Below are 144,179 nucleotides of genomic sequence, written 5' to 3'. Positions count from 1 at the left end.
TTATGAAAAGGGTAATGCATTAAAAAAAAGTAGGTTAACAAGTGAACAACAGGAAAGGAGCATTTTAGGCAAAAGTTATAATTTATAGAAAGGCATACAAGTGTGGGAGAGCATAGCACATTTGGGAAAATTAATTACATGTACATGAAGGAGAGTTATAAAAGATAAGCTCAAAGATTTAGGCAAGTGCTAGATCATGAAAAGATTTGATGCCTCTAAATCTTTTTTGCCCAGCCTACTTGGTGATTCTATGAGCCACCCACTACTCTTTTAATTCATTTTTCTTTTTGGATAAAGTCAGGCAGAATTATTTTATTTTTTTCCATTTTTATTCAATGTATGTAAACTAAACAAAAAATCAGTTCACCTATTTCTCTTTAACTCCTTGCCCCATGCCTCTTGCAACCACCAATTTGTCCTCTGTATCTATGAGTTTTTTTTTAATTTGTTTTTCAGATTCTTCATATAAAAGGGATCACTCAGTATTTGTCTTTCCCTGCCTGACTTATTTCCCTTAGGATAATGCCTTTGAGGTCCATCCATTTCACAAAGGGCAAGAGTTCATTCTTTTTTATGGCTAAATAATTTTCTATTATGTATGTACATATGTGTGTGCATAAATTTTAAGATTATTCTATTTCTGTGAAAAATATCATTAGAATTTTGATAGGGATTGCATTGAGTCTGCAGTTTGCTTTGTGTAATACAGATATTTTAACAATACTTATTCTTCCAATCCATGAGCACAGGATACATTTCCATTTATTTGTGTGTTCTTCAATTTATTTTATTAATATTTTGTTTTCAACATATGTCTTTTACCTCCTTTGTTATATTAATTCCTAGGTTATTTTTTTCAGTGCAATTGTAAATGGGATTGTTTTCTTAATTTTTCTTTCTTATAGTTATTAGTGCGAAGAAATGCAACAGATTTTTTTGTACTGATTTTGTATCCTACAACTTCACTGAATTTTTTATTAGTTCCAATAGTTTTTTGATGGAATCTTTAGGATGGAGTCTATAGTCTTTACATAGCATCATGTCATCTGCAAACTTTAACAGTTTTAGTTCTTCCTTTTCAATTTCAATGTTTTTTTTCCCATTTTCTTGTCTAATTTCTCTGGTTAGGACTCCCAATAATATATTGAATAAAAGTGGCAAGAGCGGATGTCCTTCTCTTTTTCTTAGAGAAAACTCTTTCAAGTTTTCACCACTGAGTGTGATGTCTGTGGGCTTGTCATACAGGCTTCATTATGTTAAGGTATATTTCCTCAATATCCATTTTTTGAAGAGTTTTTATCATAAATTGATGCTAAATTTTGTCAAACACTTTTTTCTGCATGTATTGAGATGATCATATGATTTTTATCCTTTATTTTATGTGGTGTATCACATCGATTTGCAGAAGTTAACCATCCTTGCATCCCTGCAGTAAATCCCATTTGATTGTGGTGTATGATTCCTTTAATATGTATTGTTACATTCAGTTTGCAGAGGTTTTGTTGAGGATTTTTGTATCTGTGTTCATCAGTGATATTGGCCTGTAATTTTCTTTTTTGTGGTGTCCTTGCCTAGTTCTGGTAATGCTGGCCTCACAAAATGTAATTAGAAGAGTTTCCCCCCTCCCTATTTATTTTTGGAATAGTCTGAGAAAAATTGGTATTATTTCTTTGAATGTTTGGTAGAATTCACCAGTGAACCCATCTGGTCCTGGACTTTCATTTGTTCAGATTCTCTATTTCATAATGATTCAGTCTTGGTAGATTCTATGTTTCTAAGAATGTATCATTTCTTCTAAATTGTTCAATTTGTTTGTATATGATTGTTTATTATAGTCCCTTATTTCTGTGGTATTAGTCATAACATCTCCCCTTTCATTTCTGATTACATTTATCGGAGTCCTTTCCTTTTCTTGAGTTATCTAGCTAAAGGTTTGTCAATTTTGTTTCTCTTTCAAAGAACCAGCTCTTAGTTTCACTTACCTTTTCTATTGTCCTTTTAGTCTCTATTTCATTTATTTCTGCTCTTTTTTATTTCCTTCCTTCTACTAACTTTGGGCTTCATTTGTTCGTCTCTTTCTAGTTCCTTGAGGTGTAAAGTTAGGTCGCTTATTTGAGACTTTTCTTGTTTTTCAACATAGGCAGGAACTTCCCTCTTAAACTGTTCTTGCTGCATTCCATACATTTTGGTATGTTTGGATTTACATATTCATTTGTCTGAGAAATGTTTTTTTAAATTTCTCTTTAATATCCTCTTTGGCCCACTGATTATTCAGTTCTATGTTGTTTAATCTCCACACATTTGTGAATTTTCCAGTTTTTTCATATAATTTATTTTTAGTTTCATACCACTGTGATCAAAAAAATACTTGATATGATTTGAATCTTCTTAAAATTATTAAGACTTGTTCTGTGCTCTAACATATGATCTTGAAAAAGATTCCATGTGCACTTGAGAAGAATATGTAGTCTGTTGCTTTTGGATGAGATGTTCTTTAAATGATCTGTTAAGTCTATCAAGTCTAACATGTCATTTCAGGCTTATGTTTCCTTATTGATTTTCTGTCTGGATGATCTGTCCATTGATGTAAGTTGGGTATTAAAGTTCCCTATTATTGTATTGCTTTCTACTTCTCCACAGTGGTTTTCTTAGGCATGCTACTAAGACCCTTGACTGAAACAGTTGTCGGCAGTAGAAGCTTAGTAAGATAGGAGAATTGGGAATGATTTATCTGCCCTAATTAGACAATGAATGGTGAAAATTATTTTAAAAAGATACATATTTTGATACGTAATGGAAGATGGAGATAAAGCAATCAAGTCAGCACCTACACTACCTGGAATAAGGTATAACTGAAGGCAAGGCTTCAGAAGACCCAGTTGCTACTGTTACATAGCTGTATGAAAGACACAAGGACATTAGAGACTATAAGCTAAAGATATTACTTTCAACAACATATGAAAGCTTAAAGAATGAAAAGTAGAAGTTAAATTCATATTTTCTTCCTTAGGCATTTACTGAAAACTAAGGACTTCCTATGAATGTCTTAACTTTTGCAACCACAGGTTTGAGTGAACTAAAATAAAACCCTTGTTTGATCCAGTATGTTGCCAAATTTCAATATCCATTAATTCACAGCTTCATTAGATATATTACATAAAATGGACAGTTGAGTTGCTAAAGGACAGAACTACAGTCATTGAAATTGGAAGATTTATAGTATTCAGAGTATTCTCAAATTTCCAGTCCACTATGAGCTTAAGTATCTCTTTCCCCCACCTTAATTGTCTCCAGATCTAAAAGCTAGAGTCATATTCTAACATGCCCTGAGGAGGAATTAATTTTAATGTCAAACACAGGAGGAAACAGCTTACATACCAAAGTTATAAAATTTAGCTACTTTATGTATCCAAGTTCTAGGGAATATGTAGGAGAATGGACTCTGAAGGGGCCAGACCAAAAAGGAAATAACATATTTTTTAACTGGCTAATTTTACCAATATGGTTTAATTACTAGAGGTTCTATAACAAATGAACTAGGTCAAACAGCAGGGAATATTATACAATTGGAATCAAGACTGGTTCACATAATTGATGATGAGATGCCAAAAATTCCTTGGTATGATAAAGAAGGAGGATCTGAAGACTTAGTGAGATGGAATGCCGGGGTGGATATATCATATGTAACTCACTCAACCACACCAAACCATAATTTCAGATGAGGGCCCAGAAGACAGTTTCTGTGATAGGAGGAGGGGCATCATCCACTTTGAAGAACTTTTTAGTGGTTGTTCTCTGCTAAGTCAGAAACCTAGTAAGAGAAACTATAGATGGAAAGGGTTTACTATTTCAGTGAGGATTCTATTACTATTTCAATGATAGATTCCCAGAATAGAAAAGCCCAAGTAACAGTAATTGATCACTAGAGGCATAAGGGGTGTGTGGTTACCATTAAAGTCGGTGGATCTCTGGAGGTAGCTATTTAGTCATAAAAGCCCCTGAAAGCAAAATAAATACCATCCCATAAAGTTCTATCTGAAGTGTAGAACTGATAAAAATAATAAATCTAGTGAACCGAGGCCTGACTGAAACCTCATTAGAGATCTAGAGCTTTCTCAGTTGACCTGAATCGGTTATCAGACCTAAATGGTTCAGAGAGTCAACATCTATTGAAATAAAAATGAAGCATCTGCTTACCCTTGAGGAAGAACCTTTCAATATTATCACAATTGTGACAGTGAATCTTTCCCTTTCCCTTTCCTAAAGGCCATATTCCAGGATAAACATGTTCCTGAGTAAGATAAAGAGTCAGTCTTTTCATGGATCTTTTAACATGGACTTTGCTCTAACTCAAATTCCTATGGATCCAAATAGCAACTCTGATCTTCTAGGCCTCCCTCTTACAGAGAGAGATTCTGATTCAAGATAGCTCCTAAAGGATCCCAACATACACTATGGTTATTTACCTAATGAACTGGGAATATTACCTTTAGTATTTGGTAGTCTTTTCTCAGGTATCCATCTAAGTGAAGAGTGATTATAATAAGTAGGACCCAGTGGAAGTTCCCAGGGTGCCCTATTCATACAAAAATTAAAACTATATATCTGGAATAATACATTAAAAATTTAGAGCGATCATCAAAGATTTGAAAAATTTAAAGCATAACCATTTAATACTCTGCCCTAGCCAGTGAAGAATATGAATGCGTTCTGGAGAATGATGGTGGATTGTCTGGATGATAATCAGATGATGATTTAAATTGTCATGGGATTTCCAGATGTAATCTCTGTACTGGAATAAACTTTACAGTCCCTGTCACTTAACTCGCAGCTACTGAACTAACAGATGATTTTTGTTTGTTTGTTGATTCCAATTAGTACAGAATATCAGATTCCGTTGGCAAGCATAGGAGTATACCTTTGCCATATTGCCACCATGGTATGTCAAAACTGTGTTATATTTTAGTTTGAAGGGAGATAAATCATTCTTACCCTTACATAGAATTCTTGCTTGCCAACTACACTGATGACAGAATGCTGATAGAACTGCCAGGAGATGCACATGCATACATGTCAACACATGGGATATGAATATGGGACAAAGAGGTCTGCCCTATACAAAGAAATTTCTAGATGTCTAATTATTCAGGGCATGTCAGAATATTCTCTCTATATTAATAATAATAAATTATTAATAAGTTGCTATACATTATAGACACTACCATCAAGAAAGAGGCAATGTACTATTGTGGATATAACTCTTTAACTCATTTACTCAATAATCTGAGACTGCTAAATTTGAGTGGAGCTCAGAGAAAGAAGTATTTGCTCACAGTGTAAACAATCTGCTATCTGGCTATCTTTACCCAGTGCATCTTCTTATGTTCAAACTGTCTTTAGAAGACTCAACATACAGCAATCTGTGAGAAGAGAAATCTTCAGAGCTCTGTAATAAGAATCATGCACTTTTAATCAAGTAACTATTCTCATTTTGAAAAATAATTCTTGACTTTTTACTGTGCTGTATTAGATATTAAACCACCAACCACAAGTACTGGCACTTTTCATGAACTGAATATCTGATGTACCATGCCAAAAAGTTAAGCAAGTCAGCAGGACTCCATTATCAAGGGGAAGTGGTATATACTGGATAAAGTCCAAGAAAGTCATGAATATACAAGCTGCATGAAAAAGTAATGCACATTCCCAATTTACCTGTACTGCTGCAAAATCACCCCTCCCTCAAGTTACAGCAGCAAACAAGAGGGAAAATTTCCAGCTTGTTGTATGGGTTACTTGAAATGCTTGTACCAAAGAAGAGGGCTTTTGTAGCTTAAGAGTCCAACTCAGGAGTGGCTCTGAAGGAGAGTGGGGAAAAGAAATTCTTCCAGTGATAAATTTTCACTTTGCTAGAAGAGAGATGGTCTGCAGTTTCTACACTGATGCACAGACTGTGGCTAATAGTTTCACTGGATGATCTGGGAGTTGAAGGGGACAAGATTGGAATCACAGTAACCAGTTTGCCAGTGGACATTCTTCTTTGTCTTAGTTTTTAGAAACAGTAGTCATTTTCACAACAATGCTTTCTCCTTATGAAAATTAATACCTACTTAACTAATGGCATTGTTCATGGTTTGAATTTTTGACTATAAAATATGGTACTTTAGATGTAAGAACACTTTTTTTCTGAATATAAGAGATGTGACATTGTCATCTGGCTTGTTAGTAGATATCCAAGTTTTTAAACTAGAAGCAAAGCTACTAAAATATTTTAACTAATAGTACCACTTTCACTTTTTCTCACTTTTAACTGAGAGAGGTAGTGTAGTGTGGTGAGTAGAGCTGGATAGGAGTCCAACGAATCACTAACTAAATTTTGGGAAGCAGTCAAGTCATCTCCCTGATCCTTTTAATCCAAAAGGATCAAACAAAATTATTGTTTTACTAGTCCTTTTCAAATGTTCCAGGATTCTACAGATGACTGAAATGAAAGGATTATTAAGATGACAAGACTTCATAAAAAACAAACACTTTTATGGTAACATGGATAAACTGCTATTACAACAGTTCTTTTGGGGGCTATTTTGGAGTAAAATAATTTCATCTCTTAAATCACGCATTTTAGATATTGATTTCACATCATATTTTCTTAAACACGGTACTGCAGTGTTTCTCAAAGGTTGCTAATTATAATGAACATTTAAGGCACTGAGTGGTCATAGATTCCTGAGTTCCACCTCAGGCTTGCTGACTTAAATTTAACAAACACTTCAAATATTTTTGATGTTTGGCCAAAGTTTGGAAACACAGTCATTTGCTATTGTTGGCTAATCCTGTCCTGAGAATATTAATTGCTTAGCCAACAAAAATCTTAACTTTCCTGGGAGCAGGGGCCATGTGACACAATCCTATCATTTCCCATAATGCCAAGCCAAAGTCTGGGGACACAATAGATGGTTATGTACGTGTGTACGTATTTGGCAGGATGCTTTGAATTTAATGAACAAGGATTGTAGAATGAAAAGGTGATCCAAAGTGTATTTTCTTCTAAATAAAAGAAGACTTTTTATTACAGATTTGACAGCTGGAACTGTTCCAATTTGAATTTGTTTGTGGTTGTCAATTATTCAATACACTGACAGTGATGTTTGATTTGAAACTCATTCATTCCTTCACCAGTCGCATGCGAAACACCTTAAAAAGAGCATTTTTAATTGCCCAGATGTTTGTGTGAAATTACTGCCATTAATCACAGTATTGATTATGCTTCTCCTGTTTTCCGGCAGTCTTCTATTTTTAAACAGTCCCCTGAAGTGACATACGGAAGCATCCTTGTTATCCATGACTTTCTAGTTTGCAATATAATTGATAGATGAAAAATTCATTGTGAATCATTTAAATCTGCTGCTTGTGTTGAAAAGGTGGTTATTTTTGTCACTTCCTGTTTGCCACAAAGCATGTTCTATGCTGCAGTTTCAACAACTGGGCCACTTTTTCTCCAATCAGCATTTCCCTGCACATAGGATTGGCCGTAGGCAAAACTATCTAGTATGCAAAATTTTTTGGCTTTCCCCAGCTCACTTGCCAGCACACCGCCTCACCCTGCCCCTACTTCTTGCCTTTCAAACTATAGGCTTACAGGTTGTATTCAGTTTCAAAGTTCTCAGCTATCAACCAGCTTAGCTTAAAATGTATGTCTGTGTATCTCTTAGACATATCTGCATTTGGATAATCAATATACATTTAACCTCAAAACCTGAACATCATGTATGGAACAAAAATTTTGAAAATCACTTTTTAAAAAATTCTAGCACTTATTAAGAACTATCTTTTAGGCGAACTAAATTACTTTTATTTTAGTGTGGGACAGATTATCAGTTAGTGTTAAATGATGTCTTTCTGGGCCTCAGTTCCCTAATTATAAAATAAAATTACTAAACTGGATTATTCAAAGTCACTTTGGAGGAGCTGGAGGAGAACCAACAAGCCCACAGCTGCCCCATTTGTTTTTCTATCCCCAGCTCTATATTGTATCTCAAGGAGCTATATACCCAAGCTCCTTCCACCAGCTCTCCAACTGATGGCTACTTCTTACATACCCTGATAACACATTCTACACTAAAAAGGATAGACCCATTCAGCTCGGGAAGCAGGTTCAGAGCTATTTGGCAGAGAATTCCAGATCCCAGGTGCCAGAGCATGTGTGTGTGTCATCTCAGTCCTGTGGACTCCACACCTTGCAAAAAGGAATACAGTCAGAAAAGCTCAAAAAGCAGAAGCCTAGTGCAGAGACCCTATTGCCCAGGTGGAAGAATAAGACTAGGTATGGCTAAAGGACAATTCTGTTGCATCCTTAGTTGAATGCTCTTATACTCTTACTATTACATTATTCTATGTTGTCCACCGATCCAGTTCTTGGTTAATTCTGTGGTCATGATGGATATAAAAAATTGTCATTTCCTTGTCCTAGAACTTTTAAGATCTCCCTCTCTCTCTTTCTTTCTGCAAATGTTAATAGTTTCATCTTAAATATCCTGTATGTTTATAGCTATTCCTTTTCCTATTTTCTATGCTACAGTTCCATGAGATGCTTGGGATACAGATTTATAAGCTCTGTAAAATGCCTGCTACAAGTCAGATATCAGAATTTTTCTCTCTGTTGTTCACTGTGGTGGTGGGAAGGGTTTATATGAAAGTGTTCTAGCTTTAGGACTGGAAGAGAACAATGCTTATGTTGTCTGTCAAGTAAAATTCTTCTCCATGCAGAAATCATTGTCTAGTATATCTTGTGTTTCACAATCAGCTGTTTTTCTCCTTCTTTCTTTCTGTAGTTTTGCAATTTAACCATTCCAAGACTACTTGTATGAGTTACATTTATAAATTAAACACTGCTGTTAATTCCATTGTTAATGAAACTGTTTTCAAGGCTCTATCTACTCTAATATCATCTGCCTGTAGCAAAAATATTTTTTAAGGAAAAATAATGAATACATTCAACAGAGGAGAGAATTTTTAATTAAGGAGAAACTAAACTGATCTCTGAGTGGCCATACTTTTGATACCAGATATTATAAACATCAGAATAATTTTTTTCTGTTGCTCACTGTGGTGATGGGAAGGGTTTATATAGAGTGCTCTAGCTTCAGGACTGGTAGTGAACAAAACTGTGGGTTTCTTTTTTAACAACCTTCTTTAATCAATTTCAACTTGAATTTTCTGTACTGTAGTCTTTATTTCCCCCAGAGTTCTCCTACAAGGTTTTGCCACTGTTGGACTCAAATACACACTTCTTTTTTTTTTTAAAGATTTTATTTATTTATTTGACAGAGACAGCCAGAGAGAGAGGGAACACAAGCAGGGGGAGTGGGAGAGGAAGAAGCAGGCTCCTAGCAGAGGAGCCTGATGTGGGGCTCGATCCCAGAACGCTGGGATCACGCCCTGAGCCGAAGGCAGACGCTTAACGACTGCGCCACCCAGGCGCCCCTCAAATACACACTTCTAACAAGCTCTTACGCAAATAAGGCTAATAGTTAGGAAAGACTTCTGAAATCTGGATGTACATACTGAGTTGTGTTGATAATTTGCACAATTAGGGCAATATCAAGAGGACGATTCCAGGTACCTTAGAGAACCTCTGGAAGTCCCACAAATAATGTGCATGTGTTGGAGGGAAACTTTGATGAATGTTCTGTGCTTATTCCTGATTTTCAGTCTTTCAAGGATTTAAAGAAATGGTATGCCACAAATGCTGCTTCATTCAATTAGTCGAATGAAAGTGTTCTTAAAACAGGTGCAGAGGGGCGCCTGGGTAGTGCAGTCGTTAAGCGTCTGCCTTCAGCTCAGGGCGTGATCCCGGCATTCTGGGATGGAGTCCCACATCAGGCTCCTCCGCTGGAAGCCTGCTTCTTCCTTTCCCACTCCCCCTGCTTGTGTTCCCTCTCTGGCTGGCTGTCTTTCTGTCAAATAAATAAATAAAATCTTAAAAAAAAAAAAAACAGGTGTGGAAAAAAGTCTGGTATGCTATGGATGAAATGAAAACAGGAGAAACAATGTGATGTGTATTTACTCTAGCTATATAGTTTATATTTTAGAAGAGAACATATTTGGTCTATAGAAAGTGAAGGAAGTCACCAAATTAATATATGTGCAAAGGATGTATTTGTAACATCACCTCAAAGTTGCTGGAAGTTGACTGGAGAGAAAATTCAGTTTTGAGTTTACTAACTGCGCCTCTCATAAGAGCCAAGAAATGAATAAAACATTATAAAAATATATTACAAGCCATTTTTCAAGACCTAAAAAATTACATGAACTGCAATCCTTTGTCAAATATGAATGCACAAAGTAACCTTTGTTTTAACCATCTCTTTAAGAGAGAATAAATAGTGATGTGGGCATTCAATTAATGTAATTGATTGAGGAGAAGAAAGTGGAGGGTATATCTATAGAGTAGATGGGGCTTAGACAATAAATTTAATCTCACTGGGTTTGAATGAGGATTTTTAGAGTCAGAGAAATCTGAAGTAAAGTTCAAGCTCTTCCAGTTAAGAGCTGACAACTTTGGGAAAAGAATGTGGTGTGGGTGGTTAGATTAAGCTATGCACATGAATTCATGGTTTTTAATATAAAGTTATAGATAGGCATATATGAAAATACATTTAAATATGTGTATGTATATGTATATACACATACATATATCCTTTGTTATTGAGAGGACCTGCAATCAATGACCTTGTTAGTGGATATAAGCATAATTATAGCACTCAAATCTTGGTTTTTAAATACCATTATTCACTAAAATGATCCATGGCACATTAGATAGAAGGGTGATTCCAGGGCTGAGACAGAGAAATACAAAAAGAACCAGGAATATCTTGTTGTGCCAGGAAGTAAGGAAGTATTTCAAAGGAGATGGGGTCATGTCAAAAGGACAAAAGTATCATCTTGAAGGGGTTCAAATGGTCAAGGCAGTCAAATTTGGAAAAATTTGAGTATGAAAAAAATATAGTAATGGAGTATAACACACTAACCAAAATATATCTGTGGTTTCTACCGATATAAATATATAAATGAATACATAAATAAAAGGGACAGAAGGGAACATTCATACCTATGGTGGGATGCTAACTGAAGAATACAGAAAGAGCTAGAAAATCATCAATGGATTAAAAAACTGGTGGATTAAAGTTTTATGGGGTACAAAATATTTTTATAGTCTGAAGTTGTCTCTTCACAAACTGCTTACTAATTACAAATGGAAAAAAATAACTTCCAAGTGAAGAAACCTGGTAGATTCCACAATAACAAAATGATGAAATTAACATTACCAACAGCAGGAAAACATCACATGCCTTCTAATAGGATTCAATAAGGAAGAAGAGTATCATGGTGCTTTGCCAAAAATATATAACCTGAACCTAATGATGAGAAAAAAAAAAAAACAAACAAACCCAAACTGGGGGATCCTCTACAAAATAACTGGCTTACATTCAACAATAATGTCAAGATCAAGCAAAACAAAGAAAAGCTTAAAAATTTCCAATTAAAGGAGACTAAATAGACATGATAACTAATTGTTGTGCCTAATCCTGGACTGCAGGAACATAGTTGTTGTTGTTCTATTATTTTTGACACTTCCCTGCAAGTCTGAAATTATATTAAAATATAAGGGGTAATAAAAAAAGGAAGGAGAGAGGAAGGAATGTGGGAGGGAGGGAGGTTGGCTGTGGCCTTAAGGTAGAATGGTTTCTTCTGTCTTGGTAAGGGATGGATGGGTGAGACTTTTATATGAACATACATCCAAACTTATTCCTGCGGGGCTAGTTACCAGATTTGGTGAGACTCTGCTGCTGTCATACTCTTCACTTATGACCATCAAAATACAATAAAATATAGGTTACTTCTGGGGTCACCAAGGAATGTTAAATTGACCTGGTTGTTGGTGTATACTTACTATTTGCTACTCTATTGAATATGTCTTTTTGTTGCACTATTATAACGCTGCATATAACTTATATGTTTAAGAACAAAGTAGAGGAGATTTCAGAGCTAAAATGGTTATAAAATATCTCTACCCACAGCTAACCTAGCAACCACCAATTTTTGATCTGTTGTATGACTTGGTAGTTGAAACACAATTAACTATTCATTTGAGAAGGAAAATTTCTTTTTACTGTTGAGAAAATTAAGTGATGATTATTCAAATAGTATAATATGAAAGGGATGTAACAGAACAAAACCCCCAATGGCCTTTGAAAGTCTAAATTGGAAAATGCATTCTCAATGCAATTTTAATTAAAGTAATTGAATTTAAATAGTTGAGATAAACAAGGAATTGGAAGCCCTAAACCTTAATTTATCACTTTGATAGGGCAGATTATAAAACTGTATTTTAAATGTAGGTCTCTATTGGTTTGAGCTACAGAACTCCATCAGATACTGTGCTGCCAGGCACACTCCTGGTCTTTCATTTAATTGTCTTCTTTCCTAGTTGATTAAATAAAGATTAGTGTTTATTATCTTCACAGTAGTTTACAAGCTTTAACAAATGAAGCTAAACAGCTTTTCTATGAGGTGGGCAAGCCCAATACTTTACTCTAATTTACAGATAGACAGAAGACTCAAGGTTTCAAGCATCATAGTAACAGGGAAAAGTAGAAGGTTATACATGGCAACTTCTACCTATGTCCCTGAACCATTTCTAGTATGTTCCATCTGTTGATCACAAGAAAACTTCAAATATTTTAACAGTTGTTGGGATTTTTTGGCACTGGTGAGGAGATTAAGCCTAGCTAGTTTTCTTTATTTCTTTTAAACATTTAACCAGAGAAGGAGGGGGAAAGGTGTTTTGTAGTAACCACTTATATTAGTTTTCTGTTGCCATTGTAACAAATCACCATAAACAGTGGTTTAAGAAAAATACAGATTTATTCTCTTACAGTGTTGGGGGTCAGAAATTCTAAAATCAAGGTGTCACCTGGGCTGGTTCCATCTAGAGGCTCTAAAGCAAAATTAATTTCTTTGCTTTTGCAAGCTTCTAGAGGCCACCTACATTCCTTGGCTCATGGCTCCATCCTCCATCTTCAACATTAGCATCTTAACATTGTCATATCTCTTTCACTGACTCTAGACCTGCTGCTCCCCTCTTATAGGGGCCCATGTGATTATCTGCTCCACTGGGATAATTCAGGATATTCTCTCCCATGGAAAGGTCCTTAACTTATCATATCTGTAAACACGCTTTTACTATATAAAATAACACATTGACAGGTCCAGGGATTAGGATATGGGTATCTTTGGGTGACCATTTATCAATCTACCATACCTCTGAAAATGTATGAAGGGAAGAAGATAACTGATATCCATGTTTTCTTCCCTTTATACTCTTTGGATTAGAATTCCTGAGGTTCTGGGTGGCTACTGAGACAAAAAAGTTAACCCCAAGCACACCTCAGCTGGAATGGAGAATTAGGGAAGCGATATAATATAGTCAATCAGAGTGAGGGTTTTATAATAGAAAGATTTGGATTCTAGCCCTATATGCTACTGGATGAACAAATCTCTGGTTCATGAATAAGCAGACAAAACAAAACAACAAAAGGATACTATCTTGCATCAATTTTCCAAATCTCCTGTACCTATTTTTTTTTTTTTTTTACAAATTTATTTCACACTACCTCCTAAAACATCTTTTCCTCTGGCCCAAGAAATTTCCTGTTGACAATTACCTGAAACATGCTGAAAAGTCACCATTATGGATTATGTACCCAGAGGAAGAAAATATCCCCTTTATCTCTCTTTTCCCTCCCTCCTCACTGACCAACAGAAATTCTACTACTAGTCTGGACTTGGCCATTTACCAATAAAGAGACCTAAGGCAAGCCATACAATTCTCTGAGCCTCAACTTTCCTATTTCTCAAATGGGCACAATAATCCTTACTCACTGTTGGGGAGAAAAAAATTTTACTCTACCCTTCAAAGTTCTTTTGACTGTGCTAAGAATTAAATTGACATGAAACCAACAAACAGAAGAAAATCAAGTTTAATTCCATATACACAGGGGTTCTCAAAGAATATGAGGCCCGTAGGTAGTCAGGCAACTGAGGCTTATATGCCATCCAGAGCTAAGGGATGGGGATATGAATCCGGGACTTCAAATGAAAGGAAGATAATACACAGGAAGATGAAAAAGAGTAAATGTTTGGTAAACAAATGCTTGCTGGACCAACAGAAATAATGGGACATAGAAAGGAATTTTAATAGACTTTGCTAAGTTTCTCCCTGTCTACCACACCTAGCTCATATTATACTATAGTTATCTATGATGATAGCTACCTTCTAAATTCTTTAAGGCAGCTAGAGGGAAGGTCAGTTTCTTCCTGAGTCTTCTGTTTCTTAAAAATAATAGGCCTAAAATAATCCACATGCCAGAGACATATTTTGAGGTGGCAAATTTTCCCCTACACTTCAATAGAGTTTTGTGGGCTTTTAGTGAGATCATGTGTGAAGACCAGCTGGCACATATTAAATGGTAGGTAAAAAACAAAAATAGGGGCACCTATCAGCCATTAAGCGTCTGCCTTTGGCTCAGGTCATGATCCCAGGGTTCTGGGATCAAGCCCCATGTCGGGCTCCCTGCTCAGCAGGAAGCCTGCTTCTTCCTCTCACACTCCCCTTGCTTGTGTTCCCTCTCTCACTGTCTTGCTCTGTCAAATAAATAAATAAAATCTTAAAAAAATAAAAATAAATCCAAAAACCTTGAGGTATGTTCCTCTCAAGAAATCCATTCCTCAAATCCAATTTTAAGCAAACACTTTTAAGCTATTCAGCCTAAAAACATGAGGAGTATATGACAATAGAACCAATAGGGGTAAGGATATAAAAATCTTCTCTTTTAATAAATAAATATATTTTACATATATATTTAATAAATAAGTACTATATAGTACTAGGTACTATAGTATAAGTCCTAGACACAATTCTCCAGATGTATAGTTTCAGAGAAAGTAAGTCACTAGACATAACTTGAAAAATGCTATGATCAAGAGAAACAAATTAGTTATAAGTACATGGAGCAGACAGCCTCTTCTTTTTGACATCTGTGGAATAAGGTGGTGAAAACAAATAGGATAACAGCACAAATGATACCAATTCCTGGGTAAGTAAACATACTTGACAAAGAACTTGCATTCTTTGTGCCTTTGTTTTTAAGGCCCTGGGCAGATGAGAAGGAATTGCTTCTCTAGCAAGACAAGAGAAACTACAGGTAAAATACCAGTCTAACAATATCAGCACAAAATCTTTTTCCTTTTTTTCTTTAGCACAAAACCATTTCTATTCAGCCAAATCAGACCTACATCCTGGTTGACTGCCCATGAAAACAGTAGTATTTTCTTAAACTAATTACACCGTTTCCTTACAAAGAATAGTCTGAACTTTATCTGATTTCCTCTCTAAATGATAGTCCCTGTTCTAACCAAACTGTTTCATTCAGTACTTTGCTATTCAGTGGAAAGGATAAGGCGCCAGTCCCTTGTAGTTAAGCCCTTTGTTCTTTATTTCCGCTCCTACCAAGTATCAACTGTCTCCATCTAGTTCCTCCCCACTTGAATATTCCACAGCCTAAAGTCTAAGTAATCCCCAAACCACGACAAAAATATCAGTCAAGAGAGCAAACATTCAGGGGGAAAAAAGAGTAGAGTGGGTGTGTGTTGGACTCTTTCTTTCTTAATGAGTTTCAAGCATGTTCCACGTGTCACTTTCATATTCTATTAGTGAAGACTGGAATATGATTTATAGACTTGTATTACTTTTAGTAAAATTCCACTGAAACAGAAAATTCAGGTATCCTCCAGAGTTGTTTATAATAGGGTTTTATCTCTATTAGAATGAAAACAGCACTAGTTCCAGCTGTTCTTGCTTTGGCTAAAATTCACTTTTCATCAGTAGAATGTACAAAGTTTAGTTTGACAGCTGGCCTCATATAGTTAAATGCTATTTCATGTTATTTAGTTTAAATTTTCTCTCATAATGCTAGGAACATATAAGATGAGACCCAGGTGTTGAATGGCATATTTTTAGTTCTGATAGAATAGGCTTTGTCAACAAAGTTGGAAAAGTGAAAGAAGAATTAAAACAGAACTGCTAAGAAACTTATGTGAATGAAATCTAAAGAATATAGCCTGGCATTTTCATGAGTTTTGCCAAAAGTATAAAAGAAAATAACAAAACTTGGTCCTGTCAGCAGAACTATATGTTATAGAAAATAAAATAGCTACTAAAGAAAAAACACAACAAAATGAAAATGTAATATTTGTGCTCTTTTCATGTCTCCGTCCCAATCATAATTTCTCAAAATGTAAATTTAAAAAATCCAAAACATCCATGGCTAATCAGCATTCTTTACTTAGGAGACATAAACTAAGAGATAAGTTTTATAGTTCACTGAATTCCAGTGGAGGAGATAACCAACTAACCAACATCTAATTCTAGGACACTTCATTTGTGAACTAGGCCATGATTTCAATACTATATGCAAACAGAGGTATTAAAGTTGCTTACTTTTTATTATGACAGCAGGTTGAACCATCTCCCACAAGTCATACAATCAAGTGCACTATCATTATAGATGGGAAATGGTGTATAGTTAGAGCACTGGAATTGGAAACTGTACTGCGGACTCTTGTTAGCTCAGCTGGGCAAGCAAGGCCATTGGCTATAGAGAAGTCGGGATACAGGCAGCCAACTCTCAAAGCCAGGCATACCATCAGCTGGTTCATAGGCTTGAAATAAATTTATCAGGCAGTATTTTTAAGCCTTAAAATTTTCATTATTTTTCCTGGCATGTTTAATTTCAAACCTCATCTATTTTCTCACTCCTTCATACAGCATGCTGAAATTTGCCAAAATATCTCTCCCTAATATAGACATCCTGGAATAGGGAGGTGACTAGACACTGCATCATCTTTGGAAGCTCTCAACTAACCTATGAAAGCAACCTTTCACTATTTCTCTGCTGTAGTTATTTCCCATTTAAGATAGTCTAAATAGTGATGTGTACATGGGGTATATGTTTGTGCTGTAACGGTCATCTCTTTTAGTCTACTACTTTGGTCATAAACAACAAAGTGTATTAGATAATTGAAGAAATTATCCAGAAAGATTCTAAAGCATTATTAATTAAATATTTAAATAATTAATATATTTTATACTTAAGAATAGTCCGATATATCTACTGTATGCAAAGTTCTGTAAAAGGCTATGTAAAACATGAAACTAATTCAAACATTTGGTCATACAGATATTTAGAACCCAGCAAAGATGGTGGTGGGGGTGGCATGAGAAGGGTCATATAAATAATAGTAGACAAACCATAATTAATAAATAGCATAGCTAACATTTTAGGTCAGTTACTATTTGCTGGGCACTGGTACTATATACTTTATATTTATTTTCTCATTTTCTCTTCATACTTTCACGAAATAGGGTATAAGAAAAATCCATCTCCTGTGTCTGTCTTTTCTTGTGTGTCTCCTTTACTTTCACACTACTGCCACAGGCACATAGGATGCTTTTGGTCATCAAATGTGTGGAGGTTTTTCCCCACACCAAGCAACTCTCTGTGACACCAGCTGGGTGGCATACAATTCAACTCAATTCTTACACTATTTACCCAGAGGTAGCATCAGATTCCACAGGTTAAGGGCTCAGTCCCACAAAATTGCCTCCCCCACCCTCAACTTCTGATGCCAGTCTTAAGCCCTGGTTGTCACCTGTGCTTCTGACCAACCTACTATAGATGGAAGTTCCAATGATCCCCTTGTTGGGTTTGACTGATTTGCTAGAGAGGCTCACAGAACTCAGGGAAGCACATTTATCGGTGCAGGATCATCTGTCCCTGTGGAGCTGTAGTGTGTCACCCTCCCTATGTGGATGTGTTTGCCATCCTGGAACCTCTCTAAAACCCCTTCCATTGGGATTTTATATAGGCTCCCTCACATAGGCATGATCAATTTATTAACTCCATTTCCAGGTGCTCTCCCCTCTCTGGAGGATGGGAGATGGGGATGAAAATTCTAAGCTTCTAGTCACGACTTGGTCTTTCTGGTGATCAGCCCCAATCCAGCAGCAATCTAGGGGCCCACCCAGAGCTGCCTCAATAGAACAAAAGATGGTCCTAATGCTCTTATCATTTAGGAGTTTCCAAGGGTTTTAGGGGCTCTGTGTCAGGAACTGGAGATAGAGACCAATACATGTATTTCTTATTATTTCACAGACAGATACTGTTATTGTCCTTGTTTTATGCATAAGGAAACTGAAACCCAGAGTTAAGGGATTTGCCTAACATTACATAACTAAAAGTGATTCATTCATTAAATGATTCATCCATTCATTTATTTATCTAATCAATAAACACTTACTTTGTACTCATTATGTGCCAAACACTGTTTAGGTACAAACGAAGTAGAGCAATGGACATAATATTCAAAATCCTTGCTTTGAGGAAGCTTACGTTTTAGTGGGAATAGATTAGGAGACAAACGGAATACAAATTAACACTTACATAATATGTCAGGAGGCAATAAATGTAAAGAAAACTGAAACAGGACAAAGTTATAGACATAATGGTTGTTGGTAGGGATGGGCTATTTTTTTTATAGGGTGTCAGAGATGACCTATTTAAAGAGGCAGCATTTGAACTCTTCATTGAGTTCAAAAATTCAATGTTACATTTTTTTCTTATGAAAACAATGTGTGCTGAGGAATATTTAGAAATATAAAAAAACATAAAAGAGAAAATAAAAACTCATCAAATAAAATCCAAAGTGAAAAGTACCCATTATTCCACCACCCATATGTAACTATTATCATTGTTTTAATGTTTGTCCTATGAGATAATCAGAACATCAAGATCATACTGCTTAGGCAATTCTATATAGTGCTTTCTTTTCCTATTTTGGATACATTACAGTATCACTAAATATTTCTTGTAACATATGATTTTAATACTTGCATAGTATTCAACTACATGAACAAGCCACAGTTTATTTAACCTTTCTCTTGTATTTATCCCTTCTGTTGGATGTGTATATTACTTCAAAGTTTTCACTATTATAAGTAATACCTGAATGATGACTTTTGTACATAACTTGTAGGCTTCTCTTGTTATTTACGTAGAACAAATTCTTAGGTTCTGAATTCCTGGGGAAACCTGTACAAAGCCAAATTTGCTTTCTACAAAGCTCATAAATCATTTTTCCAACAAACTTGCATGAGTACCAATTTATAGCACTTTTTTTTTAAATATTTTATTTATTTATTTGACAGAGAGAGAGACAACCAGCGAGAGAGGGAACACAAGCAGGGGGAATGGGAGAGGAAGAAGCAGGCTCCCAGCGGAGGAGCCTGACGTGGGGCTCAATCCCAGAACCCTGGGATCACGCCCTGAGCCAAAGGCAGACGCCCAACGACTAAGCCACCTGGGCGCCCCTATAACACCTTTTCTAATTGAGATTATCTAATATGTACTTCAGCTGACTTTATAAATGAAAAATATTGTTATAATTTACATTTGGGATATTAATCTTTTATTGAAAAAAACCTAAATTCAGATCCCCAAATCTGGATAATTGATGAGAATCCTAGCTTATCTGTTATAGGGAAAGCAAGTTAGTTGAAGAGACTTCTTTCCAATTCTGATCTGTAGGAAGAGTGATGGCAGAACTCATTTTTGGCTTAGATCTCTCCTTTCATTCATTCATTCCTTCATTCATTCATTATTATTATTAGTTTTAAAGATTTTATTTATTTATTTGACAGACAGAGGCAGCAAGAGAGGGAACACAAGCAGGAGGAGTGGAAGAGGGAGAAGCAGGCTTCCCGCTGAGCAGGGAGCCCAATGTAGGGCTTGATCCCAGGACCGTGGGATTATGACCTGAGCCAAAGGCAGATGTTCAACGACGGAGCTACCCAGGTGCCCCATTTCATTCATTTATTATCCAGTTATAAAATAGTGCTTACCATGTGACAAACAGTATTCTAAGCTCTGAGGGGCTAAAATCCCACTAAGTAAATATATAGTCACATTTTGATAACTGCCACAAAAAATGTAACTCCACCAGCATACAGACTCCATGACAACAGAGTTTTTGACTATTTTTGTTGACTACTATATCCCTAATACTTAAAACATGCCTGGATCATAACAGGTACACAGTGAATATTTGGTGAATGACATTATAACTAAACAAAATGAATACAGCAAGTTATTAGGATAGAGAATATTTGTTGTGTGTGTGTGTGTGTGCTAATTAATATCAGATGGCTCAATGCCAACATAATGTCAGCAGATGTCTTGGTCTCTAAAAGAACTGGTAAGAGGGCCAGTGTGGGTGCTTTGGAGACAGCGAAGAAGAGAGAAGATGCATTGTGGAGGAGGAATGGGGAGAGGGGATAATGTAAAGTCACATTTGGTCTAAGCGAGATGAAAATCCATGGAAGAGTTTTAAACAAAGTAGTGACAAGATCCAACTTGCATCTTAAAAGGAATACTCTTTCTTCCAGATTTTAGAGGCAGAGAACATAAGCAAGGGTACCATTTAAAGAGAGGCTGTTGCAATAATCCATGATGTGGTGACAATGCCCTGGAACAGAATATTAGCGGTGGAAACAGCAAAGAGGTTCAGCCATTAGAAACTTCTGGTATTTAGGATGTAGTATGAGAGAAAAATTTGAGTCAAAGGAAATTCCAAGGACTCTAGCCCAAGTGACTGGAAGGACAGAGTTGTCTTTTACTGGTAAGAAGTTGTATAAAGAACATTAAAAAAAAATATTTTTTTTTAAATAGAGAATTTACAACATTATTTTAGGATATGTTTAAACTGGTTTTAACAGCTTTGTGAATAAATAAACAGTATTTAATGTTATTGAAAATGCTTTAAACATACAATTTAAAATTCTCCACCTTAGGAATTAAAGTGGATAGTAAGTGAAAAACAAAATGAGTTTGTTTTGAATTATTTAGAGTCATATATATCTTTATAAAAAGCTGTTCCACTAAAATTCAGAATAAAAGCAGCACTGCTTTTGAACCCTCAATAAAGGTGAGGGGGCAGTTTTTACCTTGCTGTACAAAATGTAGCAGCTTTGGCTTCTTGATAGCCCTTGAGTTAAAAATATGTCAAAGATGCCTGATATACATGTCAGTACCGAGGGGATACCCAGTAGTGTGCTGACGGCACATAGCAAGTGTTCTTTGTGAGCCCAGGGAAGATGATGTCTGAATTGTTACTGCTAATCTAACTTCATCTTTATCCACAGACTAGTAAGTGCTTGAAAATACCAATTACATAGTTTTTCAGTGTTGGAAATTTATACATGAATAATTTTCATTCTTATTACAAATTAATATTGTCAGCTGAAATTGACTGTATGAATATCTTTACACCTTGCAATAATTTCACTTTGCATTCTACTCATAAATTTAATCCTTAACAAATAATTTTTTAACCATTCTGTAAAATATTCAAAACAATTTCAATTCTTTCTTGTAATAATGTAGATGTGGAAATGATTACCCTAAGGGAAACTCCTTATGTCTTAGCAATCTAAGGCATCTATATGTCATGATGCTATAGATTTTTCTCTAGGTTTCTTGAACCAATAACAACTCTATTAATTAAGAGGAACAGAACTAAAAGACACAGTGATAGGTTTTGGAAAACACTGCAGGATAATGTTTTATAGCAATGTGAAAGAAATATATACCACAGTGGTGAGGATGTATAGCTTCTTCCAATGCAGAGGGTACTGGTCAAGTACAACTAACAGGAGATATTAATAATGAAATTGGTTACAAATATACATACACACTTTTTTTTGAAAAAAAGGATTTATGTGCAGTAAGTTATTATCTGGATCATCTGAAGTATTCTCAAAAAGAAACTGTAAATTTTATTAATTCTAAAGCTCATGGAGTCATCCTATTTCAAGGCTCACACTAAAAGCTTTTCCCTGATTTTTTCTCTATTAATACAGAATCCCTCAGGAACCTAAACTCAGGAAGCCTCCTGCATGCATCATAAATTTTCTACTGACATATTTAACCGAACTTCCTCTGCTGGAGCCTAGTGTATTAACAAATAACTCCTCTGACTTCCTAGAACACACACCTTTATTGAGTTACAAAATGACCGTTTTCAGGCCTATTGGAACACAAAACAAAGCTCTCCTTTTACCGTGGGCCCATTGAAGGCCACTTCGATTCCTCCATCAACACTAGGAACTGCCAGAAAAATTTCATTTTTTTCCTGTGCCTGCTGGCAGTAGGAGAGAAGTTCTAATGAGTCCATTGTCAGCAAACACACTTTCTTGGATTGCAGATTGCTAAATTACACATCAGTTACACTTTTAGTCTCTGGATGTGAATGTGTCAGTGTTCTTCCTCTCCTGAAACTTTGCCAATTAGGAAGCTGATTCTCCTATCCTGTATTTCAAAGCCTTATTCACGAACTGACATTAGTGTTACAATTTCAGTAATGGACCCTAAAAAAGCGTTACAGCTAAATGGTTCTAATTTCAATTACGAATGACATCATATAGAATGAATGCTTAGACAGATGCTTCAGACTCCCAACTAAATATACTATGTTCTAATTGCTTTGCAATCTTTCAATTCAAATCAAGTGAACACTTCAACCCTGTTGCTTCAATCTCTCCAAGAAGGTAAACACAGGGCTTTAATGGGCTGTGCTAATAATAACTACGCAAAGCAGTTAAACAAAACTCTAATTCTTTAGAAAGCTGGCAATAAAAAGAAAGTTCTGAAAAGAAGGCCTGTAAGTATGTGAGATTAGTGCTAAACTTAAAAACAAAACAAAACAAACAAACAAAAAAAAACATTTGGAAACTCTGATAGCCTATTTAAAAAGACAGTCAAAGAATTCTCCTAAAATTTTGTTTTGCTATATGAAGGCAACAAAATGAAATTCAAGGTAGACGAGAGGACTTCCCTTTCATTTCTTTCCATTCTTAGATCCTTATCAGGGAATAGTCCCAACTAGCTCAGAAAATTTATTTAAAAACCTGTTTTACTTGGATGGTTGCTGTAATTTAATCTCAGAGAGTAATTAAAAAAAAAATACTTCTCACAACTCTTATCTAGTTACCCATTTCTAAATATGAATCAAAAATAGGTCTGTGAGAAACAACTGGCAACAGAAAGCAGGACACAGCATGAGGCTAGTTATGTGACAATAATTCCTTGCTTTTTGAGGATTCTAAGAAAGAACTGAGGCATTAGGCCAGGGTGAGTATTAGGACAATAATTCCAGAGTTAGTGGAAACATTGGATGAAAACTCAGTGATTCCTATTCTCTCTGAATGTTTAATTTGACATACAAATGAAATATATTCATATGATAAAACATTAAGGCACTCAGTAATGTTTGCTGAAAACATTTAGGAAATGAAAGTGAAAAATGCGGAATTCATTACTTTATAATTATACATCCATAAGTCACTGTATGTTTACAAAGTACTTCCCAATCCTAGTCTTCACTTTAGAGCAAAAGAAATAGAACTGAATTAGCATTAGCCATAATGACTCTCAGCTGAACAGCACTTTACAACTTTCCCATGTATTATTTCATTGTTGGATGTTAAATGCCTTGTACTACACCACTCCAAAGCATGCCGAAAGCAGCACTCACTCCCTCCATAAGCAGAGTGCGATGAGCTCATCAGGCCATTCTGCCACTTCGTCAGTCCCGGCATCATTATCTAGAGAAACATGGTAAAAGAACAAGTCCGAGTGTAGCTATTTATGGGATACTGCTGAGGAGTATAATTATGGAGTCTCAAATAATTTACCATAACAAGATTTTAGAATGTTTAATTTCCCAGCTTTCATCAGTTAGAGAATTCCTACTAAAAATTCCAAATTATAATTTTAGAACACAAAATAAGATGGACAAATCAGATCCAATAAGCTTCTGTTCACATTTTATTCAAGAAACTCTAATTCTCCTGAATTCCAGTTTGTCCAATTTACAGAGGCAGGCTGTTCCTTCCTTTCTAAATGTTTCAAATTATCTCATTTTCTTAAGTAATGTGAGGTTGTTTTAAACTAGTTTTATGTGTCCTAAAAATATGATTAGGTAGAAGGGTTGTGAAGCAATATGTTGTCAACAGATAAAACTCATTATCATTATATACTGATCAGCTTGAAATAAACATGAAGCCCAAGTGACACACTCTGTTTAATTACAACAGCAACAAGAACAAATCAGTGGGTTGGATATGAAAAATGAGTTTTAATTACAGAGTTTGGGTTTATTATTTCCAGGTACTTTCAAGTATTTCTTTATTTATCACAAGTGAGATATTGTTGCACAACATTACAGTTGGGAAAACTGAGGCTCAGAACATCTAAGAAAAACAGTACTGGACAGGGTAGCACCTAATAGCATAGTCTTTAGTCTCAATCCAGTATGATTTTAGTACCAGAGTTTCTACCAACTTAAGCAAGTTATTCAAACTTGCCAAGCTTCATTTCCTCATCTATATATTGGGAATAATAAAAATACCTACACCTCATACAGTTGTGAGAATTCAAAAAGAATATGAATATAAGGTTCTTAGCACGTGCCTGAACATGGTAAGTATCCAATAAATGTTAAGATATATGCTATTAATAATTTATACTGTATCCAGAGATACTGTCCAAGAAGTGGCAGATCTGATTTGATGCTCGTTCTGAGTCCAGAAACTTTGCTCTTAGCCATTACAATATACTGCCTTCCACGGTCTGTAAATTAGAGCATTCTAAATGTATCACATGATTTTCTAGTCCTGAAATATTGTGATATTGGGGCACAAAGATGTTTGTTAATCCCTCATTTTAGTTACTCTATCCAAATGTGTATTGCCACTATCAGATCACAGAGATCACTAATTATATAATGAATTTAGTCTTTACAAGAAAGTTAAGTGGTCATTCCTTGCTTAGAATCGATTATCTAACCTTAAAAATTTGTGCTAAAATGAGGAACAGATCTGTGCAGCTCAGGGTACTTTATTTATAATAATGCAAATTTGAAATAAAAAAAAAAAGGTTCCTTGTTTGAATTCTATAAATAGAATAGGCATCATCTCAACTACACATATGGCTCAAAATTGGCTCTGCCCACAATGGACTTTTTTTTTTTTTAACTTTGAACCACAAGGCATATACAATTAGTAGGTTAAATTTTCTTTGCTATATTGATGAAAGGAATTAGGTGAATCCTAGCAGGGAACTAACTGGGTTTGAAAAGCCAAAAATAATCCAAATACCTCGGTTAAACTGACTTAAATGAAACTATCTTGATTTTGAGTTATCATTTTGCATTGTCCCTTTCAAGAGTGCAATTTTATGTGGAAGTACAGAACATCGATGGGAAGATTAAGTAAAGGTTCTGAGTATCTGTGACCGTATCCTTAATTACGGCTTCACATAGAGAAGTTGGTTCAGCTCACAGCATATTATTTGACAATGGCTGAGCTTTATTTCTGGAAAGGGGAGCTCCAAAAACTGTTTATATTTGGAAAAAATGAGATTTCTTCCACTGGACAGTTCTTATTTATATATAATTGTGACATACTCTATTTTTTCACTGGTGACTATTTCTCATATTCATTCACCCATGAGATGTTCATCGTCAAGGATAGATCTTGAGAGTGTTCAGCAAGCAACATTCCTGGTAAGATAACTGTTTAGTATGTACAAACATGTGCATTTAAATTTACCTTTAATATACCGATGTTTCAATATGAAACTTAATAGACACATATTAATCATTTACTGAAAAAAGAAAATCCACATTCTAAAGCTAACCAAGTATCTATCACATTTGAAAAATCTACTATATTAAGAGGAGACACATGATTATCTGCTAATATAAATTGGTCTTGATCATGCAGTACCTCAAAAAATTGGCTGCCATTTCAATTATGGATAACACAATCAGGAAATAGAGTAATTTCTTCAAGTGTTCTCTTTCACAAATTTTTAGGCTTTATATCAGTTGTGGTTTTCCTTTGAGATTGCCATTTATTGGTCTTTGTTATCCTTTAGAAAATGGAAGAAAAGTAAATCTCTCCTTTGAAGACTGATTTACAAAGATGGGAAAGAATACGGGAAAAGCTGTTTCCAGTTTTCATTTACAGTATAATGTCTCTGTGTGAAGGGAAACCAGTATCCAATTATATGTGGAAAAGGAGCTTTTTAACAAAGAAATAAAAAAGGCGATGAGTTTGAGAGTCATCAAGTTTATCTTTCTTTCTCAAAATAGGACAAAAGTTAAAATATTTCAAAAAATATAGTAGGGGGCTTTCATTCCTTGTCACCTAATTGCTATCTCACAGCCACCCCATCATGTCAAATAACCTGGGATGAAGTAGAACCAGAAATCCTTCAACCACAATCTGGCCCAGTGAGAGCACTTTATCTACATCTCTGTCATTAATGATTTATAGGGATCACCTGCTCCCATTCTGGGCCATGCTAATAAGTACATTGGGAAATCAGACTTTCCATTGCCCATTGGATGTCTGGCCATCAGATAAAGATACATAAATGAAAGCCAGTGTGGCACAGCAGCAAGCACATGTTGACCATCATCCAGAAGAAGATGACTATTTCTGGAATGCTAATGGAAACAATAAAAAAGGGTTGATTTTGTGCCTCAACCTAGTCTCCTATGGTTCCTGGCTACACACTCTTCATTTGTGATGTGAGCTATGCTTCTGACTCTGAAAGATGAGTTTCCACAAAGTATTGTGACCAGATTCCTAGTCTATGACATGATTTTCCCAAAATTGATGAGTGCATTGGAATTTGCCCTCAGTAAGGCTAATAGGAATATACTATAGACTTTAATGATTTTATAACACCATCTTATGTAGAAGGAAAGAAGAATTCCGGTGTTCTGAAGGCATACTTTAGGAATAAAAAGGCCTAGTTTGTAATGGGTTTTATCCAGTTGACTTCCTTTGAGATTGCAGTGATATCACTGATTCTAATTTTAGCTATGTCAATTGAAACCCTTGTATTCTTGTGAAGATAAACAAAATAATTTATGCTTCAAGGAGAACCAAGGATAACATGTACTTTGAAAAGACAAGTTCTATCTGTTTATCCTCAGGATGAAACTACAGACTTAAAATAGTTCCCATATTACAGGGGTAAAAATCTGCATGTGGCATATCCACAACTTTATGTTAACTGGCTGATACCAGGATAGAGATTGACAGGATAGTGTAGAGGAATGCTTTACCCAATTAGGAAAAAAAAAAAAAAAAAAAGGGTGGCCATGACAAGCTCTTAAGACAAGTAGCTTTAAGATCACAGTGAATACGTAATTAGCAGCAGGATATCTCTACAGATTAAATGTTGTTTCCTGCCTTCATTTTCATATCAGTTGGATCTGACATCCTAGTATATAAGACAACCTTGCATAAAGCTGAGATTATAAATGACTCCTAAGGATACATAACAGTGTGCTTCTAGAGCAACAGAACTCTAATGTCTTCCTGTTGCCTTATTGACCTATTGGGCCAATGTACAGAAACAATATTAGGAATCTGTAGATATTCCACTATGGCGGTCTTGTNCTTTTTTTTTTTTTTTTTTTTTTTTTTTAAAGATTTTATTTATTTATTTATGTGACAGACAGACAGCCAGCGAGAGAGGGAACACAGCAGGGGAGAGGGAGAGGAAGAAGCAGGCTCCCAGCCAAGGAGCCCGATGTGGGACTCGAACCCGGAATGCCGGGATCACGCCCTGAGCCGAAGGCAGACGCCCAACGACTGCGCTACCCAGGCGCCCCTCGTTTTTAAAACTGTTTTATTGCCAAGATTCTAAAAGTATATGTGCTATTTAATATTTGTGTCCATTTGTATGTGGATTTAATATTAGATTAAATATTAAATATTTAATATTAGCTTAACTGTCATAGCTTGATCCCAATACGGTTTTAGAGATCAATGGATACAAGAAATAATGATACATAATCAACAAGTGATTTTATAACAATGCAAGAAATATACTGTGTAAAGACATCTCAAATTCCATATGTGAGGAGGAAAAAAGTGGGTCTGAGGAGTAAACAGATTAATATATATAGAGATACAATATAGTAGATATTCATGCATACATATATACATCTGTGTGCATAGATTCACATGCATATGTATTTATATATATGAATATATAGTCGATTCTCATTACTTGTGATAGTTATGTTGCATAAAATCACCAAAAACATTGAATTAGTGACTACTAAATCATTGAACCTAAGGGAAATGGAAAGTGAGTTTCCTATGAGCTTTTGGTCACATTTTTTTAAGTGATCAATATATAATCTTATTTTATGTGTGTATCTGTTTAAAGACCCATTATTGAATACACACTGGTGACTGACACTGAAATCGTGGCCAACAACATTATAACCCATGTCTGAACAAACCTTATCTCACTCACTATTTTCTCCATAAGGCACATCAAAGCCATCCTACACATAGGAATACTAGACAGCACTTTAACTCTACATTTGGGGGCATCTTAAATAGCAAAATCATCAATAAAAAGCACAAAATGCAAAAAACATACCTGTGAAAAAGTCACCTGCTTACGGTATAAAAGCTGAAGCAAGAAGACAGTGTCACTTTGACCTTAGCTGGTAATGTATGCCTTGGGCAACTTGAATTTTTCACTGTTCTGTGAATGTCCAGGAAGAACTAAAAAAGCACCAGAAGTATTGGTGTTATGAGTGGGGTATAAATAAATTTTAATGCATAAGTAAATTCAAAAATACAGAATATATGGATAATCAGAATCAACTATATATAGTATATATATACACTGTGTATTTCTTTTTTAATTTCTATTTGCATAGGAACTGTTTTTTTTATGTGTATGTATTATTAATATTTCAGTATATCACTATCTTGGTGGAGTCTTAAGGATACATAAGAAAGTACAAGTGAACATATAGTTCATGCTGTGCTCGTACATTTTCTAGTCAATTCATGTTACTAATGCTGTAATATATAAATGGCCCACTGTATGATGGTCCTGTTGATACTCTTTGGTCATAAAGATCTCAACTTCAAAACTGTTGCAAAATATTCCATATTGACATGGGCATGTGATAAAGGCAGAGTTAGAGGGTTTTTGTGGTAAAGTCGTGATCATCCTTATGAACATATTTGTTCCACTTTTTTTTTTAAAAGAATTTATTTATTAATTTGATTCAGGGTCTGTTTGGCCCGTGTCGTGGTCCCGGGGTCTGGGATTGAGCCCTGCATCTGGCTCCCAGTAGGGAGCCTGGATCTTCCTCTCCCTTTGCCTGCCACTTCCCCTGTTTGTGCTCTCTCTCTGTCAGGTGAATAAATAAAATCTTAAAAAAAATTTATTTATTCATTTGAGAGGTGGGGGTAGGGACAGAATGAGCAGGGGAGAGCAGCAGAGGGAGAGGGACAAGCAGACTTCCTTCTGAGCAGGAAGCCTGATACAGGACTAGATCCTAGGATCCTGGGATCATGACCTGAGCTGAAAACAGATGCTTAACTAACCTAGCCACACAGGCGACCCATTTGTTCAACTTTTAACAAAAGAATAATACTATGCTGGGGCACCTGGGTTACTCAATTGGCTAAGCATCTGACTCTTGATTTCACCTAGGTCTTGATCTCAAGGTCGTGAGTTCAAGCCCCGGATTGGGCTCCATGCAGGGGGAAAAAAAAAAAGAATGATACTATGCTGTGATATGCTGTGATTCATGAGATTAAACAAGAATGCATGTTTTCTATTTTCAGGGAATGTACAAACTATAAAAGTGAAAAGTTCAGATTAATAATAGTACTCTTTAATTAATTAAATTTTCTCAATATCAGTATTAAGTTGGGCTTACATTATTTTATTCATTCATATTCAATAAGTTTCAATTAACAATATTTGCAATATCTAGTTAAGGGTGGTCAGTTAGGACAGGGAGAGGGCCCAAATAGGGATCCAAAATATGACCATGGTTTTATATGCATTGTAATAGAATAAACTGAGATAACCAGTTATAAACAGCAATAATACCAATCAGTGTATTTTCTTAAAACATTTATTTTATTTGAAAGAGAGTGAGTTAGAGAGCACAAGCTGGGGGAGACGCAGAGGGAGAGAGAGAAGCAGGCTCCCTGCCAATTCGGGGCTCAATCCCTAGACCCTGATATCATGACCTGAGCCAAAGGCACATACTTAACTGACTAAGCAACCCAGGTGTCCCATCAATTAGTGTATTTTAAATAAGAAACCACAGACTGAAGGTTTCTTGGGTTTTTTAACTCACATTCTATCTAATTCATGAGAGGTGGTATAGTAATGAGATGTATTTCTTGGTCACTGTCATCAAACTCTATATAATCAGATGATACTTTTTTTAATGGAGTTGACTTTTTTTTTCTGAACTGAAGGCAGATGCTTAACCAACTGAGCCACCCAGGCGCCTCTATGGAGTTGACTTTTAAGCAGAATCATGGAAGATGCAAAAGAAGTAGTTCTTGTGATAAGGAACTTCTTAAGTATGCTGAGACAAGGTGAATGGATGAAAAAAACAGAAGGAATTAGAGAAGGAAGCCATTATGGGGCTTCCCAAGGCCTGTGCCTGCATTGTCAGTGAGGCTGTGAATCACTGGGTCTAAGTTCAGTGGTCAATTTTAAGCAGGCCATGGAAATACAAAATCTCTCCAGGAATTTTCTCCCCAATAGTATGCTCTTTGATTTTAGACCATCCCTGAAAAAATATAGATTGAAGACCTCCCCCCAGATATAAGATTCATAGGAGGTACTGATATCCCAGGGTTGGAGAAAACCCCAAAAATAATTTCTGGAAGCTGTTATTTATAAGCCCTTAAGTACCTGACTAGGTCTCTAAGATCTATATTTCTGAAATTTGAAAGAACTGGTTTTCCTACGGTTTCAGAAAACCTGTTATATGGGCTTAGGGATTATCTTTTAAAACCTTCCCATAGTTACCGAGATCAATGACCACCAGCATAGATAGTAAAGTTAAGAAGAAAGAATTGAGCTGCATTGATGATATAAACTCATGAGCTATTGTGGAGAAATATGTGCGCATCTGTCATATTTGAGTGCAGGAATGAGGGCCAGTTATAAAGTTCTAAGTTTTCAGATCTAACACTGATACAAAGAACACTAAGAAGAACTTAGGGAAGGGGCGCCTGGGTGGCTTGGTCGGTTAAGCATCTGCCTTCTGCTCAGGTCACGGTATCAGGGTCCTGGGATGGAGCCCTGCATCAGGCTTCCTGCTCAGCAGGGAGCCTGCTTCCCCTGCTGGTCCTTTCTGTCGAATAAATAAATAAAATCTTAAAAAAATAATAAAGAATTTAGGGAAGACTGTTTTTTTTTTTTTTTTAAATTTCCCTGGTAAATTCAACATCTTTTTGTAATGAATTCAACTGTACATTTATTTTTGGGATATTTTAATGAGTCTTTTGGGATTTTATGTATCTGATCATAAGCAGAATATATTAATAACTGATTTTATATATCTATAGGAAAAAGGGAAAAGCCTCAGTTAAGACAGCTTTAAAAAAATAAGTTTGATTTGGGTTCCTGGATGGTTCGTGGGCTAAGCCTCCAACTCTTGGTTTCAGCTCAGGTCATGATCCTGAGCTCCAGCCCTACCTTGGGCTCTGCACTCAGCAGGGAGTCTGCTTGGATTCTCTCCCTCTCCTTTTGTCCCTCCCCCTGCTCTCTTGTTCTCTGCCTAAAATAAACAAATCTGAAACATACTAAGTTTGATTTAGACATTCTCTATTATATACAAAGTTTTTACATAATAGAGACTTTTTATTTGAATATATATGTTTGTTCCTTGAAGTCTGTGAGGTGGATCACTTTGGCAAGTGAGCAAGTGATCTAACCATTTTAATCCCTTTGCAAAGTTTTCTGTTACTATCCTCTGTGATAGCAGATAGAATAGGGTATAGAAGACGCATTGCCTCCAATTCTCCCATGTTGTATAGAATGTCTTACTTATTCAGGACAACGTGAAATAAATGTACACTATAACCACATGCAAAATCATATTAAATTTTGCACATGACATTTGCAATATGGAAAGCTAGATGCAATAACTATTTTTCAAATAATACTTCAAAAATTTTTTGACAACACTTTTTTAAAAGGAGAAAGTTTAAAGCAAAAAATTTACCCTGCCACTCTGTGTCACTGTAATACATTCACTGTTTTATTGCTTCAATATTATCTTTAAGACCTTCTTTGCCCAAATTCACATATAATTTTAAATATTACCTCATATTTCCATAGTCTTCACAACTTTCCTATTTTAATGGCTGAAAACTATTATATTAAGTTGACAGAGATTTTCTTACATGATTAATCTTCTGTTGCCAGATAGTTTGTTTTCCTCCTTCCTTGCCCCATCCCTGGCATTACAAAAGAAAAAAAAAAAAGAAAAAAATTAAAACTTGTAGTTTATACCTCTGTAAGCCTTTTTTTTTTCTTTTGAATACTTTCCTTACGATGGATGTCTTGGAATTAAGTTACTGGTCAGCAATTTTATTTTGGTTGTTTCTTGCCATGTCTCCCTAGGGAGAAATCACATACTTAGCGTTCAAATGTATTTGTTCATATGTAGGTTTTCCAGACTATTTTAGATCACAGTACGCCATATGTTTAAATGGAAATATTAACAATAGGTCCTAGTAGCTGTCATTTCTCAACACAGAGATTTAACTCATTTGATAAATTAGTATATTTAAAAGAGTACATCAGATAAATTAGGGCAACACTCCCTACCCTCCATACCAAGCATACAGGAAAGAGTATGCTTTGAAATCAGACAAACCTGCATTCAAATCCAGATGTTTCTACCTACTTGGTTACTTTCCTCTTCCTCACTGGGAAAAGAAAGGATAAAACGTATCTCCTATGGTCACTATTAGAATAAAATAAAATGAGGAAAAAATTACTGAGGTCAGTGCTTAACGGAGCAGGGGATTAATAAATCTAAGACCTTTGTATTCTTTCTAGAGATGATGAAAAGTGATCTGGGGTCTATCTTAAATTCAGTATTAGTTGATTTCTGGAATTACAAAGTGTTTGGTTGTCCCATAGTTTAGGGATAGCAAGCACATTCAAATGGGAAGAATGGCATTGCTTTGACTGTCTAAAGATTACCAATTCCTGATTTACTTTCGTAGCAAAAATGAGACAATGTGGGCGGTTATGAACTAATGGGTGCAGGTGTGAGTTTGATGATATTGCTTCTTTATATCCGGCCCTTATTTAGGCTTTTGTGTACTTGTGTATGTCTAAGCCTCTATAAAACTATGTTCATTTTCTGGATAAAAGACCAAAATTATTTTACTGGTCAAATTAAAGAAAAGGAGAGCTCCAAGTATTTGCAGTCAAACATAACATGTTTGACAAAAGAAGTCAGAAATATTTGCCAGTTTGAATAGTATGCTGGACAGTACTAAGTGGTAGATTATTTGCGTGTAGAAAAACACAGACTGACCCCTATGTAAGGCCACAGTTTATACAGAACTTGCATGATTTGCCTGTGAAGAGAACACATTCATTTCTCTGGTACCTGAAGGCAGAGAGGCAAGCTTGTGAAGAAAGAGAAAACTAGTGAAGACAAAGGATATGAGACATCAAACAAATGCAAACATTTGTCCTTAGTCGTATATAGTTTTTGCTATTCTCAAAATAAATAGTATTGTTAGTAAATAGTCTCTCCTGGAGGGATCACTGGCATCCCCTCACCAGACAATTTCCTGAAGGTTTTAAGGAAAGTCAAAGCTTTACAGTGTCATGGGGAGTTGAAGAAACCATTTATTCTGGTCTTGCATGACAATCATTTGAAAATGATTTTCATTAATTCAATAGGGAGTTCTATGCACATTCTAAAGATGTCCAGCTGTATTCTGCTGATAGTCACAAAGACAACTGTCAGAAATTCTAAGTGTTGAACTTTGCTTTACCATGGCACTGCATTTGTAACTTGTCTCATTTCTCCCTTGTTGCTTTTGTATTTCTTGCCATATAACTTTATTAAGAATTTTTAAAAAGAGAGAAAAATCCCATAAACTTCAAGTAACATTTCATCAAAGATTAAAAGAGGAAACCACCAAACAAACAGAAGCAGCCCAATATTCAGTCACATCAAGAGTCTCTACTATGAAACCCATGGATTTGACAGAAGGCTTTGTTGAGCTGCCCAGATTTTTTCATTTGTGTAAGGCAAAGCTGGCAGTTAGATGCCTTGTTATACATTTTGTTCAGGCAAAGTATGCTTAATTTACATACACCTGACTTTTCATTCAAACAACTGGGATAAGCCAAAATATCTCAGAACAACTGAAAGGATGCAAAGAAACAAAAATTACACGGATATAACTCAAAAATTTTATTTATCAACTGCAGATATTTCTTTTATTTTTAATTTTTTAATTGAACTTCCTGGAATCTCTAATCACTTCAACTGGACAAGAATAAGAAAAGGATGTTTATTTCTACCGTAATCTAAATAGAAATCTTGGAATTCTTAAATAACAGTTAAGTCAATTTCTCCCTACAGATAAGTTAGTCCGAAAGAGTACCCAGATTTTGGAGGTAGATGCAGTCACTTATTTGAGGCATCGTTTAGCTTCCTCTTTTGATGCCCTTCCACTATCAATGTGACTAAACTAGGAAGAGCATATCTGAGGCGCACAGTGAAAAAAAGTTGAAAACAATTCATACATCATTTCTAGTTGAAATATAATTATGACCCATAAAGAAAAGTATGTTTCAGTGAAAGTAATAAACGATTCAAATACTTAAATCATGTCCCCTCATCATGAAGAATGTTCCACTAGATACCGCTTGACCAGATCTCTTAAGACCAATCAGTTCCACCATGGCTGGCACCATTAAGGGGTACAGCTGCCCAAGCCAGAATATGTACGTTCAGGACCTCATCCGCCGCTACCAACCCACTCAAACTGAGAGAGCTTTTCCTTGGGCGCTGTTTGTTTCCTAACCGCATCCTGATGGAGCCTTAAATTAACAATTTTTTTTCAAATTCTTCCTCAGTCTACTGATGCATAACAGGCTCCCTGAGAGCACTTTGGGAGTCTGCATTATTTTAGAGCACTTAAACGTTTTAAAGTACTCTTTAGTTTGCAAAATCACTAATTTATTGTATCATGTTAATGAACTGTCCCAAAGCAGCTTTCCAAAGAGGAAAATGTTTCCAGAGAGTAGTTGATACACTGAACAGAATCTATTTAAAATTTACTCACGTAAGACTTTGAAAACATTAATCAGCTACATGACAGTCTGGGTTTTCATATTTTTAAACCTCTGAGCATCAGGGAAGTAGCCACTATTTAATCATTTCTCAAGAGGCATACTGCTCTAGTGGAAATTGCAAGGACCAGGGAAGGAACACAGGTTTTAAGTTGTACCCAACGCCAATTGATTGGTAATGGCTTCTTAAAGTGCTGGGTAGAAAAGGATTCTGGGATGACATGGAAGCGAGGAGCAAAAAGGTATTGAAATTGATTAGCGATGTCTGTCACGCGCTCAGAAAAGGCCATGGCCGTTTATGTGCCACAGATACACAGCCTGCATGGACTATGGAGATAAAAGCCCTAAATTCCAACCATGGCGTTCTAATTTTAAAGTTCTGGATCTTGTGTAACTAAAGCTTTCAGTTTCAGGTTCCTCGTCAGTAAAGGGAAGGATATACTTGTAGCTGTTTTATTCTCAAAAGCAGTGGAGAACAAGTGGAAAAAAAACAACACAAACCTTACTTTTAAAGTAGTGTTCACTTGTTTTTTGTTTTGAGAAGTTCTTTAAAGTACAACCAAAAAAACCTTTTTGTCCCATTATGAAACAAAATTATTTTTAATAATTAGGCACACAGAGCAGTGCCCAAGCTCATTTCGAGCCTCCTTACCATGCAGTAAGGCCAGCAGCGCTGGTCTGGAACGTCTCGGAGACGAACATGGTGGGCCACACCGTTGTCCTTTCCCAGCAGCGCCAGAAGAGAATCTCGAGAGAGCTGGGGATGCCCAGCGCGCATGCTCCCAAGCCCAGACGTAGAGCGTCCAGGAGCACGAGCCGCTGGAAACGCGGAGTCTGTCTGGGGGTCTCTAGGGCCCCGTGGGCGGCGACTTCCCCGGGGAAAAGGAGCAGAGTGAAGAGCAGCAAGGCAGGTAAAAGGACGGGTCCTGTGGACGGTAACTAGGAGTCCAGCCTTGAAAGGAAGTATTTTCGGACTGTGACTTGTGCTTCTAGAGAATGAAATGCCGGCTTGGATTTGTGGGGTGAGTGTCCCTCCTGTAGAGCCATATGAGGATTTAACTACTTCCTTTTTTATTGTGGTTAAAGAAAAAATTTCGTTGCAACCTCCTGTAAACTCATATTTTCCAAGTTATAAAATGGAGTGTACAGAAGGCTGCCACCCAGTGAGCTAGGTACAGACACGAAACGCTTTGGTTCCCATTCTTTTGCTTTAGAGATATGTGCTGACATATTTAGGTGTGAAATAATATGTCTGGAATTTGCTTCAGAATATTGGAGATATAAATGAAATATGAATGGCCGTTAAGTGATGACTGTTGAAGCTGCATGGTAGTTCTCATGACTCGGTATCTCTGTACTTGTTAGAAATTTTTCGTAGTAAAACTTAAATAAAAAACCACCTTAGGCACAAAAAATTCTTTTAAAATATTTTAAGGCCACAAAATCTGAAAACTGCACAGATGAACATATATTTTATTATAATACTCCTATTATTTCAATTAGACCAAGAACTTAATTTAGTTACCATTAGATTTATGAAGTGTGGAAAGCTTTTAAGATCATTTGATTAAATGTAAATGCATCCTTTTTATTATTTGCTACTTATATATAATGCCTTAAATATACTGGTAAACACATGCATAGAATACTATAAGTTATGAAAGAGCAAATATTTCCTCAGATATCCAAATTGTTTTACATCACACTGAGTAATAACTTTTATGTTTTCATTTTTAAGTGATGTTTTCATTATTATAACACACAGGTTCAGCAATTACAGAATTAGAAATCCATTCTCTTCAGATTTAAAATGGCACAGTTAATTCTTCAGCTGATATATCCAGATGTATACTATTCATTTTCCCCTGTTAAAAGATAAACTGAGGCACATTAAAATTTATAAGAGTTTATTTGAGCAAAAATGAATTAGAATCAGGCAGAGCCAAACAGAAAGTGGTTAGGAGCACTCTACCAATAGGATTGAAGGAAGACGTTTTTATAGAGAACATGGGAAGCAAAGCAAGGAATTATTCCATTGGCTATACCTTAAGTGTTTGCTTTATTTGGAAAAGCCTAGCTGGCTGTTCGTGATTGTTCTTAAGTGTTTTTTTTTCAGGTTCCAGTGAATTGACTCTGGCTGAAGTTTTGGTTTGCTTACATAAGCTATGAAGACATTAGAGCCACCTCAGTCTAATGGCCTTCTTGTTTAATTACTTTAACATCCCTAATTTTGTTTCTAAAAATTAGAGCTGTATATTTGTGTTAGGCAAGAGGATATCTTTACTCTGCTACCTCTGCATTCTGAGGATGTCTTGCTAAAAATCTCTCTTAAGTATCTTGTAAAGTTGATTTGTTTATTCATTGTAGTGGCAGCAGCTGGTACATTTGAGAAGCAAGAATGGTAATTAACAGTGACAGAGGAAAGAAAATTTAAACTGAAAATGACCGCATTCCTTTGTTTGTAGTAGAAAAATAAGCCTTCCATAGAAAAGATTTAGCTCTAAGAGTTGGTGTAAGAAACCCGAGGAATATCAACTAGTAATGTAATTAAATGTGTCAATGCAAAGCTGGGACAATCAGCTGAAAAGTGAAAAATTGTTGTCAGTCAACCAGTTGTTTTGTCTATATGATAGGAAAAAAAAAAAGATGAGTTGAGGTTTTGTTTTGTTTTTATTTTTGCATTGTTCAATTGATTCATATTTTAAACATTATATTAGGTATTTTGTTCTGTGGGGCACAGGATTAGAAAACCTGTATAACAATTTCAAAGGGGCAACCACATTAAAGTTCACTAACGGTGGTTGTTGTTGGTTGGTTAATTGATTTAACATTAGGCAGGTTATTCTGAGTCTCAGGAGGAATATTTTTACAACTGAACAAGAAAGACTTCTTTAGAAAAGTATAACCTTACGAGTTAATCAATTTTTAAAGCGAGCACTTCTTTGTTCTTTCCACATGGCATAGAATTTTAAATACTGAAGGCAAATTAGAAGATGTAAACTGAATTCATAGGTAAAATATAATTTCTTTTCAATTGAATACATAAAAGGCAAAGGGAAAGTTCTACACTTGATATATAATCTCTTCAGTTATTTACTACCTCATTCAACTCCAGTGACTTCATTTGTTGCTGGCTTCACTTAACTACTTCATTAAGAAAAATACCCGTGTAGAACTCAAAATTTTCCTCAGAAATACTAGCACTAGAAGTCTGGAGACACCAAAAAGGAGCCACTTATAAGGGTTAAAAATTCTGAATGGAAAATTTTGTTTTATCTTACAATATCCTGCACATTTTGCATTCTGCATCACAGAAACTCATATTTGTTTAAAAAAGAAAAAGAAAAAAAGATTTTTTAGTGATTAAGTAGGAGACCAGAGATAAGAATCTAGAAGCATTTCCTACCTGGAGATAGAGTAGTGTGAACTGTGCTCACTTTCTCTATATGTAGAGTGCTTAGTTTCGAATTCTGTTCTTCTTCCCAGTGGTGTTCTTGGCCAAGTTCCTTAGCCTTTCTGTGCCTTAGTTTCATTATCTCAAAAATGGGAAGATTAATACCTCTTACAGATTCAGAGTGAGAATGAAAAGCAAAAACATTTGTGAACTTCTTACACCAGTGACTGAACACATGATAAATACTCTGGAAAATCAGCTATTATTTGTATTGGTCCTTACATATAAAAGAATTTAAACTGTGAAGAGTTAACTGCCTATTGGGTATAGCATCCTCATGTATTCTCTTTTCTACATGTTACAATACTTTGAGGAACAGCACCCGTATAAATATAAGAATGCAACCACTTTTTCAAAAATCAGCCCTTCAGTATATATTTATTATTTAGCAAATATTCTGTTAGACACCAGGAATACCTAGAATGCTAAAAAGAGGGTAGAATGCAATCTTTTTTAGCTATTATTAAAATTTTAATAGTTACAACGATGTGCATTTTATGTTAATTCAGATTTTGCTAGTTTAAAGTAGTATAAAACATTAACAAAATCTTGTTTTATGAACCAAATTTTCAAAAAAATAATGCAAATGCTTATTTGCATTTATTTTTATGAGATACTCAGTCTTGGATTAGGTGAGTTTTGAATAATACAAAGTCTTCAAGATAAAATTTTTATTGCCGGGGCACCTGGGTGGCTCAGTTGGTTAAGCGTCTGCCTTTGGCTCAGGTCATGATCTCATGATCTGGAATCGAGACCTGCCCTGCGTTGGGCTTCCTGCTCAGTGAGGAGTCTGCTTCTCCCTCTCCCTATCCCTCTTCCCCTTCTCAGCTCATGCTGTCTTGCTCTCTCTCTCTCAAATAAATAAAATCTTTGGAAGCCTGGGTCGCTCAGTTGGTTAAGCGTCTGCCTTCGGCTCAGGTCATGATCTTAGGGCCCTGGGATGGACCCCTACGTTGGGCTCCCTGCTCAGCAGGAAGCCTGCTTCTCCCTTTCCCTCTGCCATTCCACAGCTTGGCTCTCTGTCTCTCTCTCTCTGTCAAATAAATAAATAAAATCTTAAAAAAAAAAATAAAACCTTTTAAAAAAATAAAAATAATAGACTGAAAGGGTTTCCAGTCAAAACTCTTTTGTCAAAAGACTTTAAAGAAAAATTTTGATTGAAGTGTGACATATACATAGAAAGGAACATGAATCATAGGACTATGTACAGTTTGAATTTTTACAAATTTATCACACTATTTTAATCAACATACACCTCCAAATCAACGTATTACCAGAAAATTAAGGAACTTTTTTTTGGCTCCCTGCTGGTGACTACCCCGCTATAAGGGAAACCTCTGTCCTAACTTCAAACACTGATTGATTAGTTTTGCTTATTTTTCTACTGTATATAAAAGAGTCATTCAGTATATATTATTTTGTGTCTAACTCACTTCAGGCAGTATTATGTTTGCATTTTTTTTCTTCCTCTCAAACGTATACGGGACATCCCATTGGGGTTACAACTAAATATTGTATGTCTACATATGCTAGAGGCCGTATAAATACATTTTATGCATAATCATTATTTAATAACAATCTGAAAAATAGGTGATACTATTACTTGAACTTTATTGATGTGAACACTAAGCCTTAGAGTGGTACATTGTTTTCCCAGGATGTGCAATTGTAAGCAGTAAAACTGAAACTCTTAGATCTAACTTCAAAGCCCAAAGAATCCTCAAACATTGTTATAGCTCTCATATTAGAAATATTATTTCATCAAGACCTTGGTTCATGAAGCATGAGAGACATACTTGATTTGGGGAAAGAGACAATTTTAAAATCTTAGCTTGCTGATAAACATTGTTGGCAATGTACAAAATAGTATTGACTGGAATAATTAATGGTATGGTGTGATATTTTATAAATCTGTAAAAGGAGCTACTTTTTTCCCCCCTGCAGTTAAATAACCTAGTATTAGTTACAATGTGATAAGTAATAACAATTTTTCAGATTTCAAAATCAGAAGTTATACAAAAATATGTCAGATATTCCAGAAAAACTCATTCACTGCAGCTCGCTCCTCTGCTTTCAAATAGTTGCTATAATTCATATTCTGAGCATATTCTAGACAAAACTCAACATATAATGCGGGGGTGGGTAGTGTCTTAAATATATAACAAACATTCAACTTCCCTTAAGCTAAAAGATCATATATTTGGTAGTAAGAATTAAAAATAAATCAATATTTTTAAGTAATAAAAAAGAGGACCTATTTTCAAAGAATAGTTCATATAAGAAGCTTTTAGCAAGTATCTACTAACAGGGGCACCTGGGTGGCTCAGTCGATTAAGCATCTGCCTTTATTTCACCTCAGGTCATGACCCTAGGGTTCTGGGATCGAGCCCCCCCATCAGGCTCCCTGTTTGGTGGGGAGCCTGTTTCTCCCTCTGCCACTCCCCTGCTTGTGCTAGATCGCGCGCTCTCTCAAATAAATAAAATCTTCAAAAAGAAAAAAAACCCACGTATCTACTAACAAATTATTGGCAAACCAAAGACTGTAATCTGAAACTTTTTTCAACTTTTTCTTTTAAAAATTCCATTTGTAAAGGTCATGGATTCTCTATATATACTTTTTAACTAGAGGAAATAAAACTAAGTGTTCCATTTTAACAGTTTTTAAAAAAAAACAAATGAACTTGTGAAAAAGACTGATATTTTCTGTCCAAATTAGATTCTCTTCTTCTTTCTCAGTAATAGAATTCCAGGGTGAGCATATGACTTCCTAGCCCAAAACGTCACTCCCAACATCCCTTGTAGTAGGTACTTCTGACTTTGTAACTGAATTTTGGCCAATGACATCTGTGAGAGGGAATAGTATGATCCACTTCTGTTATGTTAAAGGAACATATCTTTCTTTTTTCTTCTTTGTCCATGCTCTTTTCTGAAATGTAGATACAGTATTGAGCCAGTTTATACTATGTAGGAAAGGACAACCCTCTAGGAAAGGTAGAACAACAATTTAGAAAGATCCTTGGTCTCTGGGTGCTCTTGTAAAGTAGAACTGCTTCAGTAGCCCTGGACAGCTCATATCCTTATTGTTATTAAGAAAAATAAAATTTTGGTGGGGCGCCTGGGTGGCGCAGTCGTTAAGTGTCTGCCTTCAGCTCAGGGCGTGGTCCCGGCGTTCTGGGATCGAGCCCCACATCGGGCTCCTCCGCTGGGAGCCTGCTTCTTCCTCCCCACTCCCCCTGCTTGTGTTCCCTCTCTCACTAGCTGTCTCTCTCTCTGTCAAATAAATAAATAAAATCTTAAAAAAGAAAAAAAAAAAGAAAAAGAAAATTTTGGGGCGCCTGGGTGGCACAGCGGTTAAGCGTCTGCCTTCGGCTCAGGGCGTGATCCCGGCGTTGTGGGATCGAGCCCCACATCAGGCTCCTCTGCTATGAGCCTGCTTCTTCCTCTCCTACTCCCCCTGCTTGTGTTCCCTCTCTTGCTTTCTTCCTCTCCCACTCCCCCTGCTTGTGTTCCCTCTCTCGCTGGCTGTCTCTATCTCTGTCGAATAAATAAATAAAATCTTAAAAAAAAAAAGAAAGAAAAATAAAAATAAAAATAAAATTTTGTCTTATTTAAGTACTTTTGAGTCTCTACAGCTGAAATTTAACTACCACAAAACTTGGCACCTAAAAGTGATGTCATGACATAACACATCTTGAAAAATGTAATATTTATTGGCTAAATTAACAGGAGGTGGGCAGGGAAGACACAGATATTCCTGGCTGAAAAGTTGGAATGTTGTTAAAAAGTATTTGGTAAAATTTTGTTTCTGATATCTTGGAAACTAGACTATATGCTGACTGGTACTAGAACTCTAGGGAAATAGTTGAAAAGAAAAGTCCTGAATGCCAGTATAAATTGTTATGTAGTGATGGTTTTTAACAAATTCTGCAAAAGTAAAATGAACTCAGGCTATTGCCAATCAGCTTATAAGGAGCAATTTAAATATATACAGCAAGGATGAGGGGCATTCTCTCCCTGCACTCAGCAATCCAATTTGGCTGAGTGACTGGTAACGGGGAGCCTTGAAAATTAAAATAATAAAGAAAAACTGCTTTTGTACTTAAACTAAGTAGTTTATATGAGGTGGCTCTGAAGCTAACAAGATATATGCCCCCATGTATTTCTCAAACACTTCCAGTTTAAGATTTTTAGGCCAGAAAAAGAAAGCTATCGTGGTGGCAGAAATCATTAAGGGGATTGTCTTTCTCACCTAAACCTATTATCTAGATTGCTTTAAGGTGGTCTCTATTACATTAAGAAAGCAGGATGAGCAGAGAGACTAGTGAATAAAAAAGATAAAGTCTTTAGGCTTAAAAAATATAAATAAACAAGACTTTTGGTGTTGGTTACATGGCTGTGGAATTTGTTGGATGCAAGTATACTAGAAATCTGTTGAGTTTCTAGAGGACCATATTGACAAAGAAATTTCAAGCATCCATGCCACAGAGCATGTGACCTAAGTAGTGCCCATGTCCTCAGAAGAGCAGCAGCAGAAGTAGAGCTGGAAAAGCTGTGCAGCCACTAAGACAGGTCCGCTGTCCATTGTTCACTTTAAATGTGGTCATTAGGGATAATGGACAGGAAGAACCTTCCAGAGGAAAATTCAGGAACAAATGGAGGACAGTGTGTAAGGGTGTTCCTCCAAGAGAACAGAGCCAGGAATTTTGAGATGAAACAAACAAGGAACTTACTTCACTGCCAGGACAGGGACGTATTTGCAGTTTCCATCCAGTGTGATTTGATACTTATAATGGACACGGGTCTGCTGTGTATTTCCCATTACCCCTTTTCTGAATATAATTTTTAGTAACATTATCTTGTTTTGACTCCACAATCGTATTTGAGTTGTGTGTCTGTGTTGGGGGTAGGTTTAAATAACTTGTTTTTTGATTTAGAGATCACCCCCCACACACACAAGGTTATCTGGACCTTATGGAGGTGGATGTATGCGATCAAGATTCTAACATTTGAGCTAAATGCATTAACTTACTGGACATATAGAATTAAATCATTTGGAAAAGAGGTAAGTATGGTTTATGTGTACAAAGAAATGCACACATAGATTCAGGTGCTCAAAAGGGTAGATAGTAGAAAGACTAGTTTCCCAGTATTGGATTACTCTTCCGTAATATCATTTGTTATAAAAATTAGACTTTCTTCAGTCATAGATTATATTCCCCAGGTTCCCTTGCAATCATGCCTATCTTTTACTAAGTTTTACAAAGTTTTTACTAATTTTTACTATGTTTAGCAATAGTGTGTGAAGAGGTAGTGTGTGCCACCTTCAGGTTATACCCTTAAAAAGGCTTGTGCTCCTTACCCCATTCCTTCATCTAGCTTCCTGAAACATGAAGTTGGTGATGAGTTATCCCGGGTCATGTGGACAAGGAAACTACCCAGGGGTACTAATGCTACAGCTGGTCTGAGTTGCTGGCTGCTATATAAACCCTAGACCACCAGCTTGTCTCCTAAAGGAAATAAACTATCTTGTTTAATTCATTTTAATTTGGCGGTGCACCACAAAATACTGATTTGCAGCAAAAGGGTTTCAGGTGTGCCAAGATAATGATCTCCTCAGCCCTTAGAGTAGCCAGGCAGAGCTTGAAGCTGCTAGAACCATTGGCTAGTCACCATTTTCTCAAAAGATCTTAAAAACAAACAAACAAAACCTCACGAAGTATAATTGATCTACAGTGTTACATTAGCTTCAGGTGTACAACATTGATTCTATAATTCTATACCTTACTCAGTTCTCAGCAGGGTAGGTGTAGTTACCATCTGTCACCGTATAACATTATTACAATATTATTTACTATATATTCCCTATGCTGTACTTTCTCATTTAATGCTTTTCTATGTATATCATTACATTAGAAACATGGGGAAATACTGCCCTAATCAATACAGAGTCCTTTTTGAGGTTATGGGTAGCCTGCTGCACTGAAACCTTGAGAATGCTCAATGTAACAACAAGAAATACAACACAGAAGTAACTAGTCTAAGGATGCCTGGGTGGCTCAGTAGGAAGAGCATGAGACTCTTGATCTCAGGGTCATAAGTTTGAGCCCCGCGTTTGGTGTAGAGATTACTTAAAAATAAAATCTTAAAAGAAAAAGAAGATGAATAAGCAAGCCACAGACTGGGAGAAAATACTGCAAACCTGACAAAGGTCTTATATCCAGAATTATATCAAGACTCTCTGTAATTCAACAATAAAAGAACAATGCAATTAAAAAAAAAGTAGTCTGTGCAACTGGTGGCAAGCAGAATTTCATTTTTCGTAATCCAATATGGCTCTCATTCATAAGCCCTCAGCCTGAGAAAGTGTAAAATCAGCTTGTAGCTCTGACCTACATTCACCTGGTGTCCTCCTCAATTCTTTTGGGTTATTGAAAGGATCCAGTAGGGGTGTGCCTACGTAGGAAACAAGAAGGCCTCCGAGATCTCTATGCACTGACTCCACTGCATATGTTTCATTGTGTTCTCACCAACTTCCTAGTGAAAGCAATAAATCCCCCATGTGAAAGTAAATTCCAGCAAATTCCAAGTTGTCATTTTTGCCTATCCTCAACAGACATCAGCCTCGGTGGTCTGGCCTAGAATCCCTATTACTCTTTAGAATAATTTCGTAGAGGCTTAATGTAAAAAATAAACCCAGAGGGTAAAGTAGATCATGCCATTAACATTAACAAGAGTTGTAGATAAGCAATCCATTGCAAAAATATTTAATACAACTCTTTGGCCACAAGCATGAGAAAATTTCTAGTTGCCTTTTGAATTTATACAGGATCAGAGATTCTTGGAGTCAGTCATAAACAAAGCTGATTTAATGACTCCTTGTTTGGAACACTAAACTATTCACAGATGTTAAGAAATAAAGTAAAAATGCGTTGGCACATAGGATGATGAGGCCCTACAACCTCCACCCACCTAGTCACCTCCTTAAGGGAATGAAAACTCAAAGTGTTACTTTTGACCACCCTGGGCTTGCTAAGTCTCAAAGATCTCTGTGCATCTATGACTAATGGTTTCTTTTCTGTCTGGAATTTAAATGTAAAACAATTTGAGGAGGACCACACCTTCCCTGTAGGCCTTTATTAACATGAGGGGAAAAAAAATCAGTGTTCTTTCGAACTGGGCAAGTGGGAAGTAGAATACAGAAGTAAGTTATCTAGTGACACATTAAGTAATGTTGTAGGACATGCAGCCAGAAAGCTCCTTTTCTGGAGCTGTCCATCTACTCTAACCAATCTTCCCTTCTGAAAGAAATCTTGACTGTGGCTTTTGCCATATGGCAAGATTGTATGGTATATGACATATGGTGTAAGAAACAAACACAGACTGGCCATTGACCTAGGATCTGTTGCCCAGATTGGAAAAGGGTCAATAGATCTTCTCTTTTAAGAATCTGAAGGAAGAAGGGTACCTGGGTGGCTCAGTTGGTTGAACTGTCAACTTTTGATTTCATCTCAGGTTGTGATCTCAGAGTTCTGGGATCAAGCCTCTCATTGGCTCCACACTCAGCAGAGAGTCCGCTTGAGGATTTCTCTCCCTACCCCACTCTGTCATGCTGGCATTCTCTTTCTTCCTCTTCCTAAAATAAACAAAGCTTTTAAAAAAAGAATCTGAAGAAAGAAATAAGCAAATGAACTACTTGACAATAGGAACTGAAGAAGCAAAGTCATGGCTTTGCCTTATAAACTCTTGTTACACAAATTTCACCATGAACTTGACTTTATGAGGAGGACTTCCATTACTTTTAAATTTCCTTGCCTGCAGTGTAATGAACTTGTCCTGGTTATATTCACCATAATGACATGTTTAGGGTCTTTTCCTTCTCATACTGTAAATACATATGATTGCTCAAGTGAGAAACCTGGTTATTCATGAATCTTCCCTCTTCTTTATTCCCCAGATTCAAACTATCAGTAAGCCCTGTAATTCCTACTTCCAAATACATTTCAAAGCCAACTACCTTTTTCCCATTATCAATTACCAGCATCTTACTCAGTTTACCATCATCTCTCCACTAAACAACAGAAGCCTCCAATAGTCTAATGGCTTCCAATTTCTACTTTCACCTCCTGTCTATCTATTTTTTACCAAGCTAGCTGAATGATCTTTGTAAAATGTAAGTTGTTCCAAATCACTTACTTGCCTAAAATGATTCAGAAGCTTTCTGTTGTGCTTAGAAAAAAATCCATACTTTTTGACACAGACTATAAAGCATGCATGATATTTTGGCTGCATAGCCCTTGCTAAAAAACAAAATTCAACTGAGTAAATTTGAAGACCTAATTGGCTTCATTCAGCATTTCATGAATTGGGCAGCACATTCCATCTAGCAAGTAGAGAGGAGCTACAAGGAGCTGTACAAAATGGAGGGTTTTTATAAATAGAAAAGGGCCATAAAGTAAGTTTTCTAACAATGAGTGGATTGTTTCAGACTGTGTCACCTATCTTTGGGGGAAGTTCAGGGTCTGTTATGCAGATTACCTCACTGGCATTGACCGGGAAACTTCAGATTGACTGGTTAAAGGTCACATTTCTGGGAGAGGATGAAACTTCAATTAAGTCTTGGTTTGCTGTCCTGGGGGCAAGCAACTCAATTTTGCTCCCATTGTCTCTTGTTTAATACCCTTGTCTTGAGCACGCTATGAAGGTGTACACACGAGTTGTGTCTTTCCACAGTGTCAGCTTTATACAATCATAGAGCAAAGTTAAATCAAAACTATAAAGCAGGTTCAGGATTCCAAACTCCATGACAATTCACCATGTGCTTAAACTTGGCTTCTTCCACAGCACACAAAGCAGGACAGAGGACAAGCCACACAACAAACAGAATAACAGAAGGGTGCAGGAAGTTAATGAACCAATCATGAAATCTGTCTGTGGGTGTGCAGTGGAGATGAGGCCTCAGTCTGGTCTGGGTCGGCTCTCAGCACTTAACTGCTTCTGATGTTCAAGGAGTGAAGGATCTTGGTTCTGTTCAGAGATCAATCAGGCAGAGCCTTCCCGGGCAGTTGCCTTTTTTAAATGGTGAGATATAGAGGGATCAGGTCTGAAGAGTCTGACAGTTTGCTGCCGAAATCCTTCCCTTATAAAAGGAATTTAATCAGTTTTGGGTCTCTGCAGACCTCCTCTGGTTCTGCTCGTTATCAGTTCTGGGGTGTCAGCTGATGTTGGTCCCGGTGATACCTCCTGGCAGGGGTACCTTAACTGCTTGCGTCATTGCTTGACACAGGCTCCTGCTTGACATGAGAGACTCCATTTTGCTCTCTACAATGCTGAAACCTCATCTCATGCCATTTCCCCCTTGCTTGGGTTCCCTTTCACCGCCTACTTTTCAGTTCTTCAAATGTACTAAGCTGTGTTCCACTTCAAAGCCGTTATCGGAGCATCCTGCCACTTGGCTATCCTCATTTTCAGAGGGCATTTCCTCAAAGGGCCCTCCTTACTGCCTGTTATAAAATAGTTTGTCTTGTTATTCTCTCTTAAAACAACTTTTAAAGTACATTTCACATTTTGATGATGTGTGTTTATTTTTATGATTACTTGTCCCTCCCTGTGAATTGCCAGGTACATGTGAAGAGGGGCCATATCTTCTTGCTTTAGCACATTAGTGTAATGTTTTGCACATAATAGGTAAAAATAAAAACAAATAAAAATCTCATTGAGTAATTAGTGATAATATATGCTCCTTTGCTCTTTGGAATTAAAAAAATTTAAAATAGTATAGTAAAGTGAATCTATTTATTAGTCTTGAAGAAGGAAAGAATGTATATGTTGATAACATAATTTGGTATTCCAAAGAAGAAAGGAATACCACTACCTTATTTTTTAGATTATTTTTATTTGTTGGTAGTTAGCTTGTTGATTATCTGTCCCTCCCTGTTGACTGTAAGCTTCCTGATGGCAAGGCCTCTGTTGTTCATAGGTATATCTCCAGTATCTCTAAAAAATAATGATTTTAATATATAAAGGATATGTGGATTGAGTTACCTGGGTGGCTTGGTTGGTTGAGCATCAGTCTTTGGATTTCACCTCAGTTCATGATCTCAGGGTCATAAAATCAAGTCCCAAGTGGGGCACCCTGCTCAATGGAGAGTCTGCTTCTCTCTCTCTCTCTCTCTCTCTCTCTTTCTGTCCCTACCCACACTGGCACTCGCATTCTCTCTGTCTCTCTCAAATAAATAATTCTTTTAAAAGAATAATGAATGGATTTAAAAATTACTGTCGAAGAGTTGCAGAGGATGATGCACGTACAGAGAAATACAAATAACGTTTAGGAACTTGCCATGTAAATTAGAACATAATTCTTTTTGGGGTTAGTTCTTGGCTCTTGGATAAACTTTTGTCCAGTGACAAATTTATTAAAATGATATATGGAAACTTGCATTATAAGTGAAACTTGTGGGTTTCAACCATGGGTAGGAGAAAGAATTGAACATCTACTGTCCTAAATAACAATTCTATTAGAAATATTGCAATGGAAACCTTGTATTTGGGGAAGGATAATGTAATCAAGGCTCTTCACCAAAGAGCCTTATTTATTACAGGATTCAGAAGGCAATTTCCTGGTTAGTACAACTTACATTCGTTCCTGTTTTTGACTTATACATCAAAGGGAATATCTCCTAGAAGTGTGAGGATATTAATTCTCTAATTCAAACACCATAAATATTTGGCAGCCTTAAATTTGCACTAAGATACTGTCATATCTATACAGCAAATTTAAAAGGATGCCATATGTGGTTGTTTCTCAAACAAATAGTTCCTTAAATACTGCCTTCATACATACCTGTTCATTCATTTGTTTAACACTTACCTGTCACTGGTGTTTGGGAAATTTTGCATAAATGAGTATCTACTGCTTGAAACAATTATTTACAGTCCCTATAGATGTCCAGTGAATGGACTAGATCTTTCATTTTTAATCTTTAACTTCACATTAGCATTGTCTGGGGGCAGTTTTAAAATGATCTATCCCTAGGTCCACCAAAGGATCAAATATGGATTTTTTAAAGCTCCTATGAATAGCTGGTGTTGCTGGGTGAATTACTGTTATTTGTTAATGAAGCAGCCCTTCTTTCTTCATGCTCTTCTGAGCTGAGTTAATGTTCACTGAACACAAAATGGGACCGCTTAAGTGTCTGCCATTTTCTCCATTTGAGGCCATGAATACTAAGAGACTTTGCCTTTTTCACTTCTTTTCAGTCAGTTTTGTATTAGCTTTGTTTGATTTGTAAATATCCTTTTTAGTAGAGAATAGATAACAAGATGTGTTTTTCAATCCTCTACATCCAGTTGTGTTGTCTGTTAGTGAAAACTTGTGGTAGAACTGGACACAGTCAATACAGAGAATAGTTTCTGGTCAGACTCCACAAATCACTTGTATTATGCATAATACGTCACCTTGAGTTTCCACAGATTAAAATAGTCTAATGAATGAAATATTTATTAAAAGACTACTCTGCCAAATTAAGAATCCAGCAATTTATAGAATGAGAAAGTAGAGTGAGTATTAGGGGCCAGGAAAAATAGGCTTATGAGCTTCAGGATATTTTCTTTCCATCTTATTGTTAAATTCCCTTTCAGGTCCATCTTGTCATAATTTATTTATTATAATATGTATCCCCAGAGTGATGAAACTTTCCGTAATTGTGTGATTTTCAGCTGAAGTGTTGCATAAAGACAGAAAATGAGACTTTTTCCCTTGGTTGTGTGAGTGGTGATATTAGACGTTATTGGAAATGAGTAGAGTGTGTTAGGCTAAAGACAAGACAAAGACTGCCAGGAAAGCCATGTCAGTTCACGGTATTAATCTTGTCCTAAATGGTATTGAGCATGTGCCAGCATCCCTGGAACAAAGCCATTTATGTGGAAGCCAAGGAGAGGAAGAGCAGGTGGCCGGCAGAGGAGTCCAGGCACTTACAAAGCTGCCCCTGTTTAGTGGCCCAGCCTTGAAAAGCTGCCTTGCCGGCGGAACTGAGTGAATGAATCCCAATGTGATTGACACACTGTATCAGTGGATGCTTCTGACTCATCATTAGCATGCGCATGAAACCAGGAAATTTAAATGAATTGCCATAATCTTTGTACACCAGCTCAAAATGCCAGCCTGTTAAAAGTCGTTTCTTTTTTTCCAGTTAACTATATTTGGAGTAGATGGTTGAGAGTTCACATTTGGCCCAACAAATTAATGGGGCTTCAACAATTCACTAAGCATAGTTGTTCTTCAGGGACAAGAAATTAAGGAGCAACGGCTAAGCTGATATTCAATCATGGCAGTTTTCTTTTAGTTGAGATCCCCATTAAAAGCCAATTTACTAATCCAATTCAGTATGGGTTAGTAAAAACATCCTTTGACCATATTTTTATAGCATCAATTATTCTTTTTTGTATCTTTACCAGATTCATGAATCATCTCTACTAATCATCATCTGCATGATATCTAGTTTCTTTTTTTTAGCAAAAACCTTGGTGGACAATGTGCGTGGGAAATTAGAATGTATAAGCGAGCAGTTTAAAGAAAAGCTACATACGGTGCATGGACCCAGAGATATTAGATAATGCCTTTGCTTCATGAAGTATTACGAGTTCCTATCAGGTTTAATATGCTGCTATTGAACATAACTTTTGAACAAAGTAGGGTTTCTTGGTAAATAAAGCTCTATTTTACAAATAACACGGGCATAGGCACACAGATGGCTCTGGCCTTGTTTATCTTTCCCTTTATCTCTGGAACCTTCTAAGGCTGCTCAGTGGGAGTCGGTATATAAAAACAACCAAACAGTGCTGATTAAAAAAAATAAATTAAAAATAAATGAAAAAGACTGCAGGTTTGGGAATAGATGGTGATGATGGTGGTGATTTAATTTGAAAAGTAGTGAGTATTTATGGTTCTGATCCTGGCATAAAAGGTAGATTTCCTGACTTTATTAAAGAGGATACTTCTTGCTCTTATCTGAGATTTCTCTGTGTCATTGTATTTGTTTTTTCCCCTTGTTATAAGTCTCTGAAAATCTGTCAATTAACAGTATTTTGGTGTACCTCTTTCTCCTCTTGTTAGTGTAACCACAAGTAGGGTGAAGGAGCTAAGGGCCACTCATAGAGTCACATGAATCAGTTCAGTAAGTGAAGTCCTTTCTAATACCTAGTTGCAACCAACTCTTTGAAAGGGTGGGGGATTTTATTAGGGTAGGATCATTTTGAAATATTGGAAGATAAATCAGACTTTGGGGAGATACTTCTTTGGGAAGCTTTCGTGGGAGACTTAATATAGCACCAAGACTCTGGATATTTGAGAATTAGAGGAAAGGGCATAGAAGAAGTTAGAAAGGGATCCAAAAAGAAATGCAGAAAAAAAATTTTATTTAAAAAAAGTATATATATTTTGCATGTACTGGATCAGGCTTCCAGAGATACATAATTTGGAAATGGCTTCAACAGGTCATAATACCAGAAGTGAAGAGAAAATTTTCTCACTTTTTTATTGCCTTCTCTTTTTAGTATCTCTCCCTTTTTTCCCCCTTCACTTGATTTTCTCCTTGTTAATAAAAAGACCATTCGTTGAGAGCCTAGCTTCAGAAAATATATACAAAAGCACATATTAAAGAGAATTGTGAAAAGTTGATGAGAAGGTTATAGTGACAATGACAAAAAAAATGATATTAACATCAGGGTGTGAAGGAAAAGGTGCTTCCAAGAATTTATCTCCCTAGGTGAACCTTATGAAATGAGAAAGTGGCCGTGTCTCTGCTTTATACATCAGACACTGTGTTAGGTAGTTTATCAGACTTGTTCATTTAACCTTTAAAAGAACCCTGTGTGGTTAATATTATTCCACTCTTGCAGGAGACGGAAGATCACAGATATAAAGGAAATTGCCCAGGGTGCCACAATGAGAGGTATTGTACCTAGAATTGAATATGATTCAAATGATGATGCACAACATTGTTTATGTGGGAAAATGTGACCTTAGAAATAACATTTAAAAGTACAGTCTGATTATATATTGGGGATGACCTGCTATGAAACTGTTTTAAAAAGGAGAAAAAGTACTTTGAATCAACATTATATATTTTAGAGTAACAAAATCTGTCACTTTTCTGGTTTTGAGGAAAGCGTTTGCAACAAAGTAAAATGATTTTGAAAGTTTATGTGCATAAAGTTTATGTGCATTGTTCACGTTGATCACTGTACAAAGGCACCTTGCTAAGGGCATAAGTAGAGCCAAGGTCCAGCTTGTACTCATCCATGAGGCCTTGAATTTAGAGGGTACCATTTTCTAATTGTTTTCTCTCCCCTAAAGGAGACACATTTTTCTGATTGTTTTTTCTCCCAAAGGGAGTTCCTTTTTCTATTTTTACAAAGACGAGCAGTGCTTCTTTCCATGATTCTCTTCTCTCTTGATAGCAGAACTACATGTTACTGTGATAGCAGAGGGCTCAATATGAAAGTCAGCCAAGCAGTGTCAACCAGATCTTAATAATTAAACCGTTTTAAAAGTTTAATCATTACACTGCCTGTTAAATCAGTTTCTTCCTTGAAATAGAAACTAGTATACACTCTCCTAGAGTCCCTGTTGCAAATCATGCATAAACACTAGCAGGCCATCCAGAAGAGACTGCTGTTTTTTGTTTTGTTTTGTTTTGTTTTTTAAGATTTTATTTATTTTATTTGACAGAGAGAGAGACAGCCAGCGAGAGAGGGAAGGAACACAAGTAGGGGGAGTGGGAGAGGAAGAAGCAGGCTCCCAGCGGAGGAGCCTCATGTGGGGCTCGATCCCAGGGATCCGGGATCACGCCCTGAGCTGAAGGCAGATGCTTAACGACTGAGCCACCCAGGCACCCCTGGAAGAGACTATTGTTAAGACAGAGCATGTCTGAGTTAACATTTCGGTAAGAGTGACCATGAAACAATTCTTTCAGATGCATAGGATACAGAAAAACAAATGCAGAAAAGATGTAATTTGGATAATTTAAAATATTCAGACAATTAAATAAAAGAGCCCTTTAAAAATCAGGTTGGTATAAGGTGAGAAAAGTATTTAGGGAATAATAATTCAGGGTTTATTATTTTCCTACAAACATGGAGTAACTTCGAAACATTTTACGTGAGAAATGAGGCAATCATTTTGTTGTCTTTATGCAACTTTAATGTGGTTAATGCAAATTGATAGTGTTGCTAATTAAAATGACTGCATTTTTATCTAGATGATTTTCTGGGTATAAAAACTGCACTTAATTGTAATATTAATGAAGTGTTTATAGACGTTTGGGTGGTATTTGTTTTGTTTTAAGGCAGCTTTATGATTATTACTTCTATTACATATATAAACATTTTCTCTATCTTAGCAATGAAAGTCCTTCCTTAAGTAATGAGAAACAACAAAAACCAGAATATATTACCCACTAAGGAAAAGTATTTGAGCATCATAAAGTGAATACACAAAACCTCAAAATATAGAATTCTTTAAATAAAAGAAAATCTATTTTGTTTCAGTGGCCAGTAATGAACATTAAAGCCAGCAAACCAAAAATCCTTTGTGACTATTTAAGTGAAGACAAATTGACAATTAAAGGCTGCAAAGTACATTTGAGACTGCCTCATTAATATTAATTTTAGATACATAGAAGGATCAGCACATTGTAAGAAACACTGTAGGGTGTATTGAAGGAAAGGAAAAAAAAATTGGGCTATTTCTTCACATTTTATAATTTAGAGAAGTGTAATTTACAGAAAAATGTTTGAATTATTCAGATATTTTAAAATGGATTTTCAGAGTTGGCACATAAATCCAGTTAGAGAAAAATTAAATCTGTATTAGACATAATGAATTCAAGAATAATACAGTTGGGTATTTCTGATGTAGAAGCGTGTGTGTGTGTGTGTGGTTCATTTGTTTTCACTTTTGTTTTTCAGAGACTTACAGTACATTTGAACTTCACTGTGGTGATGTTCACTATAAAAGTCAGATTCAGAGTTAGATTCTAGCTCCCTGGACTAAACTAGCTCTCTACATTGTAACAAATAACTTCTCTGAGCTTTAATATCTTCATCTATACATTGGGACTCAACCAGGCTCTTGTACTGATTGATTAAGATAATGCCCATGAATACTCTGAGTAGAAAGCAGAAATAGCACATATTTATTTAACTCCATTTAATATAGTTCAATTTAATAAAAGTGGAGTACTGTATAAAAGCTGCAGTTCTTGTCTCGGTGATTTACATTTTATAATATTTACAGCCTTTTTTATGAAGTGTGCATGAGATATTTTTTAAAATAGAAATAAGAGTTGTCGGATTGAATAGATCTATCTGAAATCTCTTAGCACATGGTAGCATTGGGTTGATCGGACTCCAAAGTCTGTGCTGACCACTCCATCATGCAGTTTCATATTTATGAAGCATGATTCAAGTTAAAGTAATCTCTATGAAGAGATATTGACTGTAAAATAGTCCCACTTGGATTCTTTCAATAGAATATTTGTGTTTAAAACACCAAAGGGACCTGTTGTAGGATAATTTCAGTAGAAGTGGTTCTAGCTATTATTAAAGTGTTAAGAGAAATAATATCATCAGGTTGCATAATCTGTATAGTGTAGAGAAGTGGCCTAAAAAAAGTGAGGATGGAATTGCTTTGGAAAATTCTTGGATGGGGGTAGAGATTGCTTAAGTAATTATTTGAAATGTTGAAAGGGTGAGAAAAAGAATTATAATCAAATTGGGTGGGAAAATAATGCTCAAATCAAGACTCCATTAGGATGCCCTGATATAGTGCTTAGTGATGCAAACGTTTTTCAGCCAGGGATGCTTGTGACCATAAGCCAAGAGGTAGTATAGCAAAGTGGACATGAGTTGTTTTTTTTTTTGTTTGTTTGTTTGTTTGTTTTTGCCTACTGCCTGAGTTTATAGCCCAACTTCAGCGGATACTAATTGTGTTTTGTAGGTTAAATTACCCAGCCCCTCTATAGTTCAGTGTTGTTTTCTCTCATGTAGATTGGGGATAATGATATTACTTCTCCATAGTTTTATTATGAAGATTAAATCACCTATTAGATGTAAAAAGGATGGGATAATATTTGACAAATAGAAATATCTCCTGGAAAATAGTTAGCATTTGATAAATATTTGCTGTTCTTATTATTTTTATTGCTATTTTTTTATTATGAGATTCTTAAGAGTTTCTGTATTCTTTCTCATTTTCATTTCACTCTTAAAACCCACTGCAGCCAGCCTTTTGTCATCAGCCCTCCTTTAAGCATTCTTTACAAGTTTACCAATAAATTCCAGTTACATAATCCAGTAAAACTTTTTTAATACTTTTCTTTTTTGACCTCTCAGTAGTATTTGTAATGTTGATCTATTTTTTTCTCTTTGAAACTGTCTTCCTGTGGAAATCTGTTAGTAGACTTCATGCGTTTTAAGAATGCCATGATACATGTCCAGCCTTTAGCAATGTGTCTGGTACACAGATATGCTATATACTAGTATGTAGTTGTATTATTTTTATTTTGCCTATCTTTATGTGAAAGTTCTGTACTTCTCATTATTTTCTCAATAAAACCTCTCATCCGTCACACCTATGTCATAGCAGATGCCATGGTGTATTCTTTTACCTACCATAGAGCTTGCCAGAGAGCAGGCTCTCATTGTATACCTGTTGATTCCATAAATACTCAAAAACCTGCACACAGATGTTTATAGCAGCTTTATTCATAATTGCCAAAATTTCAAAGCAACCAAGGTGTCTCTTTTCCATAGGTGAATGGATTGATAAATGGGTTCATCCAGACAGTCGCATATCATTCAGCACTGAAAACAAAAGAGATGTCAAGCCATGAAAAGACAGGGAGGAACTTTAAATGCATATTACTAAGTGAAGGAAGCCAATCTGAAAAGGCATGTACTATATATTTTTTTTAATGATTTTTTATTATATTATGTTAGTCACCATACAGTACCTCCCCGGTTTCCGATGTAAAGCTCGATGATTCATTAGTTGTGTATAACACCCAGTGCACCATGCAATACGTGCCCTCCTTACTACCCATCACCGGTCTATCCCATTCCCCCACCCCCCTCCCCTCTGAGGCCCTCAGTTTGTTTCTCATAGTCCATAGTCTCTCATGTTTCATTCCCCCTTCTGATTAACCCCCCTTTCTTTATCCCTTTCTTCCCCTACCGATCATCCTAGTTCTTATGTTCCATAGATGATAGAAATCATATGATAGTTGTCTTTCTCTGCTTGACTTATTTCACTTAGCATTATCTCCTCCAGTGCCGTCCATGTTGCAGCAAATGTTGAGAATTCGTTCTTTCTGATAGCTGAGTAATATTCCATTGTATATATGGACCACAACTTCTTAATCCAGTCATCTGTTGAAGGGCATCTCGGCTCCTTCCACGATTTAGCCACTGTGGACATTGCTGCAATGAACATTGGGGTGCATATGGCCCTTCTCTTCACTACGTCTGTATCTTTGGGGTAAATACCCAGTAGTGCAATGGCTGGGTCATAGGGTAGCTCAATTTTCAACTTTTTAAGGGACCTCCACACTGCTTTCCAGAGTGGCTGTACCAACTTGCATTCCCACCAACAATGTAGGAGGGATCCCCTTTCTTCACATCCTCTCCAGCAATTGTTGTTTCTTGCCTTGTCTATTTTTGCCATTCTAACTGGTGTAAGGTGGTATCTCAGTGTGGTTTTGATTTGAATTTCCCTGATGGCTAATGATTTTGAACATTTTTTCATGTGTCTGTTAGCCATTTGTATGTCTTCATTGGAAAAATGTCTGTTCATATCTTCTGCCCATTTTTTGATTTGTTTATTTGTTTCTTGTGTATTGAGTTTGAAAAGTTCTTTGTAGATCTTGGATACCAGTCCTTTATCTGTAGTGTCATCTGCAAATATCTTCTCCCATTCCGTGGGCTGCCTCTTAGTTTTTTTGACTGTTTCCTTGGCTGTGCAGAAGCTTTTTATCTTGATGAAGTCCCATAAGTTCATTTTATCTTTTGTTTCTCTTGCCTTTGGGGATGTGTCATGAAAAAGGTTGCTTTGGCCGATGTCGTAGAGGTTGCTGCCTATGTTCTCCTCTAGAATTTTGATGGATTCCTGTCTCACATCGAGGTCTTTCATCCATTTGGAGTTTACCTTTGTGTGTGGTGTGAGAGAATGGTCAAGTTTCATTCTTTTGCATGTAGCTGTCCAATTTTCCCAGCACCATTTATGGAAGAGACTGTCTTTTTTCCACCGGATGTTTTTTCCTGCTTTATCAAATATTAGTTGCCCAAAGAGCCGAGGGTCCATTTCTGGGTTCTCTATTCTGTTCCATTGGTCTATGTGTCTGTTTTTGTGCCAGTACCATGCTGTCTTTGTGATCACAGCTTTGTAGTACAGCTCGAAATCCGGCATTGTGATGTCCCCAGCTTTGTTTTTCCTTTTCAACAGTTCCTTGGAGATTCGGGGCCTTTTCTGTTTCCATACAAATTTAAGGACTATTTGTTCCAGTTCTTTGAAAAATGTCCTCGGTATTTTGATCAGGATAGCATTGAAAGTGTAGATTGCTCTGGGTAGCATGGACATTTTAACTATGTTAATTCTTCCGATCCATGAGCATGGAATATTTTTCCATCTTTTTATGTCTTCCTCAATGTCAGAAAAGGCATGTACTATGTGATTCCAACTTTATGTAATTCAGGAAAAGGTAAAATTATGGAGACAGCAGAAGATCAGTGATTGCCAGGAGTTTTGAGGAGGAGGAAGGGATGAATAGGAGAAGCACGGAAGACTTTTAGGACAGTGAAACGATTCCATATGACATCGTCATATGGAATAATTTCACTGCCTGTGTCATACACATCATTACGTATTTGTGAAAATTCATGGCATGTGCAACGCTGAGAGTGAACCCTAATGTAACCTGTCAGCATTGGGTGATTATGATATGTCAGTGTGTGTTTATTTATTGGTTATAACAAATGTATCGCTCTGGTGCAGTATGTTGATAATGGAAGAAGAGGTGTGTCTGAGGTGAACAGGGAGTATACGGGAGCTCTATACTCCCTGCTCAATTTCATTGTGAATCTAAAACAGCTCTAAAAAATAAATTTATTAAAAATAAGCAATCACATCTTATGGGGACAGGTTGATCAGTGAAGATTTCCCAGGGCAAACAACATTTGAAGTGGAGTTTGAAGCATTAATAAATAGAATGCTAGGGAGACAAAAGAAAAGAAGGCATCTCCAGCAAAGGGAACAGCCCACGTAAGTGTTTGGAGGCTTGAAAAAACATTTTGAGTTTAGAAGAGAATTAGCATAGACAGATTAGTCAAATTAGTATTACTGGAATATAATTTAACTAAACAAATACCCGTAATTTTAAAAATTGATATAATCTGTAAGTCTCTAACTCAAACTTAATCTTCTTAAATCAGTCCGTATATTTTGATTATTTTTTCTTATCTGAATATAGTCACCAATTATAAACATAAGGTAAAAATATTTTGATAAGCTGACAATTGATGAACCTAAATGCTTCTGGCTTCAGTTGAGGAAAGAGTCCTTTTGATCTGTTCACGAGAAAACAAGGACCCTCTGACTCATACAGCTTCCTTTGTTTATCTGAAGACCATGGTTATAATCCACTGAAAGAGACACTGTAGTTCACTAAAATGACATCCTGTGGCCTCAAAAGGAGATTTTGATTCAGTTCCTACAGGACATAAAGTGTTTTTACAGGCTTTACAAGAAAGCACTGTTCAAGTTGTAACACTAAGGTTTCTTTCATCGCATAGAGGATAAAATTTTATGGCTAAAGAGTATTTACTCATCTCCTCTCACAACAGTTAGAGAGCAGAGCCCCAAGAGAGGGTAGTTTAGATAGAACACTTGTAAGTAGAACTAATCCTGGTAAGATACCATCCAAAGTAAAAGTACTAGAGCACAACATAGTGAATCATTTTTTTCTACAGACTATTTTTGGGTTATTCAGCTTTATGAATGTACCCATTGATGCTATCCTTGAGTTAAGGAAGCATTTTAAAACATGAAATATTATGGAAAGTTTGTAATACACAGTTTATGTGTGTATGGGGGGTGTTTTTAATGGGACAAAATCAAGCCTTGAATAGCTTCTCATTCACTGTTTATTCGTTGCTTCCTTCTTTCATAAAATGATTATGAAAAGACTCCATATGCATAGCACTGGGGAGAGGACCTTGAGGACAGTAGCTATGGAATCTTCTCTCAAATGCTGCTTATACTTTAAAGGGAGTTTAAGTATGCTGGCTTTGTTCTGACCAAATGTGCAAGCATATTGAGTGCATATCATATTTTGACTGCTAATATTAATTACATATTATAAAATGTATCCAAATACACTTTTAAACTGTTCTACATGTCATTTATTGTGCTAATACAGCAGAGAAACAAACATTCAGAAATGAGATGTTTTTGAATGCTCAGAATCATTTGGAAGCTCCTAATAAAGTGACTGACTACTTTCTGTAAGTAGCTTTTTTATTATAATAAATTAAGTAAGTAATTAAGATTTGTCATTTTTTTATTGTTCTTGATCTTCTGAATGAGTATAGCATAAGAACTGGTAGTTTTAAAAATTATTTCTCATCATTAGAAATTTACTTCTTGATAGAAGGAAAAATAAACGAAGAAAAGAAAGAGGTAAGATAGACTGCTGAATATTGAAATAGAGAATTTTCTCACTGTGAATGAATGATAATATCCTTTTCCTTAACAACTTTCAGAACCCAGATCAAGAAGAGATTTTCTTAAGAACTATGTGGCTTAAGTAACAATGATTCTTATTAGAGATATTGATGGGGTCTCTTTTTGTTTTGTTTATTCTAGACATATGTTTGTATTATAGATATTTCTTTTGAAAGTGAAATAGTTTATATGGCAAATTTCAGCAATAACAAACCTAAGATATCATAGAAAATAATCGACTTTTATTTTCTTTCAAACAATTCGTGGAATAAATCATAATAATCAGTGAATTGAACATCTGAAGGTGGTACTACTTTGGATATACAAACATCCCATAATTTTAAATACTATAATATTTCATACCATCCATCTCACAGAAACTATTAACTAGCCATTTCCCATCTGTGTACAGTGACAGGTCATCCAGATGGTATTGATGTTTGCTCAAAAGATGTCTTTGAACATCTGTTGTATTGAACATTAAAGCTTTTTTTTCTTTTGATCAAAAATTGTTTTTTTGCCTTTGTTATACCATGGATAATCTAAATAAATCCATACTAGAGGACAGAAAAGCTGCCGGTTTTTCCTGTTGAGGGTCAGAGAGCAAATAATAAGTGTAAAAATAAAGGGAAAAAAAAGGAATCTAAATTGTCATTTATGAGTTTTATAAAATTGTGAAAATATGAATCCAAGATCAACTGTCTGTCTAGTTTTTTTAAATGTTGATTTCAGTGTTCAGGTTGAGCCAGTGGTATGTTGGTAAAATGGCTTTCTGGAAAGGAAAAAACCCATTGTTATCACCATCACCACAACAAAAAACAAGCTCAGATTTGTTGTAGTATTTGCCAATTTCCATGGTATAAATACTCCCACTATGGTGATTTGAAGTTAACAGTGATTCAACAGCTTCTCACAAAATTCTTGATTTTTAACAATTAGCCGTTGTGAATCAGTAAGAGCTAACTCCCAGAACCCCACTCATTGTATCCATGATAGAAATAACATATGCTTCTTCTCATAAAGGCTGCTATAAAGTTCAGTTTGTTCTACATAAACAGATGTTTCAGTTTACCTTCCTCTTGAGTAGCCATTTTTAATTGCTATAGAATCTGCTACCCAGGTAGCATATACATTTGAGTAATGTAGTTAGTTACCCAGTTGCTCGCCTTCTCCATTTTCCTCCAGTAAATGTTCATTGCTTATTAATGGAATGTGGGTGCTAGAATGCTTGGAGGGAGGTTGAATTTGAAGATTATAAAAAATGCTGCAAAATAGAGACACCACTTGACCTATATAATTTGTATTTCATTTGACTTTTTTTGAACTTGTACTAAAATTTGACATCACTAACCCCATGATGTATCCATAATACATAAGGCCAGTAAAATATCTTATTATTCTATAATTCAAACCAGTCACTTCCTTTATAACATCAAGGTCATTGTTATTATGGACAGTCCAATAAAAAATTTTCAAAAGGAAAATGATATTATGAATACTGAGTTATCAGTTTTAGTTTACAATAATTTTATGAAGACCTTGACCCTCGTTTTATTTTTTGAAGGGCTAGTCCTCAGGGGTCCAAAATGTTATCTGAGCCTTTCTTTTAAAAATAAAATTGAATATATTAGTTGCAGAACATATTCTAAAATTTAGCAGCTTAAAATAGTAATAAACATTTATTAGCTCCCACAGTTCCTGTGGGTCACAAATTTAGGAGAGATCTAGCAGGGTGCTTCTGGCTTTGGGTCTCTCATGAAGTTGCAGTCAAGATGTCTGCCAGGGCTACAGTCATTGAAGGTCTGACTGTGATTGTAGGATCCGCTTCCAGTATGACTCGTCTGTGACTGGCTAGATGGTACTGGCAGTTGGAGAAATCATAGTCCCTTGCCACATGAGCCTCTTCAAACGGCTACTTGACTGTCTCACAACATGACAGCTTTCCTTTAGAGCAAGTGGTCCTAGAGAGAGCAGGGTGGAAGTAACAGTGTTCTCCATGACTTGTGCTCAGAATCCGAATATTGCAATTTCCACACCATCTTAGTGGTCATACAGATCAGCCCTGTGAGAGGAGACCACACTAGAGGATGAGGATGAGAAAGATGAGAATCGTTGGGGGCCTCTTGGACCACATGGAGGTTTTGTTTTGCTTTAGACAAGGTTTTCAGAAAGGTGCCCTGATGATCAGGATTTTCAGTCAACTAAGCCAACAGAGTGATAGGCCAAAAGATTTCAATGAATCTTAAGTGGCACTATCCAATGTGTATATATGAAATATAAAAATTCTCATGAAGTCCTTTTTTTTTTTTCACCTTGATAGTTCTTTCTTTAAAAAATAAATGAACATGGTCAGTGATTGAGTCAGAGGGCAGCAGCAGGGCTTCTGTTTCCTTTGTGCAGTAGTAGAGCAGAACAGCACAATCCCCAAAGCCGAACTATCTATATTGAAAACCCAACTCTTCCATTCGCTAGCTGGGTGACCTTGAACAATTAAATAGCTCTCTGCCTTAGTTTCCTTATTTGAAAAATCCTAGATAGAACCAGTTTACAAGATGATTTTTAGGATTGGACTATTTAGCATACATAGTGTGCTTGGGAGAATGCCAGCACATAACAAATGCTGTATACATTTTGGCTGTTTTTTTCCTCATTGAGTTGCTAGTGTTAGACTCTGTAAAAAATATCTACCGTTTTTTGGAGGAGGTAGACCTACTATATGTCACAGATTTTCTTAATTCCTCATGGCAAAGCTGCAACATAGGTTGTCATTTTCATCTTACACATGAAGAAGCTGAGATGAATCATGGTAGGGTGCTAGCTTAAATGAGACAGTCAGAATGGATTGGGCCCAGATTTATTTGGTTTTTCTGATTCTGAGGGTATTTCTGGGGTTTAGCACAAAAGACTTTTAAAGATTTTGCCAACAATTGTACACATTAAAACTTCAGTTTTGTCAACTGCCCCATCTTATGGGTAAAATAGTTACTTAGGTTATACCAGATTTTTGGTTTGATCTCAATATTCTCTATCTACTCTCTTGCCAAAATCTGCTTTTCCAGGGCAGGTTTAATCTATTTCCAAATCAAATGTCTCCTTCACTAATATTTTCCTCATAACCTTGATGCTGTGCATTGATAATAATGTGATTACATACTTTAATATATCTAAAAGCATAACAACATTGATATTAGGAACAACATATGCCATTTACATTCATTTTTAATGTCTGAGTACTGACTTTCAAATATTAGTTAACATTGTAGATATAATATGGAATGAAATATTTTTTTGTGCTTTTTACGGTAAAATTCAATCCATTTAGTATAAATTATATTTAATGTCATAAGATTGTGAAAAATTCTAAGAGAAGAGAGCACAAGCAGGGGGAGTGACAGAGGGAGAAGGAGAAGCAGGCTCCCGAAATCCCAGGACAGTGGGATCATGACCTGAGCTGAAGGCAGATGCTTAACTGACTGAGCCCCTCAGGCACTCCTATGAAGAACATTGAACAAGTACACATTCACAAAAATTAATAATTTGAGGCAGAATAATACAGATGATATTAAAATAAAATTTTATAATTTATATGTTTGCTTGTTTGTAAGCTATGTCTGTTAGACATTAGATAATATCATTCACAATATTAAAAAAATTAAGCAGTCTTTGATTTTTTAATTAATTTCATTAAGCCACAAGGCCTGTCAGTAAATAAGTCCTGTTTGAGGATTTTTTCACTTCTTGTAAAGATGAATTAAAAACCATCTAAATACTACATGAAGAAGAAAATTTCCAAAATCATGTGTGACAGTACCTACAATAAAACATCTTCAATTCAGACAGAATGATATGTATAAAAGTATAAAAAAAATAAGAAAGTGTGAGAGAAAAAGATGTCCCCCCAACCATACTTGTTTTTGTGAAACAATTAAAAAACTGACTTTATAGGAAGCTTTAAGAGGAACATTTTTTTTAGAGAACTGAAACTATAAATGTTAAAGTCCCAGCAAAATCTTGTTGAAATAATTGCTACTGTCTGCTAACTCTTTGAAAGTTAAAATTGAAGGGTTTTTCAGATTTGCTAGGCTGATTTTGTCCATTTATTCTGCCAGTGTAGCTCTGTGACAACCAGTGGGCTACATTTGATATCATAGTTTCTTACAAGATAGCAAAGCATATTATTTTGAAATGGAGTAATTAGAACAATATACATTGAACATTTCATTGAGAGTTCAGTCTCATCTCTCTGCAATGACAGGGAAGCTTGTTCTCTTAATATGGGAGAATAGGCTGGGAATTCAAGAGTATACTTGAAATTATAACAAGAGTCTCTGGTTGAGAAGACCACCAAAATATGTACTTTAGGATCAGAAATGAGGGGTAAATTATAAAATCACCAGAAATGGGGGATGGACCTTATTTATAGATATACTTTGTTCTGCAGCCAGGATCTACTTATTTGGTGTGCTTCCTAGAATTTGTAACACAAATTGTAGGGATTTCAACACTTCCCTGAACAGATCATTTCATGTGCCAGTACATACATTTTTTTTCTAATATTCAAGAATAAATCCTCTTTTAAAAAATTTTATCCAAGCAATAATAAGTACTATTCAGGATTTAATGAGCCTGGTTTTCTCCCCTGTGGGGTGGAAAAGCTCCCTGAATAAATGCTCTCTGAGCTGCCAGGATTTATGCAGGGGAGGGAGTGGGGAGGGGAAGGAGCACAGCTTCTTTCCTATGTTCAAGCACCACAGGATTCTGCTTAGCCCCAGGAAGTAACTGTGCTCTATCCCTGAAGGGGCAGTGGGAGTTGGGGAAGGGAAAACAAAACAAAACAAAACAGGAGGGAAAGGGAGAATGCACTATTTTCAGCAAACAGAGCACTGATTTGACCAAACGATAGGAATCCAGAAAAAAATTTGATAAACAAATTCTACATAAATACAGTATTTTAAATAATAGGAAAGAATGGAATATGAAAGGAATATGCATTCAAGAATCAGTCAATTTAAATTCAGCTTTACTGCTTGGTCACTAAATGATCCTGGATAAACTGACTAATTTCTAAGCCTTAATTTTCTTATCTGAAAAAATTCAAATAACCCTTCCAGAAGATTGTTTTAATGGTGAAATTAAAAAAAAAAAGTACTTCCCAATGATTGTTTTCTGCTATTCAGTCTTTCTTCCCACTTATTTCTTTAGTGAAATATAAAAGTAAAAATACCACATGTTAAGAGCATGTTTTGAATATTCTTTTGCATCTTTCTTAGTCACTTAGTCTAATATTTATTTAATGTGCTTGTCCTGGGGAAGGCTTTTTAATACAAAAATAAATAACACTTTTAGTCCAGAACACAGACACACAAACACACGAGTAAATGCAGTAAGCTCCACTCTAGAGGATATAGATATAGACATGGTTCTAGAAAAACACAGAGGAAAGAAAAAATTCATGTGAGGGAGTCAGGGTTACTGTGATAGGTATGGATCTTCCTCCACAAAAGCAAAGAAATGTCAGACTTTAAGTCAAATGCTTCATGAATATCCCACTGTACTGAATGAAAATCCTATCTCAGTTGTTATTAGGTGGCCTGTGCCTTCATTAGACCTTACACAAGACTTCAGTAGGCTCCTTTGCTACCTATAAAATATGAGATAGGTATTATCCATCATTGTCTACACCCACATAATTTGGCAGTTTGATATTTTGTGGTAAACTGAATAATGGCCCCCAAAAGATACCTACCTCCTAATCCCTGGAATCTGTGTTACCTTATGTAGCAAGAGGAACTTTGTGATTAAGTTATGGATTTTGAAATGGAGAGATTATCCTGTATTATCCAGGTGGGCTCTAAATATAATCAAAAGAGGTCTTTATAAGAGCATGGAAAGAAGGTCAAAGGAAGAAGTAGCAGATGTGATGATGGAAGCAAGAATTCGAAGGGATTTCGGGAAGGGGTCATGAGTCCAGGAGTGCAGGTTGCCTCCAGAAGCTAGAAAAGGCAAGGAAATGAATTCTTTCCTAGAGCCTCTAGAAAGAACTAGCTTTGCTAACACATTGGCTTTAACCTAGTGGAACTGATTTCAGATTTCCAGCTTCCAGAATTCTAAGAAAATAAATTTGTGTAATTTTAAGCCACCATGTTTGTGGTACATTGTTACTGCAGTGGTAAAAAATTAATCCATATTTCATGCCAAGCTTGGTCTTAAGATATTTTGTCAAGGTTGGGGATATATATGTTTGGGACCCTGGTACACCCTGTTCCAGAGAGTATAAGGAGATATCAACTGTTGGGTCACCAACCCGTGTTTTTTTCTGAGTTTAAGTAAAAACTTTTTTCTCTGTGACTGGTACTAAGGGTGGTCAATTCTTTCCAGCATAATTCTCTGCTGGGCCTTTAGGGAAAAGGTTTTCCTGTTTTTTTTTTTTTTTTTTTTTTTTTTTTTTTTTTATTATTTTTTTTTTTTTTACATGAGGTAACACAAGCAGGGGGAGTGGGAGAGGAAGAAGCTGGCTCCCAGCGGAGGAGCCTGATGTGGGTCTCGATCACGCCCTCAGCCGAAGGCAGACACTTAAGGACTGAGCCACCCAGGTGCCCCTAGGGAAAAGGTTATTAACTGGTGAATTTGTGGGTTACAGTTAACCTACAGGTTTGATTTTGATTAGTGTATGTTTTAATTTTTATTTAAAACTCAAGAAATTTCCTGTTAAATAAATGCAGATTTCTGTCTTCTTTTGAAAAGTTGGGAAGTTTGACAAATATGGCATTCCCACAAGGAAACCATTGTGTAGAGTTGTCTCCTTTCGTCAAAGTGTGTGCTTGCCAATTAGAAGTCTACAGTGATAACCCGCCACTCATTTAGTTACTTGCCTGGCTAACATAGACACTTGAGCTTGTGATCAATTCTTAATGTCATTAAATTCAAGAAGGAGAGTATCTTTAGTCACCTGCTGCTTGGGACCTTGCCACCCAATCTTTGTTAAAGAAGGAAAGCAAAAGGGGTCTGGGGTGTTTATAACAGGATGGGAATAAAAACAGTATGAACAAGGCAACCATAAAAATTAATAATAAATTATTTTTCCATAAAGTTTCAAAAAGGCAATGACATTTGAACTTGGTCTTAAAGAATGAAGACACAAGAGTTAGTGTGACAGTGTGGTAAATTATCATGGACTGTGGCTTCCTCACTGACCCAAACCCTGAGATGTTTTAGGGGTAAGAAGAATACCTGGAGCTGAAGAACTAAAGACAGGCAGAAGATGCTGGGAGGGATTGGAGGAGGGTATCATTCTGGGGAAGACAGAAACCTCAGCTCAGATGGTAGAAGACTAGAGGCAGTGGTCAAAGTATGAGTTGGAGAACAGGCTGGAAGAAGGACTTTGAGTTTTGTTTTTGTTTTTTTTCCTTTCTACTCCATTAATTGGATCATTGGTGATTATTGCCTGTCTCATCAGTGATATGAGACAGAATCTAAGGTAGATTGAGTTGGAGATATAGTTTGGATTTAATGGGAGATATGTGTTTGGTTTATAGTTCTCTGTACAGTTGTTTGTAGCTTTCCTGATAAAAGAAATGGCTACACTTAAAAGCTCAGAACTGTATCTAGATTATTTGTAATATGATATAGAATATCTTATCTTACTCATAAATGTGCATTATCCCAGCATCCTGGCCTGGTGGGAAGGACCACAAGGTTTAAGAAATTGTAGAAAACAGTAATAATCCTTATTGACCTAATTGATTCTGTTTGTATCCGTATGTACAACCTGGTTTGAATTGGGATATATTTTTTAAAGTCATTAGAAAACAAGAACAAAAAAAGAAAACCGTGAATTGGCATTTATACCCAGAGCTCCATCTAGCCTATGTGGTAGATTAGAAAACAGAGTCCATTCCTGTGCAGGGACTAGCCCTGAGCTAGATTGCAAGATTGGTGAGCATGGGGGAGATAGGATTTTCACCTCCCATGTTGCCCAGTCACCAAATCCTTTTGTTTAGTGCACAGCATGCCAACTGTATGCAGCGACCCTGTAGTACACAGAGTCAAGGGTGGGAGAAAGAAGTACAAGTGGTGGAAACCTTAAGCTTGTAGGAATAGAGGTTTTATTTTTTTAATTTAAAATAGAAAATATTAATCATTTTCATGAGGGTTCTTTAAAGCGGTGGCATTTTACTCTCACTGTTTATCAGTATCACCGGGAAAATGGATAAATTAAAAAAAACAAAACAAAACCCTGCTTGGGTCCCAGCCCTGGAATTTTGATTCAGATTGGTTGTGGGTAATTCTCCCAGGTGATGCTACTCCGTGGCCTGCATATTTTAAAGTATAGCAATGGCATCGTACTCCTTTATAAATTTAAGAAAAAATCCCTCAAACAAGATTCTTTACTAGATGTGGTATGGCATACCCTATTTCACAGCCATTCTTGTCATAGGAAAATTTTTATAAATGTTTAATAAGTGAATGATTTTATTATTTACTAAATGCAAAAAAAAGGATAACAGGCATGATTAGGGTTGGAATTTCATCAGTGGTATAGACTCTAATATTCTAATCCACAAATATATTAATATGCTTTGGATAATATTGAGAGTAGAATAAATTTGTTTATACTCTAATTTTGGATTATATTTTCTACTTTCCCATCATCTCCTTTTCTAACTATTCTTACATAATAAGGGTTGATCATACATTTTCAAATTTGGAGGGTTTTTTGGTTGTTGTTGGCATGATGGGAGATAGGAGAACACAGATTTTATAGAAGTTCCTAATATGTCTGTGAAATTGTTGTAAACTCTTAACTAAGAAATGGCCATTCAACCTAGATTTATGGAGGCCCAGAGAGAGCAATTATTATAGTTCAGTTAAAATGGAAAAAAAAAATTAAGGCAAAACTTTTGTGAATTCAATTCAAAGAAATTACTCTGATAGTAGATAAAGTGTAATAAAGTGAAACAGAACATTTCATGGAGAAATGCAGAGCTTCTTGCTGATTTACAGATTGTCAGAAAAACACATTCTCATTGAGGAGGCCTTATTTTGCTCACAGTGGATTGAAAAGTTTGTCCTGTAGTACCACAAAGTTATAAATACATTACAGAAATAAGCAAAAGTGTAGCAATATATCATGGTTTAAATGATTGGTTTGTATAAAGTTATTTAAAAATAAATATTGGAATAATTATTATCTCTGGTCATCATTTTCCCTGTGGTATCAGCATCTAAAACAAATAAAGCCATTCAAATTATTCTTAGGAAGGTGCTCCATTTCTTGCGAGGTTTGTTTTAAGATATCTGTCTACATGAACATGCCTATTCTCTGCTCCAAATCAAACTAGAAAAGTATTTTTTTTTAAGTATGAAAACAAACCGTTAAAGTTCCTTCTCTGTTTGTAGTGCAGTTCACATTTCTATTTGGAGAGAGCATTAATTGTCCAGCAGTGCTAGGGGAGAGTGAAGTGGAATGTGGAATTGATTTTCAATATCCTTTCTAGATCAGTACCCTGTTTTAATATAGAACAGGTGTGTGTGACTTCACATGTAAGTTAAAAAATACATACGCTCATTAGTGTATTCAAGCAAAGATAAAAATCTGTCTAAAGCATTAAGAAGCAAAGAAAATTGGAAAATTCTGAAAATATACTTGAATTTCTCCTTTTTTTGTCTTTTCAAAAATGACAATTGTATGGAAATTTCTATACTTCAGTAGAACACAAAACTTTTTGTTGTTGTTTTCCCTCTACCATTCTGTTCAGATTTTATAGAGGAATACAACAAGGTAAAGTTCTTGCAAGAAAGAAACCCATAGTAGGCAATATATTATCGTCAAATATTATGCATTTAGACATACACATAGAGCTGTTGTCCTACTGTTTTGTTTTTGTTTTTGTTTTTGTTTTTGTTTCATTTAGATTGAGTCCAGTTCCCTAAGCTGAATGCTGAGCCAGACACTGTAGTGATAATAACTGAGGAACAGAGTGAAAGCACAGATACATCTCCCAACTGCTCGGAGCTGAAAGATGGTAAACAGCAACAAGATCCGACACAGAATTGGTTAAGGAAAATCTGACATTTCTGTTTGCAGTGTTTAAAAGACTCTGCCTTTCAGACTCAGATTTTTTAACATCGCGGTACCATATGGGTGTTCGCTAGGGCCTCTTTATACATCAGCTAGACTTGACTTTTCTGAGCAGAATTCACCAGATGTGATAGGAAGTCTACAAGGGCAAATTTTCTAGCATTAAAAGAACCAATGTCCTCTGTAGATATGATTGTTTTAAGTGTGTGTGGTGTCATTCATACAAGGAAATTTCATATCGTGTGACACCAGAGGCCATCACAGAGTTCAGGCTAGAGAGAACACTGAAATACTGTTGTGGTGAGTTTCTGTCAACTGTTTTATTATTTAAGATACTGACTAAGTCCATACAGGATATTTAAGAAAGTTTAAAATAACTAGAAGACCCGACATTTACCTTGGAAGATAATTGCATTTAATAGAGACAAAGGGTTATTTGCCATTTACTTTTGTTCATATTCAGTCTCCAGTGCCCTTTCTCCCAATCTCCATGAGTCAGGCAATTACGCAAGCTTCAACATCCAATTCAAATGCCACCTTCCTGCATGATGGTTTCACTGTTCTTTCAGTGAAGAATTCAGCTAGAATCCATGTCTCCTTTCTCTACCCTCTTCAATGTGATGAACACTAATGTCACTGTTGTCTTTCTACTTTGTATATCCGATTACATACTAGGAACTCCCTGAGGACAGGAAACATGTATTATGTAGCATTGCCGAACATTCTAAATGCTGAAAGGTTAGTGAGTGATGCTGGAAAAAAGAAATCTTATAATCTCTGATTTTACTTCTTGCATATTCCATGGAAATGGAATAAGAACTAAGAGGAACGCAATAGGGATTTTTATCTTTGCTCACTATACAGAGGTTTTCTTGAGTACCTCAAGCTTTTTGACTTTCTCTAAGAATGACCCCCAGACACACTCTCAAATTGCTTTCCTGGGGCTGGGCAGACATGAGTTTAATCCTGTTTCTGGGCTTTCTGAAACTAGAGAAAAGGAGCCGATACCAAGCATCCTCTCACTCTGATACCAAGCTCAAATCCAGACAGCAGCTGGGGAATGAATCACTGCTCAGAGCTCAAAGATGTGAGGAGAGCAAGGCAAGTGCAAAAAACATTCTGGATTTTCCAACAACTGTAATCCAGGGCCCTTCCTCTCTTCTGGCCATTCTACTTTATCTTGGGCTGCAAGAGTCAGTGACTCTTTCTGTCAGCTCTCAGATCTTCATAATTGTTCCTTGGCAAATTCTAGTGGTAGTTGAGTGTATACATCTGTGTAAACATGAACATTATTTGTGCTTTAAAAATTAACCATAAACATATGTTAATATTGCCAAGCAGTGACTATGCGTGTTTTCAAAGAGAAGTAGCAGAACACACACACACACACACACACACACACACACACACACACACACACATTTTTAAAGGAATGAAGGAGGTGAAGGATACTCTTAAAGCTATAAAGGTTATAACAGGGAAGAATGGAAATGGTGAAGGGCTGAACTTAACTAGATAATTAGGTGTGAGTGATGAATTTGAGCTTCATGGAGGGAGGAAGTCTTGAGCATAGTTTTGACGACAAAATTAAATAAGGTAAATGTGATTTGTTTACCATCCTGAGAGTAATCCCCTGATAAAAGTGTGCTTTTTAATTAAATGTCTGTGATCTGGTATCACATTCAATACTGTCATTGTAAGGGAGGAAGATTTTTCCTTTTACCTTTCTAGGTTCTTTGGGGTCTAATAATTGACATAAGACAGATTAACGGGGGGAAAACAAATATAATTTCATATATATGGGAGCCCCATAAAAATATGAGACCCAAGGGTAAGTTGGGCTTATATTCCATTCTGAGCTAAGGAATGGGATATGGCCTGGGGCTTCAAAGGGAAGGAAGACAAGTCATGGGAACTTGGGAAGAGCAAATATTTTATAAACAAATATTTGTCATGCTATGCAAAGACAATGGGACACAGAGAGGAATTTGAATAAGTGGGCCCTGCCAAGCTCACTATAGCTTACCATAATCAGAACATGTTGTTTGTAGTTATGTCTGGTGATAGCTCTCTTCCTAGACCAAGCCCTTTGTCTAAATTCTTATAGGCAGTTAAGTGGTAGGTAGAAAGCTCTTCCTGAGTCTTTTGGGCCTTAATTGTCCTTAGCCCAATATAATCTGCATTCCAAAGTGGTTTATTCAGGGGTTGTCTATTCTGGTCCCTTTCACCTTGTACTTGCTAAAGGCTATGGTTGAGATCAGCACTTGCACAAAACTTCTGGTATTGCTATAGTTTGGGGAAGCAGGAAGCCCTAAAATGTAAATCTTGACTTTGTCAAGTATAAGGAGGAAAGACATTATGGATAACCACAAGAAGAATCCCACCCTTCAGTGCTTATCACAATTCCTTTTCCTGTCCCAAACTGTGAGACTATGCAGAGAGCATCTTTCTTTGCAAATGTTCTTGGAGAGAATTGCTGTAGAAGCTAAACTTTGACAAATGCTGCTAAATGGGCTTAGCAGGGCTCTTAGCAGGGAGGGTTTAATTTCTCTATGTTGCCAGGGAGGATCCAGAAACCATTTCCTCCTGTGACCAAAGGGATTTCTGGATTTCTTGACTCTGAATTGAAAAGATTTAAAATTGTGCAGAGGCTGTGGTGAGGCAGAATAGTTTTCCTGTCATTGAACTGTCTTCTGTATCATTAAATTAGCATTGCTTTGGAGTTTCAAAAGCAAAGGCCAATTGCCAAATAAAACAAACTATACATGTTCTGATGTTAATGGTTGACTGGAAAATGTCTTTATCTTTCTCAATGACTGGTCATTTTTTCTTTAACCATATGGAAATATAATTCAGCTAGATTGCCCATTAGGAGTTATGAATTTCAAGTGTAAGAAAAAAAACTCTACCTATATAATAAACTATGCTTCACTGACAAAGAAATATGTTTTGTTTTACAAATAAGAGAATTGGGAGAGGAAAAAAGCCACAAGAAGTTATATAAAAAAAAGTTGAATATTAAGGCGGTGGTCAACATTAGTTGTAACAAATTTTCTCAGAAATAAATGATCCAAATGATTTTTTTTTCTATTAAATGTGACAAGACATGTTTGAACAGCTGCTAGGAAAACTTCTTTATTAAAGGCACTTTGGAACATTCTGTTAAAACTTTGCTTTGTCTATAGCTTTCTCACCCTTTTCCCAGCCAATATCAATCTCCCTCCGTTGCTTCTGGTTAAGGTTTTTGGGGTTGTTTTTGTTTTTTTCCTTTTTCTTTTTGTTTGTTTGGGGGGTTTTTTGGTCTAATTTGGTAAAAAATCCTCCTCATGCTTTAACCTGCCCTTAGACCAGTTCATGATTCACCTTTTTTGCCAGAGCAGCCCCTAAGTGGCGATCTGAGCAGAACACTCTTCTGTTTAAAATTTTATTTTTTTTGAGTCACATACAAAATCTTCCTTCACTGAATTGATGTTAGATTTGCCACTTCAAATTCTACCATTTTCTGTCTCACACATTTTGTTCAATCAAAATGGTTATTTATTTAACAAATAGTTATAGAGCACTTAACTAAGTGTATCATCCCATTCTAGGTCATGTGGCTAAACAGGCCCAGTATCTACTCCTGTTGGACTCACAGTCCAGGGCCCTTTGTTCTCAGAGCTCACAATGTTGTTCTACAAATCCATGTCTTTCATTATGATAACTTTGTTTTTCCCACCATCATCTGGCCAAGTCCTTCTCATTTTCTGAAGATCCAACTCAAACTACATGTCTTCCAGGACGTCTTTGGTTGTGATTCTGTACTCTGTCAGTTTAACTGAGTTGGACTATGGTACCTAGAATTCCCTTCCCTGCATTGTTCCAAGGTAGAATTGATTGCAAGGACATTTTTGTGAGATTTGGAAGGTGAAAATGAAGCAATAGTCATTTTTAGACTCTTAAAGTCAGTGTGAGTGCTCAGCACTGTGGCCTTGGATCTGTTTGCTCACCTGCTGGTATGGGTGGCACCTGTGCCTGCAGTTCTCCCAGCTGCCACCAGGTCTTCTCCTTCAGCTTGTGCATCTTTGTGGCAAAATATGCCAGCTTCTTCTGTGTATCTTCTGCATCATTAAGGCTGGAAATGGTTCCAATTTCTCCTTAGGGGGTCCAGTGTCTTCTCGTGAATTCTATTTTTCTCTGTGAGTTCTAATTTGTCATTGTTTTTCCTGTCTTATGTTCATATTTTATTCCTGAATTGTGGCCTAGCTGATCTGTTGCCATCTCAGACCCAACACTAAATGCAGAAGCCAAAGTCTTGGGGAGACTTGTCCACCAGCAACCAGAATTGTGTAATGTTTAATTCTTGTACCAAGTCACTTATTCAGTATCACTCACAGTGATTCTACTTTTCTGAGTGAAACCAGACTGATACAGAGGTTGCTACCGAATGGGATGTCAGTAACAAAACTCTAAAATACATGGTATTTGCTTTCAGACTAGTCAGTGGGAAGACCAGGAAGGGCACTGAGGGAATGGTTAACAGAAGCCTGATGGGCCTCCAGGATACTTTTGGTGAAGGTTAAAGGCAAGTAGGAAAATGTTACTGGAAATTGGAGGAAAGGAGAATTTTGTTATATCTTGGGGAAAAATTTAGTGAAACCCTTGTCTGCTGTAATGTAGAAAATAGAAAATATACCTAAGGAACTGATGGAACTCATTAAAAGAATTTCCCGAGAGAATGTTTAAAGTATCAACTAGTTTTGTTTTAGCTGAATATCATAAGTTACAGATACATAAGTGAGCTAAGGAAGGCAATATTCAGTTTTAAAGCAGAAATTACAAAACATCTAAGTATCCAAGATTTGCTGAATTTGATAATAAAACTCCTTTCTTATCCTCTGTCTCCCAAACAAAATAGTCTGCTAAAAAAAAAAAAAAAAAAACAAACAAAAAAAAAAAAAACAAAAAAAAAACCAAAGATCAAGGCAAAGATCAAGTTCAGGATGAAGATAGCAAAAATACAGCCTTTGGGCAGGTCATAGATGAGGTCAAGGATGTGACTGTAAACCCTTTGTTATGACTTAAGAGAGATTTAAAGTGATGGCTCATAGACCTTTGACACAGTAAAGGCAAAAGACCTTCTAAGGGTGTTAAGGACGTGCCTTGCATATCCTCTCCTCTAAATAATATGGTTTTTAAGAATCTTGGGGTCATTGTACCACAACAGCCTCATGTGGACCCAAAGTAGAGAAAAGCTTATTTCAAAAATTTTGTAGGTGTGACTTTTTTTGCCTAATGGAATGTAATATAACTTCATGTATTAAAAAAAAATTAAGGAATTCTGTTATCTTGGACTAAAAGGTATAGAAGCAGTACAAAATGAAATGAGACTTTTGGAATCCCAAATTTCTACAGATTGGAGTTAAACTGAGAAATTTACTTATCTCAGAAACTAATTAGATTTTTGTAAGCTGCTCAAAGACTATGTTTATGGAAAAGGAAGAATGATTTAGAGAGTAGAAATAGAAGACTAGAGGGTGGTGCTAAAAGCTATGGAATACAACTCCCAGGCACTTGGGAATTGACAACATGGACCCTGTTGGATGTTAAAATTGCTGTAGACCAATAACTTTTTTCTCTTTCCTTTTCTACTTTCTGAACAGGAGGGGTAGTCTCATGGATGTGTGAACTGTGCATTTGCTAAGGATCCTTTGCTTAGAAGGGCCCTGGGCTAGTTTATCTTTTTTTTTTTTTTTAAGTTTTATTTATTTATTTGAGAGAGAGAGAGAGTGTGTGTGTGTGTGTCTGTGTGTGTGTGTGTGAGCAGAAGGGGAGGAGCAGAGGGGGGAAAGAATCCCAAGCTGACTCCATGATGAGTGAGGAGCTCCATGTAGGGCTCGCTCTCACAACCTGAGGTCATGACCTGAGCCGAATTCAAGGGTCAGATGCTTTACCAACTGAGCTACCCAGGTGCCTGCGGGCTAGTTTAATTCTCCTCTGTCAACATCTTGAAATTCTTTTTTTTTTTTTTAAAGATTTTATTTATTTATTTGACAGAGATAGAGACAGCCAGCGAGAGAGGGAACACAAGCAGGGGAAGTGGGAGAGGAAGAAGCAGGCTCATAGGGGAGGAGCCTGATGTGGGGCTCCATCCCGCAACGCCGGGATCACGCCCTGAGCTGAAGGCAGACGCTTAACCGCTGTGCCACCCAGGCGCCCCAACATCTTGAAATTCTTAATGATATTTTAATAGGGGTTTTGCATTTTAAATTTGCACTGGAACCCACAAATTATGCAGCTCAGCCTATTCTGGAGTATTTATTGTAGGTAGTTTGGGTTTTTCTGTCATTTTATATTTTGAATGTGGTAGGGGCCAATAACTTGTCTCTTATATCACTAGTCCAGACAGAAGGGAACCTATGGAACCATGTCCAAAGAGCTTCATCCATGCCTGGATTAGATGATGAAATCCTGGACTTTGAACCTGATCCAAAGGCTGTTAATGGGATGAGACTTTTAGGGGGCTTCAGAAGACAGACTGTGACAGTTTTAAAAGATTCTTCAACATTTCTTTTATTCAGAGATGAGGTACCTATTCTTCTTGAATCCACATGGGCTTGTGATTGCTTCAACCAGCAGAGAGTGGTATAAGTAACAGCATGACTTCTGAGGTGAGGTCATAAAAAGTCCAAGCAGCTTCCTCCTGGTTCTCTTAGGATGCTCACTATTGAGACTACTCCTTGAACCCAGATGCCATTCTGTGAGAGCTCCAAATCATATATAGGGTGCTCCAGTCAACAGTCACAACTGAGCCCAAACTTCAGTCCCATCTCAGGTGTGTATGCAAAAGAAGGCTGGAGAAGATTCTAATACTCAGCCTTTCAAGTCTTCCTAGACCATACATAAGATATCATCGAACAAAATCAAACTATTCCTACTCTATTCTGTCCAAATTCCTGACTGCAGACTGCATCAGTATAACTCAGTGGTAGTTTTTAATTTACTGCCACTAAGCTGGTGGTAGTTTGTTATGCAAAAATATTATACATTATGTTATAAAATTTTATTTAAAATATTATATACACTAGAATACCTTCCTTCTCCTGCCCACTCAGGTTTGATAAAAATCTCTAAATCTTCATATTTAACTTTGCAACCAGTTCTTTATGCTTACTCTACTGTGTTGCAATTTATATGCTCATGTATGTCTTACCATTAGTGGAGAGCAGTGCCATATTCATCTGTGTAACCAAGTGTCCTGCACAGAGTAGTTCCCAAATACTGTTTGATGTATCATTCAACATAACTGCAAATACGGTTTCTTCCTTAACTACTGGTCACTCCATTTAACGACTTCAAAGGCTCAGCTCAGGTATTACATTATTCTACTTCAAATTCTTGCCTCAGCAGTAATTAAATTGAAAATCTTTGAGTCAGGCAAGCTAAGTAAGCATTAAACTCAGAGTTCTGTTTTGAGCACTGCTGCCTTGACAAGACTTAACAATTCACCACATCCTTCCTGATCTGTGACTTATTTTCCTCTCACATAGGCTTAGAATTCCAAGTTTATGAGAGGTAAGCAGTAAGGCCTGGCTAATTCTGAAACCCAGTCCCCCGCCTTTGCCTAACAGATGAGGTGATACAATGCTCTACTCCCATCTAGTCATTAGGATCCCCCCCCCAAAAAAAAAAAATCCTTCCTGTGGGAGAAGATTCCTTAGCATTTCTAGCATGGCAGTCAAGAGATCAGGCTTTGGAGTCAGAAAGACGTTAGTCCAAATTCATCATCTGCCTCTTTGAACAGAGTATCTGAAGCACTCTGAGCCTCATTTCCTCACCTGTGAGTGGGGACAATAATAGTATCTAACTCACAGGTTGTGGTTAGAAATAAAATAAGAAAACACACATAAGATATTTGGCATAGAGTAAACATTAAATAAATATTAGCTATATGCTCTCCACACCAGTATTCAAAGGCTATTTCAACTTCTCTACCCTTACTTCTAAAATGGGTTTATGCTTCTTTCCCAAGTCTCTGTTCCCATCTTTTGCCCCTGGTTCTTTAATATGGCCTTTTCCCCAGATCCCTTTTTTGCCCTAGTTGTTTTTCTTTTTCTTCTTTATTTCTTTGTTTCCTAGTAACCATACATCCACCGGTACCCCTCCCATCCAGTACTTGACTTGAAATGTGACTCTGACTTCTTTCACAGAGGTCTAGGAATCCTGCTCTGGATCACAGTCCTGAAGATGCAGTTATTACCTGGTGCTCAGCCACACTGATGGAACTAGATTTGGAGTCCTTCATCTCATGTATTTTATTTGATCTAACACTACTTTTTTCTACTGTGCCTACCCAGCCTGCTAGTCACTGCCTGGTTTGATTCTGGAGAGTGCCACACATTTTAAACTCCATCTCAACTGCCAGATTGAATCTTCTACAGAATTATCCACCCCCAAATGTCTGTACATCATCAACCTCATTCAGTTTGATCCAAAGATAATGCAGTATAAAGAATCTTTGAGTAGAGCCTGGAGGGACTTGTACATCTCCTGTCTCATGCCAGGATTGGTTCTAGAAAAAATGAAGATTAGGTCTGTAGAAAGGGAACAGCTTCTCTCACCTAAGGGGTGGAAAAGTAAACATAGAGGCTTTTTGGGGTACCAATGGCCTGATTAAAATTGTGGGAGTGGGAAATGAAGAGGAAGGGAAATACTCAGGAGACTAAATACAAAAAGTCATGACAGAAGGGTATGAAGGAACTTGATACAAAAACCAGTTCAGGGGCACAAGGTACATTGTGGTGCCCAACTACGAAGTTGAAAAGAAAGGGAAACAATTTGATTAATGGTTCATTGTGATAGATAGAATTTGAGGTCATGGCAGAATAATTTGGTAGAATTTTTTAGTAAGAAACTGAAAATACATTATTAAAACTCATACAATGACTTGGGAGGATTTAAAGTTTTAGAATTCAGCAGCACATCAGCAGAGTAGAAGCTATGTGAATGAGTGAGAAAAAGAAGTAATATAAAGTGGGCACATTGGTGGGCTACACACACCTAAGAGGAGCATGTGATGAACCAGTGAAAAAAACTCAGAAGGAGATGTTGAAGATTGAAGGAGAACAAACCTAGTCTATTAATAGGGATGCCTTGAGAAGTGGGTTTCAAGAAGAATGATCACTAGTAACAAATGCATAAGAAAGGTCAAGGAGGATGAAGTAGAGAAATAACTACTGAATTTTAAACAAGATCATTGGTTTCAGCCAGGAGAGCAGTTTCAGTACACCTATGTGGATGAAAGCCAGCTTTCATGTGATTAAGAAGGGTGGTGAAAAATTAAACAGTAAAAATTGTATCTCTAGCATCCTGAATCATTAATCTTAATGTACTCCCGCAGTTCACTGGCTCTCGGAGTTGCTGGAAACCTTTGAGATCTCATAGTTCAACATCTTAGAGTAAAAAGTCTGGGGAGTTGGTAATAAAACCTTTCTACACTTTAACTTCCAGGAACTTTTTGGGAACTCACTATCTCGGGGAGTGATGTATTCATTTGTTAAAAGGTCCTTCTTACTAAGTCATGACATAGTAATTTGAGTAGATGTATAGTTCTCTTGGCACTGTTTTACCTATTTGTGCTCTGGGTATCTAAATAGCCATGGTTCTTTAGGTTCAGACATTGATTTCTCTCTCTCTCTCTCTCTCTCTTTTTATTTTAATACCACAACAGAGGCTTTATCAATGCTATTTTCAAAATAAATATTCAAAATACTATGGCTGATGAGCCTTGTGGTAATTTACCTCCTACATTCATAGACGTTAGCAGGAGCTTTTGTCTACCCCACAAAAAGAAAAACAAAAGATGTAAAAATTGCTATTGGAAATGCTGCAAGCCAACTCGTATCACATCTCATACAAACTGAATATTTACCAGAAAATGCTATTTTCAAAATAAATATTCAAAATACTATTTTCAGAAAATATAAGAAATTTTGTCAAATAGCAGAGGTGAATTGAAGTCAAATTCTTATAACTGTAGTCCCAAATAGACTTAAACTTTTGATATGCTGTGTTTATTGTTTATTTATACTCATATTGCCATCTATCTAGAGAACAGTAAAATAAATGGAATGGAGTGTGAAAGAATAACTTTCACACCTGTTTGCAAGATGAGGTTTTAGTGACGTGGGAGAGTACCTGACATTTCCAAAATTCACATTCCTTGAATTCACGGAAGAAAGAAGAAATACTCATGTCTGGTAACCTCATCAGAATTGTTTGGGAGAGGACTTATACATACAAATGTCACCATATTCGTAGGTATTTTAGGTACATACCTTCATGAAAACACCTATAAAAATAGATTATTTCTAACAGTCTTTCAACTACAGAAAACTCTATGCAAAATACGAAGGTGAAAACTGACCGAGCTATATTGTTTCTCCTAAAGGTCCTTCTAATCACAGGACTTCTTCCCTACAATCTCCCTCTAGTTTAATAATACTATCTTTCCAACCAAAAGCAAAAACTAATAGGGAACTTCCTGTTCTTAGTAAATCACAGACAACTTAACTTAGAGTGTATGAAGCGCTTGAATTGGATATTGAATACATATGACAAATATGCCTTGAAAAGTAATGTGAGGGGCGCCTGGGTGGCACAGTGGTTAAGCGTCTGCCTTCGGCTCAGGGCGTGATCCCGGCATTATGGGATCGAGCCCCACATCAGGCTCTTCTGCTATGAGCCTGCTTCTTCCTCTCCCACTCCCCCTGCTTGTGTTCCCTCTCTCGCTGGCTGTCTCTATCTCTGTCGAATAAATAAAATCTTTAAAAAAAAAAAAGTAATGTGAAATGCCAGAGGAGTTATTTTAAGAGGTAGACAGAAATGCTAGAGAGGATGGAAAGGAACATTCAATAGATATTGTTTTAAGAGAAAGAGCTGTTATAATGAATAAGATTACAAAATTGCCTATATGATCTAATTTGAAATACATTTCCTCATGTGTACAGTATAGCATCTTGACCCACATGGCACAGTGTTAGTGTATCTTTCCAAATGCCAAATATCTCTCCAAATAGCTGTCTACAAATTGTAGCCTGAGTTCTATGGGATCATTATGTGGGGTTGGAGATGGGGTCCTACTGAAAGCTGTTATCAGTTAGAAACAATTTAATAGGATTTATAACATTCTTTATATGGCTTATGAGTCCAGCTTCCAAGTGGGATCCTAAAAAAAGGACCTGCCCTAGGTTAGGATACTAATAGTAACCTAAAAATTTACTTTGATAGTTTCAAGCAAGATAATCATTCTGTTTCTTATCCTTTACTTTTCTGAATCTGAATTTCTTATCCTCCTACCTCTTTGATCCTTATGCCTCTGTGTTGAAATAGTTTCATCTTTTATATTTCCCTATGATGGCAGAGACATGGAGGATAATGATGATCAACATGTTTTAAAGACCATGAAATCAGAGCTACAGGAAAAAAATGGAGGTAGACATTGAGAATTAATAATGCTGATTAATTTCAGAGTTTTTCCAGGGAGTGCTTATGAAAGGCAGTGCCAACTTTGGCAATTTGTTTTATTGTTACACTGTAATATTTAGCAAGATGGAAGCATTCTCCTTAATTTATACCATTTTTACCTGTCATTGTTACACCTATATGTGAGAAAGCATCACAAGCCCTCTTTGTCAAGAATTATGGTTGGGGGGCGCCTGGGTGGCACAGCGGTTAAGCGTCTGCCTTCGGCTCAGGGCGTGATCCCGGCGTTATGGGATCGAGCCCCACGTCAGGCTCCTCCGCTACAAGCCTGCTTCTTCCTCTCCCACTCCCCCTGCTTATGTTCCCTCTCTCGCTGGCTGTCTCTATCTCTGTCAAATAAATAAATAAAATCTTTAAAAAATAAAAATAAAAATAAGAATTATGGTTGGAGGAATATATTCTTTGTAATAATTAAGGTTGGAGGAATATATTCTGTAGAATTTCCCATGTTCATTCACAAATCACGTTGTTTCTCTTAAAAAAATTTAAACTCTGTTGGATATTTTAATAAAGAACAGATATCCATATGTATACAAATAATTTAGACTGGTATGATGAACAATAATCAACTGTCTGTAACTTTATTCAGTATACGTTAGTTTAATTCATACAGCAAAAAATTGGGTTTATGATTTAAAAAACAAAATAACAAATGTCAACTATGAGGAGAAATTAGAACCTCTATACACTGCTGGTGGGGATATAAAGTTGTTTAGCTACTGTAGAAAGCAGTTTGGTGGTTCCTCAAAAAGTTAAGCGCGTGGAATTACCATATGACCCAGCATTTCTACTTTTCGGTATGTACCTGAAAGAATTGAAAATGGTTATCAAAGGAAAGCCTGTATGCATACATTCATAACAGCACTATTTACAGTAATGCGAAGGTAGAGACAGTCCAAATGCCCATGGACAGATGAATTAACAAATTTGGTATTTATATAGTGGAATACTATTTAGCAGTAAAAAGGAATGAAGTAATTAATGATGAGTGCTACAACATGGATGAGCTTCAAAAACATTATGCTGGATAAAAGAAGACAAACACAGAAGATTACATATTCTATGATTACATTTATATGAAGCATACAAAATAGATCCATGGAAAAAGAAAGCAGATGGGTGGTAGCTGTGGAGGGGGAAGGAATTGATGAATTACTACTGAAGAAGTATGGGGTTTTATTATGGAGTGATGGAAATGTTTGGGAACTAGATAGAGGTTGTGGTTGCACATCATTGTGAATGTACTAAATGCCACTTAATTGTTCACTTTAAAATGGTTAATTTTCCATCATGTCAATTTTATCTCAATAAAAAAGTTTGTGTTTCTATAAATGTTTAAATTCAAGATTTAGGCAGTTTTTCTCAGCATGTTATATTGGGTGCAGTTTTATTCACACCTTATAATAGATTTCTGTATCCCAAAGGAAAATGACAATTAGAAGTCAAGGTTTCTAATTCCTGCTTTAGGAATTTCTACCATAGGTGTGCCCTGCTTTAAACTGTATTTAGTAATTAAAACAGAAGTTGGAAAAACGGATTGCTGGGGACTTATTCACTTTCCAACATATTTTTTACACTTTAAATTTTACTTCAGAATTATTTTAAATATTGGATTGCTCCATTATTTAAAGTTGGAAGTTATTTTCTAAAATGTAACTTATAGACATTTCTACACACATTTCAGGAACGTCTCTTTGCCAGCAAAATTTTACAGCAGTATTCCAGAATTTAATTGCTTCCTTTATCATCCAACTGGAGAAGTGGTTTACCTGACTTGCTTGGCTCTATCAAATGTTGGAGGAAGGCACACTTGGGCACCATCCACTGGTGGTGTGTGGCTATGTGGAATATTATTACAATAAGCACAACAGATTCCTCGTGTACCACTCGGTTGCTCTGTTATTGGCAAAAAATGTCTTGAGTTTGCCTCTGCACCAGTGCATACTATTATAGCTGACTCCTATTAAATGTAATAATTTGTTTTTTGTCTTTGGGATATTTCTTCCTGAGGCCAAAATCTTTGGTAATGAGATTGGATTGGGACAAAGGGACAAATATAGATTGTTTTCCTTGAGTATCTTGTTTCTAATACAAGCACATGATTGAATCCTTTGTTTCATTTTAATTCTTTTATTTGGTAGATATTTGATAGAATGAAAATAATTGCTATTGATGGTCCCATTAAATGAAATTTAATTGGTAAAGGAAGAAATATTTTCTTCTTTCACTCATGAATTCAACCTCTGAGGCCATAGAAATCCTTAGTTAAATATTCTAGGTTGCATTAGAAGATTGAAAGTGTGGTCATATGTATCTTATGTTTATGCCACTTTTTCTCATCAGAACAAATTTTGTTTACACACTACTGAAACAGGGTGCATGTCTGCTGGCTACTGGAAAATCCTACCTAATATTGCTATCACAGATATGTATATCATTGGAATTATAAAATAAGGACATATTTTTATTAATGACAATTATAGATTTATGTTCTTCTATTCAGAAATATAACTTCATTTATTTTATTTGTGCAAATATATACACTCAGCAAAAGGCTCATCTTTCCATTAACTTCAGTTAGAACTTAGTTTCCTAATATGGTACTATTTCAGTAGGACAATATGTTAATTCAAAGACATAAATCCACTACAATTTTCAAATGGTAGCAGCAAATTATGCATAAATTGCAAGTGCAAAATCATAACCAAAATCTGTTTAAAATTTGGATGACAAACATTGCCTTGGAGATACAAAGAACAGAAGTACATTTGAACAACTCTAAAAATTTAGCTACTTATATCCATAGTAAGTAACCCAAGAACCATACAGACTAAAACTTACAGATCTAAGGATAAGAATACATAAAACTGTAATATTTTTATATTTAAGCACTTGAAAATAGAAGTATGGCATGGCAGGACATATTATTCACCTCACTACTGGCATATTCAGCTCAGATCAGGAGTTTATAGTAGAGTATTAATTTTTATTATGGATTCCACATGTTTCTGATCTTGAAGAAGTAAAAGAATCTGAGACGATTTAAAATATATATTGGGAAAAATGAAAATAAATTAATCATTTAATTTGGAAAAGAGAAAGATGAGGGGAGTCAGTCATTTTTATTTTAATTTCTTAATTTATGCAGTGTCTACTACAGATAAGACATAATGTCCTCCCCTGCTAGGCATAATCATGAACTTACTGCACTTCCTCCAAGATGTGTGTGTGTGTGTGTGTGTGTGTGTGTGTGTGTGTGTGTGTGTGTGTAGGGGGAATGACTCAGATCTAAAAAATAACTGTAGTACGAGATGGAATTACATTTTAAGGAGATTTGGAGGAATCAGTTACAGCTGGTTGAAGAAAACCTTTCTGGAAGGGTAAGATTTGCATTTGGCAAATGACATTTAAAAAGAAGTAGGTGTGGAAGGCAGAACCTGTGTCTGTCTTATTCGTTGCTGTAACCCAAATGATAAGTCCCTGGGACAAAGAAGTGTCCAAAACATACTTGTGTTTGATAAAAGAACAGTGGGCAAAAATTGGGGAGGGGGCTTAGGAAGACACTATAGGTGGAAGGAACACCATAAGAAAGGCTATAGAAAATAAAAGAAGAATTTGGGGAAATGGCCTATCCAGTTTTTCTGGGGTTTTATGGATATATAATAAAAAAGCGAAGCTAACATTTGTTGAGCACCTGATTTTCTAGGTTCCATACATTATCTCTGATTCCCATTTTATACATGAGGAAACTGGAGGTTAAGTTACTTACTCATGGTTAAAACTTTGTAAGTCCTAGGCTGTACTTCTGGTAATGGTCAGGTGAACCTCTGTCAGACCAGCCACTCCACAGATAACAATTATGAACCCAGAATAAAATGTGTAAAACAAGGATATAGCATAAGCAAAAGCAGGAACAGTTTGTTGACACTTAGGAAAAGAAAAGAGGCTGGATAAATTTCATTAGGCTCAGATCTTTATTAAAAAGAAACCACTAGAAATGGCGACTACTTGGGGAAATAAGTCTGTGTTTTCCTATTAAGACCTTTAAAATATCAATGACTACTTAAAGCAAAAATTGTAGCATTGTATTGTGGGTTTGTAATGTCTGATTCATGTGAATTCATATGATTCTGTTTCATATGATTCATGTGATAGCTATTCATACAGACCTAATGAGCAGCAAGATTTCTAAGTTTCACATGCTTTAGTACAATATTATTTTCTGTGTGATGTTCCTAACTTTTATATTAAACTTAATATTTTGAAATATATTTAGATGCATATATAGTTCTAAGAAACAGCACAGAAAGATATCATGTACACTTTAGCCACTTCCCCCAAAAGTGACATCTAACAGAACTGTGTAATATAATATCACAAGCAGGATAATGACATTGACACCTTACATTGTCCTTTTATAGCTATACTGACTTTGCCTCCACATTTAGTCTCTTACTAACTCCTGGCAACCATTAATCTGTTTTCCATTTTTAGAATTTTATTTTCTTAAGAATGCTATATAAATGAAATTACACAGTAGATAATTTGGGGGTATTGGCCCTTTTCACTCAGCATTCTTTGGAGTTGCCCAGAGTGTTGTGTTTTTCAGTAGTTTGATCCTTTTTATTACTGAGCAGTATTCAATGGCATGGGTGTACCACATTTTATTTAACCGTTCACCTGTTGTAGGACATCTGGGTTATTTCTAGTTTGGGGCTATTACAAATAAAGCTAGAATAATCATTCATGTACAGGTTTTGTATGATCATAAGTCTTCATTTCTCAGTATAAATGTGCAGGAGTACAATTGCTAAGTGATATAGTAGTTACAGATTTGGTTTTTAAAGAAACTGATTTCCAGATTGGCTGTACAATTTAACATTTCCACCAGCAATGCATGAGTAATCCAGTTTTTCCACATCCTTGCCAGCAATTAGTGGTGTCACTATTTTTTTATTTCAGCCATTCTGATGCTATGTTGTAATAACTTATGGCGGATTTAATTTGTATTTCCCTAACGGCTGCTGATGTTGAACATCTCTTCATGTGCATATTTGCCACCTGCAATATCCTCTTCTATGGTGAAATGTCTCTTCGTGTCTTTTGCATATTTTTAATTGGATTTTTGTTTTTTACTGTTGAGTTTTAAAGTATGTCTATTCCATCTTCCTGGAATTGAAAGCCTACAATATTTTTAAAAAAATCTTTGTGTATAATAAACTGCATATATTTAAAGCATACAGTTTGAAAAGTTTTTATTTACATATACACCTATTAAATTGACAAACTGCTCCCAAAATGTATATGGATGTGGCAAGGACCTAAAATAGCTAAATCAGTTTTGAAAAATAACAGTTGGTGGACTTCCTGTCTTCAAGACTAATTATAAAGATTTAGTAGTCAAAATTCAGTTGTCAACATATTGAGGCATTGAAATAAGGATTCACAAATAGCTTGATGGAACAGGAGAGAGGGCCTCAAAATAGACTCATGTTTATGTAGTCATTCCATTTCATTGCACTGAAAACACAGGAAAGCAATTGGAAAAGGAAAGACTTTTCAATAAATTGTGCTGACCAACTGATGACCCTATGGAAAACAGTAAACCTCAACTCTTACTTTATACACCATACCTAAAAATTAATTCCATATGGATCACAAAATTCTATGAAATAATGAAAATCCAGTGAAACCAGAAGAGACTATTCTATCTAGAATATTTATAGAAGATTCTTTCAGTAGCTCAGGTGAAAGGTAATAAGGAATTGAAAAGAGAGAAAACATCTGAGTGTCTGTAGAGAGTGAGTGGATTGAAAGGGTTCCACGACTGGCTGTGGGAGCTAAGGGAGTGAAAGGTATCAAATGTAACTGTGACTTTGCCACTGAGTAGCGATGGAATTATGAACATCTCAACAGAAAATGAGGAATGAAAACCCTGTGTTCCCATCTGGATAGGTTATGAACACCTGCAATGTTCAGGAGGGTTGTGACCAAGTTTCTTCACATAACCACTGAAGAAAAATCCACAAGTTATATTAGATGTAAGAGCAATGGAGGGCAGGGAGGGCTTACCTCTATGGAGAGCTGTTTGTCTAGTTAATGAATAGCCAGGCAGCTGTGGGATTCTCTTCTTTCATCAGATAAGATGTGGATTGGGAATGAGTGATTGCCAACATCTGGTGAATTTTAGTTAAGACATGTTCAGTGAGCCACATTATTTTCTGTGTCTGTTTCGTGTGGGTCATCAGGTAGACAAATCAATGAGGTTGCTAAATTAATTTTTGATCTTTTTTTTTTTTTTTTTTTTTACTTTTTTAAGCATCATCCCCTGTCTTGGGTTGATGAAAACATGGTTCTTCAGTCAGATTGCTTCTGCTCTTGCTGTCTACCAAATTTCACATCCATTGTTTAAGGACAAGCTTCGTATACCCAGTATACATATCAACAGTACGTAAGTACTTAACAAGGCAGGCAGACTAGAGGAAAATACTTGTTTCTATCAAAGACAATTCTGAAGAAAACATTAAAATAAAAATAGGAGATTGAAAATGTTAATTTAAATGTTTTGAATTTGTATCTTCCAAAGGAAAATATAGATTCATTTTATACAGACATCCAGAACCACTGTTTTACAATACATAACTGAAAAGGTATTTATAATTTAACCAACTAATTCAATTTTGTTTGCTAATTTATTTCCTATATAAATGAGACAACTCTTTTATGAGATAATGGCATTTCACTTTCATTAATTTAAAGGTATACATCTTTTCAGGTATTTTTTTAACTTAACATTAAATTTTCTTTTGATTTCTGAAACCTAATTTCATCTTTGGTTGTTTTCCATTGTCTCCTTTTATTTCCTCCTTCATTCAATTCTGTACTAATAGATTGATGATTCTTGAAAGAAGAATTTATATTTTATTAAGTGTAGTATTATAAAAAGTCTAATGCAGTGTCTTTAATAGACAAAGTAAATGCATGAAAGATGCTTGAAACCCATATCAAGCGATTATGGTTCTGTAATAGTTTTTCTGTGATATATATTAATACTATTATGATTTTTATGCAAATATTGTTATTAATTATTGTTTTATTTAACTAATGTAGAACTTAAGAAACAATGTGTGTGAGAAGACAGTGCTCTTTAATGATATAAACACTTAATGTGTGATTACAATTTTCTGTTATTTAATCCAAGAAGATATAGAAATCTGCTCATACAAAACACATTTTTCTAAGGCCTTTTGCTCCATTTTCAAGTTATCTGGGCTAAGGTGTTTCTTACAGGAAAAAAAAAAAAAAGACTACCTAGTAAGAGGCTATACTGATTTGCATTTTTTATATATTCTTATTTTTTAAATTTTTACTTGTTTGTCCTGCTAATACTCAGTGACACTCTCTCAATCACTGGGAATTTAACATATCAAATCTAAATTCACTATTTTCTGTTTCATTAAGGCATAATTTTACTGTTTCTCAAAATCCTTACTTTTTTAAAAAGATTTTATTCATTTATTTGACAGAGAGAGGGAGCAAGTGAGCACAAGCAGGGGGAGTGGCAGCAGCAGAAGGAGAAGCAGACTCCCTGCTGAGCAGAACCCTGAGATCAGGACCTGAGCCCAAGGCAGGCACTTAACTGACTGAACCACCCAGGTGTCCCCAAATCCTTAATTTTTAGCTATGTCATTAATAGTCTCAGATCATAAAGGTCATAAAGAGTCTTTCTCAATGAAGAAAGGCTTTTACACTTATACATGTGCTTTTACACTTCTTTCTACAAGTCTGTTAGCACAATCTAAAACCTTGGTAGTATCCCGAATCTAAAATGTGAAATCTTTCTTTCTCACATATTCTCTGTATTCCACCAATTTCAACATTCTGGCAGCTGACCTCTCCCAGTTTTTCTATTCAGAACAACAGTAACTACCAATCAGAGTTTGAACTGTGTTACCATCCCATTTAAGCTCCATGCCTGCCTGGATCCATATCCAGTTTGGTCATTGGGCATTGGCTGCAAAATACCAACTCTCGTCACTATCAGCTCTGCCTTTTTAAATCCCCATAACAACCATGAGTAGGTCACCTTTTTAATCCCATCTTAAGAAGAGGGTCCTGAGACTTAGAGAAGTCGAGAGACTTAAATGGCTTCTGCACCACTAGTGATAAAGAGAAGAACTAATCCCAGGCCTGTTTAGCTCCAAGCAGCAATACAGTCATCTCTGTTTCCATAAATAACCCTATTAGCCTTCATCATTTTTCCCTCCGAGTTTCTAACCTCTATTTTGTCTTGGATATTCTACACAGAGTAGCCAGACTAATATTCTTTATTTTTTTAAATCTCTGTCCAAGTATGTAGAGTGATTTATTATTACTTGTGGGATAAAATCCAAATTCTTTCCCTCCTTTGTGGGTCTTGAGAGGAGGTTTCCAATGACAAGAAGAGACAAATTACGATAAACCTGAAACAGTAAGAGAAGGGATATACAAAAAGACTTAAACTGAGGAGGCTAAATTTGTACTGGACATTTGGATTATACATGTCCTTTTGAAAGCTGAAGTTTAGGGAATATATAGATATATTTCACAGTCAGCTTGGGTTGCCATAACAAAATACCATAGACTGGGTGGCTTAAACAACAGGAATGTATTTCTTGTAGTTTTGAAGACTGAGAAGTCCAAGATCGTGATGCCAACTGATTGGGTTCCGTGAGTGAGGGCTGTTTCCAGGCTTGCAGATGGCCACCTTCTCACTATGTCTTCACATGGTGAGGGGGGAGAGAGAGAGAGAGCGAGCAAGCAAGCTCCGGTCTTTCTTCTTTATAGAAGGACACTAGTTCCATCACGGGGGCTCCAGTCTCATGATCTTATCTAAATGTAATTATCTCCTTAAGGTTCCACCTCCAAATACTGTCACATTGAGGATGAGGACTTCAGCATTATGAATTTGCGGGGACATAAACAGTCCATAATAACAGTATATACATACATATAGTTTAATAGATTAAAAGATGTAATGGAAAGATGCCAGAAGAGATAAAGATTTTGGGGTGTCATTTGTAGATATTACTTTGATAAACACAAATTCGAGAACATAAAAAGCGTATTATTAGTAAAAAAAATAGTTTTATAAAAGACAGCTATCATTTCAAATCTCTTTTCTGTGCCATGCATTGTTCCAGATTTATGCAAACATGATTAAAATCTCTATTTTTTAAAAATGAGGAAATAGAGGGTCAAAAATGTAAGTGTGTTGCCCAAAGTTACACAGTTAAAAGATTATACATCTTGGATCTTAACTGGTGTCCTGAGTCCATATGCAGCATTCATTCTGTTACACATACTGGATCATGACTAGATTGCGGGCAGATGATAAAATTTAAAAAGAGTACCAATTTTCATTTTTGGAGAATAGACCAAAACTTACCCAAGGTTCATGTCCACTTAGCAGATAAAAGTCCAAAACATTAAAAGCTGGAGCAGGGGTGCCTGGGTGGCACAGTTGGTTAAAGTGTCTGACTCTTGGTTTCAGCTCGGGTCATGACCTCAGGGTAATGACAGCATCGGGCTCTATGCTCCGTGCCGAGTCAGCTTGAGACTCTCTCTGCCTCTCCCTTTGCTCCTCGCCCCACTTGCTTGTTCTCTCTGTCTCTCTCAAATAAATCTTTAAAAATTAAAAGCTGGAACAGATTTTGGCAGCCAGATTTCCATTGGCTAAACTGGATTCAATTTGGTTTGGACCTTCATATATAACATATACTTTATAAGTGCCTGCCAACTAATCAGGGACTTCTATAGAGGAGACTTACCAAGAAAAAGAAAAATTACAGAAATACCACGCTCTCAGCTCTTCCTCAGAAAGCTAAGCAATGGTAACACAAACCTTAAATTAATATGATTTTTAGAGATAATTTGCATTTCAGTGTGTAAAGGATCTTTTACACATTCTTTAATAAACCAAGATATTAAAAATAAAATATACCCACATTATCACCATTTTTTAAAGAATTAGTTTTTCAGGTAGGTACTTTGTAGATAATTAAAATTCAGTCATGTTATATATAAATGATGATAAAACCACGGTGTTAATAATTATATAATACATCGCATTACTCAAGCCAGGAAAATTTATAGTGTTCACCATAAATTATACATACCACCTCAGTAATCTGGTATGACCCAAATAAAATTCCAGTATTTAATTTTTGTTTGAATGGCTGAATCCCACCTTCCCATTTTGCAAGAATATTTTTTGATATGTGAAGGATTATTGTACCTTTGAAAAGTGTTTTTGATTAATATTTCTTAAAGAAATATAACGCATAAACATATTCCACAGATTCTAAACTACACAGTCAATAGTCTCTATGTGAGCGGCGCCTGGGTGGCGCAGTGGTTAAGCATCTGCCTTCGGCTCAGGGCGTGATCCCAGCGTTCTGGGTTCGAGCCCCACATCAGGCTCCTCCACTAAGAGCCTGCTTCTTCCTCTCCCACTCCCCCTGCTTGTGTTCCCCCTCTCTCGCTGGCTGTCTCTCTCTGTCAAATAAATAAATAAAATCTTTAAAAAAAAAATAGTTTCTATGTGGGTGCATTTCTACTCTCTGTATATGGATTTATATGGTTGGATTGTTAATAGTACAGTAAACAATGATCATGTTACAATTTATTACAGTCTTGTTTGCTGAACTACATATCTTTATCTCCACTTCTGCTTTATCGTCTTATCGTTAAACCTGAAATAAGAGGTAATTAATTTCACACTTACCATATAGAACAGCACAATGACCTTGAAATTCAAATAACAAATGAGCCACTTTTTCTGTTGAGACTTTTTTAGTGCTGCCCCATATTCCTCAAGGTATTCCAACACATAATACTCTGTTTTGTTCACATAAAATTTAGAACTTGACATTCAATTCTATAACCTCCTAGCTTTTCTATGAAGAGTATTTCATCTTAATTCTCCTAGGTGAACATGATAGCTTAAAGTGTTGCACCCCAAATACTTGAACATAAACATTGGAAAAAGAGATTTTTTAAATATAAATCTTTATTGTACCGAATTCAACTTATAGTAGGTGCTGAAGCATCTGAAATTTAATGTCCTATTACTTATTAATTTTTGTAGAGATAATATAAACCATCATGATTATGAAGGATTTATTTCAGAATAATTATCTTCTTTAAGTCATAAAATTCTTGAAAAGATTTTGATTATGTTAATAGCTTAATGATTATGGCCTAGACCTGAAGCAGGGGCCGTTCTGAAACTGAGTCTATGCACATATCATAACTAGTTGATGGGGTTAGTTCTTTTAAGCAACTGGTTGCAAAGAAAAATAAATAAAATAGATAACCAGATCAAATCAGGTTTTTGGCAGTGCATAAGAAACTAATTGGCTGAATATTTTACTCTTAAATGGAAATTTTTTGTAGACATAGCCTCAGGCATATATAGAAGGCACAGCTTACTTTATTTTTGTTTTGACTTGAAACTCTGCTCTAAGATTCCACAGTCTTTGTCTTGAATAGTTACATTGGATCATTTCTCACAGAAGCTTAAAAGCTTGACTGTGTCTAAAACACAACATTTTGTTTTCTTCAAGAAAATTATGACCTTTGTAAAGTGAGGTCATAAAGTAATGAGATGTTCTTTATATTTCGGGTAAATTGGCAGTGAAGGTAATTCTAAAACAGAGGTTCCAAAGAACATTTTGAATAATGAGAGCTTTGTTGGAAAAAGCACTCAACATCTGGATATGACCATCTTGAAGGACAACACTTGTTTTGTTATAGAAGTCCTGACATATCCTTGTTGTAAAACCAAACAGAACAGCATAAAATCCATTCCATCATTTTAGGTTTAACCATCTATATCACTTGCTGTGGAGTTTTAGAAAACTGAAGATAATGTGTGTTTCTGCAAGTTTCTTTCTTTTTTTTTTTTTTTAAAGATTTTATTTCTTTATTTGACAGAGATAGCTAGCGAGAGAGGGAACACAAGCAGGGGGAGTGGGAGAGGAAGAAGCAGGCTCCTAGCGGAGGAGCCTGATGTGGGGCTCGATCCCACAACGCCGGGATCACGCCCTGAGCCGAAGGCAGACGCTTAACCGGTGGGCCACCCAGGCGCCCCTACAAGTTTCTTTGATTAAAGGATTTTGGGGAACTTGGTTTAGTAATTCTCGTTTGGGCCACTTGTGAGGTAAAACTGCTGTAAACCAGAGAAACAATGAAATAGTTTGTTTGAAGAGGCTGAGACAAAAAAAAAAATTATGAGGGAAAGAGCCAGTAGGACTTAGTTCCTTAAGTCTGACTCTAGCCTAGACAGTAGCTAATGTAGACTTAAGCGTTTAACTCTGTTGTAATTTGTGATCGTAGTTACTCTATCAAGTTCATTTCAAATTGTCTGCTTTTTTTTCTTTAGAGAAAAAATAGAGAAGAATGGGTGAATTTTTCACCCAGGACTCCATGTGAAAGTGCTGGTGAATAAGGAAAAAAGCATCAACAATATCAGTCTGACGTTTCCCAATTCACTCATTATTAGAACCAGTTCAATCTTCTGTATTTGAAAAGAACAACCCTTTACTAAATCAGAGGTTTTGCCTGTTTCTTCCAACTGTTCCTTATTCTTGAACATTTCCTAGGGTAAAAAAATTCATGAACTCAATGAGCTGTTGAGGTAGCTCAGTTCCTCCTTCCTTGCTTTATTGCCTGTTGTGTTTTTGCTGTGTGTGAATCTGGGTAAAAAGTTATAGAAATTAAGAAGGGTATGATTCATTGGTAGCTGAATGGGTTCCTCACACAAGGCACACAAGTTCTGTTGTTCCTAGAGTCTCCCTTTGCGTACTAATTTAAAAGTTCCCCTTTCTTTAAATCTGCATTCAAATCTCATTGTGAATGAGCCCCAGTGAGGTTATCCTAGACAATGAAACTTGACTCTTGTATGAAACAGCCATGTTCAGCTTTTATGTCTCAGCAAACAGCTGTGCTTTGAGCTCAGATCTTTTAAAAATTTTTTTTCAGCAAGTGGTTCAGTTGACACATTAGCCAGGACTTGAGACTTTTCTTGGAGAAATGGCACTAAAATTTCTCTGGGAATAAGTATCATCCTTCCCGCAGGATCACGTGGAGTCACAGCATAGGGCTATACTCCCTTTGGTCTTGCTGAATTCCATGTTTGGGACAGAAGGATTGGACTAAAGTTCAGATACTTGGCACACAGCAAATCGAGGGTGGATTTGTTGTGTGGCTGTCAGCACTATCCATTTCCAGAACTTTTTCATCTTTTCAAACAGAGAAGGCCCCAGGGGACCACCTATATGGTAGCATAAGGATAACTTGCTAAAACAAAATTGAATAGAAGACCAGTTAGTGTTATAACTGTGGGGTATGAGATATAAACCATCTTCTCCATCTTGGCCATAAAATCTTCTGTAAATTCAAAATCCAGAAGCCGCTTAGGGTATTTGGACTTCCTGGACTGCACCCCTCCTTTTTCTTACTTGTACACACACATTCACAGCAGCATAATTTACAATAGCCAAAAGGTGGAAACAAACTAAGTGTGTGCATTGACTGATGAATGAATAAACAAATGTGATCTCTACATATAGTACAGTATTATTAAGCCTTAAAAAGGAATCCTGATGTGTGCTACATGAATGAACCTTGAGAATATTATGCGAAGTGAAAAGGACAAAAAGGACAAAAACTGTAATTCCACTTAAGTAGTGTAGAGATACTTAGAGTACTCATATTCATAGAGACAGAAAGTAGAATGGTGATTTCCAGAGTCTGAGGAGAAGAGGGAAATGGGGAGTCATTGTTTAATGGGTACAGAATTTGTTTGGAAATGAAAAAGTTCTGGAAATGGGTGGATGGTAGTGATGGCCACACAACAATGTAAATATACTTAATGCCACTGAACTATACATTTGAAAATGGTTGAAGTGGTAGGTTTTGCCAAATGGTCCACATACACACATGCTAGTTGAACCAAACTGAGAAAGATTCAGCCTGCCTAGGTGAAGAGACAGCTGTCTTTACATAAAGCAACTAATTCACCTGCTGCAAATTATTTTCCTGTAATAGTAAGTAGACCAGAAACCAACCTAGGTCAGTTTGAACCCAAACATTGGGAGAAATCCATAATATTTAAAATCATTTCATTGAATCACTATATTGTATATCTGAAGCTAAGATAACACTGTATATTAACTATACTGGAATTAAAATAAAACCTTAATAAATAAAAAAGAAAATGATTTCACCATGGGTTTACTTTTATAATTTTGACATAGCTTTTTGTGTTAAACTCAATTTTAAATAAATTGATACTATTGAAAATACATAGTAAAGATTACATATTTGGATTCTAGCATCCAGATTTTCTCTAAGAAGCAGGTTGAGGTCTGACACCTAAGGGTATATTCTTTGACAGTTACTGGATTCCATTGGACATTATTGACCTAATCTTTTGCACCTTATTTCTTGTTGCTAAGCAACTCACTTGTTCAACAATCAAGTAAAATGTTCCCTTCCCTTTCTCTCCCTTCACAGAAAGTAGAGTAGGGTGGAGCCTGAATATTCCATACATAGTTATTCATTTAGCATGACAGGAAACTAAACATTTTTTTTTAATTACAAATTTACCTGGAAAGCATCTTTTTTTTTTTTGAAGCATAACTAAAATATTTGGAACACACATACCTGAAAACGATGCCAGTTTTACCTATGGGTTCTCTTACTGTATCACATTTTTGCTTTCACTAATCGACAGTGTTTCAATCTATGACTCTAGCATAGATTGAAGTGTTTGAAGCATATACTAAAGGTTAAAGTATTAAAGAATACAGGTCTAAAGTGTCCAACAATGATCATCTAACAGGCTTAACGTTGTTAAATTTAACATGGCTAGTTATATGCAGTTCAGTCTTGTACATTGCTATGTGTCAAGTTGAGAAATATATTATGTTCCAATTCATAAAAGGACCTACCTCTTGAGTAGTATACTGAGAAAAAGAAAATAAAGTGTTAAAAGGTCCCAGCAGTATCCTAGCAACTTACTTAGGGTCTTGGAAACAAGGACTTGTGCATTGAATCAATTCCAGGAATTTGTGGCACTAGCCAATGTTGAGATGGGGAAACTGCCAAGCCCGGGAAGAGAGGTGATAATTATTATATGCCAGGTGGTGTTTGTTATCAGTAGGCTAACTTCTTCCATTTTGTTTCCTCCAATGAACAGAAGATTACTATGGTTTTAGTTAGTGCTGTTTCTCGACAGAAAAGTCTGTTGCCACCCAAAATTAGCAGAGTTGACAAATGTATAGTGAATATTTACTACCAAGCCTGAATAGTTACATAAGTTATATTGTTTAAACCTTTCCATAGTCCTTGAAAGTAGCTATTATTACTCACATTTTACAGCTGTGGAAGCTGATGCTCACTAAGGCAAAGTGATTCACCCGAAATGGCGTATCTGGTCACTAGCCTGACTGGGATTGGAATCCCGGCCTCTGCTTTGCATTCGAGCAACAGAGGTGCTGCTGAGGAGTGAAGATGAATTCAGTGTTTGTAATATAAATCAGATCTGTTCATCTCTAGGTTTGCAGGTCAACACAGAGCCCCAGGAGAATGCTGGACTATTAATACACAATTCCTGTCCAGGCTACAGGATGTGTGTGTTTTGTTCAAGCTTAGTTTAATTTAGCTCTCATGGTACGCTTTTACTGTTACTGTCATATTGCTGATATTCTCTCTTTCTCTTTCCTTTTACTTTCTTTCTCAGAGTTGCTTTAATATTGTGACCTGTGAACATATTTTTTTTCCATACTCATCTTTGGTCTTCAAGTACTTCTACCCAAACATCAACAAGATTCCAGGGTAGAAATAATCTCTCTTGAGCTTTTGTGTTGAAATGAATTGGTTTCAGTCTTTAATCTTAGAAAATAATGGTCAGTTGCCATGATTTCACATTTGTTTACTTAAATGCACAGACTTTTCTGTCTTGTAAAATCTGGTCTAGGTCAGCATGTACTGATAACCTACAAATCAAACCCCAGGATCCTGCATAGGAATAGCTCTATCTTTTTTTGTCTTCCAATTAGAGTCTGTGCATACCATCAGGTTTGTAATGGATTCACTCCAAGTTTTTGGCCAGAAGTAATTTAAATTCTTGCCTCACTGACTTCCACTCAGAGTCTCTTAAATTGGTAGAAGAGACTCAGTGATAGTAACTCATGGATGTTTGTTGTTTTCAAGATTAATTTGAAAAGCACCGTAAGAGAACTCACCTAAAGGTGTAAATTACAGTGAACAGATTTCAAAGAATTAAGCATCTTTGAAAAACGGTGTTTTTACATGATATGACCAACAGGAAAGATTAGCAGCTATCCCCTCCTCTTGGAGTTTATATTCTATCACAAGCCAACGCAAACTGTTTACCAAAAAACAGATGTGCTAATATCTTTTACTTCCCCATATTCTTTTCCCTAGAGTCCATTCTTTTGAATAATAGTAAAATGGTTCATGCAGCATTAATGCTTTTCCAGGATGCATTTTTAATATTTTTTCCAATGTGAGATTATCAGAGAGAAGAGCAAAGAGCCACAAATTATGCAAATCTTCCCACTGCGATTGAAAAATTTGGCTGCATATAAAAATTGTCACCGGTAATTGCAGAGTCGGAATGAATTGTGGCCTTAAGGCACTTGAACAGAAGGTCTAATGAACCTCAAATCTCACAAAACGGCATAACGTGTGGCCATTAAGTTAAAAACAAAGAATGTACAGCTTGCCACCATGGAGCCCACCACAGCAGTTGGATTATTGGTGGAACGTGACCTTGTATGCTCATATGTTACCTTATATCATTGCCACAATGAATTTAGAAATAAAAGCTGTTTATATAAAGTGAGGCAGCTAAGCTCTGTTATAGATATTTATTTGGTACTATACTCTTTGTGTATATGCCTGAGATCACACATGTGTATTTGCTCTGCTTATTTTAAATTTAAATAACAATGATTTTTTTTTTAATTTTAAAGTATTGACTTCACCCTAACACCTTGCTTATCTAACATGTCATATGGTTACTGGAGATTCCGTTGCATAAACACTGAAAAACAGCAAGCACCAGATACAAGCACGCAGAGTAGTTTCATCCCACACCCTAAAGTTCAGGACCCTTAGAGTCGTTGAATCAGTGTTTATGCTTATATTACAAGGTTGGTTTTGGATGCAGTATGTAGCCTTGTGGAAATTTCTTTATTTAACTAGATTAAGCACCAAGCAAAATAACATTTACCGACTGCACAGAATCATAGTGTAAAATTCCAGAGAGCTTGCCACGTTGGATTTTAGTTTTACAATGCTGGGATCTTCAAGAGAGAGCACATAATATAGAATTGAGTCATCCCTCCCTTTGCAGATGTATCCTGCTTTTTTGGAAAATGGTTGCCATGCATATTTCTATCAAATTTCATCTAGTTAGAAGTAAGGGAGAAAGAAACACCCTAAAAATTATTGTTTCTGAAGAATGGATAGAAGAGGTGTCTAGAATGAATGCTATTTATCACTGCATAGATCTGTAGGGTCTAAAAAGGTAACAACCACAGACTAAAACTCAAGTTAAAAATGAAGTGAACACTGAAAAGCAGTCTGAGCATCCATATGAAAAGCACTGTTGCACTGACTGAGAAACTAACTTATCTGTAAGATATTTTTAGTATCTTTTAAAGCTTGAATCATTATGTTGAAAGGATTTTTATAGCTCATCATAAAATCAGCTATAGTTACTATATATCCTCTGAATGAAACCATCAACAGATGAAAAGACTAGAGATTAATGTTTATCATTGTAGAATACAAAAATTAGCAATTTCTAGGAACTGAACTCTTAATTGTTTTGTTTTGTTTTTAAAAACCTGATTGCTATATCCTCTTGACTGTAGTACTAGAAATCAAGGCATAATTTGTTGAGGGAAGGTTAAGCTATCTGTGGTGTCTGATGCATTTTTACTAGGACCTTTAGTGAAACTCACATCTAAGCAAAAGAATATTACAGTATTGATTAAATATGAGTCCCAGCTGGAATAGCTATGCTTGATTCCATTCAAATCACATACTTTCAAGAATTTAAATTCAAGTATTATTTTTAGGTATTGATTTAACAAGCCTTTTTGAAATGACAATTTGTTGTGATTCTGGATTTTATTTTATAAGGGTATTTTGCTGGTGGAATTTTAGTAAACTTGAAGTACATATGTTGCCTGGAGGATAAAAACTAGGACAAGAATTCTGCACATTAGCAGACTGTAGTCAGTTTTGCACAGAAATGGGTGCATTATGTGTGGTGTTTTAGCTCACAAATATATTATACATTTTGAACAGATGATGTCAGGGAAGTGTTCTATGCTCTCCCCCCACCCCTCATGTTTCTGTTTTTTAAAGGTTGTGATTAGGGGGAAAGCAGGGAAATGTGGAGTCTGCCTGAGCAGAGAAAACAAGATAGCAGTGACAAAGATTGAAGTGCAGTCTTTTTGTGGTCTTCACCTTGGCCATTCTTACATGTACTATTTTTTCATGTCTGTGTTTTTTTAAAAAGGAAATTAATGTATCCTCTTAAGAGCTGAAAAGATCATCTTAGTAAAAGGACTGTGAGCCCTTGTGATATATTTAATGCTGCTAGTCTTTCCAATATCAGGAAACTCACTACTGTGTCAGGCTTCTAAGCCATCATGTGGGCTCCAGTGTGCTGTCCCCTTCCAATTTAGCCTCCACAGAAGGCTCTGCTCTTTCTAAAACATAAGCGAGATCATATTATTTTCATCTTTTCTACTAAAAATAAATCAAATAAAAACATCCTGAAAAGTACTGTTTTTGGAATATGGGTGGAAGAGAGGTCTAACATGAGTGCTATTTTTCGTTTCATAGATCTGCTAGGTCCAAAAGACGAAACAATCACAGACTGTAAAACCCAAGTAACAGATAAAATGAAGTGCACAGAATAGCTGTCTGAGGATCCATGTTAAAAATGATGCTTTTGTACTGACTGATGCTGAAAACTTTTTATATGCCCTTATCCCATCAAAATTCCTTTAGCTTGGTACAAAAGGCCATAAGTGATGAGGTCCCTTTCAGTTTTTGCAGCCTTATTTTTTGCCACTCTCCTTGGGATATTCAGTATTCCAGCAAGACCAAATTACTTAGGAGTCACAGCAGAAGCCAGGCAGTGTTTGAATCCCTGTGCTTTTCTGAATTTACGCCTCTACCTGGGAAGCTTCCATTTATCTGATAAGCCCCTACTTTGCTTTCTGTGTCCGGTCCATATTCTTTAGGTTATCAGACTAGTTTGTACTGGGCTGGTGAAGTTTCATTTTGAAAATGTAGGGGCAACAGAGGGTTGCTAAAGTTTTATTTTGCAAATTAAGATAGTTAATATCAAATAAAACACAAGTAACAAGCTATCAGCTGCAATCACATCATTTTATAAAAAAAGAAAATTTTAATATAAAAAGGAAGAATGTAAATAAATTCAGTAAAAAAAGTGATTAATTAGCCTTTCGGATATACCAGTCTCTGTTTCTTGTCAATCTCTTTTATTCTGCACTGGGAAAAAATTCATTAGACAAATTCTATTCTACAGAACAGTATTTTAGAAAAATTTCCAGGGCGGAGGCAAATAAGGATAATCTCTTTCAATTTCAGGTGATTGTTACAATTGTTCAGTACCACAGCTATTTTTTTTTTTTTTTGCATGATGTTTCCCTTTCTAGAAAGTAAAATTTTAATGACATAAACTAAGTCTAATTCATCTTAGTATCATCTGCACCTAGTGGAGTGCCTAGTGTATAATGTGTGCACAGTGTTGGTTGAATGGATGGAAGAATGAATGGAAGATTTAATAGATGAAGACAATGCATCCCACTGTTGGACAGCTTTAGTTGTTAGAAAATTACTTATGCTGAATTGAAATTCTTCCCTGGATCTTCCAGTTCTGTTGCAAAGAACAACTCTATTTCCTACTCCCAAATAGCAAGCCTTTAAATACTCAAGCTGGTTTTTTCTTTAGGCCACATACCTCAGTTCCTTAAAATAATTCTAGAAGGAAAATGTTTAGACACTTTCCAATACGCTGTTTCTTCTAAATCAACTCAATCAGATTTCTTTTTGTCGTTCTTAAATTATGGCAGTACTGTGGAGGCATTGTGTAAATAGATTTGGATCCAAAAGGATCTGGATTCTAGTTTTTACTTAGCTGTTACTTAGCTTAGTTGAAAATGCAATCTGGGATGATTGACTAAAATTTTCTGAGATTTGGCTTCATTATGTGTGTAATTGGGATGATAATGATAATTATGTAGAATCTTTGCACATGGTCTGGAATAAAGTAAGTGCTGAGTTAACTTCTGTAATAGACCTAACATATAATAATAGTACAACACAAAAGAAAATATGTGTCATTCACATAAACTGTCCAAGGCATTTTCACATGGGTGGGATGGGGTTGAGGGGACTCTGAACTGTATGTTTTTGCCCCCCCCATTCATATGTTGAAACCTAATCCCCAATGTGATAATATTTAGAGTTGGGGCCTTTGGCAGATGATTAGGTCATGAGGGTAGAGCCTTCATGAATGTATTAGTTCACAGAGATCTCCTTCCCCCATTTGCCATGTGTGCACACAGTGGGAAGATGACATCTATGAACCAGGAAGTGGGCTTTCACCAGACATGAAACCTACCAGCTCCTTGCTCTTGGACATAGCCTCTAGAACTCTGAAAAACAAAAACACACAAACAAAAAAACTGTTTGTTGTTTAAGCCACCCAGTCTATAGTATTTTTGTGATAGGAGCCCAAATGGACTAAGACAGGGGCTAAACTCCAACAGTCTTTCAGAGACCCAGGTTGATGGATCCTTAGTTATCTTTAACATGGGCTTCCAGGGTCACCATGGATGACCTCCCAGTTAGCAAGAAAAGGGGATAGAGTGGAATAGAGGAACAAGAAAGGGAGGCTTTTATGTGCCGAACATGGAAGCAGCATGTGTCCTTTTGAATCCCTTTGCTAGTTTAGGACTTAGGGTCATGCCAAAGTTCAACTGATATGAGAAATATGGTTGAGCCAAGTGAACCAGAGGAAGGGAGAATGGAATTTGATGAACAGTGCTACACTATCCATTACAGCTCAAGAAAGTCTATTAAATTAGATCAAGATGGCTAATGTTACTTTGTAGTCTCATTTTATTGTTGGATCACATTATATTTGTGGTCATGTTCACAATTTGTGAATTTTTAAATGTAAATTGCTATCTACTCCTCTATAAATCTGGGCAATAATTTTTAAAATAAAAATATCCTTTATTAAAAAAATTCCAAAAAATACCCTTTATTTATTCTTATCTAAATACAAAAGAAAAACACAGTGACTAATAGTTTGGAAAATACGTGAAAGCCTGAAAAAGAAAAGTAGAGGTTTTCCAAAGTACATAAATGAGGGTAAAAATAAATATCTTTAGATAATATAAAGATAAGATTTTATATATATGACAACACATATTGGGCAAATTGGCTTCCAGGGTTAACCATATTTGTTAACATTTGGCAGTATAAACATTACAGTTAGACAGTTAGGTTCTTACTAGTTATATGACAGGTCCCTCTTTTCCTGCTAGGTGTTAGCTGGGGGTGGTGCTCACTCTCAGCTACAAGAGGCTGCCTAAGGTCCTAGCCATTTAGCTACTTCTCACTGGCAGCTTCCTTTTTCAAAGTCAGCATAATAATACCCGTTATGCTTTGAATCTCTTCTTTCAGGAAGCTCCCTGTCCCTTTCAAGGTCTAAATTGATTAGGTCAGGTCCAGCCAAGGTAATCTCCCTTTTGATTATTTCAAAGTCAATTGATTTGAGACCTTAATTACATGTACAAAATTTCTTGGTCATATAAACTAACCTAATCACAGGAGAGAAATCCATCATATCCACAGATTTAGGCAACACTCAAGGGGAAGGGATTATACAGGGCTTATTGCTGAGGGGAGGGGATGGAATACAAGAATCATGGGGCCATCTGAGAATTCTGCCAACCACAGTCATTGATTTTTTTTTTCATGCAGTTTGTAATATATATTAGTGCTGTTGGCCATACATTTGTGATTATCCTCCTATTGGGCACAGAGTATAATGGCACTTCCCTGCCCTCTTGCAATTAAGAATGGCTACATGACTTCCTTTGGCCAGTGGATTGTGAGAGAAAGTGGTATGTGTCACTTCTGAATGGAAGTCTTAAGAACCAGTGAGGGATTTGGTAACTTTTACTTTCTTTCTGGTACAACAACGAGAAATGACTGAGATGGGGCTGCTTTGTTCTTAAACTACTTAGTTACTTTTATGCACAGAGCCCTGTCACCAACAGGCAGGAGCAAGAAACAACCTGTGTTGTTTGAAACCAGTAAATTTCAAAAAACCAGTCCAGTATAACAGGAAAATGCCGTCTCTCTGCATACATTATACTTTGGATACATATACTTATCTGTAGTTAACCTATAGATAAAATTTTACATATATTCTTGCTAAATTTTACGGCAGTGGTTTTGGCCTGGCTTTCCAGCTTGCCAAAATAATTTTGAATCTGATTATGTAATCATCTTAGCAATGCCTTTTAGTTTTGGATCACCTGAACATTTGATAAGTAGCCTTAGATGTCTTAATCCAAATAATGAACACAAATATTGATTATGACTGGTTCAGTGATTGAGCCTTCTGCCGTGTCCCTAGAGAGATCCACCATATGACAGAGAACCATTAATCACCATTCCCTGGTGCTGTTATTCAACAGAATTATGTAAAAGGTATGTCCATGATTATGTAAAAGGTGTGTCCATGTTTTAGTGTTCAAAAAAATAATAGATGAAATAAAAGATGTGATAAAAACACAATATTGTGTCATGATTTTTTAAAGTATTTTTAACAGTTCTATTAGGGTGTAATTTACAAGCCATGAAATTCACTCATTGTAAGCTTCTCTTTCAGTGATGCCCATTTCCCCTTCCCATTTCCTCTTTAAGACTTCTTACAGAAGCTGGTGCTTTGTCCCAGCACTGTCCAAGGCTTTTCGTGCCCTTCTCAGTTCCTGTGCAATAGATGTCCTCTGCCTTTGCCCAGTAGGCTTTCCCACACTGGCTTTCTTACAAAATCTGTGCTTCCCAAGACATTTCCCCATGTCAAACAATCTTGAACTTGAGGTTTCTCTAGCCTGTATTATGTAATACTTGCTTCTGTTCTCCAACATCGACTACATAGGGTCATTATACATTTGCCTTTTAAATTCATGTTGTGTTTGTCCCCCAGCCATCTAAAAGTAGTCAGTCAAATCAAGCTCAAGATAATATTCATGGAATTATAAAAATACATTTATCTTCCTCCCTGTCCCTCTCTATGTATATACAAATTACATATTAATGGTAATCATCAGTATGAGATTCCACCAAACGTGGATATAAACTGAATAACCTGGTTTCCATCCATACAGATTGTACAACTTGGTTATACGTAGGGTAAGCATATATTCTAGTTTTCCCTGAACAGTCTTGTTTACTTCTTTTACCTCAGGGTAAGTATTAATTGTTCCCTCTTTCAGTCTCAAATAGAGCCTCTTTTGGATGACAAATTATATGATCACCCTAATACAGGATTTGGCTTAAAAAAAAAAAAAAAAACTTCTGAGGCACTGGGTGGGTCAGTGGGTTAAATGTCTGCCTTCAGGCTCAGGTCATGATCCGAGTCCTGGGCTCGAGCCCCATGTCAGTCTCATGAGCAGTCATGCCCAGTCTGCTTCTCTCTCTCCCTCTGCCCATCTCCCCATTTGTATGCATGTGCTTTCTCTCTCAAATAAATAAATAAAATCTTTTTTAAAAACTTCTAATATCACTACAAGTGTTCAACAAGCCCTTCATCATTGCTGCTCCCCAAGTTTGAAGTTATCAGGGAATAATTGGAATTTGCAAACCCAACAATGAACAAGCTATCATGTAATATAAACAAATAAGGAAAGGTTGTCACTTTGTTCTTGTGCTCTTCATTCATTTGGGGTTATACCAGGAAAACAAATATTAACATTTTACTACATAGGCTAACTGATACCTGGTAGCTAAGAAAATGTCTGGAAGATTCTAGAAGAGTTTTTGTCACCACTGCAACTTCCCAAACCACACATGCAGATATACAGCATACCCAAGGTTGCTGACATTTGTCAGATAATTGACTCAAGTACAGGTTACTAATTTAGATTATCTAGGAATTAGTGTTGTTGTTGTTTTAATTTGTAAATAGCATATTCTATTTCATGGGATTGTTTAAATTAAAAAACAATATAATATGATAAAATATGTGAAGTACCTCTCACAGAACCTAGCATAACAAACATTAGACTTTATCTCTTATGTAAATGCTTATTAATTTCAAGTGGCTCCCAAGAGCACCATTTGAGAGAAACAATGGGACCATCACTAGTTAGAGTGGTAATGAATGCTACTCTAGATGGTGAAGTCTGTCATAGGTGCAAGAAGAGGAGAGAGTGGTCCTTAATGTTCACGTGGTACATTTCCCATCTGTGAAATAATTCATACTTATAATTTATAATTTAGTTTTTTCTTAATATTTTTTACTCCCAAGTAAGTTATTTTAGTTGTTAATATTCATGGATATTAAAGTTTTAAATTGTTCTTATTTGAACAGTTTAATGATATTATCAAAGGAATCATATATTTTTTTCTCCTTCACTCAGAGATGTTTCCTCCTGCAAGCACTAGGAGGTTATAAACAAGCCTGTGGTGTATGAGCTTTTGGTGATGACAAAGGAAAGAGTGATGAGACATAGCTGTTGTGTTCATGTCTGTTTCATTTCAGACTTAATATGTTCAAATACGACCTATTTAAATTATACCTAAAAATGTTGTTCTTAGCACATCAGTGCTCAATTAAAAAAAAAAAAAAGGATGCTCCTTATTGGCTAAGAATAGGAAAGTCATTGGCAAAATCATGAGGTAGGTAAAATTTGTCCTTGAAATTCTTCACCACTGCGTTCAGTCCCCTCAACCAACCACAATCCCAGTCTAATTTATGAATCTCTTCCAGTCTTCCATCCCCAACCCTAGCCTCAGTGCTTTCATGATATAACTAAGAGGGCATTTGTAGAGTAATTTTCTTTATGTGTTACTGTCTTAATGGTTTATCTTCATGTCTTCACCCCCAGGAGTATCAGTATTTAAAAAGAGAATGTTAACTCCAAATAAATATATTGATGGTCAGAGGATTATAAGCATTTGTAATTTGCCTAGGAGAGAAAATTTTGGCAAATAAGCCTCACATCATCTTACAAATAAAATGTTTTACACACACACATGATTTCTTACTCCATCTCAAGGCTGGCTGTGACTAGAACACTATGTATAATCTTTTCATTGTGGTGTTCATTTTACCCATCCTCCTTTAGCATTTATCACTTTTTTTTAATGTTTATTTATTATATTATGTTAGTCACCATACAGTACATCCCCGGTTTCCAATGTAAAGGTCGATGATTCATTAGTTGCGTATAACACCCAGTGCACCATGCAATACATGCCCTCCTTACTACCCATCACCAGCCTATCCATTCCCCCACCCCCCTCCCCTCTGAAGCCCTCAGTTTGTTTCTTATAGTCCATAGTCTCTCATGCTTCATTCCCCCTTCTGATTACCCCCCCTTTCTTTATCCCTTTCTTCCCCTACCGATCATCCTAGTTCTTATGTTCCATAGATGAGAGAAATCATATAATTGTCTTTCTCTGCTTGACTTATTTCTCTTAGCATTATCTCCTCCAGTGCCATCCATGTTGCAGCAAATGTTGAGAATTCGTTCTTTCCGAGAGCTGAGTAATATTCCATTGTATATATGGACCACAACTTCTTAATCCAGTCATCTGTTGAAGGGCATCTCGGTTCCTTCCACGATTTAGCTATTGTGGACAATGCTGCTATGAACATTGGGGTGCATATGGCCCTTCTCTTCACTACGTCTGTATCTTTGGGGTAAATACCCAGTAGTGCAATGGCTGGGTCATAGGGTAGCTCAATTTTTAACTTTTTAAGGGACCTCCACACTGTTTTCCAGAGTGGCTGTACCAACTTGATTTCCAACAACAATGTAGGAGGGATCCCCTTTTTCCACATCCTCTCCAGCAATTGTTATTTCTTGCCTTGTCAATTTTTGCCATTCTAACTGGTGTAAGGTGGTATCTTAGTGTGGTTTTGATTTGAATTTCCCTCATTTATCACTTTCTAAATTGAAGCTCTTGCTCCAAGAATTTTACTGTACTTTATGCTTAGTTTGTTCATTCTTACTACTATTCTTTCATGAATTTTATCTGTCCCCAATGACCTTCCATCTATTTAAATTGTTTTCATCCTTTAACATTCAGATTGAACCCTATTTTTTGCATCAATCAAGTATTCATTAAACTCATCACTATAACAGATATAGTGAATTATATTAATATGTTCAGAGACAACATGAACTCATGAAAGAAGAAGAAGAAAAATGGATTATAGGATTGAGTGGTTTGGTAGACAGCATTATGACCCTCCAAATGTGTACATGTTCTAATCCTTGGAACCTGTGAATATGTTAGGTTGTATAGCAAAAGGAAATGTAGGTTGTAGATAGAATTAAAGTTGCTAATCAAGGTAGGGAGATTATCCTGGTTTATCCAGTTGGGTCCAATGTAATCACAATAGTCCTTACATGATAGAAGACAGAAGAATCAGAACAAGAGAGATGGCATTGTGAGAAAGATGTGAACAGCTTTTGCTGGCTTTGAAGATGGAAGGGAACTAAGAGCCAAGGAATACTGGCAACTTCTAGAAGCTGAAAAGGCAAGAAAATGGATTCTGTCTTAGAAGTTCCAGAAGTGCAGCCATGCGTACAACTTGATTTAGGTCAGTGAGACTCATGGAATACTTAATCTATAGAACTATAAAAAAATAAATTTGTGTCATTTCAAGCCACTAGGTTTGTGGTAAGGTGTTGCAGCAGCAATAGGAAAACTAATACAAGCACGATGGAAGACTCCGGATTCAAATAAGATATTAACAGGTAAACACAAGAATGATGACGAGTTTGAAGGTATGTCATGTTAAGAATAGCTGAAGAAATTGGAAATATGTATTTGGAAGATGGCAAATTGAGTTGGGTTTATAATAATTACTATTATATATTTTATAGACGTGAAAAATAACTTAGTTGTTAGTATTTTCAAAATACTATATGCTAGGCTTTGTTCTAGGATCTTGATTTAATCTTCAAAACAATCATATGAGATAGATACTCCTATTATTTATCATAAAAAGTAAATTGAAACCCAGAGAAGCTAAATAACTTATCCCAAGGTCTTATGGCTACTAAGGGGGAGATGAGATTTGAACAGACACAGTGTGATTCCAAAACCTTTTATTCCTAATTAATATGCTATTCTGAGGGAGGGAACCCTTCTATTCTGTGATTTCAAAGGAAAAAAACTGGAATCTGAGAGGTAGAAATGACAATGATTTATACTAGCTCTGGTAAAGAAGAAATTTTAAAGCACAAAGCTGTCAATAGTTAATTTAGTTGAGACGTGGTGCATATTGATTCGGTTGAGAGATGGTAGGGATTTATTGCTAGAGAAGGAACCACCTGTGTCCCAAGTGAGAAAATCAGGTGAAAGTGAAGAAGGTAAGTAGTGAAAGTGCCTGATTCCCTTGAAGGAGTAGAAAAGTAGCGGGAGAAAAGATCTGGGATGCTTCAGTTCCTAGTGCTGTCTGCAGAAAAATACAGTATGCCTGAAAGAACTTGATGAAGAGAAAGGGAAAAAGCTGTAGAAAACTGGTTGTTAGCATAAATAGACACTTATTATCCATAAGAAATAACTCAAGGGAGTAATTCCATCACATATCCTAAGTTGAAAAATGAAGATTGATAGACTTGCATTAATATATAGGAAGAAAACTTTGGTTTACACTTAATTTTCATCCTGAAAGCAGCTTTAGGTCAAAGGAGTATATTTTTATCTTGAATGCTTAATATTGACTCTGTAATTTGCTGTGCTTATACCTGAAAAATGTAGCTGTAAATAAAGAATAAGGAACAATCCTTTAACAAAATCAATTAAAATTACTTTCATCCTGTAACACTTACAGGATACATGAAACATAGACAAACTTTACTGACACTGGAAACTGGTATCTTCCTGGATTTGGAGTTAAGCAAACGATTTTTCCATTTCAGTGTCTTCCTTTCATTTAGGTTAAAATCTCCACTAAGAGGCTTTTCCTTCCTCTTTGTTTGAAAACCTAACACATGCTAAGTATCAGGTAAGAGTAACATTTTCTGTCAGTTCAATTGCAGTCCAGATATTATACTGACCAGGTTTACAAGATTTGGTTGTTTTTTTCTTACATCAAATAATAAATGTTCCCATTGGTATCCACAGTAGGTGGCTCAATATTTTGGTTGGCAAATTATTTTCACTTGGAGAATTATTCATTTGTTTTAAAATATGTTGTAACTAAAACTGAATACTCAGGTGCAAGACCTATAGAACAGGGGAAAGATCTATTTCTTTAAAACAAAGTGCTTTGAGGCAAAATGTGAAACTAATTTTACATGTGGCTACAAGTAATCCGGACTATTCCTTTAAATTGTTTATAAGAATTTGTATTTTTTTTAAAGACCAGTCTTTGAAAAGTTGTAAGACAAATTGACACCTCTTAATTTATTTCATCTTTGAAGATTGTGTGTGTGTGAGAGAGAGAGAAGGAAAGAAAATTGGGAAGAAATCAGAGAGGGAGACAAACTATGAGAGACTCTTGACTCTGAGAAAAGGAATTGAGCGTTGTGGAAGGGATGGGGTGGGGGGATGGGGCAACCAGATGATGTGTATTTTTTTTAATTTTAATTTTTAAATTTTTTAAATTTATTTCTTATTTTTTTAAATTTTTTATAATAATTTTTTATTATGCTATGTTAATCACCATACAGTATATCCTTAGTTTTTGATGTAATGTTCCATTCTTTGTTATTTTATTTGCATGTAACATGCATTGCCCAATGCATTTTTTCCCTTCTTTATATCACCAGCCTATCCCAATCCCCCACCCCCAATCCCTCACCCCCTCCCCTCTGAAGCCCTCAGTTTGTTTCCCAGAGTCCACAGTCTCTCATGGTTCATTCCCCCTTCTGTTTATCCCCTCTTCATTCTTCCCTTCAGATGATGCGTATTGAGGGCACGTGATCTGATGAACACTGGGTGTTACATGCAACTAATGAATCATTAAACATTAATGATGATGAGTACTAATGCTGTACTATATGTTGGCTAATTGAATTTAAATTTAAAAAAAAGGAAGTTAGATAAGATGTGGGAGATTTGACACAGGAGAAGAGAAGTAATAAACCTATTAACTAAAATTTATCCTAGTGTACCTTGAGTTCCTAAATTCTGTAATAGAACATGGATCTTAGAATTAGCCTGGAACTTCTAGAACCAATAGATCTTTACCTATATGTTAATTAGTTGTCTAAGGGAATTATCTTAACCTAAAGGACAAATGAAAAAATCAGTCACATACTTTATTTGCCTGATCTCTAGGAAGGCACCGTGAACTGGATCAGTCTTCTTCCCTCTCTCACACCTTCACAATTGGTGTCCCTCTTTGCTCAAATAGCTAGTTGTAAGATTTCTGCTCTAACATGTACTCAGAGTCTACTATAAGTACATTAAGAACATTCTTGAGATCAAGGATTTTTTCCCCCCAGGAAGGCAAGCAGGGCACAGTTGGAACATGCAGGGTGTACTTTGTGCTTTAGATGTGTGTAGGGGAGTGAGTACAGGTCCAGATGGAGGGCAGGGAGAATATGGGCTGGTATGTGCTGAGAGTCAGCAGTGTGTCAGAGGATGGCAAAATCAGGCCTGATTCCAGAGGAAGCCTGATCTCATGGAACATCAGGAGTTCTATGGAACAGGGAGGAGACTACCAGGAAGAGAAACACCTGGGTTCTTCCCAGACTTGAGCATGAGGCTTCTGGCTCACATCACTTACCACACAAACCCCAGTCCTCGTGGATACCTTGTGCACCTACCCACCCCTACTTAAAGTTACAGTGCAACAGTGCCTTACCCCAAGGACCCAGCCAGGTGTGTCCTTGCGATCAAGGGTCAAGTTATCTAAACTCAATATGTAACATTTATCTGGAACATGAAAGGCACTCAGTAAATGCTTATTGAATGAAGATGAGAAAAATTGATTTTTGAAAGCTAACCTGCAGTCTCATTATCTTTACAGAAATCGATCTATTTAATTAAACAAGAGACCTGGATCATCTCTGCAGTGTGGATGACCCTAAATGGGACATCCTAAGGGCATTTCTAATAACTCTATTATCTGTCTACCAACACTTTCTGGTAGAGTTTTAGGTTTTATTTTTATCAATAAATTGTTGATTTTCTTTGCTGTTTCTATTAGTTTTGCTCTTACAGATAGTACCTAGTCTCAGAAAATGACCTCTAAACAATCTCTCCCCTCCTTTTATGCACGTACCTCTACTTACAGCTTGGCAGCTTACTTAAATCAGAAAGTTGAGCATAACCTTCCCTACTCCCGCCAAATCTTCCAGCCTTGATTCTGTGATGGCCTTGTGACTGGTTTTAACCAAAAGAATGTGGCAGAAGTGACATTCTAGGAGTTCTGAACGAGACTTTAAGAAGACTGGCAGCTTTACTTTCCTGACTTTTGGAACCTAACCTTCACACTGGGAGGAGCCCAAAACACATGGAACAGTACTTGGTAGGTATCAAGGCTCTCTGATGGACAGCTCCTGCTGAGCTACTTGCTGACAGCCCGAGCTGATTACCATCCATTGAGTGAACTATCCTGACATACCAGTGCAGTTGAGTTCCCACATGACTGCAGCCTCTGTTAACATGGGAAGCAGAACGGCCCAGGTGAGTTCAGGATGTTCACAGCACTGTAAGAGATAATAAAGCAGTTGTTATTATAAGTTACGTAATTTTGGGATTGTTTGCTACACAGCAAAAGATAAGTGAAACTATAGGTTCCTTTCTTCTAGCACAAAGATAGCTTAATTAAAAAAAAAAAATTAACAACGTATGACTTAGAGCTCCAAAAAATACTTGAACTCTAGCATTGCTCTGTAGAAATTATATAAGCTGTCTTATTAATATAACATGCAATAACTGTCTTAGTAAAATAAAATGCAAGAGGGGTGCCTAGGTGGCTCAGTTGGTTAAGCGACTGCCTTCGGCTGAGGTCATGATCCCAGGATCCTGAGATCAAGCCCCACATCAGGCTCCCCACTCACTGGGGAGTCTGCTTCTCCCTCTCCCTCTGCTGCTTCCCCTGCTTGTGCTCTCTTGCTCATGTGCACTCTCTCTCTCTCAAGTAAAAAATAAAATCTTAAAAAAAATAAAAATAAAATGCAAGAGAAAATTATTTCAATTGTTGGTATTAAATAGTCACAGAATTCATGTGTTTTCCTCTATGTGCATACTATGCATTGGCTTGTAGCAGAGACCCCACTTTGCCCCCCAATATTTGTTCTCTTCTTTCATGGTGATAGAGTATCTGATTTTTGGCTAGGCATATAGTAGCTCAGGATGGAGACTGCATTTCTCAACCTGCCAAGCTGCTATAATTTCTGGTCAAGAAGATATAAACAGGAATATCTTCTGCAAGCTTGTGGAGTCTGCCTGCCTCTTAATCATTTCTTCCTACTGATGGAAGATGGATAGTAGATTTAGAACACATCTTAGATCGAGAGGACAAGGTCATATAGGTAGAAAAGGGCCTGTGAGGTACCCTGCTCACCTTGCTCACCTTCTCACATGATAAAGAAACTGGTTCTAATTTGTTTGACCCATCATAATCAAGATTAGTGTAGCTAGTCTTAATCCTCAGTAATATGTGAAGTGAACCAGTATTAGGCTGAAGCCATTTGCTAGTAGACTACATTTTTCTGCAACTGAGATTGCTATAGCACATTTTTTCCCCTCAATGCTCAGTTTCCTTTATATAAAATAGATATGATCATAACTAGCTTCAACTAATTTTCTTAAAATGCCATTGAGGGGTGGGGAGTGCCTGGGTGGCTCAGTCGGTTTAAGTGTCTGCCTTTGGCTCAGGTCCTGATCCCAGAGTCAGGGTCCCTGCTCAGCAGGGAGTCTCCTTCTCCCTCTCCCCCCGCCCCTCCCCCTGCTCTTGCTCTCTCTCTCAAATAAATAAAAAAAAAATCTTTTAAAAAATGCCATTAGGAAGTATGAAGTATGTGATACTAGCATCAGGTTAACTCAGAATCTTCCCATTAGCAAAATATTTCCTTTCAACAGTCTTTCATCTCTAATAACATATTTGAGTGTTAAACAGAATATAAGGCAAGAGGAGATATCAGTTTGGGGAAAGAAGATGTACGTTGATGTAAATGATACAAAATGAAGCTGTCCTAAGTATTACATGGGCAAGTTGAATGATAATGTAGCATAAACATGCACGCACAGAGAGGAAATGTGAAAGGACAGACATAACAGGGCAGATAGACAATTAACTGGGAAGGCAGTTATTTTAGCTTTAGGATGCCTGTGGAGGATGTTACTTTAAGGCACTAGCATAACATGTTAGTGTGTAATTAAGGCAGTATGTTGAGAATGATAGTGCTTGCTTGTGTCTGTCTGGCAGAACATGAGTGAGGCATGGGGAGAATTAGGTTTAATATTACCATCTTAATTTAGTGAAAATAGTGAGTTTTCACTCTTCTGCAGAATAGGTGTATCCATGAGAGTGTTTTGGTACAAATGCTCAGCAGCCTAGTATCATTGCCTCTTCCTACTTCCCTTACCTGTGGAAAATACCTTGTCTAATTATAATCTTCCAATTACCATCATCTCATCTGCTGTTAGCTTTCTGTGAATGATGGTTGACAAATGCTTTGTTTCCTGGATTGGTTACTATTTCCCAATGGCAAGATAATATGCATGAAAAAGGAGACACAAAAATATACATTTTAAATTATTTTTTAATATCAAGGGATTCTTTTTTACCACAGTACCCCCATTTTTTTAATTACCACAATATACTCCCCCCTTACACATATTCAGACATAAACACACAAGAATACATTCTCTGAATTTTATTCCATAATATACTCAGCAGTGTTTCTCAGAAAATGAAGAAAGATGTCTCCATCTTGCATATATTAAATTTATTTCATAAAGCTCAAGTATACATAATTCTTATCATTTTTTGTCTATTTAATATTATGACAAATGCCAGTTTTATCCCTATATGTATAAATCCCTTCAATCTTTCTAAAATACCTTATTGATTTCCTGTAGAAGTGAATTTCGAGCTTTGATTATATGCACATATCTCTTAAATTTTATCTTTCTGATTTATTGAAGCAGCCTCCAGCTATTTCCTAGTTAACCATATTTTTGAAGCTAAACTGTATCTTGATGGAAATGCACAGTGTCAAAATATAGATGAGAAGTATGTGGACATTTGCCTGGCTATCCATATCTTCTTAAAAATGGAAATGATTCACAAAAACCTGTGAAAGAGAAATATGTGATTCAGAAGAGTAACATTCAGACTGCTACAGATTGTTTCTGTCACTAAAGACTTCTCAGGCATATTGAAAGATGCAGTTTGGGATTCCCCTTTTGTGGAATAGAAGGAATTTCCCTGCTCTCTAACTCCCACATAGATATTTTTCCCCTACATAGATATTAACTGGTGTCTGAATTCCTTTAAAAATGGTGAGCTAATAAAAATGTCCTTATGGTTCCACTGTTCTTCATTCTTTGAGAAAGTCGTACATTCTACTGCTAAGACAATTTTGTATGTGGAAGTCTGTAAAGGTTTTATATATGAAGAAGGCAGAGGTACCAGTCTTATAATTTCACTAACGCTCTGATTGAAATCTGAACTTGATCCTGTGTTCCATCCTTGTTTTCATGAACTCACATCTTGATCCATTTCACTGCTACAGATCACAAAAGTGAGAATTTCTAAATTTAGAGGAAATTAAAGGAAATAGTTTCAGTGCAGTTAATTGTTTAAGTCATTCCAGTGGCACGTTTTTCCAAAATAACTCTGATTTTAGTACTGGATTTCTTTATAAAAATAACATAAGTACAATTTGTCAATTAGAAAAAATATGGTACCATGTCAAACTCATCTCATAGTACCTGCCAATCACCCATGAAGAAAAGAAGGAACTGTTCGCATGGCCATTCTCTTGTTTAACAAAGCCAACTGATTGTTATCTTTTGGAAACTTTTACCTCCAAGTTGGAATTTTTCACCAGTACTCTTGTTCACAGGCAGGTATTGGCCTCTACACTGCCAACTTTGAAAAGATTCACTATTCTCCTGTGCATTACTAACTCTAGAGGCAGGCAAAAATGCCAGAAGTCTCATGAGCAAAATACAGTCTCATATGATACCTTTTTTTTCTGGTTTCCAGACTCTGGAGAGCTAGATAAATGATGTCGTTTTGAGAATTTTTTCCCTATGAATTGAACCCCAATTTAAATCCTGAAACTTCTGAAGCAAATGTGAAAGTGGAAATTATTTTCTCCTTACTTTGTTTAGTATTTTAAATTTTATCTGCGCTTATGTAGGTTAAAAGTATTAACTTTCCTTCAAGATTGTATAGTGAGGAGTGAGGTGGTATTTGGATAATGACATGTCCTCATTCGTGAAGTTTATTGACAAAACAGATAATTAATGTCAACAAGTACACTTTTAGATTGCAAGTGGAATACCATCGAATAATACAAGCTTACACGTTTGAGATGGTTTTAGGGTGTCTGCTTGGACAGCTGCAATGCCTTGCTTTTGCATGTAGGGATAAGCCAGAGAGAGAGAGAGGATAAGGAGAGCAGAGAGGGAAGACACTTCAACAGAGTCCTTAGGCTAGTCTTTTTATAGTGAAGAAACAAAATTTGTTTGCTGGCCTGCTGAAAGGAATTCCCTTTACTGATGGAAATTAGTTGATCATTAAAATGTGTACAACTTAAGTGTATTCTTGGTTGTGGTTATGTGTTTGCTTTTTACTTTGGGGTTCATAAAGACCATCAATAATTAAGCAACACCTGGAGTCTCTATAGCAATTTTTAAAAGCATTAAAATTAAAAGTATCAAAAAACACTTTTTCTGTGAACCTGTAGAGGGGAAATGACAGCCCTTATTTTTCCTTGAGCTGATTAACACTTTGAAAGGTAATGAGTTATAAAAGTAGATAGCTAACACAGGTTTTATTTGGTTAGCTTGGGCTGTGTTGCTATTATAGTATACAAACTTTACTGATGTACATTCTATAATGTAAGAGAAAACACTCATGTCTGATGGAGAATGGGCTCAAACATTCTTACTGTATGCACAGTACGGCCATCACTGATTTGTACGCTACTATTCTTCTTTCCTAGAAACTCTAAAACCTGTTTTCTATTATTCATATTTTGTCATTTCCCTGCCTCAATGAACTTTATGTAAAACTTTGGACTACAGATTTTGTAGCAAATATATATATATATATTTATATTTCTAAAGTTGGAGTCATTTATCTAGACAGATGGTCATGCTAGTTGAACACATTGTGCATAAATGCTACATAGCTTAACCAGAGTATAGAATGTTCTCTTTTATAAAAAGAGTTTGGTTGATAAAAGTCATCATACATTATGGAGAAAAAACATACTTCACCTATGTGTTACAAATTTTTCAAAAAAATTATTGAACACAGTGATAAGTGTGATAATGATTTATTTTCTTTGATTCAATGGCTCATCATTATGTATAGTTGAGCTGAATTCTGGTTAATGGTTTATTTTAGTAATTTTTCACACAAATTTGCAGGTGGGGAAATAATATTTATTGAGTCTGTGTTTATGTTAGGATTTGACATATGCTAAATCATTTTAATCCTATCTCTCTCGTAGAATAGTTATGATTAATAGTTCAGTTTTACAGTTGAGAAAACAAACTCAGAAGCATTCAGTACTGTGCATAAAGATGTGAGTTTGAAGGCTGGTGCAGTGGTCTGTCTTAAAGTACAGCTCTCATGCTGTTTTTGTCCTCAGAACCTTTGGTGGCATCCCATTATGCACAGGATAAAACACAAATCTTCAGGAGATACCTCCATAAATGGATTTCATTCTATGTTTTTCTTTAATTCCAACTTCTAATCTTGATGTTTTCACCACACCCTGGATAACCCAGCACTCCCTGAAAATATTCAGATTTCTTATCTTTGTTCCTGGTTCATGCTCCTGTCCCCCTCCACATGGATTTCCTTTTGTCATCTCTGCCAGTGAATATCCTCACCTTCCTTCATGGTCCAGATCAGTTGCCAGCTACCCATGAGTGTTCCTCAGTTGTTCAGATGGAATTAGTTATCCCTCCTCAAGAGAAAAAAATAATATATCTTTATTACTAAAAATCCTCTGTTCAGGAAATCAGGTGTGTATATGTCTATTTCATTGCTTCTGGTTAGTTATACATTCTTTTAGAAAAAAAGTTATATTTTATTTATGTGTATCTTTTGCTTTATCCATTAGAATATCTTGCATATAGTAAGCATGTAATACATATTTTTGAATTGGCTTTCTAGTTGATAGAATATTTTATAAATTAGCTTTTTGTGTATTCAGAAATACTGGAAATGGCAAAGATCTGATTAATACAGGAGTGATACATAATGTACATATTCTAGAGATATCTGTTTAATATGTAGCCTGAATATTTGATAATTTTCTATTTTATTGTTATCATAAATTTAGTCCTTTCATTAATTTCTAGAAAGCAGCTCATCTAACATCAGTTATAGATATTGAAAAAAAATTTAGGTAGGTTACCTGTTTATATTAAGGACACATGGCATATCTTTCTTGTTTTTAAGATTGATTGATTGATTGATTGATTGATTTCAGAGAAAGAGTGTGTGAGTGAGAGAGGTGGGGAGGGGAGGAGCAGAGGGAGAAAGGAGTAGGAGGGAGAAAGAATCTCAAGCCAATTCCACACTGACCTGGGAGGCCAGTGCAGGGCTCAATCTTGATGACTTGAGCCAAAACCAAGTCTGATGCTTAACCGAGTCCCCCAAGCTCCCTGACACATGGCATATCTTTAGCTCTCTACACCATTCTTGCAAAACAAGATAAATTATTTATTTTTGTTATCCTAAATATTCCTTTGGCAGTGTTCAGTCGTTTGTTCATAGTGACAATTGCCAGTTATTGAAATCATTTTTATTATCACTAATAGTGGTGACTTAGTATTTCAACAGTTTGTTAGGTCAGATTAAATCATAGATCATACAATCTTAAGGATCATTTAGTTAAGGACTTCTTAGTATTGGTTTATAAGATGTAGGTGATCCCTTTCAGTTTACATGTAAAATGTTAGTTATTTGTGTGTCCTACCACTTTACTGCTATAGCTTTTTGCATATTCTCATATGTTGCTGTGACTTCCTAAAATGTTAATAACCAGTGAAGTCAGCCCACTAAATTTACATATCAGCCCCAGAGAGATGTAAAGACAATATACATGTCATTGGCATCCTGAAACCAGAACCCAGGTCTTTCAGTTTAGTGTACAATAATTTTTCTAGATATTATGCTAACTGGTGCTATATTGGAAATTTGTAACATTAAAGATAAACAGGGGAAAATGATATATTGAATGACAACAGTAAGAATCAAGCTTTCTACTCATTTTTGTCCTTTTAATTCCTAAATTAATTCTGTAAACAGAATGTAGTACAAGACATGTAGTCACAACATGACAAATTCTTAGCCTTCTTCATTTCTGTTTATTTTTTTCATGTTAAACATTTTCTTTGAAGCAAGTAGAAGCTCTGCATCTTATGATAAGTCTCTGGAGTACAGAGGAAATGAGAATCTGGCAAACACCTCTAATGAAGTAAGCAATCATTTGAATTATTTTTTGTTTAGGTAAAATATAAATGATTATAATTTTGACTTGAACAAAATTCAGCATTTATTTTATCAGTATGCATTCTGACAATGCATTTTTTAAATACAACAAACAGCAAAGCCCCCCCCCCAAAAAAAAGAAAAGAAAAAAAGGGAAAAAAAAATAAGTGAACCAAAATAGGTATGGCAAATATTAAGAACCTTACTTATTTTCTAGATAAAAAAAGGGGAAACACTGTTGATGCTTCATACATGGTAAGTTTTCAATGCATTTTATCAATTAAAACACTAAACAAACACTGTTACTTTATCCTATCACTATTATAGTAAACTAGAACGAACTTTAGGTCAAAAATCCAATTTCCTAGAACGATTTGTTAAATGTTTGATTCTCTAAAGGCCTGTTCTTATACTCCTTCTGTTATACACTCCTTCTGGTGATTTTTGTCTTGTGCAAATTCACGACTCTACAATTTACAGTAATGATACATTATAAGTAAGACTTTTTTTTTTAAAGATTTTATTTTATTTATTTGACAGAGAGACAGCCAGTGAGAGAGGGAAACAAGCAGGGAGAGTGGGAGGGGAAGAAGCAGGCTCCCAGGGGAACAAGGAGCCCAATGCGGAGCTCGATCTCAGGACCCTGGGATCATGACCTGTGCCGAAGGCAGATGCTTAATGACTGAGCCACCCAGGCGCCCCTATAATGAAATTAATAGTTCATATTCAAAAATGACCTTTTCCACATATCCACCATCTGAGTTACTGATTAATTGATTAAATTCCATTTGTATTCTTTCTAAAACAGGAATTTAAGGTGGTTCATCTGTTTCCTGGGTTGGAAGGGGGTTATTTTCTTGAACTTGGCAAAAAATTGCAAATTTTCTGACTAGGACTAAGTATAAACTATGGCCACAAAACATATATGTATCCCATTTTTCCTTTCTACCTCTCTTACTTTTTCACTTCCTCTCACCCTCCTTCCCACTACCTATGCCAAGCTCTCTAGCTCATGGAAAGGGAATTGTTTGACTAACATGGCACTCTAGCCTAAAGTGTTTCTAGAAGTATGTATATATTCCAGCAAATCTATCCCTAAGACTCAAGTGAAGATCCATGTCAAGATCTTCTCTGAAGGGAATGAGATTTTACCCTAATTGCAAGCTAACAAGTGAGCCTGCCAGTTTCATAGGTATTGATGCAAGATACAAGACTCTTGGCACAGAGACAAAGGACTTTATTACTTGGAATAGAGCAGACACCATTAACTTCATGTTTGCATTGTTACCTGAGTCCCATGGACCTGGGTGAAGGGCAACCAAGGAGGATGTGTGTATGCAGTGGGGTTTGAGGAAAGTTGAGGAAACATGAGCTTAGGAAACTTCATTCCTTTAAAGTGGCTGTAAGCAAACCTGCTCAACCTTTGCCACAAACAGAAGTATCTCTTTATTATCTTGGAATGCAAACAAACCTCCCTTCTGCCCCAGAGGAAGACCCTATCTCTAACTAATGGTTATTCCCATACAAGTATCTGTGAAAAGATAGAACAGAACAAAAGGTGTCACAAGACATGTGGAAATGGGAGAGACCCTAAGAATTTTATTATATTGCCCAACTAGTGGCAGAGATGATCCTGTTAGTAAGAGTGTATATAGAGACATGAATTTATGTCCTCTGGTGTATGTTTGCATGCTATTTTCATCTTAAGCAAAAATAATTGAAATGCAGAAGTATAATTAAAGTTGTTATGATAAAACTGACAGAGATGAAATAGTAATGCCCAGTACTGGTGAGAATTTAGAAAAACAGGTACTTCTGCTAATGTTAGTGCAATTGGGCACAGTTTTTGAATGGAAAATTTGTCATTATGTATCAAAAGTCTTAAAATGTGTGTGACAAATGCTCTAGGAATTTTTCCAAACAAATCAATACAGATATGGACCAAAACAGGAATATTTATTAGTTATGTTTTCTATAAAAACAAGAAAGTAAGAATTACTTATATCATAAATAAAAATGGGATGATTTAAGCAAATGCTAGTTCACTCATATAATGTACTATAATATATAAAATAAAAACCATTTTATGGAAAAATTCTTATCTCCATTATAAAATATTCACAGTGTAAGGCTAGAGGCTACAAAGCAATGTATACTACAGTATTTTTTTTAAAAGGAAGTATATATCTTTGTATGCATGTGAATATATAAACGTAGAATTACTGAGAAATTACCTACTAAAATGTTTATGTTAATGGTGATTGAAATGAAAAATTGAAATTACTGTTATCTGTTAAATTTATTTGCTTTAGGCTTTTCTGCTTTGCTAAGATTTTTATATTATTTTTAATAATATGTGTTATTTTATAATTAGAAATATGTGTTTTTTAACTTTTAATTCAGACTTTCTGATGTGAACTAGAGTATTATTCCATGACATAGAGAATACAAGATTGTTAATTTATCCTGTATTTCTACTAAATGGTTGGTTATAACAAAGACATACGAGGTCAGACACTGTCTTTAGATTATACCTCACCATCCATCTTGGGTATAAAAATGGTGTTGAAAAAAATAATAATAAATGTAGAATAAAAATATATGAATTATTTCATAAATTACATTTTCTTCTCAGAAACAAAATATACTTCTGATCAAAGTTACTGATCGAGATATCAAAATGTCCAGTATTTTAAATGCCAATGTTAAAGGAGAAAATATACTAACAATTGGAGTTTTGATTTTCATATTGGAAAAAAGGACTGTTTATACTTCCATAGAATTGTTTTATGGAAAGTGCTTACACATGGCAGCTTAGAGCATTATGTCATCATTTAGAATCAAATCACAAAAATTATAAAATTAAGCTAGTTTATATTTTTAAAACTATAAAATATATGAATTTTAAATATTCGCAAGTGAAAAAAAGGCTTTTTCTATTTTCGGTACCATGAATTTTAATTACAATACATACTTTACTACACCTTTGCCCATATACCCAATCTAATGTATTATTTTCTATTTTTTAGAAATTATCAATAAATCATGCTTAGTCTTACATAATTGATTCAAAGTTAAAAAAAATAGTGTTTACTAGTAAAATGGGAAATATTAAAATTTATAGTATACTACAGATTTTAAAAATTAATTTTAAAATAAAGTTTTAATAAAATACTGATTTAAATATTAACTTTAAATCACATCAGATTTGCTATAAAATGATAAAATTAATTTTTAAATTCCTTACTGTGTTCAGAAATTATATATAATTCTGTAGGAAAGATCTTGGTATGTACACAAGACAGAGAAAGCATGAATGTTTGGAGCACGGTTATTAAATGTGAATATTTTTTTAAACAAAAATATACATCCTAAGTACAACAAAAACCTCATCTACCAAATCTCTTATCTTCAACTCTTATAAAATTCATTGTTTTATGTGGTGAGCTAATGTGTTTTGCTTCCCTCACCCACCCCCCGAGATGCACACTTCACTCGTTTTCCCATACTTCTGCCCTAGCAAGCTGTCCTCTGTGAATGACATCCCAATAGCATACTCAGTGAGATTTCATTCAGCCACGGTGGCAGTATTTACCCCATGGAAGCCCAAACATGCTATAATTCAGAGGTTTTTTTTTTCCCCCTTCTATTTCCAAGAGCCAGAGGCTAAAGATTTACCAGCATAAGGCTCTACCTCATATGTATACCCCAGGCTATTAGTTACATAAATTATCAAAAAGTTTAAGGTGAGAATTAGCATTTTAAGTGTGTGTATATGTGTGTGCGTGAAACTGAAAGGAAATCGAGGGAATTGCCTGTTGATGAGAATCCCCACTACCCTTCTCCCAATAGAAAAAAGCAGTGTTTGATGAGATGGAATTTAAGATGATGCACAATGAAATGGGAGAATTCCTGAACAAAAGAAATAACTGACTGTTATTTGGTAGTGTATTAACTCGAGTGAAGTATTGGGAAAATTGAGAGAATGTTAAAGGAAAAGAACTCTAATCTTTATAACAGGGGAAATAAAATACGGTATTCTTGTCATCCTTACTAGTTCCTCAGTATTTACTGAATCAAATCCAGCTTCCCCTCCTCTCTGGAATTTAATAGTTAGAGGTCTGCTATAGTATCAATTACTTGAAGGACTATGTAGAGTTATTAAGGTATTGGGAAGGACAAGGAAACAAATATTAATCAAAACTCTTAGTAGTAATTCTTACTGTTTAAAAAATACATACCTAGAACAAAAAGGGTAGATAATCTCTTTTACCACATTAACACTGAAGCTTTTTTTTTCAAATTAATATCCTTCAACATATAATGAACAGTAACTCCACGGTTTCTGAAGTTATGTGCTTATCAAAGAAAAAAAAATATCTCCAGTTAAATACTTTCCTCCTTGTAACAAAAGCTGTAGTGAAGATATATCACAAACAGATGGTGCAGAGGATGTGAGCCGGCTGGATGATGGCAGGATAATATCACTAAACCAGAATAAATTCCTGCTTGAGCCTGAGGATGGAACTGCTCAGAGAAATAGATAAGAAGCCAACATATTGGGGTTGGAAACACAGACATATCTGCTTAATATCCAAGTAACAGATCTCACATTATCAGGAAAGGTTGAGGATGGAATTGAGTTATAAGATAGGTCTAAGAGAGCAGGAGTCACATTCTTACTGCGATAGTAATGTAACGGCAATCCCAAGGAACTCTGTAGAGCCATGCAACCCTGCAAAGCTTTAAATAAATGCACATCTACAAATTCCACCAAGCACTCCACAGCTTCTGCAAGCCAGGATTGCTTAACATATGGCATGTGGGCATGCAGACCCTTTTATATGTGTAGATCTATATGCAAAAATGAGGAGGAATGTGGAATTGAAATGTGGTAATTGTCCTTTTGTGCTTGCTCTTTTGGGTGTGCCTATGTGTGTTAAGGATTAATGTGGGTGAGAAAGGAAGTAAGAAGTCAGGAGGCCTGGTTCACTCTAATCACCTACTTGTTGACTCCAATAGCAAAAAATTGTACATTCGTATGCAGTGATGCTTCCCTTACTGAAATACAAGGCTAATGAAAAGCAAATAATGTTCAGTTGTGCAGAAGTTTAAATATAACATCAATAGAGTTTTAGAAAGGTTAGGTTTAAGATGTATATTTTTGCATGATTTATCATACAATTGAATTTTGAAGTAAAAATGTACATATTAGAGATCTGAGATTTCAGCATGAATTCAACTGAAAATAACTTAAAACAATTTATATATTTTATATTCCAAATCTTTTAAACTCAAAACATCAAACAATATGGTTTAATTTAAAAAAATGAGGCTATCATTAACTCATTTAGATTATTCATTCTCTCACTGACAGCTATATCTTAAATCATGTTATGATTCTATTCACGAAAATCCGTGATTTAAATTTTTTTTAAGTACTTTGATGGACATCAATATATTTTAAAACTCGTCAGTGCATATTTGAAAATGAAAGATGCTGTTAAGTTAGTATTTGGAGAAATTGAAAGAAAGAAATTTCAAGAGGCAGAGTCTGACAAAATGAATCACGAAAACAATCTGTTTTTAAGTATAAGATAATTTAAAAAGCCTAAAGATTGATGAGCAGTGCCATGCAAAAGTGTTAATTGACTACAGTAAATATTATGTGTAAGGCACAGAGCAGTTGATGGTGGGAGTGTCGAGAACTTTTTAAAAAAATTGTATTTTTATTGAAGTACAGCATACGTATAGAAAAGTGCTCAAATCACAATTACACAGCTTGATGAATGTTTGATGTGGGAGAAACCCACATAACCAGCACTTGGATCAAGAACCAGAATATTTCCAGCCTCCAGAGTTCCAACTTATGCACTGTTCGATCACGACATCTACTCCCAGAAGTAACCTGTACCCTGAATCCTGCCACTGTGGATTAGTTTTGCTGAAAACATGTTCCTTTTCAAATCTCTCTTCTCATTCCATTCTTCTCTTCCTCTTTTTGCTCATCACTGTAACATTTATACAGCATTTACCACATGCCAAGAGCCCTACATACATTGTGTTATTCAGTCTTTAAGACAACCCTATAGAAAAAAAAATTAAATTTAAAAAGCAATCCTATAAAATAGATATCATCATTATTACCTACAGTATATAAATGAAGAAATTGAGGCTTAGAGTATTTAAGTAAATATCCAGTAGTAAGGGTAGTAAAAAAAAAAATCTTAGACTCTTATCACTCAAACTTTAAGACATCTCACTAACAGCACCCACCTTGTTTCTACCTGAGTAGTTTTACTCCTACAAAGCTTTAATTTTGGGGGGGGGGAATTATCAATACACGGGCACAGAAGCTAAAATATTGATTGTTATAGCATCTGCCTATACACACAAATGCACATATCTATATGTAATATATATACATATATAAATTTCATTGCAGAGTTTATGTACATTTGGGGATATGAGAGAACACATTTTTGGAGAAAGAGTCACATAAGTTTTCTGTTGAGAATCACTGCAGCACTAAATCAGTATTTCTGATGGAAATGTGTATATGTCAAGGCAGAAAAAAAATGGTTGAAAAAGACTGGTCTAACAAAAGAGAATGACACATTATAGTCAGCTAAGGTATAATTCAGACCCTGAATTCTATGGTAGGATGTAAAAGAAGTATAATGTAGCTCAGCAAAGTGAGCATTTAGTTCTGTTGGGGTGGATGTGGGTAGATTCAGGAAGTCTTCAAAAAAAGAAATTATTTTTTTACTAGTTCTAGAAGGGATGATAGTGTTAAAAATGAGAGTATTTGAGGCAGAGAAATTAATTAGCATGATTAGGCACACAGGGCCACAACTTGGGGGAACTGCAAGTAGTAAGGTGTGGATAAATTTGAAATAGAAAATGTAGAAAGGTCCACTATAAGGCTGTGGATTTTCAGAACATAGCTCCCAAACAGGTGGCCTCTTTGAACTAAAAGAAAGTCATGTCTAAATGCAGTGTGGCATCCTGAATTGGATCTTGGAACTGAAAAAAAAAAAGTGGAAAAACTGGCAAAACCCAAGTAAAGTCTGAGTTTAGGTCATATTAATGTACTATAGTTTTGACAAATATAACATAGTTTTATAAAACGTTAACATTAGGGATGAAGGATGGATGGAGAAGGAACTCTGTGTACTATTTATGTAACTTTTCTGTAAACCTAAATTTATCCCCAAATTAAAATTTTATTCAAAATTTAAAAAGAGGGTTAGGTGTCAAACAGATAGCTTTTTCATTTTGTTCTTTCCTCTTACCTTACCTTGGGCATATATTGACTTGCTCCATGGACACTTGAAGGAGGAAAATAGCAGAATAAACCCTTTACTAACAGGAAGCAACAAAGGAACTTTATGTAGCTGCTGCATCCTATCATTTTGTTCCTTCCCACCTTCTCCCACCACTTTAACCTAAGAACAGCAAATCTTAAAAAGGAGCTGAGGAATGTGTTTGTCTTAATCAGCTCTGATGACTATTACAAAATACCACAGACAGAGTGGTTTAAACAACAGGAATTTATTGCTCACAGTTCTGGACACTGGAAGTGCAAGATCAAGGTGCCAGCAGGACTGGTATCTTCTGAGGAGTCTTTCCTTGGGTTGCAGATATCCTCATATGGTCTTTCCTCAGTGTGTGTGGGGAGGGAAGGTGGGAGGAGACAGAGAGAGAGCATAGACTCTTCAGTTTCTTTTTAAAAGGGCACTAATCTCATCATGAGGACCTCATCCCTCATGACCTCATCTAAATCTGATAACCTCTCAAGGTCCCATCTACAAATATTATCAAATTGGGGGTTAGGGCTTCAAAATAAGAATTTAGGGGGAGAACACAATTAGTCCATAACAGTGTTAGGGCAAGGCTTACTGGGCAAATGGAGATAGATTACCTGACAGTAAGACCAGAGCCTCTCTACCCCAGGAGCATTCCCACCCATGCCAAACTCAGTAAAGGACAGTCACTGACCACCAAGTGTTGTCTCCTCCTGCCAAGTGTCAGGTTGGTAAACATAAGCACACAGAAATAAAAGATGTTTGAGGAACATGACCCAAAGGAGGATTAATGAACTAAAAAAAATATATATGCATAACCATCTTTTATATTGAATAACTCTGTGATTGGTGAGGTGAATCATGCAGATGAGTTGGTCCCAAGCACATATCCATAAAAATCTGTTGCAGAATTGCCCAGAGTTATATATACAGGAAAAGACCTAAGGGAAGGTAAGTTTCTACAGGGGCTGATGTGGCTCTCTGTCTCAGACATTATCTTCAGTAACTATGTTGTGTCATGTATTCTGACTATACTTAACTCATTTTGAAATCCTTAATAAGAAAATATTGTTGCCAAATCCAAGCATTGTTTGTGTCTAATGCTTTTATCAATCTGGGCCTACCAGTGACATTTGTTGATAACAATGGCCACTGAGATAAAAGGTTTAACCACAATTGATAGGTTGAAATAGATACATAGAGCTTTACTTCCAGTTAATACCAAACCATTCCTTTAGAGGCAAACATGGAACAATCCTGAAAGTCAAACTTTAATATCTAAAAAATAAACATCCTATAGATTATGCTCTTTAATGACAATGTAGTAAAATATTAAATTGAGGGGGAAAAAACTAAAAAATTATTTCTGTTTGGAAACAAAGTATATACCATTATATTAAGGGATAGCATAAGGCAAATTAACAAACATTTAGAATTTAAAAAAAAAAAGGACAACAGATTGAAATAAATACATAGAAAAAAAACCAGTGAACTGAAGAACAATAACCATACACACAAAAATATGTAACAAAACTGGAAGATAATTCTTTAAAAATATTAATAAGCTTTTTGAATCTTTGGCAAAGCTGGTGCAAGAAAAGAATAAAAGAAAAAATCAGAATGAAAATAGATACTGCTTCAGAGAGAAGAATAATCAAAAACAATTGCAAGGATATTATGAAAACTAAGTAGTAGTAGTACATTTGAAAACCTAGATGAAATGGATAATTTTCTGGGAAAATACATAATTTCAATATTGGAATAATAATAATAATAAAAGCTGAATAGATCAGGGACTATGGATTTCACAATTCCAGAGCATTCAAGAAATAATAATAGCCAACACTTGTGTAACATTTACATGTGTTAAGCACCTTTCTAAAACCTTTACATATATTAGTATTTCTTCCCAACAATTCTAAGCATTAGATGTTGTAATTGTTCCCATTTTACAGATAGAAAACTGGAGTCACAAACTGGTGAGTTGCCTATAGTCACACAGCCAACAAGAGGCAGAACAGTGATTTTATTGAAGGTCATATCACTCTCATCTTAAATACTCTATATTACTGTCTCTCTAAATTGAAATACCTTAATTTATTGATTCTAAGATGCATTTTTTCACATTTTAACATCTCCAAAATCAGGATACATTTAACACTGAAAACACCATTACTTCCCATTGGCCTGGTACATTTTTTTAAAATATATCATAAACTTAGATGTTATTTTCATGAAAGGAAAAAAAAAGCAACTATCAGATTTCAGTCAATCATTTGAGGAAGGAATATGAGTCTTAGTTATTTTCAAAAAAACTTTTTTTTTGAAACTTTCTAATGAAATCAAAAAGTGTTAGAATCAAAATTTACAGATGGCATCAGTGTCTTTGAAGAAATCATAGAGGTGAGAATGCTGCATCACCAATGCTTTTGTAGGCACAAAGGCTGGTGTTATGCAGAAAACACAGGCAATGATGACTCAGTCAAAGCCTAATCATATATATCTCTAAATAAGTCTGAAAGAATATTTTCAAAAGATTTAAAATACTCAGGGATAAGAAATTCATTGTGTAACTTTTTTTCTTTTCATAGTATATATAAATGTACATTTTACAATTGTTGATATCTTGGCTATAATGAAATGTGGTAATAGGCAAAGATTTCAATCCACATGACAGAGACTTTCACCAAATATCTATTATCCCTTTTTCCTTTAGTGATTGAATTACTTTGCTCTACCTGTTTCTGCCTCCTCTCTCAATTTTGAGTATACTGAAACCAACTAAGACTACAGTTCCCAGCATCCCTTGAAGCTAAATGAGATCATGTGACCACATTCTGGCCCACGTTTGTGGTGGAAGTGGTAGTGCAACTTCTAGGTTGTACTCCTGAGGGGAAGTCAGCTGTCTCATTTCTTTTCTCACATTCCTGTTTACTGGAATGTGGCAGCATTTCAAGCATCCATTTGAGACTGTGAGATGCCAGCCACATTCTGAGTTTGTGGAATCACAGATAGAAGGAGCCAACTCTGTGTCTTACAATGAATGTGACAAGTAAGTACTAAAGAAACGCAACTAAAGATTCCTGAGTTTTGATTGGTGGAAAAAGTGAAGGCTTTTTTCTCCTAGAAGTCTATATTTTATCTAGAGTTTATATGTTAATTAGGATTTATGTGTTCTGAAATTTACTATCAAAGCATAAGAAACCAAGAAATAGATTTTCAAGAGAAAGAGATATTTTCTAAAAAACAATATTTTTCAACTTTAGTTACACAGAAAACAGACTAAGTTGAGATCACAGCCACTGAGTTGATACTCTAATAAAAAACCAGTATCTTGCATCAACATGGATGGAACTGGAGGAGATTATGCCAAGTGAAATAAGTCAAGCAGAGAAAGACAATTATATGGTTCCACTTAATTATGGAACATAAGGAATAGCATGGAGGACATTAGGAGAAGGAAGGGAAGAGTGAATGGGGAGGGGGAAATCAGAGGGGGAGATGAACCACGAGAGACTATGGACTCGGAAACAAACTGAGGGTTTTAGAGGGGAGGGAGGTGGGGGGATAGGCTAGCCTGGTGATGGGTATTAAGGAGGGCACGTATTGCATGGAGCACTGGGTGTTATACGCAAACAATGAATCATGGAACACTGCATCAGAAACTAATGATGTACGTAGGGCTACTAACATAAACACACACACACACAATATCTTAACCTCTATCTTGCCCTGATGAAATTATGAAGGCTTTAAAATATCTGAAACTTTGTCAGAGACATGGGAAGAAGAACTCTAAAAGGAAACATTTTTTCTCAATTGCTATAAAGTATAATTTATTATTAACTTTGGCAGGCTTGTATATGGTGTGTATGTGTGTGTGTGGGTACATGGCACACACATGTGCATGTGGGTGGGTATGAGACAGAACTTAGATTTAATAAAACATGTTTTAAGGTTTTAATTTAGCTTAATATTTCTAGTTTTAAAAATAGAGCCTTTTCATTCCCCCCTCCACCAAAGAAAGCACGTTGTTTTACAACATACCTTAAGGAAATTAGATGTAAGATTTTACTGAAGAGCTTATCTTGGCAAAATTAGAGTTGGGGCATTTCCAAGTTCCCACATGGAATATAAATTCTCATGAGAGATGACCTTTTCATTTGGAGTCAGATATTTGGCTAATATGAGGAGTCAGTGGATGAAGAATTACATCAAAAACACATGAAGTTTAATAGGCAAAACTTACCAAACCATAATGAAATGCCAGTGAATTACTTTGTTCCTTAAATTAATTATTGTAAAAAGGAACTCATTTTTATTTGCCTCAAAAAGTGCATGTTTTAGAGTAGAAATTATAACAGCTGCATATAAAAACAACCATGTTTTTATAAATGTAACTCTTTTTAGGGATCATATTAATATTAGCTATAATATTATGGATCATGATATTTGCAAAGTGCTGGAACTGATTAAGTACTTTGCATACATTTATGTTAATATTTTCATCTAACAATTTCTCAAGATGGGAAACTGAAGTACATAGAAATTAACTTGCCCAGGGTCATACCAATAGAAATGATAGTGATACAATTAAAAATCAGGTCCAAGGGGCGCCTGGGTGGCTCGTGTTTTGCCTTGGCTCAGGTCATGATCCCAGAGTCCTGGGATCTTGCCCTACATCCGGGCTCCTTGCTCAGTGGGGAGTCTGCCTCTCCCCTCCCTCTGCCTGCCACTCCCCTTGCTTGTTGCGTGCGCTCTCTCTCTCTGTCAAATAAATAAATAAAATCTTAAAAAAAAAAATCAGGTCCAAATCCAGTCTCTTTCTTCTGTATCACAAGATTCATGTTTTGACTAAAAGCCAAATTCGAAGATATGAGGAAGTTTAGTATATTTAAAACGAGAAAGGGGATTCTAGATTGAGTGAAATACCTAAGGATTGCCCAGCCAAGGTACAGGATATACACACATAAGTACATTTATTTAATGCTGCCCAAATATTATCTTAATCTAACCTTTCTATACATTTAACTGTTCATATACTTTCTGGCTATCTGAAAGCAATCACTCACCTATAGACAGATAGGATTTTGTACTTGTTTTAGTAATTAGCTTTCCTCTTTCGGGCTTTACATGTAAGCTATATAAATGTTTTTATGTATGTGTTTATACAAACATACTCAAAGATATTAAAATAACAGATGATGCTAGTTATTGTCTAGAATTTTATCAAAAGAAAGTACAGGGGCGCCTGGGTGGCACAGCGGTTAAGCGTATGCCTTTGGTTCAGGGCGTGATCCCGGCGATCTGGGATCGAGCCCCACATCAGGCTCTTCTGCTATGAGCCTGCTTCTTCCTCTCCCACTCCCCCTGCTTGTGTTCCCTCTCTCGCTGGCTGTCTCTATCTCTGTCGAATAAATAAATAAAATCTTTAAAAAAAAAAAAAGAAAGTACAATATGTGAGAAAAAGAACATAGACATTAGTGTGGATTTGTTTTATTAGAAAAGGACATTTCTTCAAAGATAGTTCCAACTGTATCTTGGGATAGAGGACATAGCTGAAAGCTAATATATCTATATTATAACAGGACAGCCCATTTAAAGCAATTTGAGGCTCATTGAGTACATTGAAATGACTTTTTAAGATTATGAAACCTGCCTTGTCTTGCCAAGGACAAATGAATGGCCTGCTACTCAACCAACTGTGTTGTTTCATATAAGGATTAACATCCCTCCACCTAAATCATTAGCTTATAAAATTGAAGACAGTTTTTTGGCAGAAATTAGCTGAGGTTCCAGGTGGTATCTCTCTGCATTTTTATTGGCATGACAATTAAAACCACCTCTAATAATCAGAACATTATATTAAAAAATAAATATCATTGTTAAGTAAATATAAAGGGTTTAATATATCTGTGCTTTTTTGGTTCTAATATTAGGTGGAAACTTTTATCAAGAGATTCTGATATTCATCAATGATATTTTCACATATTAATGGCTCTACTATCCATAATTCTTCAGGAAAAATTGTTAGTCTTCTCATATCCTATTAATATTTTATATTTGTGCTTTATACCAAGATAAAAAAAATATCCTCTTCTATCAGTTTAATAGACTATTTTTTAGAGCATTTTTAGGTTCACAGAAAACCTAGTGGATTTTTAGGGCAGTGAAACTATTGCATATGATACTATAAATGGTGGATTCTTCTCATTAGTCATTTGTCAAAACCCAAAGAATATACAATACCAAAAAGGAACCCTAATATAAACTATAGACTTTGGTGATAATAATGTGCCAATGGAGGTTCCTTGATTGTAACAAATGCACCACTGTGGTGCAGAATCTTGATAGTGGCAAAGGTTATGTGTGGTGTGGGAGTGTAGAGGGTGTATTAGGGGGTAAATAGGAACTCTCAGTATTTTCCACTAAATTTTTCTGTAGTTAACAGAGCAGGATCTAGTGGAATTAATTCCAGGAACATAAATTTGGTTTACCATTTGAAAATCAACCAGTTGGAGATCATCACATTCATAGAAATTAATAGATCTTTTCAAAAGATATAGAAAAAGGTTTTGATAAAATTTGACACCCATTCATGACTTAGCTTTTAGCAAACTAGTGCCAGACAGAACTTCCTTAATTTAATAAAGTTTTCTATAAAAAACCTACAGATAACATCATTTATACTGATGGAATGTTACGTACAGACAGTCCCTAATTTAGAATGCTTTGACTTGCAGCTTTTTGACTTTATGATGATGCAAAAGATATAAGCAAGCATTCAGCAGAAAGCGTAATTCAAATTTTGATTTTTGATCTTTTCCAGGGCTAGTGATATGTGATATGATCAACACTCTGTCGTGATGCTGGGCAGCAGCAAGCTGCAGCTCCCAGTCAGACGTACCATCACAAGGGTAAACAACCGACACACTTATGACCATTCTGTACCCGTACAACCATTCTGTTTTTCACTTTCAGTACAATATTCAATAAATTACATGAGCTATTCAACACTTTATTATAAAACGGGCTTAGCGTTGATGATTTTGCCCAACTGTAAGCTAATGTAAGTGTTCTGAGTATGATTAAGGTAGGCTAGGCTAAGCTATACGTTCAGGAGGTTAGTTATATTAAATGCATTTTCAACTTACGATATTTTCAACTTATAGTGGGTTTATCAGGATGTAGCCCCGCAGTAAGGTGAGGAAGATCTGTACTTTTTCTCCGAATTGTGGAACATAGAAAATATGTCCACTATTACCATTTCTATTCAATACTTTAATGAAGGCTTTAGCCAGTTCAGGAGGCAAAATAAGAGAATAAAATATATAAATATAGGAAAGGAAGAAATAAAGCTATCGCTTTTACAAATGACATGATTGTATATATGAAAATACCCAGGTATTCATGAAAATACCCAAAACCCAAGTTTTGGAATTAAGCAGATTTAGTAGTGTTGCTGAATATAAGGTCAACAGGCAAATACTAATTTTTTCATATATAATGGCAAAAAATAATTTGAAAAAAAGAAGCAGTATCATTTAACAGAGTATAAAAGTACCTCAATTATCGGGGTGTCTGGCTGGCTCAGCCAGTGGAGCATGTGACTCCTGATCTCCTAAGTTCGAGCCCCATGTTAGGTGTAGAGATTACTTAAAAATATGCAGTGGTAAATCTAACAAAAGATGTGCAAGATTTATACTCTAAACCTAGAAAACATTGCTGAGAGAAACTAAAGGAGACAAATAAATGGGGTTTTATGACATTTTCATGGATTGGAAGCCATGTCAATTATCCCTACATTAGCTTCTGAATTCAATGATATCAGACTCTAAATTACAGCATGGGATTTTTGGGGGAGGGGATAGGTAGATATTGGCAAACTTTCTAAAGTTTATAAGACAATCAAAGCAGCTAGAATAGCCAAAGGAATCTTAGGTAAGAAGAAAAAAGTTATAAGAATGGCACTTCCAGGTATCAAACATAGTATAAAACTAAATTAGCACAATGTGGTATTGATATCAGGACAAGTGAATAGACTACTGAAAGAGAACAGCAAATGAAAAAAAAATGGACCCATACATGTAAGGTCACCAAATTTTAGACAAAAGATGCCACCACAATTTAGTGGGGAAAGCATGGTCTTTCCATGGTGCTATAGTAATTGGATAGCTATATGGGGAGAATGAATTTTGATTTTCTATCTTACTATACACAATTTACAATGGAGAATAGCCTTAGTGTGATCAATATAATTAATAAGATTTGTAGAAGAAAACATGCAGATATCTTCAGGACACTGTGTTAGGCAAATATTTCTTTAAAAGGATGCTAACAATGGATTGAACTTCAATAAAATTAAAAACTTCTGTTTATTGAACTTATGATTAAAAGAATGGAAAGGTATGATTAAAAGAATGAAAAGACCAACTACAGCCTTGTAGAAGATATTCTCAATATGTATACCTGATAAAGTCTTATATTCAAATGTATAAAGATTTCCTACTAATAAAAAAGAATAAGATAAGCAACCCCATTTTTTTCAAGATTTATTTATTTATTTAGAGAGCCTGCAAGTGGGGAAAACGGAGAGGGAGAGGAAGAGAATCTCAAGCAGACTCCCTGCTGAGCATGGAGCCCAATGCAGGGCTTGATCTGAGGACCCTGAGATCACAACCTGAGCCAAAATCAAGAGTCAGACACTTAAATGACTGAGCCACCCAGGCATCCCTAAGCTAAAGCCCATTTTTAAAAGCTGTGTAAAATGTTTGAACAGGAACTTCAGAGAAGAGAATGTCCAATTGGCCAATAAGCATATGAAACAGTGCTTATCCCATAGACCTTTGGGAATTGCAAATAAAAACCAAACGACCTACTAATGTACTCTTACCCCAATTTCTACAATGTAATATGGTTAACACAAACAAGATTAGTGAGGATATATGTGCATTTCTGGTGGAAGTTTAATTGGTGTTTGTTAGTATCTACTGAAGCTCATCATAAGCTTACTTAATAACCCTTAAATTCCACTTCTTGGTAAAAAAACAAGAGAAATATAATGATGGCCATCATGACACATGTAAAATAATGTTAGTTGCTCTACTTTTTAATAGCCACAAACTGGAAATTATCTGAATCATCAAGGTTAAAATTGATAAATAAATTGCTCTGTAATCATAAAATTAAATTCCATGTAATAATAAAAAGTAAAGAACACTTGCTTCATGCAAAAATTTGGATGAATGAATCTCAGTGTACTGATTGAAACTAAGTAGAAAACAGTATAAAACTGAATAATTCCATTCTAAAGTTCAAGAGTAGTGAAAACGTATCTATGGTGACTGAAGTTAGAATATGGGTATCCCTGTGAGAAGAAGAATATTGCTTGGAAAGTAAAATGAGGAAGCCTTCAGAAATGCTGAGATTTTTCTTTATCTTGATCCTTAATATCTACACAACTTATATGAGCTACACACTTCCCACTTTTATAGCTTACTGCATATATATTATACTTCAAAAAAGAAAAAAATATGAAAACAATTAGAATAGTATGGCAGTTGGCTGGACAGGAGATAATGATGGCTTAGACCTATGTGTGAGAAGTAGAAATAACCAGAAATGATTATATTGAAAAGTATTTTGAAAGTACTATCAATAAGACTGCTGATGGATGTAATCTAGAAAGTGAAAGAGCAATGAAGGCGACAGCACTTTTTTTTTTTTTTTTTAAATGGGTAGTGGCATCACTATGGAAATGAGGAGGATCAGAAGAGAAAAAGTTTCAAGGGAAGGGAGTATTGTGAATTTTAGGTATGTGTTAAACCTCCAACCTAGAAATCAGAGGTGACCTCAGGGGCTGGTGATATAAATTTGGTGACTTCAACACATAGAATGGAAAGCCACTGGATAGACGCATACCATATATTACAAAGATATGGTTAATTATATAATAAGTATATATTGATAGATGAGTAGATCAATAGAGAAGATAATGGAAGAGTAGCTAGGGACATAGGTTTTAGAATTAGAATCTTAATTCAATCTGTCTCCCATACTCACTAGCTGTATGATATGAGAAAATTGTGTAAGTTTTCCTTGCTTTCATTTCCCCACCTGCAAAGTGTCACATAACAGAATCTAACAAGTAGAAACAGGGTTAAGATAGGTATAGGGGTAAAGGAGACATACATTGTCCCTTTTACATTTTAAGTATTAAATAATAACTAACTATAGATATATAGATATATTTTAAAAAGCACAAAAGTGGGGCACCTGGGTGGCTCAGTTGATTAAGCATCCAACTCTGGATCTCCGTTCAGGTCTTGATCTCAGGGTTGTAAGTTCAAGCCCAGCTTGGAGCCTACTTTAAAAATAAAAAAGCACAAGAACAGATACGGGCAGTTGTCAAAAGAAAAAATAACAGCTAAAAAACTTGAAAGACTGTTCACTGTCACTTGCAAATAAAATAAATGCAAACATGCAAGTAAAGCAATAATGGTATATCATTTTCATTCATCGTATTAGTGAATTTTTGTTTATAGCAGTTTTATTCATAATTACCAAAAACTAGTTGCAACCAAGAAGTCCTTCAGAAGGTAAATGGATAAACAAATTATGGTACATACATTCATACAATGGGATATTATTTAGTGATAAAAAGAAATGAGCTATCAAGCTGCAAAAGACCTAGAACCTTTAGCAGATACTGCTTTTTTTAAGAAGCCAGTCTTAAAAGGCTACATAAGCATATAATACCAACTATATGACGTTCTGGAAAAGACAACACTGTAGAGATAGTAAAAAAAAATCAGTAGTTTCCAGTTCAGTGGGAGGGGGGAAAAGATTAGTAGGTGGAACCCAGGGGAATTTTGGGGTTGTGAAAATATTCTGTATGATACCATAATGATGGATTCATGACATTATGCATTTGTCAAAACCCATAAAATTGTATTGCACAAAGAAATAACCCCAATGGGAATTGTAGTGTTTAGTTAATAATAATGAATTGATATTGGTTCAGCACATGTAACAAATGTATTACACTAAGGCAAGATGTTAATAGAAAAATTGAGAGCAGAGGGAAGAAGTGGTATATGGGAACTTGCTGCACTATCTGTTCAATTTCCATAAACTTAAAACTGGTCTAAAAAAATAAAGCCTATTAATTATTGGTTTTCAAATAAGTCTTTTATGATCATAAAAACCAAAGCAATGTGAAGTAGATTACTCTCCAGTTGGGGGATATTTAATCTGGAAAAATCCATCATGAGAATCATCTGAGACCAACAATGTCCACGAAGAAGGTAAGCCTCTGCAAATTGCAGGCAGAACAAGTTCAGGTCTTCTTGGCTAAAGATGGTATGATGTAAAACCTAAAATTAAGGCCCCAAATTATGTGCTGTCTTAACACATGGTGAAACCAGGAGGGCCTTGAATGGCCTAATAACTACACATTCCCTTCTTACTCTGTCCCCAAAGATAAGGGCTCTAGCCAGAAAAACCTGCTAATCAAGGGGGATTTGGCAGAGTGCCTGGTTATCCTTGAGTAACAGGTTTCAGTTCCTCGCTGGCCTGCAGAATTATTCTAACAACCCAGACCCTCCCATGGGAACCAGAAGTCACCTTACCTTCTTGATACTACAAAGTTTGTTTCCCATAGTGCCTGATTATCCACTTTGTTCTTAAATCCAACTTGTGAGACTCTGTATGATATGCAGTGTCCTCCCTTGGCCTGTGAATATATATAATTATCAAACTGTTATCAATCTTATCTGTCCAGTGTTGGGAGTCATGTATTCAGCCATTTCCAGCCTTGATGGAATCCCTCCATCATCAATGGGATGAATGGGAAAAGATTAAAACAGGCAGGTCTTGTACTTGAGTAAACAGTGGGTGAGAGACTGGGACCCCAATGGAACTCAGGATACTCAAGATTCCTTCCAGTAATTGGAGAGAAGGAACAGAGGTCTGCCTTCTCTAAGCATATTGATATTACTAATGTACAATGCAGGCACCTGACAACTGGTAGAGTTGAGATGGCTTCTGCCACACATACTGGTAGCTACAAAGCTCTGGTGAAGTCCCTGGGCATGTGAGAATCCACCACGTAGCTCCAGAAGGTGTCTACCATACCTAATGCTCCCAGAAATGTCCTCAGTGTACGTATACGGATGAATGAGGTTCAAATGATGGCTCTCTCCCTCATAAAGGCTATTTTCATAACTTCTCTCTGATGCAAATCATTCCCTGCATTCCTAAGGCCTTTGTCCGTGTGAATTTTCTGGTGCTGAAAAAAGGCCTTTGGCTGAAGGTGTTCCCCACATTCACTGCGCTTACAAGGCCTGTCTGAGCTGTGAATTTTCTGGTGTTGAATCAGGAACACACATTTTGCTGAAGTCTTCCACACATAAGAGATTTCTCTGTTGTAAACATTTGATGCCAAATGAGATTGGACCCTTTGCTAAATCACATCCAATATTCATTTCATTCACAGGACCTTGTTGCAGGATGAACTCTCCAGTGTTGAATTGGGCTAGGGGTGTAGCTAAAGAATTCCCCACACTCACCCATTCATTTGGCCTTTTTCCATTGTGAATGCTTTGATGCTTAATGAGAGGGAAGATTTTCTATTAATAAAGCAGTTGCCACATTCAAAATGCCTTTCTCTACTGTGAATCCTCCAGTGCTCAATAAGTGCAGAGTTGTAGATAAAGGATTTCCTCCATTTGCTACAGTTGATACTTTTCTCCAGTGTCAACACTTTGATGTTGAATGAGGTGGAAACACTGGACAAAGAAATTCCCACAATTGCTGCACTTGTAAGGTGTTTCTCCAGTGTGAACTTCCCGATGTATGATTTATGCTGTATGGATTCATGGTTAAATAATTCCTTCATTCACCATATTTATAAGGCTTTTACCCAGTGTGCATTCTCTAGTGCTGAACAAGTATCTACTGTGATTAAAGTTTCCCCCATACTCAGTGCATTTGTAATGCCTTTGTTCAGTGTGAAAGGCCTCTTTCCACTTGGTGTTCCTGTGTGGCTCTCCATCCTTCACTATGAGTAACCTGATGTTTGAGGAGACCTCAGTTTGTTGGCGAATCCTCACCTTCCCCATATGTGAAGGACTTCTATGAACATGGACTCTCTAGTTCTTCAAATCTGAGATCCTGCACTTCTGAAGGGTTTCTTTCCACTGTGTAGTTTCTGGTGTGGTGAAGGTTTACACTAAACCAGAAACCTCTCTCACATACCAAATACATTATGATTGCCATCTGAATACACAGCTGGAAAGTACCTTTCAAGAGAGGACCACACATTGCAATGGGATGGACCTTCTGGTTAGACATATCTGCCTTGGGAGCCTTGACCTGTGACTCTCCGTGTACAAAAACATTCAGCTAAGAAGGTGCTTCTTCAGCCTTTACTCTACACCAATAACAGGTCAGGCCCCTCTAAGCTCTTCTTGCTATGGCTGGAATCGTATCTGATTGGTCAGGTACTATATTAGTCTCACAGGGTTGCCATTACAAATACCACAGACTAAGTAGCTGAAACCACAGAAATTTATTTACTCACAATTCTGGAGGTTGGAAGTTCAAGATCAAGGTGCTGGAAGGTTTGGTTTCTCCTTAGACTTCTCTCCTTGGTTTGCAGAAAGCCACCTTCTTGCTGTGTATTGACATGGCTTTTCCTCTATGTACCACTGATACCATTTCCTCTTCCTATAAAGACATCAGTCATGTTGGATTAGAGCCTCCCCCTTATGACCTTATTTATCTTTCTAAAGGCCCTATTTCAAATACAGTCACAGTGGGAACTGGGGCTTCAAAATACAGATTTTGCAGGGACACAAGTTAATCTGTAACAGGTGCCAAGAGCTCTCTCTGCTCCAGTTGGATAACTTCTAGGACCTGGAAGATGTAAGTCTTCTGCATGGTTCCTAAGTAGTTCTGCAATCATAAGAACCAAAAAGTAGCCAAAATGACCACCACAATACAGCTGGGTTTTTTTAAGATAGAATTTGGATGGGAAAGGGAGAATGTGCCCCATCCACAGTTCTGAAAACTATAAAATCTACATATTCTTCTGAAGATCCACTTGGCAAGATGTAGCAAATTTCAGAATTTTGCATACTTTTTTGAGTCAAAATAATAATTACATTTCCAGGAATTTGTTTCCAAAAAAATCTAATGGACATGCCCAGAGATTCGTTGATTTTCTCCTGCTTTCCTATATGTAACATGAAATTTGATATATAGAATACATGTAGGAATACATTTTGATAAGCAAATTGTTACATAACTCATATATCCCATACTGGAATACCACATCATTATTTGCAGTTTGTCAATATAATAATAGCTTGTGGGGGAAATAAAAGGAATGATATGCTAAAAGTAAATGATGTAATATGACCCTAAGATGTCTACACATTAAAAAATGCATTTTAGAGAGGAAAAAGTTTGTGTATGTGTAGTAGAATGTCCACAGAGAGGAACTTCTGTTGTTGTTGTTAAGCAAGTGAACTAGTAATTGTGGCCAAACTGAGTCTGAAGATCACGTCAGTTACTTTTTTTTTTTTTAACACAGATAACTTTGTTTTAGAAAAAATTATCAAGATAGTTACAAAAAAGCAAGATAACTACCCACCTAATACAGGAACAATAATTTCAAATGTAGATACTGTGGACTGAGATATAAAATGTACTGAAAATTGGGTTTATCTTCACCCAAACTTTGTCCTTGAAGAATTAGAGAAAATTTATTCCTAAATATTTAGATATTGAATTTTTTTCCCATATGGTTTTATTTTAGACAGAACAACACAAGATTTCAGGAAACATATTGAAAACGATGAGACTTGCCTTGTCTATGCCAAAGGGGGGGAAAAAGAAAGAGCACATCCTGTGAGTGAGGGTGGGGGTTTCCCCTGAAGGAAATGGCCCTTCCCACTGTCCTTCCTGCTATGGAGAGAATGGGTGTGTTTCGGAAAACAAGGAGAGAAAAAACTCTTTCCACTGTCTAGGGCCAAAAGGCTGAGAGTCTTTGTGGTAAATGGGTCCAGAGAGTTTCCTTAGTAATGTGTGGGAGTAATAACTAGTTATCTGACACATGGAAGTGATCAGGAGATAGCAGTGGCCCTCAGTCTGTGTCAAGGTCCTTTGAATTCGAAGAGTTACATTGCTATTGCCAATGAAATACCTACCTCTTTCTGGTTATTAAGATCAATTACTCCTGCTAGGATGGAGACTCCTTTCCTTGCCTGCTGTCAGTGCTCTTTTGGTAAATGTTTAATAGCCAGTTCTGGGTGTAGGGGTAGGATCCTTGATTTGTAGCATTTGCAGTTTCCACGGTGCAACCACTACTATTTTGGCTGATTTCAAGCTACTAATGCTAAGTTACATGTTGAGAAGGGACGCACATAATTGGCTCTGGCAGCCAGTGTGAGCCTGCTGGTCTCCTGGCATGAGAAGCTTGAAATAAAAGAAGAAGATGGAGAAGAAGGAGAAGGAGAAGCACCTTGAAGTGACAGAATAGCAGCAATAATTTAACATTGAATGGGAATATTCCTGTGCCCTATTGTAGATGCACTGCCTTTCTGAGAATCGTGATCTCTGGAATTGTCTCTGCAATTTAAATTTGCAAATTAAATTTGCAGGGACAATTTTCCCAAGTAAGTCCCAGAGAATGGTGGTAAGCTGGGTTGCTCCTTCTTCTACCCCTTAGTTCATGGACCTATAAACTCCACCTACTGGGGATGCACCACCATATAATGGTAATTGATTTAGGGTACATACTGCATCTTAGAAAATGGTTCCCTATGCTTGCAGTATCTTATCTCCAGGTTTGTGCTTTAAGGGTATTGTTAAAAGGTCATTTCATTGATCTAACATACTGTCAGTTTATTTGATAGAACCAGTGGATCCCCTAGTCATATGCCCACTATTGTATCTCATTTGCCATGAAGTGTGACAAGGCAGGCTTAATATTCTTTCAGCCTGATTAAACTTTAGAAAAGCTCTAGGCCTTCACCTCCCTTTTCTTATAGCATTTACTTTAGAAAAGTTATAAATTCTTTCTATATCCCTTTGACATGTAAATGTTTATATTTTATTTCATTTTTAAAAAATGACATTTTTTTGAATGTGTAGATTGCTCTAGGTAGCATTGACATTTTAACAGTATTTGTTCTTCCAATCCATGAGCATGGAATATTTTTCCATTTCTTTGTGTCTTCCTCAATTTCTTTCATAAGTGTTCTGAGGTTTTCAGAGTCCAGATCCTTTACGTCTTTGGTTAGGTTTACTCCTAGGTTTCTTATGGTTTTTGGTGCAATTGTAAATGGGAACTAATTCCTTAATTTATCTTTTTTTCTGTCTCATTGTTAGTGTATAGAAATGCAACTGATTTCTGTACATTGATTTTTTGCAATTGATTTCTGTGCAACTGATCTCTGTGCATTGATATCCTGACATGTTGCTGAATTCCTGTATGAGATCTAGCAATTTGGGGGTACAGTATTTGGGGTTTTCCACATAAATGCAATCCCTATCAAAATACCATCAACAGTTTTCACAGGGCTGGAACAATTAGTCCTAAAGTTTGTATGGAACCAGAAAAGACCTTGAATAGCC

General features: G+C 36.0%; 1 protein-coding gene and 1 long non-coding RNA gene across 2 annotated transcripts; one reads left to right on the top strand and one right to left on the bottom strand.

Annotated features, from left to right (window-relative positions):
* Positions 1 to 23,364: 23,364 nt before the first annotated feature.
* LOC103661468 lies at positions 23,365 to 105,496 on the bottom strand. The gene is made up of 6 exons (XM_040625591.1): positions 105,282 to 105,496; positions 102,952 to 102,985; positions 36,028 to 36,489; positions 32,450 to 32,503; positions 28,650 to 28,777; positions 23,365 to 23,779 (listed from the first exon to the last, which is right to left on the bottom strand). Exons 1-5 carry the CDS (start codon positions 105,494 to 105,496, stop codon positions 28,661 to 28,663), a joined length of 882 nt encoding a protein of 293 aa, XP_040481525.1. The 3' UTR covers positions 23,365 to 23,779; positions 28,650 to 28,660.
* Positions 105,497 to 112,659: 7,163 nt separating this feature from the next.
* On the top strand, positions 112,660 to 134,510 carry LOC103661408. Its single transcript, XR_568062.2, has 3 exons — positions 112,660 to 113,067; positions 120,141 to 120,217; positions 134,368 to 134,510. It is a non-coding gene; the product is annotated as an uncharacterized LOC103661408 (long non-coding RNA).
* The last annotated feature ends 9,669 nt before the right edge of the window (positions 134,511 to 144,179 follow it).

Source organism: Ursus maritimus, unplaced genomic scaffold (genome assembly GCF_017311325.1).
Source record: "Ursus maritimus isolate PB19 unplaced genomic scaffold, ASM1731132v1 scaffold_9, whole genome shotgun sequence".
Lineage (NCBI taxonomy): Eukaryota > Metazoa > Chordata > Mammalia > Carnivora > Ursidae > Ursus > Ursus maritimus.
The sequence above is the reverse complement of the archived record's forward strand: the minus strand, read 5'-3'. Positions and strand labels throughout refer to the sequence as shown.

What these genes read in the sequence shown, in the direction of transcription:
- LOC103661468 (XM_040625591.1), bottom strand. Translation starts at nt 105,496, where the DNA reads ATGTTGGAGAACAGAAGCAAGTATTACATAATACAGGCTAGAGAAACC. An exon ending in GGGACAAAGCACCAGCTTCT is followed by an intron (nt 102,986 to 105,281) that starts GTAAGAAGTCTT and finishes TTTGTTTTTCAG; the next exon opens with AGTTCTAGAGGCTATGTCCA. An exon ending in GCTGCTGGCCTTACTGCATG is followed by an intron (nt 32,504 to 36,027) that starts GTAAGGAGGCTC and finishes TTGTAATGCCAG; the next exon opens with GGATGGGGCAAGGAAGGAGG.